The sequence below is a fragment of the Trifolium pratense genome, linkage group LG6 (assembly GCF_020283565.1).
Source record: "Trifolium pratense cultivar HEN17-A07 linkage group LG6, ARS_RC_1.1, whole genome shotgun sequence".
NCBI classification, from domain to species: Eukaryota; Viridiplantae; Streptophyta; class Magnoliopsida; order Fabales; family Fabaceae; genus Trifolium; species Trifolium pratense.
In genome coordinates this window covers 38,467,807-38,597,422 of record NC_060064.1, presented here as the reverse complement: position 1 = coordinate 38,597,422, position 129,616 = coordinate 38,467,807, and the positions used below count along the sequence as shown (strand labels likewise).

Here is a 129,616-nt window from a genome sequence, read left to right as displayed (position 1 = left end):
ATAACATTTTTAAATTCAAGGAAATCACTTAAAAAGCCTCTTTAAAAACTTAGCAAAATTTTGGAGAAGATAGTATCGACTCCATATTGATATTATATAAAAAAGATAGACCAAGATTTTGCCAAATATTAATTTGATTGGAAAAGTTAATTCTATAACATACTAAACTTTTGGTCGAAGATTAGTATACTACCATGATCAATCCAATAACTTCATTGGCATTAAAATATTTCAAGGTGGCATGTTGCAATATTTCCATCTTCGATCTGTTATGATGGTATCAACAATAACTTGCCACTTTATTCTCTCTTTTTTCAAATATGGCTTAAAAACCATTTCAATGATGGTTCTTGATTCTCTAAAACCATTTTTACAATCTTTCCAAAAAGAAAATAACACACAAAACAGTCCCACTGGGCGTGCCAATTTGTTTACACTGATTTGTGGTAAACAAGCGCTAGTTTGAGTATTTAAACTTGTAGGATTAACTAGTAAATCCTAGGACATATTTGTGCATTATTTTCTAGAAAAGTATGAATGTTCATTGTTTTCACTTGAACATTTATTGTTTTTTCAGTGTTAGAATCGCATCCGACACTTTTAGTGTTAGAATCGCCTCCAACACTTTTTAATAACAAGTTGTCTCATGACAACATAAAAGAAAAATTAAGAAGAAAAAAAAAATGCAGAATTGTAAAGGAAAAAGGAAAATAAAAGCAAGAACAAAGCAATATTAAATTGCATGAAATGTAAAGGGTGGTTGGAATCCATCTTCATCAACCTCCGAACCCATTTGCCCCGCGGCGTGGGTGTTGCAAGGCATTCAGAAAATATGATCCAACCCTTAATACAAAGAAGTTACAAGAATTTATAGAGAATAGAAAATAACTTCCCACTTCTATGATTTTGACAAGTGTCTTATTTAATAACTTCTTATATCAAAGATTGACACATATATCCCTTTGATAACTTCCGATAACTTTTCGTAGGAGTTGCTTGCTTGATCGAAGACCCATGTAACATTCGACTCGTCGAATGTCATAAAATATATATTTTAGTCGAATTCCACTTAATATGGCTAACTTCGACAAATCACGTTTCATGTTCAGTCGAAACGAGTTTTCTTCTTCTATTCAAATTATAACACCAAGCCGAAATGAATACTATCTATATTATAAATCTGGTGTCAACAATTAGGGTTCGAACCTTGTCCATTTATTTTACTTACAACGTCTCTACCAAATATACCAACTGAGTTATTCATGAAAACAATACATTAATTTTTTTAACATGATACAAAAGATCAATTTGAAAAAAATGTCATTTTATAAAATAGAAGAACTAAAACTGTATTTAAGAAACAAAAGAAAGACCTGTCCAATAAAATAGTTATTTTTAAAAGGGTTATGTTAATGTTAAGCTACCTAAAAATAAAAATATAACATTTAATGATACAAAATATTTAATGTTTAAAGAGTTGAATTTACAAACTTAACATTTAATATTTACCACATTTATCTTCTTTCACATGTTTTTTAAAATTGGCCAAATCTTAACACAATGTAACTTTTGCCTATAATTAATTAAGTTGGTCCCCAAGTAAAATAAAATAAAAATTAAGTCGGTCCTCTAGCCTCTAGGAATCTAGGATGACCCACTAAGTAGAGTATACTCTCTCAACTCTTAAGTCTTAAGTCTTAACCCCTCTCGGCATTTTTGCCTCTTCTATTTGGCATTGGGTTGCTAGGTTATATCCTAAAATTCTAGTATGTGATTATTAAACAAGAATTTTCACCAACTACTTATGCTGAATCTTATCCTCATCACATTGATTTTGAATGTCCTTATGGCTAACTTTTTCAAGAATTATTGGTTCAAACTAAAATTAAATTATCATAAAGTACTAATGCATTTAGTGGACCAAACTAGTAGTACAATACTAGTATTTAAATTTAAATTAAAATTAAATTATCATAAAGTAGCCAATGCATTGAGTAGACCAAACTAACTACGTACAATACTACTACTAGCTAGTGTTATGGTTCATTTACTATTTGTGGTGGTCGGTAACTAGATAGATCAAGCACAGTTTGAGCCTTGGGGGTGGAAGTAGTAAAATTTTCTAATGTGAGAAAGAAACTACTATCAGTTATTGTTGCCGGTTGGTCCATGACAGCACAAGCTACGTACATTTTTATTTTTTTTTTAATAATGACAAGCTACGTACTAAATAAATGTACTAATTACTTAGAAATTTAATGGTACAGTACTTTTTTACCTTTCTATAAATGCCCCAAAAGCTTTTGTGTGACAAAACCATTTTACACGTTTACAAAAATATCCATACAAAATTGGGTACATGCATCTTAAAGCAGGACCGTTCCATAAATTGCTATACTTGAGGCCACTCTCACTCAATCTCCAAATGAAATTGTATTGGATACAATCAAAATGAGTGCAGTCGAGGTGCAATAAACATCTCGATTCAGATTTTAAGATAATTTTTAATTTAATTTAATGGAATATTTTGAAATTAAAATCTGAAGGTCTGATATCAATAATTATAAATTATTGACTATATAATTGCATGTAGTCTTGGAATACATGTTGATAAGATTTATTTTGATTATTAAATCTCTATTTTTTTTTTTGTGTGAGGGCTCTCATAAGGTGTGGTGTGCGAAACTAGTTGGATATTTAAGGTGCATAAAAAATTTGGTCTTCGGGTTATACTTTAGCTAGAGAAGGAATTGGAGCTGGAACATTGGGTGGGTTGGAGCTGGAGATGTCAATTGTTTGCTTGGGAGGAAAATTTGTTAGAAGAATGTTGTGCTTTGTTTCATAACATTGTTTTGCATAATAATGCTTCTGGCAGGTGGACGAGGGCGCTACCGAGGAGGGATACACTGATTTTATTTTGATCAAAAGTGTCTCCATGAAGGTTTCAGTTTTTGCTTGGCATTTTTTGGCGGATCGACTACCAATAAATGACAAGTTAATAAGAGAGACTATGAATGTTGGCTCTCAATTTTGTAGTCTTGACTGTGGGTGTGTTTAGTCTTTATCACATCTATTTTTTTTGTTTGCGAGGGCTCTCATAAGGTGTGGTGTGCGGAACTTGTTGGATATTCAAGGTGCCCTTCCCAACAATGCTCTTTTTTATGCTCGTATCTTCAGTGGCCTTCAGCTACGTTTTTTAAAGATCAAAGATAGCTTTAAAGTCATTTGATTGGCGACAATTTCGATGCTTTGGAAATCTAGAAATGATCGAGGAAGGTTTTGGTGTGGATTATGTGATTCATAATATTAAATTACAGGTGTGGTGATTTAAAACAAGCTTCAAGACTTTTAATTGTTCTTTTTAGATGTGGGATGTGAATCCCTTAATTTGTTTAGGGACATCATGACATGATTCTCTTGAGGCACTATCTCATTTCTATTTTTAGTGTTCTCGTTGTAATTTGACTTTTATTTAACCTTTTCATTGTGCATATCTTGTGCTAATGGAGAGTGTCTTTTAATTTAAGGGTAAATAGTTATTTTCCCCCTGCAAAATTAGCAAGATTTGATTTACACCCTATAAAAATATTTTTTGCGATTAATGTTAAGATTTCGTCTTTTACCCCTAAGTTGCCACTTGGATTTGGATTCTTCATTTTTGCTGACTTGGCATGTATACATGGATTTAACTTTTTAATTTTTTATTTTTTATCAACAACTCATTAATAAAACATATTAATAAATGCATAATTGTTATTTTTTACTTAAAAAAAAACTAAAAATCAAAGAAGTTTAAAGAATCCAGAAAACTCATTCATCTTCTTCAACAAGAACAAAAAATCATTCATCTTCTTCAGGAAGAACAAGAAAGAATCCAAAAAACTCGCTGATCGCCATATGCATTCAAACTCAAAAATACACAAATCAACAACAACAACACTAAGAAAAACATCATCAATAAACCCAGAAAGTGAAAGAAGATCAACTCAAAACAAACCCATAAAGTTGAAATCCGAAAAAAAAATTATCACAAAAGATGTAATTTAAGATGAAGATTCATAGAAGATGAAATTGGTTTGGATTTTCAAATTGGGAATTAGGGTTTTAATGAACACAGGAAATCGAAGATGAATGGGTTATTGAAGATGAAATTAGGGATTTTTTAAATGGAATAGAAAAACAATAAAGGTGAAGAATAAGATGAAATTAGGGATTGTTTGATAATGAGAGAGAAAAATGAAGGTGAAGATGAAACTAGGGATTGTTTCAAATGGAACACGTTTTTTTTTATCCTTCAGGAACATGTTTTTAATCCTTGGCTTTTAGTTGTTTTTTTAAAATAAATTTTCTTTGATTTTTTTAAAATTGGAATATTAATATTTCAATTTTAGAAATGTCATGTGGAATATTTTTAATTACAAATAAATGAAATTAATCCAGTCAGCATGCCATGTAGGTTGATTCAGGTGATGTAGGCATGCCACATAATTCATTTGATCCAGTCATACGCTAAGTTGTCTAAAGAGGGGGTTAAACGACGGAATCTTAACATTACAAGGGGGGAATCACATTTTTTTTTACAGGGGATAAATCAAATCTTGCTAATTTTGCACGGAGTAAACAACTATTTACTAAGCATGTGGCTTTTGGTTGATTAAAAAAAAAAGTTATACTTTGGCTTGTGATGGTTTTTATATATTATTTGCTTAGATTCTCTTGCAAGTTACAGCACCAAACAAACCACTTTAAGCCGCCAAGTTCATTGACTTCATAGTGAATTATTTAGGACTCTCTTCATGTGTGTACATGTGTTTTTATTACATGTGTTTTTATTGAAATACTTTTAATTGTTGTGAAAATTTTACTGATATGTAAATATAAGTTTTATATACCAACAATTAGTCTTTTGTTGTATTGTTAAAGGTTATTTAGGTACAACCTAGATCCCCTAAATCGTGATTTATGGTTAGACTATATATTAACATAGTATACTTAAAATGGTTGAATATTGCCATTATTTTCTCCAACATGAGTGTACTATCATAATCTGCATGTGAGGTTAATTAAAGGCATAAAATCAACCCCTGATGGCTTGATCTAATGGGTGGACAAATCTTAGTCGGTTTGTCGTTTATGACTAACCAAAATTTTAGTCATGTGTTGTGCACGTACTTGAAATTAATGGCCGATTCAAATCTCTTTTCATGCTAATTTAATGGATCTTTGATTTTCTATTTTAAATGTTAAAGGAAATAAAAGTAGAAATAATATATTGGACCTTGTGTATTTAATTTTTAAAGTTTGTTTAATCTATTAAAAAAAAAAAAGAAATTGGGCATGATAACTTCAATTGTACTGTGTTTGATCCTAAATATCTTTAATTTTTTATTAGTAAAAATTATAAAAACTCGATATTTTGAAAATACTCATCAAAACAAATCAAACAAGATATTATTTGCTAATATTTATATCTATATATTATTAAAAAATATGGTCAAAGCAAGATAAATAAATAGTGTCATTTAGTCAAACTAACTCTTATAAAATGAGACGGATGGAGTACTACTAGTCTACTACTATTATATTGAATTCAATAATTTCATTTCATTTATACATCAACAAAATTGTATGACAAAAGTCTAAGCATCTTAATTTTATATTTTGTGGTTTAATATGATGATCAATGCCACAAGATGTCTTCAACTTAGCACATAAATAGCTTATTTTAAAAAAGAATGATTCCCTGTTGTAGCCATTCACACATTTCCACACAATAATTGATATCAGTCGTTGATTTAATTTGTAATCCAACGGTTTAAATTTACCCAATTAAATTTAACAATTTAATACTTAAATTAATCTTGACCCATTTTTTTTATCACACGAATAAGAGCTGTAAATCTTGACCCTTGTTTTTTATCGCATGAATAAGAGCAGTTATTACGTATAAAATCCAAATCTCATTTTAAAGATATTAACTCGAACACATGTTTTACAGTAGACTTTTAGGCTCTTTTTGGATTGATAGTACATAACAGAATGAAATAAAATGGAATGATGCGAGACATAATGCAAAATAAATTTCATTCTATATTGTTTGGACATTTTATAAAGTAGTTTTTTTTTTTACGGTATTTTATAAAGTAATTATATTCTATCTCAAATTTAATACACCCAAATTAGAGAGGATTAAAAAATGAAATGGAATGAATACCTTCTACTCATTTTTAAAGAATTCAAACAATGAAACTTTATTTCATACCACTTCGTTTCATGCCACTTCATTTCATTTTATTTTATTCAGGCCTGTTTGTTTCAACTTAAAAAAAATAGTTTTTTTTTTTTTGTATTTTTGAAAATAGATTTTCTAAAACCGTTTTCAAAATATTACAAGTTTTTTTATATTCGTTTTTTTCTAAATTGAAACACTAATTTTAACATCATATAACATAAACAGACATTCTTGAAGACCAAAACATGGTCAAAATCACAATTTTTTCAAAAAGTTGTATTTCAAAAATGATTTTTATCAAAATCTATTTGAAATAGCTTCAAAATTAAATGATTTTTCAAAATTTTGATATCCATTTTTTTTTAATAAAATGATCAAATACCTAAAATAACATTTTAAGAATAACTATTCAAACCAAATTTTCATTTAAAGTTTTTATAAAAAATTTATTTATAAATTTTTTTACACAAAATTATTTAACACTATAAAAATCTATTTTAAAAAAATCTATAACAAACAGGCCTTTAATCGATCCAAACAAGCTTTTAACTAAAGTGGTTCAGTGGTGGTGACCTCTCACCTCTTATCATGTACAATGGTGGAAAATATTCAACACCTCTTTTTCACTTTCTAACACTCCACATCATTTTCTCTTTCTTCCACCTACTCATTCAACTTTTACACTCTCCAATAGTTTTTTCATTCAACACTCTACCCCACAACTTTTTATTTCATATTCTTATTTAAATTTAAATTTTTGTTTTTATGATTACATAAAATTACAATTATCGATTAAAATTAAATTAAAATAATTAACACTTAACGATTTATTTTTTAGTTTTTTGTAATAAAAACAAAATTTATTTAAATAATTTATATGATACAAATCATCTTAACTTAATTTAAAATATAACACACAAGTAACATAATTAGTACGATACAAATAATTTGAAATGCAATACAACACACAAGCAACATAATTAGTAAGATACAAATATGGATGAAAGTTTGGAACAAATGATGATTGGTTGAAATTTGGTGTTAAACCAAAATTAGGTATGTTTTGTGGATGTTGGTTGAAAAATTGATTTGGATTTTGATAATTGTTAGGATTTTGATAATTGTTGGATGATTAGAAGAATTTTGGGTGTTGTTGAAGTAATTATTGGGATCCATTTTTTTTCTGTGTCCAAATCAAATGAACCAAGTCTCTATTTATAGACAAAAAAAATATGAATTTTGGTAAAAAAATAAAAAATTAATTTGCTATGAAATAATTGAGTTTAAAGATTTAATGTGATAAAAATCCAGCAAACCAATCAGATTAAGACATGTGTCCCGCTCAAGATTCTCTCTCCGCGTCCCTCTGATGTTCACGCGCCCTGTCAGCGAGTGGTTACACGCGCCAGTTTGCGCGAACCAGAACACGCCACGTGTCCCCTACGACAGCATTCAACACAGTTGAAAATTTTCAACACTTCTCTCCTCCACATCATTTTCAACACATCATCTCCAATCATTCAACACCTCTCAACACTCATTCAACACCAATAAATTTAACCATGGTCTTAATCTTAACCATTCAATTAGTTTTGACCGAATATGGTACTAGTGAAGTGATTACTCTTAAGACTTATACTTGCATTCAAAAGAATTAAATGAGTTGATTTTGACAATTTTTTTTTTTTTGACTCGACAGTCGAATAGTGTTATTTTTCCTTTCTTGTTAAAGAGGTTGGACACGCTTCACGAGTGTAGTCGTGGTGCTCCAAACTCCACGAATCACGCAGCCATTTAAGGAAACATTAACAATCACATTATATTATACTGTACAGCAGAACACTAATTAATCAGTAATCACCCCTATTTATCTACTCCCTCCGTCCCAAAAAGAATGACCCAGTTGACCGAAACACGCATGCCAATGCATAACTTTGGCGACTAATATCTTTAATTGTATAATAGTAAAAATTATAAAAAATTGATATTTTGAAAATACTCATCGAGACGAATCTAACAACATCTTATATGTTAATATTTATTTTTATTTATTAGTAGAAAAATATGGTCAAAACAATATATATGAATAGTGCATATATTCAAAATGGGTCATTCTTTTTGGGACGGAGGGAGTATCTAAACACGTTCCATAAAATAAACAACCGTTGTTATACTTATTATGAAACTTCTACTTACCTTTACCCATAATCAAATTAATCAAGAAAGCTACAAAACAAAGTTGCTCAGAAACCACTACACATATTAGCTAAATTTATTATTAATCCGGAACATATAAAATAAAACATCCAGACTTAAAACAAAATTAAATAAAAAAACATAAATAACATTGATCTTAATTCATACAAAGTTAACCTCAATTAATAAAAGTTACAGCGTCAAAAAAGGACCCTTCCGTTAGCAAGAAACTAACGGCGTAACCTTACAAGGACTAGGTGGTAAACTAGACTTTCCAGTAGCAACAAGACGTTGCACAAACCTCTCAATTCTGTTACCGTTACTTTCTTGTAGTAACCGTTTCCCACCAAACGGTAACGACTCCAACACTCTCTCATTCAACACTTCCGTTTCTTCCCAACTTCCCTTTTCTCCTAAACCAAACGCCTGCAAAAAAAAAAAATCACCGTTAAAATTAATCACTTTCCACAGTTAATTTTCCTTTTCTAGTTCATCTGATTTTATCCTTCTAAGGAACCAAACAGTGAATTAGTACCTGAATTCTGGCGTAGTCAGTACGGTTCCAACTGAAAGCGTTTCCTAACATCTGATCAACGGTTTCCGATACGCCGTCGAGAGCAATGTCAACAACCGTCGACGTCGAACATTCACGAACATCACGAACTCTATTCGCCGGAGCTCCGTTTCCGATGGACAGAACCATCAGATCCTCGACGCTGTTCACCGCCGGGAAATCGCGTTTGTTATGGAGAACATGCGTGACGGCTGCAGCGGCTGGATTGTTCATCACAAGACCACCGTCTACGGCTGAGCAAGAGGTTTTTCCGTCGACGGAGGAGAATTGAAACGGTTTGAATAAGCTTGGAGTTGATGACGTGGCGCGACAGACTTTCCATAGCTCGAAGTTGAAACTCGGGGACTCGGACGCGTCGGCTCGTGAGAAAACGAACGGCGCAGAGCTTTTTAGATCGAAGCAAGGAATAAGCAGAGGCTTACACGTGTCCTTTAACGTCAACGATTTTCCTTTGTTTTCTTTTCTTTGAAAAACTCGCTTCAACAAATTCTCAATGCTCGTGGATGAGAATCTCCGACGCCGGCGAAAAACTCCGACGGTTTTCGCCTTATAAAATTCGTGATTCCTTTCGGTGATGAAGTTGACAGCATCTCTGGCTGTGTACAGAGGTCTGCCGAAACCGTCATCGGCGGTGATCATCGCGGCGAGTATTGCGCCAATGCCAGTTCCGGTTATGATGTCGAAGTAATCGGTGATTTGAGCGTGAGGATTGTTGGTTTGTGAGCGGATCTGGTCCTCAAGGTGGATTAAGGCAGCACCGGAGACAATGGCGGTGGTTCCTCCGCCGTCAATGCTGAGTATGCGAGTTTTGGAAGTGGTTTTGCAGGGTGAGAGTGAGAGCCATTGTTGTTCGAGTTTTGTGAATATTTCTAATGTTACTTTACTAAGCTCCATTAATGGAAAGTGGGAAAATAGAGAGTAGTGTTTAGTTGAGGCTTTGTTAAGAAAGAATACGGTTTCTACTTTCTCTTTGATTGTGAGTGAGTGAGTGTGTGAGTGATAAAGCAGAGAAGTGAGAGTTGCAGTTACTTTTGGTTTGGGAATGGGGTAGTTATATGGACGATTCTTTTGTCCGTCCTTCTATTGTTTTAATATATTTTTATTTTTTATTTTTTATTTTTTTATATATTTATTACATTATTAATAATCGTTGTGTTTTGGTATATAAAAAGTTGATGCGAAATGTTAACGATCAATTGATCTAAGTTGTGTAAGGATTTTGGTTCTTTCGAATATGGTAGTGATTAACAGTAGTAAAAATTTCGTACCAATATTATGGTAACTAAAAAAAAGTGGATGTGAGATCAACAACATGTGATACAATACAAGTGATAGATATTTGATCTCTTAATCATTTGATCTTGTCTAATGCATTTTAAAAAATTATTTGTTATAAATTTCAGTCACATTAGTTGTGTACAGAAAATACCTTAATTTATAAAATAAAAAAAATAGCGCTATGAAGACAAAAAACGTATGTGAAATTTGATATCAAAAGTTCAACTTAGTGATTGAACTTCTTACGAAGATATTTACAAATTACCCACCAATAATACCGTGAATAATTTGTTAAACTCTTATGTATATAATGTGATGTTTCTATTAATTGAATTAAGTTTACCAGAACATTATTTTATTTTATTTTTGACTAAAATTACGATATTCATTCCAACAATCAATAGAGTACATCAGATGCAAGTACAAATTCAACATAAAACAAAGAGGATGAATATGTCTTTCAAAAATAATATGATGAATATGTGTACAAACTCACAACATCCAAATTAATAGCGTACAACGGCAAAATACGCACAAATAATATGATAAAATGAAGTCACCAGAATGTCCATGCTTCTGGATCTGCAACGTTGATGCCCAAACCCAAATCATTGATTGAATCCAAGATAATTTTTTATTAATAATAGTTAATGAAATAGTTAGATGAATTAAAATACAATAAATATGTTATGAACTATTCCTAGAGAATAACAAGAATAAAGAAGAATAGAGATGAAGGAGAGAAGAGAGAAAGATTAGAGTTTGTATATTCTCTTCAAGGTGTGTATTACATTGTAACAAATGAGTCATATTTATAGGACATATTTAGGGGACAAGAAAACCTACACAATAATGGACATTCATTACATATTATTATTCATAACACTCCCCCTTGAATGTCCATCAAGGATAAGCCTCGTTAAAACCTTACTAGAGAAAAAACCATTAGGAAAAAAAAATCCTAGTGAAGGAAAAAGAGTACATATCATCCTTTATATGTGAACAGCCTCGTTAAAAACCTTACCAGGAAAACCCAGTGGGATAAAACCACGGTGAAGGGAAAAAGAGTGCAGAACATATATATTTATGTCTCCCCCTCATAAAAATAGTTATATATGAGATGAAAAAACCAAATAATCTTCGGTGCTAGTTCCTCAAAAGATTTGCTTGAAGTTGATTTTGTAGAAAGATTTGACATATTTTCTTGATTATACTCTTCTCCAAGTTAGCAGTGCTTCTTATGTTATCTTCATATTGAATTGTTGTAGGAACCATCCTTTTGTAATAAAAACAACAAGTTTCTTGTATGCGTTGAATTACATGCCTCGAGCCTCGACAAAAGTGCATTCTCCACTTGCTTGATGTAGTGCTAAAATCTGCATATGATTGGATGATATTGTTGTTTCTTTAAGGTAAATAATATGCTTGACTTTGTTCCACTATTTGTGTTGGCTGAAAAGACTAAAATAAAATAGTACATGTATAACGAGTAAAATATATTAGTGTCCTCAATTGAATTAATATATCATACTTCAAGACCAATTCAAATTGTTCATCATTGTCTTGAGGGTTGACACATCAAATGACATCGCATTCATTTTAGTACACAACAAATTAGATTTGTCAATGTCAAATATCATTTTATTGAGGCACAAAATTTTATTCAAATTATAAATTTGCAATTTCAAATAAATTTTGCGCATCCAGATATTTCTTTAATCTACAAATTTCAGATGCTCTTCAGGAGTTCTGATAATATTTACAACAAATGATATTTCTCAACAAATATATTAGCATTTGATATATGGTACTTCAGGACCAATTAATAATTCACTATTGAGGAACTTACAACAATTTCATATAAAATCATGTTTTCTATAAGATTCATGATTCACGAAGCATTCTTCAATTACTTATTTTGTAAGAAAAATGACAATATCTCATAAGCTCTTCAGGAGTCTTAATGATATTTTTTATCATCGATATAAGCCTCAAATATAACAAATTCATTTTCAAATATTTTCTTAAAAATGGATAAATGATGTCCTTCTCATATTCCTCATTTGGAAATATTCACATGCATCAAAATTGTTTGAGAGACAAAAGGACTTATTCATTTTTATTAAATCATCTATTCAATAGTCTATTTTACATGTCTCACGAAAATTAAATCCTTCAGGGATTTTCACATAATCATTATCTAATGAGCCGTTCAAACACGTTGTAACACATCTTTCAAATAAATCGAGCATTTCATGTGCTACAGAACTTAATCAATTATAAAGAAGTATTGAATTCACTTCAGGTGAATACGCCTCTTGAAAATTAATGGTAGACGTTTATCATCATTATCTTTCGTGCGAAAACTAATTTGTACTAGTTATTTTCATCTTCAGGTGTACGGACTGCTCGTCCAACAACCTTTTGCTTTGCAAAGCTAGTTTAATATTGTATCAATCGCATCTACCTATTTAGTCAATAATTTCATTGTCTATAATCTTTAATAGACTTTGATCCATGATCCTCGTTCTCATTTATCACATATAGCGCTTTATTATGTGCAAAAATATTGTCAACGGTTACTTCATCTCGGTTCCATCGTATTTTATTCATGACATAATTTATTGAGATCTTTTTGTTTTAATAAATTACAGGTACCTGATGAGTTCTTCTGGAACTGAAAAAACAATTATGTCAAATGCTCTTTTGAGATTTTCATATCCTCACTTGGGTCATCTTTCTTTTTTTTAGCTCCTTATCTTATTTGAGGAATTTATCCTTGAAACTGATTTGCTTACCATGCTTCAAGCGTGGTTAAGAATCATTTGCAATATTAGATTGTCCAACAGAGACATTCATATTTATTGGAGCACTAGCAGCTGTTGATTGATTTCATAAACTTTGCAAATGAGTTATCTTTTGAACTTCTGGTTCATATTGATTTCTAAGATGATCAAAATAACAATTATTAATTTATTTCAAAACATTTCAATTGAACTTCTAGTTCATATTTTTAGCTACTTATTATCTCCCCCTAATATTAGGAAAACTAATTCATCACTTGAAAATTAGTCTTCTGGGCTATAAACAAGTCCCTTATTGGCTCAATATAATTTATAAGGGATGAAGAGTTATATCAAATATATTTTCCCAATATTCTTTTACGACCTATTTAAATGCATTATATTGGAGCAATTGAGACGTACCCAACACATCCAAAAATGTTTATATATGGGAAATTAGGTTTATAAACCAAAATTCAAATAAATTAGGGGAGAACTTATGTATATAATAATTTGTTGGCATGATGCTATTTAATATCTCAACATACATGTTTGAGTGTTCCCAACTATAATTTAGAAGTTACGATCTCATAAGTATCGGTCATGTGATTAACTTTAGACCTCTAAAGAATGAATCTTCAAGTCCATTATTTTTGTTTATATGAACATATTCTACAAAATGTTCAGTATAAATTTCAATTAACATATGATACTTATCAAATACTTTCTATAATAATATAGATAAAATGAGCTCTTAAAAATAATCTCAAAAACTTCTAGCTGTGAGTTTATAACAATCATACATGTGACCATTTAGTTGATGCATCAATTAAAATTTTAGGAATCGAATCGGTCCACATGATCGGTGTATTGATTTACAAATATCACTTTATATATATTCTAAAAAATAAAAGATGTTCATTTACTTAATTTATCAACTTCCTTCGGGAACTAGTAACACATAAAATTATTAGATTGAAGAAACTTCAGGCCCTTCAATTCATATAAAATTATTTTATATTTCACATCATAATAGATTCGGGATGACCCATCCGATCTTGCCAATTACAAACTTAATATGATTTAAATTGTAAACTTCTGGTTTACTTAAACATATGTTTAAGTTGCACTAATATTATAAGTATGCCCTCAAACTAGAGAATTGATAATGTGTCTCGTAATATAGAGATACAAGATCTCCTCCATTACTTGTTTCAATATGATATTTATTTATGTGAATATCCTCCAAGTATATATACTAAAATTCTTTAAAACTTTAAAATATACAATACATTAGCGAAGTGTAACTTTGTTTCTCGATATAACAATGTATTTGCTCTTCTGGAGCTTCAATAATTTTTGTACTATAAAACATAGGATTTAATTCCTTCCAAATTATTTTTTTTTATGAATAGTAATATAGATACATACTTTCATGCTAACAAAAATATGTTTTAGAAAAAAAAAATCTTTTCGGTAGAACATAATAAAAAATAGTAATAATTTATTGGGTAAATAGTATTATACCCCCCTGCAAAATAGGCGAGTTTTGCGTTACCCCCCTGCAAAATATTTTTTTGAGATTACCCCCCTGCAATGTCAAGATTTTTTGCGTTACCCCCCTGGCTCAACAAGTGGGCATATGACATGGAAGAATCTTGACGTGGCATGACACATGGAAATTAATTTATTTTTTATTTATTTTTAATTGCCAACTCATTAATTAATGTGGGTTTTTAATTAAAAAAATGAAAAAAAAAACTTAAAAGTTGTTATATTTTTATGAACTTACTTAAAAGAAAGTTTTTTTTTTTTTTACTAAAAGTTGTTATTATATATATATAAAAAAAAATTCTTATATATATATATATATATATATATATATATATATATATATATATATATATATATATATATATATATATATATATATATATATATATATATATATATATATATAATAACTAATAATAGAGTAACCAAAAAAAAAATGAAGATGAAAAAAAAACTAATAATAATAATAGTAACCAAAAAACTAATAATAATAATAATAATAATAATAATAATAATAATAACTAATAATAATAGAGTAACCAAAAAAAAAGTTTCTTTAAATAAAAAAATTTCTTTAAAAAAAAAAGTTTCTTTAAAAAAAAGTTTTTTTTTTAAAAAAAAGTTTCTTTAAAAAAAAAAAGATTTCTTTAAAAAAAAAGTTTCTTTAAAAAAAAAAGTTTTTTTCATTTTTTTTAATTAAAAAATAAATAATTACTGAGTTGGCAATTAAAAAAAAATAAAAAATAAATTAATTTCCACGTGTCATGCCACGTCAAGATTCGTCCATGTCATATGCCCACTTGTTGAGCCAGGGGGTAACGCAAGGAATCTTGACATTACAGGGGGGTAATCTCAAAAAAATATTTTGCAGGGGGGGTAACACAAAACTCGCCTATTTTGCAGGGGGGGTATGACACTATTTACCCTAATTTATTTGTATGAGAATTAAAAGAGTAAAAATAAAGTATAACAGAATAATGTTTATGTGGATTTCAGCAGAATTAGAAATTAGAAGATTGTAACCAAAATAAAATAAATAAATTAGAAGATAGTAACAATTAAAATATTTTTAAAATTAAAATCAATAAATTGATTTAAATAAGTAACCGAATAACTAAAACCAATTTATATTTGAAGAGAATAATCTTTATTATGAGAGGGGAAAAAAACGTATGAACCATGCATTCAATCATGAGCTAAATATATCAATAATATTCATCCAATGTATGTGCAACAATTGATATACAAAATATTCTTGAAATTATCTTTTCAAAGTTGCTACTTCAGGAGCATATTCGAGAAACATAAACAATTCTTCTATTAATTTCCTTTAATTTTGGTCCATCTTATACCAAGATCAAATAGATCATATAGATTGTAATTCTGCCATAAGAATTTAGTTCTTCAGGAACTCAATAACAAATCTCTTTTTAGAATGGCCGGAGAAATTCACAATTTTTACAATCTTTCATTGAGCGATACTACAAGAATGCTTTAATATTGGATTTTAAGTTCTTCAAGAACTATACAAATAATTTTTTTCATTAACAATAGTTAAGGAAATCCATAATCTTTGAGCAATCCATCCATAATGCGTTAATATTAATTCCATATTCTTTGTGATGTAGTTCTTCAAGAACTATATCACAAATGATCTTCATAAGGATGCTCGGTATTAAATTTATAGTTCTCCAAGAGCTATGTCTGAAACCTTCAAACATTGATATCAAACTACTTTCTTTGAGCAATTCTTCAAAGATACTTCAATATTAAGGTTTTTTCTTTTTTCTTCTTTAGTTCTTCGGGAACTACTATATCACAAATAATTTTCATAAACAATGATTAAGAAAAAATCATTATTTGAGCAATCGTTCAGGGATACTTGAATGTTGAATTCTTCTAAAATTCATAAGACTATATATAATTGTACATGTAAAAATAAAATAAAGAATAAAGAATTAAATATATATTATCAAACAAAAAATTGGAATTAATGTAAAAAAAATGGAATTAATTCTCTTAAAAGTGTTGAAAACGTTTTCATACATGATCCAAGAGGTTACAAAATAGTAAATGTATTTTAATAAGAACATAAAAGGGTAAAATCAAGAGGTTATAAAATCTTCATATTTTCATAATGATATGTAATCTTCATATGAAATCATATGATCCAAGAGGTTACAAAATAGTAAATGTATTTACATTCACTCTTTATTTGAATTAAAATAAGAACGTAAAAAGGGTTTAGTTCTTTAGGGACTAACAAATTATACCACATGTTCTTCTTATGTCATTTTCATAAAATTCTATATATAATTCTATGTATAAACAAAGGAGATAAAATACACTTGTAGTAATTTAAAACTATCACAATACATATGAGTTAATATTCCATGATTTTTTTTAAGTTCTTCAGGAACTATATAATATCGTTATATTGTAAGAATCATTCTTTAAGCAATCTTTCAGAGATTCATATATAACGTTGAGTTCTTCAGGAACTGTATAATATATACTATAAAGTTTGAGAAATATATTGGTGCAATCCTTCAGGGATACATATAGATATTGAATTCTTTTGGAATTCTAAATGAATAATAGATCAAATCAGTTATCTATCCAATTCATTTTACTTATATCTATAAATCTTCGGGATTCATTCTTATATCTATGAATCTTCGGGATTCATATTTTAAAAATATTTTGCGGTACTTCTAGAAATTGAGGCTTATGAATCTTCAGGATTCATATTTTAAAAGTTCATCACACTATGAATCTTCAGGATTCATAATTCAAAAATTTCACTACGATACTTCTGGATCGTAGAATTCATATTTTAAATTTTTGTCAAACTATGAATCTTCAGGATTCATATTTAAAAAAATTTTACCACGATACTTCTGGATCGTAGGCTGTGAATTAATATAAAAAAAATGAGAAGAAAAAAAATCTGAAAAAATAGAATAAAAAAAATCATAGATAAAATAAAATTGTCACTTCCCATTGTTGCTATACCTTTCTTGAAAGGGGAGAGACTATCATGCTGATAACGTGTTATGAACTATTCCTAGAAAATAACAAGAATAAAGAAGAATAGAGATGAAGGAGAGAAGAGAGAAAGATTAGAGTTTGTATATTCTCTTCAAGGTGTGTATTACATTGTAACAAAGGGGTCCTATTTATAGGACATATTTAGGGGACAAGAAAACCTACACAATAATGGACATTCATTACATATTATTATTCATAACAAAATAAGAGTATATTGATAAATAAAAAATTACATTTACTTTTCGCGAGCATAACTTAATGGACAAAACTTACATGCATTTCCATACATGCATTTCTTACTTTTCCTCTCACAAAGAGATAGTTTTTTTTTTATTAAAAATAATTTTCTTTTATTTTTTCAAAATGAAAAAACACAAATAACCACCTCTTTGTGAGTGGAAAAGTAAGAAATGCATATATGAAAATGCATGTAAGTTTTGTCCTAACTTAATTGATAAATATATTTACATTTTATATATAGAGTCGGAGTTTGAACCCACCACGTATTTATTTTTAGAGGTGAATTTCATTTTTTTTTTTGACTAAAAAAGATAACGATATTCATTCATTTCAATAATCGACAGAGTACATCAGATCCAAATACAAATTCAACATCGCTAAAAACAAAAAGGATGAATCTGCGAACAAACTCACAACATCTGTGTTAATAGCATACAACGGCAAAATGCCTACAAATAATAATATGATAAAATTAAAGTCACCGAAATGTCCATGCTTCCGGATCTGCAACGTTGATGCCCAAATCATTGATTGAATCTGCAATTGATTGAAGATGATCTTTCAATATGAACTAAACGAACACCGTAACAAGACGGAGAAAATCAACAACGCCGTACCAAGACGACCACCAACACAAACGCCGCACTCAGACGACGATATCACAAATAGAAAAGAAAAACAACTAAAACACTCAATCTATGTGAAAAATCACTTATTTAGATTAAAACAACAATAAAAAAGACGCAGAGGGGTGATTTTAGGTCAAATATGACCTAAAATCACCCCCTAACTGATAGAGGAAAAAGAAACTCAAAGAAAAAGAAAATAGAATATTAGAGTTGAATTTCATTAAAATTTAAAAAACTTGTAAAGAGGACATGAGACGGAAAGAGTACTTGTGTTGCATGGTTTTTGTTTTCTTTTGATTAATTAAATTAAATTAATAATTAATATATGAGTCCCACTCACTGTTTCCAGTGTGAGTGTGTATGTATGTATGTATATACGTGGGAATGCACGTGCAAGTGCGCGTGTTGTTTTGGGAGAAACGTGAAATTCGGCTTGTCAGCCGGCTCGGCTACCGCTTGCTCACTGTAACTTACTATACTGTTTACTACTGCCACTGCCACTCTGTTTGTTTTTAGTGTTAGCTCTGTTGTGTTTTTTTTTATATGTTTGGGATGTTTCGGAGTTACTTTCCTGGAATTTAATTTTTGGTCAGCTTATTTTGTGCTGATTACTATTGCTCAGTTATCTAGGTAAGGAAGATTACTGGGAATTTCCACTCATGTTTCCACGAAGGGAAGCCAAGGATTCAATGGAGAAAACCAGTGAATAGCTTGTGGATTATATTATTACTATGTGCTATTCCATTTACTCATTTTTATAATAGACAATTTTAGATCATTTTTTTTTCATGAGTTTAATCTTCTGATTTTCTTTATGAGAGATAATTTGATCAACAAAAATTAATGTGTTTGTCGAAATTACAGTAAACCATCGTAGTTTTACAAAAACTGTACTATAGTATTTTTTAGATAATCATAGTAATTTATGAACACTAGTTCGTTTAGAAAATAGGCATTGCTATTTACTTTTTGAAGACTAGTTCGATATTAACACCACAATTTTTACTATCACACTTAAGTTTTTAAGAGCATTATTTTTTTAATAGAAAAAATCATATGATAGTTTATTTTGAAATGGAAAAATGTGTATGGAAAACCTTCTAAACAAGGGCGAAGATGAAGGCAACTTTAATTGTGAGCGGCGGAAATTGTGGAAATCTCTAACAAGGGCGAAGAAGAAACCGTGGTATATATTCATGAGTTTAGTGACTCACCGCGCCTCCTTCATGTGCACTGCAGAAATAATGAGAATCATAAATTTAGGGTTTGTCAATTTTGAACAAAAGATAGGAGATATTAAGGAGCGGGATTCTGAAATTTCTCTTGAGAGATTTAGGGTTCTAGACTAAAATTGAGGACCGGAGAAATTTAGAATTCTGATTTAGGGTCACAGTTTCATGTAAATTGTAGGGTATCAAATTTAAAGGAGTTGTGGTGGTGAATTGGGGTTTAGGGTTCGTGAAAATTGCAACATGGTAGGGACTAGAGTTTGTGACTAGAGTTTTTTGTTGGCAGAGAGTAGAGTTTTTTTGGTATATAGAGACTAGAGTTTGTTTAACTTATTTGTTTTATTGTTTTATTTATTTTGAATCAAAATTAAAATAACAAGAATTATAAGAGCACGAATATCCTGTCAAAACATATAGAACAATTTTAATACGTTGTAATAATGAATTTGGACAATAAAAGAACGTCATCGGACTGTTGCGTAAAAGTTCATATATTTTCACACAAGAGAACAATTTTAAAACTTTGTAATAATGAATTTGTACAATAAAAGAACGCCATCGGTCTGTTGCGTAAGAGTTCATATATTTTCACACACTACTACAAAAATTTGGTGCTGCAGACTGCAAACCGGTTCTAAACCGGTTGTGAACCAAACTGTAACTGGTTTTAAAAATAATCTAGTTTGTATAAAAAATAGTTTCAGTTACTGAACCAAACCATTTATATGGTTCAGTTCAGTGCAGTTCCTGAACCATGAATACCCCTAATTGCAGTAGGGCTAAAATGTTGTAGTAGCTAACTTGGACTTAGAAATTTAGTATGGCTAATTTGAGCTACTAATCTACGAATTTGGATAGCCTATAGATAAAGCACGCGGTTTCACGTTGTTGTAAATCACGACCATTAATTTCTAATCGGACATCCCAAATTAAAAATACAAAAAGTAACACTGAAAAAATCACATTTGTCAGATCGTGATCTTCAAGTTCATTACTACATCAAAACTGTGTGAAATTCCACATCACAAAATTTGATTCCCTAATCTACCCACATATTATGAGTAAGGTGATAATGAAGAACAACTGTACGTGGAAACTATCATCACTGTTGAGTAGAGCTGTAAAAAGGGCCTTAAGGGGCCGGCCCTTTAAGGGGCGGACTCACTTATTCCTGATTATTAATTTTATTTAAATTTTAAACACAGTTTTTTTAGGGTGCCGATCGTGGACAGTGCTGATTGAAGAAAAAGAGAATAAGTTCACGACACTAGAAAAATTATTTAAAATTTAAATAAAATTAATAATCAGGAATAAGTGGGTCCGCCCCTTAAAGGGCCGGCCCCTTAAGGCCCTTTTTACAGCTCTACTGTTGAGTCTGTTGTTGTGCTAAAGACATGAAAGAAAAGGAGGGGAAATAATGTCAAGTTATGCATTCATCAAATAAACACTCAAACTTTGATCACCACACATCGTCGATAAAGTCCAGTGATATTCTGCTCTAAAACAGATAATATATTATTAATACTAATAATACCTTTAGAAAATTATCCAAACTTTCTCTACAATAGTCGGAGAATTCTTTTCAGAATGGAAACATGTCTATAAGAAAACTTACAATTAAATACTAATACCCTTAGAAAATTACCAAAACTTTGGCTCTGTTTGGTAAAAAAATAACGGATAGCTGATAAGCTAGCTTATAGCGGGTGAGCTTATAGCGGATAACTTATAAGCTAGCTTTTAGCGAATAAGCTAGCTGATTGAATTTGTATTGTTTGGTAAAATTAGCGGTTGAACTAGCTTATAAGTGTGAAATGACATAAAAAATTAATATTTTTTTTTTCAAGTAAGATGATAGGGGTAAAATTGGAAGAAAAGATGATAAGCTATAAACTATATAAGCTCACAATCTACTTGAAATATCGTTTGAAAAATAAGCTATAAGCTAGTAAAATAAGGTATAAGCTCTTTTTTGAAAACTGTTACAATACAGAGCTTTTAGCTTATAAGCTAAAAGCTATAAGCTACCTTATTGACCTTCATAGTCCATTCATTGTCATTATAGCCCAAGGTTCCGGTTGAATTGAATAGGATAATTTCTCTTCCGACCCCCAGACTTTCTTTTATATCCCCAAACTGACATTTTTGCCCTTGGGGGTAATTCGGTTTTTACAAACCGATTTTTTTTCCATGTTCCAAAATTTCGGTTAATAAAAACCGAAATTTTGTGTTCCAAATTTGTGCATCGTTGTTTCTTCTGCACTGTCGAACGAACTTTTCCTCTGCACCATCGAACGATTTCGATTTGCATCACAACACCAGGAATCGATTTGCATCTTCCTCTGCACCGTCGAACAAACTCTTCTCCTCTTCCTCTTCGCCGTTGTTTCGTCTCGATGTGTCATTCTCCTCTTCGCTACCGCTCCGTGTCGTCTTCTTCTCACACTGCAACTCATTCTTCTTTTTTATTCATGCTAAAATTTGAGTCGTTGTTAAACTTCATACTTTTTTTGGGAAATGGAATTTTGTTAAGTAGATTGAAGGTCCCTAGCAGTCATATCCAATGCTAGAGCATAACCTGATATACCAAAAGCAAGATAATATATTCAATTAACAGAAAGAAAAAAATAAAAAGGAACGAGTGATAAAGTGAGATATACCAGCAACGTAATCCATGGCAGGAGGAACACTTCCTTAGACACAATACTAAATAATAGGTGTTGGGCACACATACATACTTTTAAAAAAATTAAAAGATAAAGTAATTAATTAATATTAGATGATGTGACTAATTTATTAAATATTTATTTTTTTTCTATTTTATGTGTGTGTGCCTAAGAAATACTTATCTGGGGTTGTGCCCATATAAGTATTTCTCCCATGGCAGATGATTCAGGAACATCACGAGCTTTCTTGGTGATAACGACGACGAGTTTGACTTCGTGACGGAGAGAATTCTCCGTGTGTGCAAATCTATTTCAATTTTATTTCAGTTTATATAAATCGATTTTCTTTTTCATGTTTAACAATTTTGGTTTGTAGAAACGGAAATTTTATGTTCCATTTTTTTTTAATTTACAAGGGTAAAATGAGATTTTAAGGAGTATAAAAGAAAGTCTAGGGTTGGAAGAGAAATTATGACAATTTCTCATCCCATCTACTCACTTTCTCACCCACCCCCTGTTTTTCCATTTTTGCCCTTGGTCAAAAAATTCGTAACGCGTTTTTCGAATTTTTTTAGTTCAAATTTGGAAAAAATTCGGAAAACACATTCCGAAGTTGTTTTTAAAGGCAAAAAAAAATTCGGAAAACGCGTTCCGAATTTTTTGACCGAGGGCAAAAATGGAAAAACAGGGAGTGGGTGAGAAAGTGAGTAGGTGGGATGAGAAATTTTCGAAATTATCATTGAATAGACACACCATTCATTGGACCGAAAAAATGCAGGCCAGTAAGGGTATCCCTTCCAGCCCAAGAAAAGTTAGAAGTCCATATACAGGGGACAGAAGAGCTGCATTGATTTTTTTTCCTACTCCACACCTAGTTAGTAGTTAATCCCCTATCTCCACATTTTATATATTATTATATTATTCCTTTCTTAAATTTTATCATTTTTAAATTTCTTTTTTGGACTAGAAATCGTTTATTGTTAAACAAATAGAAAGCACAAGTCAATCAATCCTTTAGGAGTAACTGATTTTAGTTAATGTCTATTCAAAAAGAATAAAAATATTTCCAAATTAAGTGAGATAGTTTCATGGATGCATCTAATATGACCCCATCTTAAAGATCCAAAGATGGTACAATTTTTAATCTTTGGACTTTTAATTAGTATTTAAATCTCATACAAAGACCGTTCAAATAATCATTTAACAATTTTTCCTTCTCCAAATTTTCTGTAAAAATAAATAAATCATTTTTAATAATTTTTTAAAGTATATTCCTCTTTTGTCAATAAAATCAAATATATTATTAATTACATATATTTTCATCTTTTTATTCTTATGATGAACCTTCTTTTCATAGTTACGGACCTAAATTATATACAAATTAATATGTATATAATATGTTGGACATATAAACTTTGAAATTATAGTAAATAACAAGAACAAGTAGTGCATCATGAATTTGCATATGTCCTTTTGCCTTAGTCCCATGCCTCCATCTTTTTGTGTGAGAGATAGTTCCAAGTTCCACTATCCTTTTAAATTATTCCTTCAATCATCTTTTTATTCTTCTAGAGGTTTGTTAATTAGTATATATGTTTTATTTATTTTTTCAATCATATATTATATTCATATTTTAAATTGACTGTCTTTGTTAGAGGTTTTAACTAGGTATAGGAGTTTAAATATTTTTATAATCATATTAATTTTATATTCATATTTTAAATTGACTGCCTTTTGTTAGAGGTTTTTTTTTCTTTTGTTTTGTTAATTTGGTTTTCAATCATATATTATATTTATATTTACCAAATTTTTAAACTCCAAAAGTCAACTCTTAGTAAATGTTATGTCATATATTTTTTGGTAAGGAAGCTAAAAAGAAAAGGAAAAAAAAAACAAAAATGGAAAACTATTCACGAAAAAAGAAGGTTTTCATTGCATCGTTTCTCATATTTGTGTGAGTGTTGATTTTGTCTTATTTTGTTTAAATAAATAAAAAATATACACATTTTTTCTCAAAAAAAATAAATAATATTCATCTTAATCAAACTAGAGGATTTAAATTAAAATATCTTTTAAATTTAAGTGTGTAGTGATTAATTTATTCAATATTCATATAGGTATACATCATGTCCGAATTATCAAAGGAAAACTTGATAAGAATTCTGGTGGATTTCAGCCAATACATGCACAAGGTGATATATATTTTTTTTTGGTTTTTGAGAAGAGATTCATATTTATGTGCATTGAAGTAAAAAAATTTAACACACTATCAAAATTCATATAATGACTCTATTTTGCATAATATGTTAATAAAGTTTCTCAGGATATTGCGCCTTCCATCAAATGGCTTGAGATTTTGAAGAAGGATAACAAAGATGAGGAAACTTTTTATCAGGTGTGTCATCACTATTAACTCATTCCTTTGATTAACAATATGAACATTGGTTCAAGTTTAGAAATGTTTGGTTTTACTGGGCCCGTTTGCATTAGCTTATTTTTGAGCTTATGCAATATAAATTAAGTTTTATGCTATTTTATAAGTTCACACTCGTGAAAATTGTAATTTTATAAGCTATTTTATCTTAAACTACCTTGACAAACTTATGATAATACATGAAAATTGCATAGGTTGTTTGCATAAGTTCAAAAATAAGTTAATCCAAACGGGTATCTCATGCTAGAAACTTGAAGTATATTCTTTTGATAAAACGGAAGAATGGTCAAACTTGGTTGACTATATACATAACCGGAGTTAACTTGATTAGAGAATTTTTTTTATATATTTTTAAACCTATTAAATGAGAGATTAAACCTTTTTTAGTATTTTGTAAATAAAATGTATACCGAACAGGCCAAGTTCAATATATGATATTTCGGAACCATGGAACTCACACTAGAGTATAAAGTAAATATTATCAATAATTGATAAATAAATATATGAATGATTAAGTCGCTTTTGTGTCAAGTCAAAAGTCGTTGCACTTATATATGTTATTGTGTGAGTTTCACCTCCAGACATTTTAAAACAAAACAATAAAAATTGTTGCCCCTATTCCTTTTGTTCTCTACTTACATGCAATCTTAATTTTGACATCTAGTATTTGATTACTTTAAAGGTTTTGGAGAAAAATGAGATCAGGAAGCAAGTTAGTAAGGTGAAATTAATGTTGAGGTTTATGGAAGATGGAGAGATAAGCATATCAGCTTATGACACAGCTTGGGCTGCTCTTGTGAAAAATGTTGATGATGAAAATAAGCCACAATTCCCATCTTCTCTTCAATGGATTGCTAATAATCAGCTTCCTGATGGTTCATGGGGAGATGAATTATTTTTGACCCATGATAGAATTCTCAACACCTTGGCTTGTGTTATTGCCTTAAGATCATGGAACATGCACCCTAAGAAGTGTGAAAAGGGTAATTTTGTACATAACATGGAAAATTTTCATTGTTTTATGCATTATTTTGTTTTGTGCCCCTTATTTTACATTATTTTTGCAAAGTAAATATTTGGTTGGATGACAGAGTTAGTTTTCAGCGAACAATAATGGTGGATATTTCGCACCAATAATATAGTTAAAAAAACGACTATTAAACAGACATTAGTTTAAGGCCTTGTTTAAGAGTTAAATTTATTTTTTATTATCCCTATAAAAATAGGCAAACACAATATTCATTTGATATATAGCACAATATTTTTATAAGAGTTAATTTTAGTTTCATAAACATTTATTAAAAAATTAAATTTGGTAAAGAACTAAAAATGAGTATATTTTTATTGGAGATCAAAATAAAGTTTTACCATTTTTTTTTTACTAAAAAGTTTTACCAATTTTAATCAAGTTCTAATTGTGCATGCATATTGATATTACAGGAATGAAATTTTTTGTGGAAAATCTATACAAGGTTAAGGATGAGAATTTAGAGCACATGCCAATAGGGTTTGAAGTTGTTTTCCCTTCTCTTCTCAATATAGCTAAAAGTTTGAACATTCAAGTACCAGATGATTCTCCTATCATAAAAGATATATTTGCAATGAGAGACCAAAAACTCAAAAAGTATGTATTCTTATTACATTAACGTAACGTATTATACTATGTAACACAGTTGTAAAATGGTTATTAGTAACGTAACGTATTATATGATAATAGAATACCAAGAGAGGTGTTGCACAAGGTGCCCACAACATTGCTTCATAGTTTAGAGGGAATGCAAAATTTGGATTGGAAACAACTTCTAAAGCTGCAATCACAAGATGGATCATTCTTGTTCTCTCCATCCTCTACAGCTTTTGCTCTTATGCAAACCAAAGATGAAAATGCTCTCAACTACTTAGCCAAAATTGTTAACAAGTTCAATGGAGGAGGTAAGCTTTTCTTGCCAAATTAATGCTTATTTCTCCAATAAAATAATATTGGGGCGTTTTTCTTTTTTGGTCAAGTAGCCTAGTAGCTAGAATTTCACTTTTAAAGTGAAATAGTGGGAGTACTAGGGTTCGAACCCTGGTCACCGCTTTTCTTAATCTACGTACAATTAGTTATTTTTGTTTATAATTGAGTTTGAAGAGAGTATTTATTTATTTATTTTGCCAGTTCCGAATGTCTTCCCGGTGGATTTGTTTGAACACATGTGGGCTGTCGATCGGCTAGAACGCCTTGGAGTTTCAAGATATTTTCAGCAAGAGATTGAGAACTGTGTGAATTATGTGTCAAGGTACATAGGATAAGTTGATTTACCATTGCAAATACTTGAAAAAAAATGTGTAAATGTGAGAAAATATACATGCATTGTCTTCTATATAATTATTCACTAATTTTCAGATATTGGACTGAGAAGGGTATTTGCTGGGCAAGAAATTCAGAGGTTCAAGATATAGATGACACAGCAATGGGATTTAGACTGCTAAGGTTGCATGGCCACCAAGTTTCAGCAGGTGAGTGAAGAGTGATATATATATATATATATATATATATATATGATCTTCACAGATGAATAAAAGGTTTAACTTTGATCCCTAATTTGGCAGATGTTTTCAAGCATTTTGAGAAAAGTGGTCAATTCTTCTGCTTTCCTGGACAGTTAAACCAAGCTGTGACAGGCATGTTCAATCTGTATAGAGCTTCTCAAGTGCTATTTAAAGGAGAGAAGATTCTTGAGGATGCCAAGAACTTCTCAGCCAAATTTTTAACTAAGAAACGTGATGATAATGAGCTCTTAGATAAATGGATCATAACCAAAGATTTAGCTGGCGAGGTGAGTTCTAATTTCAGTTCTACTAACCTCAAAGTTTATCATAATCACAGTGACTTACTGCGATTCTGACAAACTCATTGTGATACCAAACATGTAGTTAATTACTTTATATGCATATAAATCAATACAGTAACACACTTTGTAAGATACTCTTTTCAAAACACTATTATTAGTTGAAATTCATGACTGGCATAAAACTCATTCTTCAAGTTATGTGACAATGTACATTCTAACCAAAAAATGTGTCACTGTATTGCTAACATTTCTTATGTATGTATGCAGTAAAAAACAAGAAATAAAATGAGGATCAGTGGTTGTCAAAAAAAAATAAATGAGGATCCGTGAATTTCTGTTGAGAATTTTAGCTCATTAACATTGCGATAAACACTTTACAGGTTGGTTATGCTCTGGATGTTCCCTGGTATGCTAGCTTACCCCGGTTGGAGACAAGATTTTACCTTGAACATTATGGTGGCGAAAATGATGTTTGGATTGGCAAGACCCTTTACAGGTATCTTCAGTCTTATCCCTTATTCTTAACTGTTTGATCTTAGTTTCGACTAATCGAAAACTTAGTATCTCTATTGCTTGATCTTCATCAAAGACTGAGATCATTTACTGATAACTATTTCACTTTCACCTAATAGCTTCTGACAAAGTACCAGAGTCTTTAATGTCAAAAAGAGTTGGAGTTTAATACTCGATGCATAAAGGACATGTTAGAGATATATTAATATATATATAAAATTATTTATGTGACTTAAGTAGTGTCAGTGGCAAATGAAATTACTGGATTTTGATAGGATGCCATATGTGAACAATGATGTTTATCTTGAGCTTGCAAAATTGGATTACAACAACTGTCAAGCAGTGCATTATAAAGAATGGGAAGAAGAAATTCAAAGGTAAGACTAATAACCAGAGAACACTATCTTACATGCTTCACTGAATGAAAGCAACAACTAATGAACTTTCCAATATTTGCAATGGCAAATATATATGTTACAGGTGGTATATGGAATCAGAACTAGAAGGGTTTGGATTGAGCAAAAAGAGCCTTCTGTTTGCTTATTTTGTAGCAGCAGCCAGCATATTTGAGCCTGAGAGGTCGCTAGAGCGACTTGCATGGACTAAAACAGCAGCTTTGCTCCGAACACTGAAGTCACATTCCAAAGATGAAGAAACTAGGAGCACATTTGTAGATAAGTTCAATAAATACATTACTGGAGGAGACTACTCAAACAGGTAAACATATTGCCATTCTCATACCTAGTACTAAACATCTAATATCCTTATAAAATTCGAACTTTGGTTAATAACTCTCCGTAGACATCAAATTTCACCACGGACTTATGCAATAAAATGTTTTGAACGTGCATGTGTAATTTGTGGCAGGTGGTTAAACAAGAACCAGAGAGAGGAGAAACTCCTGGGAGTTTTGCTGACAACTCTTAATCAGCTTGGCCTCCAAATGTTTATGCATCATGACCAAGAAAATTCCCGTTATTTGAATCAAATGGTGAGTGGAAAAAAATTCTTTTGAGGCTTGTAACTTCATATGCTTTTGAAGTTATAACTTTGTTTGAACACAGCTAGAGCCAAGTTTCAGTCAAATGAAACATGTAAAACTTTAGAATAGCAAATAGGAAGAACTTTAGAATTTTTTTTCCTAAAGCTTTTCATTTTGTTAAATAATCAGTGGCAAAGTTGGCTTTCAAGCTGGCATGATGAAGGAAACATATCTGAAAGAGAAGCAGAACTACTTGTGCAAATCATAAATTTAACTACTGGCTATTGGTCAGAAGAACTACAGTTCAATCCTCAGTACCAGAAATTGCTTGAAGTCACTAACAGAGTCTGTACTAGTCTCCGTAATTGCCAAAGCAACAAGGTCAGTAAAGAATACTACCTCCGGACTTAAATATAAGCAAAAAAGGCGTATCTATTTGGTCTAAATTTAGACTAAATACATATGTTATGCCTTTTTGCTAGAAAAAGTACTAGTTTTATGCGTAGATTAAGATCCATGACGAGACTTAAATACAAGTTAAATAATAAGGTGAAAAATTCAAATAAAAATATTTGAAGTGCAAGATCATCATGACTTGGCTCATTCAATACTCCAACATCTAAATCCAGATTTTTTTACATTTCTGTTACTTACAGGCGCATACTAGCATCAATAACCGCCAAATAGAGTCAGAAATGCGAGAACTTGTGCAACTGGTGCTTCAAAATTCTCCAAATAGCTTGCACTCCAATATCAAGAATTCATTCCTAATGGTGGCCAAGAGTTTCTACTATGAAGCATACTGTGACTCAGAGACCATTTACTCTCATATTGATAAAGTTCTCTTTCAAAAAGTTAACTGAAACAACTAGTAGCAAGTAGCAACCAGTAATGTTTAAAAAAAAGTGTCACGATTCATTATTTCATTATGTTGTTTTTCCTTCTAGTCTTATTAGATTTAACATTTAGATAACCAAGATGGTATTTCCAATGCTTGGTGTCAAATGAACAATCATCTTGTTTATTATGTACATAAGTATGCAATAAAACCAAAGGGAAACGACAGGTTTTCAAATAGTAGGGATATGTTTTCAAAAGTAGTGTACTTGGCCGCTTTTATCACGCTTCAATCATCTCTCTTGCAAATTAGCACACTAGAAGTATTTTTGTTATCTCTTCCAATTGAGTGGGAATTTTTTAATGGAATCCTCTTTTATCGTCTCATGTTTTAATGAACTACACATAAAATAGGATTTCACTCAAAAATTATCATTCGATTGGAAGAGATGATGATAGAAGTGTTCAACACTCACCGTATAAATTGTAAGTTTATAACTTCTGTTAGCTTTTCTCCACTAATTTTCTCAACCTGATAGCCAGCCAGCAATCTATTATCAAACCTGGCATGCACTCTTATCAAAGAGTAGAAACCAAGAACATACATGTCTTGGTGAATAAAGAAAGTTATGAACATAAAGTACTGATGCATGAAACCTTAATATGTACTAATAACACCTATTTTAGTGGGATTAGAAGGTCTCCGGAAACTCAAACGTCAAGAACAAAGTGGTCCTCTAACCAAGATGTTATATTTACGAGTGGTGGGGGAGGGAAAATCAATCACAACTTATAGTAAAAGCTCAAAAAAGTTGCAAGCATAAGGGATAGTAATAGTAATAAGATATGAATAAATTTATGGTATAGCAATCTTGAAGCCCAAGGGATACATTAACGAGATTAAATAACTTACACGATATCGAACAAAAATTACTAGAGGCATGGAATTAGCAAGGATTGAACCCATGTCTTACAGAGGATTTTTATTTAGCAGTCTAACTTTGGAGGTAAGAAGCCATGTTGAGCTCTATTTCTTCTTTGGCCTGTTTATCAAATGGTTCCTCGCCAACATATAAATCTAGGATTGATCTACACAGGAGTTTACTTTGGATGCTTCCTACTTCCTCTCCGTCAACTACAACAACCAAGACATTATTAATGTCAAAGACTCTTGTTTGCAATGTAACATCAACAAGAATAATATCAAGCAAAAGAGACTGAGGGTCTGTTTGGCAAGACAAATTTTTGAACTTATAGCTTATAAGTTCATATGATTAAAAATGATTTGTTTTGTACTCGTACTTGACATTTCTTTAGTTAGACTTAGACTCAGTACTAGTTGAAGAAGGAAGAAAATATATGAAACAGATGCATGATTTCTCAACTGAATCTTCTGAAATAACTTTTTAGAAGACCTGAATTATCCTGATTTGAATAATTCATGAAGCACAAACAAGATTATGTATGCCCTGCATTATAAATCTGAAAGTTAAGAAGATAGAAATGCAAACACGGGGAAGGGTATCTTACTTGTTGTACGAAGAACATGGCCCTTCTCTCTTGTGAGATGAATTACAGATCCACCAGGTATTTTGATTTCATCTCTAAACTGTGAAGTAAACCTACACCAAAGCATTGCTAGTCAAGCATAACTACAATATGCAACATGAAATTCTCGCCCAACTGGATTCATATATGATTTAACAAAGTTAAACACTTCGCATAAAATCTTCGTAACAATTATAAAATGCTTTTAATTTATTAAAGCACAAAAGGATATAGATATCCACGACAAACAAAGGAAACTTAAAGAGACCTCTCAAGTGTTATAGTGACATCCACATGTATGCTTATTGTACAGCAAAAACTTCTACAACTTCATAACAAGTTCTACACAAGTAGTAAATATTATGTTTAATTCTCAATCTATGAAATGCAGCACAATTTCACCTCTGAAGCAATTCTTTATTATCTGATCCCCCATATTTTTGCAGTCTTTTTCCAACAGACTCTTCAAACGCACTACGCACAGAACGAATGCTCAATTTTCCATAAACAATTTGAAGCCTTACTGTAATATGTATATCATTTTCCAAAAGATCTTCAGTAAACTCCTTATTCCCTTTCAATTCGGAAGCCGAAAATTTCCCATATTTTTCAGAAAGATACCTCTTTATCTCCTCATCATCAGCATAAACACCTGAAAAAACAAATAACATAATTCTAACACTCAGAATTTCAATCTAACACTAACCAAGACATTAGCCTCAAAGTGGTTAATAAGCTCATCTAGGATGAATTGTTCAGAGAACCCGAATTCGATTCCCGGTAGAAACAATGTTGTATCCGACTTTACTTACTTCGCGGCCGAACTCTAGATTACCAGATTAATACTATAAATAAATAAATTAAACTAATACTAATAATGGTAACTACAACTAGTAAAATGAGTAGACAAAAAAGGATTTATTTTTATGAAGTAACTTACCAAATGCATATACATCAATGTTCTTCAAACCCAAAATGCATTTCTTTCGCAACCCAATTCCACAAAGTTTCTGAGAAGCTTCTAGAACAGAAGGAAATGAGGATCCAGTCCTTGAGTCAACAATTGGAACACCACTGTCAGCTAAACTGAGACAACCCCAAAGAGGCGAGGTGTTATCAGAAGAGATTAAAGAATTCAATGCATTCTGGAGAAAGAGACGGTGGCGGTCATTGGAAGAGACAGCGACGAATGCTGCGGTGGCTCCGGCGAAGGCAGCTGCGGCGGTGAATTTGGAGAAACGGCGAGGATTTTGAGGTGGTTTGGGGTTAGAAAAGATGAATGGGAAGCGTAGTGAAACCATGTTTGTTTGTTTCGGAAGTTACGATGTGATGTTGTTTGAGAGTGGTAACACGATGAGACATGTTCGGTTCCTTACACTGGAAAATTACTGCACGCTTAAAAATATCTCCCGGAACATTTTCCCAAAATTGTATCTCATATTTATCTTGAAATATATTAAAATTGCAATTAGTTCCATAAGTAGGCTCTCCCATAAGTATACTGTATATCTAATTAACGTGTCGGTCTTTTTATAAGAAACAATTTAAAAAAAAATATTCAGATCAATGAAGCTAATTTTTTCACTAATGATTCTAAAATTTTATGTTTTATTCCAAAAGTAACTTTGGGCTAACATGAGGAATATGTCTTTAATTAATGCTAGTGCATTGGAATGAAGTATTTGATTTCATTTAATAAGGATACAAATGGAATTGTGTATTTAATAAAGAATAAATCTAAAGAGTGTTTTTTATAAAAATGACCAAATAAAAATTCAAAAATGTTCCTTATAAAAATGATCTGAGCGAGTAGTTTCATAATCTTTTATTAATTATTTTGATTTCAAATATGTTTTTTGTTAGTCAATTTAGTCGATAAAATTACTAACAAACAGCATATATGTTTTCAATTTTGATCCATTGATATGAGTTGGAATTACACTATGCTTTATTCTTGGCTACTAGTAATGGGTTGATTGCGGGTTGTTGGTAGTAGCCATTACTAGTAGCCAGGAAGAAAACATAGTGTAATTCCATTACTAGTAGCCAAATATAAGGAATTACACTATATTTTCTTCTTGACTACTAGTAATGGAATTCTTATGGCGAAGGAAGTATAGTTGAAATAAGAGTGTCAGTTGGTTGTTAATAAAGAAATTATGTGTACACTCCTTATACTTTCAAGTTTGATGTGTTTTTTAATAGTTCAAAAAAAAAAAAGTAGTTTTCTTAATAATGTACAACAGATATCATGTGGGTTTCTTAACAAGATGTCTTTGTCAAATGTTATTTTATTGCCTTTCTTTTGGGGGAGATGCATTGATCATTTTTCCACTTATAATCTTTTGGAGGAAATATAAAACTACTTTTTTTAAAAAAAAATTAGTTTAGATATGTTGTCTTGTAAATATTTTTACACTTTGTCGTAAATAAAAATTATTGTCGTGAAGATACGATGACCATAAAAATTTGAAAACTTGGAGTACACTTTTTGTTTGTGGACCACACGTCTCATTGCTCTATTTCTGCTTCACTATCAAATGAAGTGTCACTAACAGAACAATTTTTTTTACCCGTATTTCGGTCTTTTAAAATTTCTAATATAGTTCAAAAATCAGTTTTATCATCAAGTGGTTTCAGCTTCCTGTTAAATTTTTTTCCTTAATAAGTGTGAAACTAAGGCATACTTAAAATTCATAGGAAGATCACAATAATAATAATAATAATAATAATAATAATAATAATAAAAAGAAGAAGATAAAAATCAGCCACATTAAAAATATAAGAAAAAAAATTAATTTTTCAATTCACAATAATAATAGGAAAATCAATTTTTTTTATTTATAAATTGGAATCATGTGTGTGCCCATACTTGGTTGTTCCCAAAACATCGTCGTTTCATTCAAGTCTCAAACACACACCGCATCTTCAAAATTCCTTTCCGATCAGAACACCGATCCAACCACCACCGCGCCGTCGCCCGAAACCCTAGATGGACCTTCTCAAGCAAGAGCTTCTCAAGAAACGCCAATCCCTAGCCGAAGAAACCGGCGGCAAAAGAGTCTTCAAACGCTCCGAAATCCAACAGAAACAAATCCAAAAGCTTCGCGAAGAAGAAAAACGCGAATTAGAAGCCAAATCTAAAAAACGCAACTCATCTTCCTCCGACACAATCTCCACCGTCGCAACTTCATCAACCACCGCTTCTTCTTCCACCACATCCGCCGCTGCCTCATCCAGTGCCTCTCTCCCCGATGAGCTGAACATTGACAGCCTCGTCCTCCCTAAACAAGAAGTCATTCGTCGTCTCCGATTTCTCAAGCAACCGGTAACGCTCTTCGGTGAAGACGATGATGCTAGACTCGATCGTCTCAAATATGTTCTCAAAGCTGGATTGTTTGAAGTTGATAGTGACATGACGGAAGGACAGACGAATGATTTCTTGCGTGATATTGCGGAGTTGAGGAAGCGTCAGAAGACGGGGATTGTGAGCGATAGGAAGCGGCAGAAGAATGAAGATGGTGCTGCTGAGGATGGAGAAGGTGGTGCTGGTAATGATGATTTGAGTGATTGTGGTGGATCCAGTGGTGCTGATAATGATAAGGATTTGAAGAGGATGAAGGCGAATTTTGAGGAATTGTGTGATGAAGATAAGATTTTGGTGTTTTTTAAGAAGCTGTTGAATGAGTGGAAACAGGAATTGCGTGAAATGGCTGAAACGGAGAAGCGAACGGCTAAAGGGAAGTCCATGGTTGCCACATTCAAGCAGTGCGCACGTTACTTGAACCCGCTGTTTAAGTTTTGTAGGAAGAAGGTGAGTTTTATTCTGTTTTGGGATGCATAATTTTAATTTCCTTTGAACATGTGTATATTGATTGTTTTTGTTTATGCATTTAGCAACTTACTTTTGTTGTATTTGATATTAGTTTAATCGGAAAACATACCCCTTAGAATGTCGTTGGAAATAAATTAGGTAGTCAATCTTGATGTTTAGTGAAATGGGAACACACTGAAGTTTAAAACAAATTGAACTAGGAGAGGTTGAAATGTAAGTTGTTGTCATCATGTTTTCAAAGAACTTTGTGCATGGAATCTAGGCATTCATAAGAATATGATATTGTATATTTTAAGGTGGATTTTGGAAAGGTGGCGAATTATCCTAGGAACTTAGGACCATTCTGAGGGTTGATGTATATGACTCTGCAGTACGCACTGTCTTTTTCGGTTTATCTGAAGTTTTTCAAATTTCAACCTTTCTTCATTGCATCTGTATGCATCTAGGAAGGGAGACGAGAAACTGCCATTGGCATTTCAGTGTTATAGGACTCTCACGTGGTGAGTGAAGGAAAGGTTTCAGATCTAGTTTTGATCTATTATATGCAACCTTACCTTGCATTTTATGAGAGGTTGATTCCATAACTTCAACATGCGACCTTGTCGCACAATCAACTCCAGTTGTTGTGTCAATTCTGGAGATAATTTCAGTTTGACACCATTTACCTATATCACAGATTCAAATAGAGTATCTTTAAGATAAAAGGGGAAACTCAACAGGAAGATATTAATGAGATAAAAACAAAGGATCAATAGTTCATAAACCCTACAAGAGCGTCACATGTCAGTCTACACCCATTAATTGAGCCATACAAACGATGAACAGTTGTATTCTCCAAAGTATAGGTTAAATTTAGAACTGAATAGTTACTCTCCACAAAACTATTCACAAACAGTACATGCGTAGTCCCATGTAGGTAGAGCTGGGGTGGTGACCTAAGGGTACTGAAGCAGGTTTAAGAAGAAGGTCCATGATTCAAATCCTATAAACTATCATAAACACTAATATCAACCAAAAAAACAACCCACTAACTTGCCAACATTTGCCTATAAAAAAATGTGCATATAGTAGACATTGCCCAATAATTCAATATTTACAAGGTAAGACAATTAAGTAAAAATTACACTAAACTTAAATAAAAGACTGCCCATATTGTTGACTAGATTGAAAGATTGCCAGTACCTCCTGCCCCGGATGTTTATCAGCCCTACATCTCACTATAGATCGGGGATCTTATCAATTGACTTGTTATCTTATGGGATTCCCTCTGCTTTTGGATGCGATTCTCTCAAGATTCATATTAGTTCATCAGAAAACATAGTACATGCTAGTGTTGTTATTCACCTTATAGAATGTGATTGGAAACAAATTTGATAGTCAATCCTACAGTTTGCCGGAATGCTAATTTTTTAACGAAATGGGAACATACTGAAGTTTAAATTTTAAAACAAATTGAACTATGAGAAGTGGATATATAATCTGTTCTCATTATGTTTTCAGAGAACTTTGTGTATAGAACCTAGATATTGATATGGTATTAGTATATTTTAAGGTGAACTTTGGAAAGGTGGGGAAGTATGGTAAGAGCTTAGGACCATTCTGAGGACTGATGTATATGACATTGTAGTCTGCACTATCTTTTCCGGTTTGTTGAAAGTTTTACAAATTTCAATCTTTCTTCATTGTATTTGCATGCATCTAGATATCATGTGTGTCTGTTGGAAATACGAGGCACATAATTTTGAGCTAGACTGTTGGAACATGTCTTGGAAGGGAGAGGACGAATTGCCATTGGCAATTTAGTGTTATAGGACACTCACGTGGTGAGTGAAGGAAAGGTTCAGATCTAGTTTTGAATCCAACCCTTGAACATGCCACCTTGTTGCACTAAAACAACTCCAGTTGTCGAGTCAATTCCGGAGAGAACCGTAGTCTGGCACCATTTACAAATGTCAAATTGTTTTATCAATGTGCTGTTGGGGTGTGCAAAAAATTTGGCTATCCTTAACCAAATTACTAACCAATCCATATCCAATTTTAGTTTGCAAAATCCATTTAAAAAAAAAACCACACCACTCCAATAAAAAAACACCAATTATAAACCATAACCACATTTTGTAATTTGGTTTGGAATTGGTTTGAAAATTTAGGCCCAATAGCTAATTCAGGCCCAATCTTCAATTTTTTAAAATTCTTTATTATATAATAAAATAATTAATTAAAAGAGGGGGTGGAGGACCGGTGGTCAACCGGTGGTCAACGCCGGACCACCGGCGCGGCGCTCCGACTGGCGGCGGGCGGCGGTTTCCGGTTAAATTTAAACCATGCACACCCCTATTGTGCTGCACCAACCTATAGGCTATATCACAAATTCAAATAGAGTAGGGAGCCTCGTTTATGTTTTGCCCGGTGATTTGTGTTTCTGTTTTCCTCTGGTATAGGCAGTCCTGTTTTTTCTGTTTTTGCTCCGGCTCTGTGGGACTGTTTCTGGGTTTCTGTCGTGGCAGTTGTTGTATGTGTTTGGCAGTAGGATGGTGTACTGGGTACACAAGTGCTGATGGGGCTAGTTTTTTTGGGTTTCTGGCGAGGTTTGGTTTTGTTTTCACAGGAGAGTGCTTTTGTCTTCTTTGTGTTGTATAGGTAGTTGATGTTTTCTTTGTTTATTCCTTGTTTTGCTTCTTGTAGTAGCTTTTGTATCTTTTTGCCCTCTTGAGTATTTCTTATACTTGAGTTTGTGGTTATTAATAATATTTGCTGCTTCTAAAAAAAATAAAAATAGAGTATCTTTAAGACAAAATGGAAAACATAATAGGAAAATACTAATGAGATAAAAACAAAGGATTGATAGTCCATAAACCTTCCAAGAGCGTCACATATAAGTCTATACAACCATTAATTGAGCCATACAAACAAGATTAACAGTTGTGTTCTCCAATGTATAGGTAAAATGTAGAAAGTAGAATTGAATAGCCACTGTAAACAAAACTATTCACAAACAATACATGTATATTTCCATGTAGGTAGCTGGGTTGGTGACTTAAGGGTACTGACGCAGGTTTAAGAAGGAGGTCCAGGGTTCAAATCCTATAAACTAACATAACTATTAACTACTAATATTAACCAAAAAAAAAAAAACATAACCACAAACTTACGAACATTTGCCTATTAAAAAAAAAGTGCATATAGACACTGTCCAGCAATTTGATAGCCTGTATTGAATTGGATTTACAAAAATAACCAACTTTTCTGAAACGGGGTTTAAGAACTGAACCAAACCAAAAATTTGGTTCAATTTGGTTTTGTTTATGAACCATGCACACCACTAGGAGTAGTAGGTTCTAATATTTTTTAAAAAAATTACTATATGTTTGCTTGAGCAAATAAAAGCATTCCAACGTCCTGTAGTTGTTTATTTGAGATCCCATATGAAGTGTGTCAGACATCGAATATTTAGCATACTATTCTGCTTCAAGTAACGACTTTCATTTGAGTTTTTTTTTTTTTTTTTGAGTAATGCTTCATAGGTCATTATAAGCATAAAATCATATATGGAATGTGTCAGTGTTACATGTTTTCTGAAGCATTTGTTCCTAATAAGATAGATTTGGTGCGTGCTATTTTCAGGTTCTTCAGGATGACATTCGACAGGCACTGTTGTTGATGGTTGAATGCTGTATGAGGCGAGATTATCTGGCAGCAATGGACCATTATATTAGGCTGGCTATTGGGAATGCTCCCTGGCCTATTGGTGTTACTATGGTTGGTATTCACGAAAGATCTGCCCGTGAAAAGATCTACACAAACAGTGTTGCTCACATCATGAATGACGAGACAACTCGGAAGTACTTACAATCGGTAAAGAGATTAATGACATTTTGCCAACGACGTTACCCGACATTGCCATCTAAAGCAGTTGAGTTTAACAGTTTGGCAAATGGGAGTGATTTGCAGTCACTTTTAGCAGAAGAAAGATTTAGTGGGGGAAATCAGGCATCATCTGATGAGAGGCTTAGGATAATGCCTGCTCCAAGAGAAAGTTAGTCATTCATGTCCTTTTCCCTGAAATGACAGCATCATATGATATGTTATTTGTTTTCAAAATTTCAACTACTAAATACAGTCTGCTTCTGGTTTTTCTCCTAAGTGATTGTATAAAAGGAATGCATCTATGAAAAAGGAGAAAACGTGTAAAATTCTGATATTTTTATGCTGCTATTGCTCCCCTTGGTTTTAAGTTCCTCCTTGTGTTAGTTTTTAGTTTAGTCTGCTGTCCAGGTGCTGTTAAGCACCATAGCTAGGCTTCGTTCTTAGGTTCTGTGGCCTGAATTATCTTCACATGTCTATTTGCTTTTGTCTGAAAAGTTAATGAGATGTTTTTTCTACACCCAATTTGTTGGTCTTGATACCCCACATCTCAAGTGAAATTTCCAACGTGCTTTTTCTGAGGTATGAGTTTTCTCAAAAAAATACTATATTTGTTCTTGTCCGTAATGATCGATTTATCTTCATATTAATTTCAAAGTATTTTTTTGCTATACATGAATATAAAAGGTTATACTATTTGTCAATTGGATGGTTATTAGTCCATAGAATATAAAATAAGCAAAACAATAAACAATACATAAAAACAAAGCAAAAGAATCGACAACTTGCAAAATTAAAATTCATCAATTCCCAATAGAAAAATTGCTATATTTGATTCTAAATTGATTCCATCATTATTTAAGTGATTAGGAGTTAGCTTATCATAGATGTGTTTATAGAGAATAATTTATAAGCTAATTTATAGTGTATATATTAGATAATTTAATTTAAAGTATTTAAAAAATAAACGGTTAAATTATCTTATAAATATGAAATGCAAAAAAATATTTTGATTTTTATTAAGAAAGGTGACATGAGTAAAATTAAGAGAAAAGTAATGTTATACAATGATTCAATTAATTTATCAAAATAAACTATTAAAAATAAGCTATAAATCGTCATACGAGCAGTATTATTGATATATATGTCGTCAGATGTTGCAAACAAAACAAAAGAAAGGACTTGCAAACAAAACAAAAGGTGGAGGAACACCAACACGATGCTGTTGATCATAGTAGCGTGTTCGTACCTCATAGTACTCTTGAGGAGGATACCCTTGTTGAGTGTAACCTTGAGAGGTGGAGGATACCCTTTAATTAAAAAACACAATTTCATCAAATTCAAACAATTTTAACAAACCAAGAAGAAAAAATGAATGAAAGAAAGGTAGGTACCTTGTGGGGGAGGAACACGAACATGAACATGAAGCTGATTATTGTAGTTGCTCATCTTGCTTTGATGGAATTGAAGAAAAGTGAGAGAGACGTAGGGTTTTTATGTTTATAGTAGTGTCGTTGAACGCGTTGGAAGCTGATGATTTTAGTTGCTCATCTTGCTTTGATGGAATTGAAGAAAAGTGAGAGAGAAGAAGGGTTTTTATGTTTACTAGAACATCGACTCATGCAGTGCACGGACCTGATTAGTTGTAAGATATATAATGATTAAATAAGATATGATAATTCTGATAATGTAAGGTATATGAAAAAAGTTGAGTAACATTAAACGATAGTTCAACAATAATTTTGGATAAATATTCATACAAAGAAAATTATGTTATATTACGGAAAACTTCCTTATAGACCACATTGAATTCTTAGTCGTATCTTCACCGTTATCATCGATGATCAATATTTTTAATTACTTTCAAGAAGTAACTCTTGAAATTGCAACATACAACTGACCATGTGAAAACACTGGCGATGGAAGATATATCCCAACATGCTTTAAAGATTGTCCCTGACTCTTATTAATAATCATCGCAAAAGAAATTATTATAGGAAATTGTCTCCGTTGAAATTTAAAAGGAATTCTCAGGTCAGATGATGTTAAAGAAAATCTAGGTATGAAAACCTGATCACCAATATTACTTCATGAAATAATTTTTCCTTCAAGAGCACGTTTTTCCAATCTCATAATAATAAGTCTTGTTTCATTGCATAATCCTAATTTTTTATGCAAATTCCTTAATAGCATAACTGGAACTCCAACTTTAAGTCTCAACTTGAGATTTGGAAGTCCCGACGTAGAAATCGTGTTCAAAAATTCGGGAGTATTAACATCATCCACTGTTTGACCATCTACATTTTGTGTGAGTGGAGTATCATAACTCAAATATGTTTTTTCTTCACCAGAAATTAAATTCAACATATAATCATTTATTGTGTCGACTATTAAATTTTTAGGAGCTAGTATAACTCTATTTTGGAAATACGTTATATCGTTCATGTTTTGTAAAAGTTGGGGATATGTGCTTTCAACGATAGAAGCAAGAGGATCACATGAATTTGAAATCAATAAATCTGATGGAATGTCAAGTTCTAAATCATTATCGTTGTCATCTCCAATTTCTCCATCGCCAACACCCAAAACCCATTCAGAAAACAATCTTCTTTGTTCAACGTCTGCACTCGAAGCACCACCGAGAAGCCTCATGTTTTTACTAAATGTTAAAACTTCACAAAAATTCCAAAGAACCGAAGAATTAATAGTAGCATGAACAACTTTTGACCGTGTACCTTTGGGTATTACTGGTAGAATTTGTCTAAAATCTCCACAAAAAACAACAACTTTTCCACCGAAGGGAATGTGTTTATTTTTTTCATCAACAGACTTGAGAATATCTTTTAAAGTTCGATCAATAGCTTCATCCCATATAATGAGCTTTCGTTTTTGTATTAATAGCGTCAAAGGGCTTTTAAGAACTATAGTACATGTTAAAAACTCGTCAACATTTAGAGGAATACAAAACCTCTTGAATGTGCTGTTCTACCGCCAGGTATAAGCAATGCAGCGATCTCACTTGAGGCAACTGTTAAAACTATCTCACCTTTTGAGCGTAATGCGGCTGACATGACCCTCCAGATAAATGTCTTCCCTGTACCGCCATAACCATAAAAAAAAACACCATGTTTATTTTCGTTAACTCTTGTCATGATTGTGTCATATACTTTACGTTGCTCTGAAGTCATAGTTGACATCAATCTAACATGTTCCTCAGCTAATGATTGTCTGTTATAATTTAATTCCTCGTGTATTAAACTATTTTGTATATCATGAACTAATGATGTGTCTGCTCTAGGCATTGGAGGATAATCTTTTAAACTCTTCCCACAACTACATAACATTATCTCAATATCTGCTAGTGCATATTGTATCAATTGATCATCAGTTAATATTAAATTTGCAATGTTAAAATCAAAATAATGAATGTGATTAGTGACATGACTATAGTTGTGTTTGGTTGTATTGCAAAAAAATTGATTTAGCAGAATTGAATTTGATAATAACTTTCCAAATCACACGTGATAATAACTTTACAAATCTCACATGATAATTATTCTCTAAATTTATGATCCGGTAGAAAAAAAAATCATTGATCAGGAAAGACATAAAAATATTTCGTGATGAATAATATAGTTAACAATAATTTTGATATGATATACTTTTAAAATTGATGGTGCTTATCAATTATTGCACATAATTTTAATCACAATTGGTATACTTGTCAGAGTGGTTGGAAATATTGTTTTGCATTGAATGGTTGTGGGTTCGAATTCTAGTCAAAACAAAATTGTATTATTTTTTAATAAAAATTGCAACATAAAATGGAGGGAAAACAAAAAAAACAAATTAGAGTTTAGGGTTTGCTTGTGTATATATGTGTCTTAAGTATATGTAGAGTGTATTTTAAAAAAAAGTATATGTAGTAAGTAATTTTTCTTTTATAATTGAAATATTTCTTACAAAATTTGTGCATTTACTTTTCAGACTGCTCTTTTGACCGCTTGAACCCGGATCGTCAGCTAGTCAGCTGCAGCAAATGCCTACTGCAATACATATTTAAAATGTTAGTTGATAAACTAAGTGTATTTTATAAAAATGTTTGTTAGTAAAATAATATAATTAGTAAAATAGTTATTTTTAAACTACACATTTTTACTAATAAACATTATTTTTACTAACTGATATTTTTTATCAAATATTATAATATAATACTAATTATAAAAGAAAATAGTTAGCTTGTTAGAAAAATACAGGTGATAGTTTTAAGGAGAATGTTAACATGTGCATATATGACACATGTTAAGGTAGTAAAAATAGAAATTATGCTTTAGAATTTGTGTATTTTAACTTTTCAAGCATTAAATGTCTTGTATCATTAAATGTTAAATTTCTATATTAAGATACCTTATCATGTGCCCTATGTGCACATGTTAACAAGACCCTAGTTTTAATTTGATAAATAGTAATTAATTTGACTCATCACTACTTTAAGAGCATTTACAATGGAGCATTCCAACTTTGAATACTTAAATGAGTCTTACATTAACACATCACTAATTTATTATTTTTTAATAATAGTACTTAATAGGTACTCAACCCCTCCAATGAAACATTTCTTAAAAAGTTCTAAAATGGGTCTCATCAATAACTCCACATCATTACAATAACTTATTATTTAATTATCTATTTTATAATATAAATTGACTGAATGATAAAATTACAAAATTAGTATGTATCATTTTTTTTATAATTCGAAAAAATAATTAAAAATTGAAATTTAATTTAAAATAATATTGCCAAATTTTAAGAATTACATAATTAAAAAATAATTTAAAATAACATTCCATAATTTTAAAAACAATTAATTTTGTTGATCTTCATGCCCAAAACGTTGCCAAATATACTCGACAAGATCATGTTGAAGATGAGTTCGTCTATCTTGAATTTGTGCTCTTCTTTGAAGGTATGGTGCGAGATTTGAATGAAGACTGTTATGTGTGTCACTTGTTGAAACATCATTGTTGGGGGCTGATCATAAGAATAATTAAAATGACCAATTCAAAAATTGTGCTTTTGTGATGCACAAAAAAAAAAATTTGTGAAACATCATTTTTTTACATGCCAATTCAAAAATTGTTTTTTTGTATAAATATCGATTAATTCAAATTGAATATATAAAATAAAGTGGGTCCCATGAAAAGAATATTTTAATGAAAAATACGGTAGATCAAAGAGGAGAGAGTTCTTATTTTAGAAGTGATACCTATTAGGTACTCAAATGGGTGGTACTCCAATGGTAGTACCTAATAAATACCATAAGTACCTAATAGGTACTACATCATTAGAGATGGTCTAAGATGAACATATCTAGTAGGCTATAAGGGCTTAATTAGTAAAATGGTCCTTAAAGATATTTTTGGTTTCAGATTGATCCCTTAAAGAAAAAAGGTCCGAATATGTCCCTTAAAGAAAAAAAAGGTCCGAATAGGTCCCTTAAAGACATCTCTGTTAATCAGTTTGGTCCCTAAAACATCTCCGTTAATCAGTTTGGTCCTATTCGGACATTTTTTTAGGGACCAAACTGATTAACGGAGATGTCTTTAATGGACCTATTCGGACATTTTTTTCTTTAAGGGACTTATTCGGACCTTTTTTTTCTTTAAGGGACCAATCTGAAATAAAAAATGTCTTTAAGGGACCATTTTAGTAATTAAGCCTATCTAGTATTATCCAAAGAAAACTACTCTCATCTTGATAGTAATTTTGATATATGTCGTCGGATGTTTATTACTAATAATAATTGGAATGTCATTTATGTCAAATGACAAGTAAATCGAGTAACTCGTAAGTTAGCTCAAACAACTCGTTTTAATTTTTAATTTTATAATTATTGTCCCCCTTATATTAAACTTATTTATTATTTGAAATGAAATGAATTAATTTTATTTTTATCAGAAAAAAATATAGAATATTTTTTCAAAAAATTTTTCCTGTAAAAGGAAAAGAATAACTTTTTGTAGCTTTTATAAACTACTACTAAAGAGAGTAGTAAATGTGGAGGCATATCAGGCATCAGCCATGGGATGATACATGTGGTACTAGAAGACAAAGCACAGGCACTGAAAAAGGTAAACATGTACGGAAAGAAATGATGTGGCTCCTATTTAATTTCATATTTATTTTTCACATTTTCAATTCATTCTCTACCTCTCATTTTCTCCTTACTTCAATCTATAAACCAATTTTTACTCTATTTTCAGATTTGTTCATGCGACTAATTTTTAATTTTTTTAATATAATTATAGGATAAATTATCCTTAATTCTTTAAAGTAATTTTGAAAAAACTTTATTTCAATTGTTTAATTTATAATTTTACTATTTTCATCTATTTAATTTAATAACTTTTTTTTAACTTAATTTGTATATAAAGTCATAAAGATAATCTAATTTTTTTTTCTTCATACATTCATTTAATCAAACCACTTCATAATATTAATTTTTAAGGTTGTTTCTAAAATATATTTCTCTGTGAAAAAAAGAACTTATAACGAAAACCAAAAAATGAGTAGAGGGAAATAAATTCCTCTAAAATCATCACGAAACATTAAAAATAAAGAAGACTTGATGGGGGAGATAGGACAAGAGTTTTAGCTTTTGTCTCCCCTAAATGTTTATCAATTTGATTCATTTATTGATATTTATTTACTTCATCCGTCTCATTTTATAAAAGCTATTTTGATTAAATTGCACTATTCAATTATCTTGTTTTGATCATTTTTTTAATAATATATAGATATAAATATTAGGATATAAAATATTGTTTGATTTGTTTTGATGAGTATTTTCAAAATATCAAATTTTTATAATTTTACTAATAGAAAATTAAAGATATTAGTGATCAAAATTGTGCTTTGATATACATGCACTAGTCAAACTAACTCTTATATTTTGAAACGGAATGAGTACTTTTTAACACTTTAAATGCACTAATGGGAAGTGTTAAATGTTATGTGAATAATGTTATCACGCAATTTAAGTGCACGTGATTAATAATCAATTTAAAAACAATGACTATTTAATAAAAAATTGGTAAAGACATAAATTAATTTGACAATTAGTTAAAAAAAATTATAGACTATTTTGATAAAAAGTGAATAAAAACATATACTTATTTGACACCGAGTGAAACATATATTTATTGATGAACTAAATTGAGAGACATTTAATAGCGATAAATATTAATTTGAAATATTAAATGGGACACAAAACTTATTTAAAATTGAGTTACAAAGATACTGATTTAATGATTTATAGTTTTTTTTTATCATTAAATATTTTAATAGCTAAAATTTCACTTATAATATTTTCTCCCTACCTCTCTATCACGTTTCCTCTTCATGGTTGTCCTGCTACCATAGATAGTGTCACGATTCATTATAGGATATAGACATTGAAAATATATACAACAACAACATGTTTCAACAACAGCAACAAACCTTGTTCGTCATTATTTTTTTAAATTGTTTTTTGTTTATTCATTGATTTTTTTTGTTAGAATTTTATTCATTGATTTTTTTATTATATTAATGATTGTTCATTTTTTTAAGGAATGATTAATTTTCATTGATTGATTCATTATTATTTTAGAAGGAATTTATATCGAATTTATTGACTCATTTAAATCTTAAAAGTCTATAAGTACTTCAAAATCTCAAAAGTCTGTGTCATAAAGTCTCACAAATTCTTGTGTTAAGAATCTTGATTGAAAAAGTCATTCAAAAAAGTCTTCTAAAATCTCATAAAATCAATACAATCTCACAAAGTCTTTTAAAATCTTCAAGATTTTTTTTTGCTAAAATTGTCTTGTGAAATCTTAATCCAATACACCTCATAAGATTTTATCATCATAAAAAAGTCTTTTAAAATCCATTGAAATCCTAATTAAATACACCATTGAAATCCTAATTGAATACACCCCCCTTAATTTATTTTTTTATAAGTAAAGTGTTCAAAGTTCAAGTAAGTGAAAACCACTAAATTTGATCTTCAATTTCATCGTAAACAAAAAAGAACAATCCAAGTAAGCGAGTGTGAGACCGAGTTAGGAACTAAGTTAACTCTGTGTTCGACCTTTAACTTCATTGTAAATTTAAAAAGAACGATTCAAATAACTAAATGTAAAATCGAATTACAAACTGAGTTAAACTCACAAGTATCACGGTATAAAAATGGTTTACTAGTAGTAGTTTATTAGTGTGTGATTGAAGTCAAGTAAGTGAGTGTGGAATGTAAAATCAATCATATCAATTCACGAGACAGTAACATGAATATTATTATGATGATGATGATATTATATTCTTCTCATACATAGTTACTTACTCTACTAATAATAATGTATTGATGCGGTTGGTTATGGATACGGTTGAAGAAGAATTTGTTGAGATTCCAATTCCAATTCCATCATCTACTTCTTCATCATCAATGGCGAAAAGACCTTGTCCATCTCAAAACCCTAGAATGGAACTCGAAAATCTCCTCTACCAATTCCTCTCCCTTTCCGATCGTCCTTCTCTCTCTCTCGATCTCTCCTTCGAGAATCTTCTTCAATCAATGCCTCCTGATACCGATCTCATCGATCGCGCTCTCAAAATGGGATCTCTACTTCTTGATGCTGCCAAACACTCCTCACGCAAACGCGCTTCTAATCATAATTCAATTGTTTGGCCTCTCCCTCCTGATCTCACTTTCAAGGTTTATTCCGATTCTCCATTTTTTTTTCCAATTCTACGCTACCTTTACTTTTCATTATCCGTTTTTTTTTTTTTTTTAACTTTCTAATTCGTCGATTTAATCATCATGATTAAGCTTACAATTACATAGATGATTATGCTTTCGATTTACTTTTTCACTGTTAAGCTTTTTCTTTAATATTCTCATCATCCATGTAGTTCATCAACGGTTTTGTTTTTTCTATTTTGATTAATATAATCTGATACTAGTTTTTATGAGTGTTTGATCCAAAAAGATGCTGAGGTATAAATTAAACGAGTTTATCGAGGAATATGCTGTTTTCGTACTTACAGTTTACTTGAATGATGATTGTACTTGTTTGATGGTGCTGAGTGAAATCAAAATTTTCGGTTACATGCTACTAGTACCAGTGATGTCAAATAGAGGCGATATATAGTAACGGACTTTGAACAAATCAACAAATCTTTATTGTTTTAGGATGCGCGGTTTAGGACAAAATGTAGTTGAATAGTGGCTTTAACAATGCAACAGTACTCTAGCGTAACTGAATTTGAGCAAACTGAAATTTTCTGCGATCTGTGGTTGACAATACTTACTAGTACTAGGGGAAACTATTAGTATTACTTAGGTTTTGAATATAGTTTACTCAGAGTGAAATCTCCGGGTACTGATTATGTGTTATGATGTGCAGATCTTCTCGATGCTTGATACTCAGAGTCTGTGCTATGTATCTGCTGCTTGTTCGTTTTTTAGCAAATGTGCTAAAGATCCTTTGTGTTATGAGAATCTTGATTTGACAACACTTGTTCCTAAGGTTAACAATGCAGTAGTTGCTACTATGATTCAGCGAGCTGGAAAGGCACTAAGGTATGCAATTTTGGGTTGTACTGATCCATGTACTTCAATTTTATGTTTAACGTTGCCAAGGACACTTCAAGTAATTGCACAACTGATGATTTTGAAGACATTAATTGGTGATAATGTTAAAATGAATCATCACCTACCAGCCATATCATTTCCTTATCATACTTAACCTTTCCCTGTAAAACTGAATAAGAAAAAAGGAAATTTAGTTGTATCATGATTATTTGTTTTGATTTCCTCATTTCAATACTCACTCATGTTATATGACTTATTACATACGTACTTCTTCCATTAAATTTTGGTTCCTGTCAGAATTTTACGTATAATTAGTGCTATGGTTTCTAGTGTCTTTTACCGTGTAAACATTTTTTATGCTTTCAATATGAAAATCAATTAACTCTTTCTATCAGGAAGGGAAAACTAACTTCCATTTGACTTTGTATTAACTTTTGGTGTGTTTCTTGCCTTATTTTACCCTAACATTAATATGTTTTAATTTTTTTTAATAAGGTCTCTTAAACTTGGTGTTGTCCCTGCTACTGCTTGTTCTCCTGGATTTTGTCAACCAATGGTTTCTACCATCAGAAAGGCTATTGTAGAGGCCCCTAACTTTTCATGGAATGATAAGAGATCTCGCCAAGGGAGAGAGTCATCCGTTCTTACAAGATGCTGTTTAAGCCCTTTAAGTGGGGATGGTGGTGCACCAGGGTACGGTTCTCATGGACTTTGATGTTCAGTACTTTTCCGTGATTATTTTTGAATGGCCTCTAAAAATTGTATTTTTGTAGGGCTCTTTTGAGAAAGTTACACCTGTACAATATTGAGAGAATGGACAGCACATCCCTTTGTGGTGCATTGTCGGCGTGCCCATCTCTCCTTGATCTGGAAATTGTCGGAATGTAAGTTAGTTCACTTCAACTCTCATTCTTTCTTTTCTTTTTCTTATTACTACTTATAAGCATTACCCACCGCTGGTGGCTTATGGATACGAGGATGTCACTTTAAACTTGTTAAACTTAAACATGAAGAAAATGGAACTCTTTCTTGATCTGGAATATGCACTATATTAATTTCCATTGGTTGGTTGGTTTTATTACCATATTTGTTTCCTTTTCCTTTTAAGTTCTTATGTGGATATGCTGTATATGCATACATTTTTTACTTTATTTTAAATTGCATTTTTTAGTTTTTAGTTTAATTTGCAAATGTGATTATTATCGCTTGTAAGCATTTGACGTGTATCTGTATCCTTGTATCCTCATGTTTTTCGCTAGTTTATTTGTTTAGAAAGAGAAGGTTGTTTCTAATGTATTTATTGATGGTAATTTTTTTTAACTTATAGCCATGTTGAACTGAGGCAAACATTAATGTCAGTAAGTGCAAACTGCCACCTGATTGAGCGTTTGTTTTTTGAGTCTTCAAGAACAGGTATGTCATTTTCTCTACTGTACTTTTCTTTGGAGGACACTTAGTATCGTTGCTTATCTATTTTTAATTATCAGGTAGAGATGACAGCTTGAAAGCGCAAACCTGTTCTGAGCTAGTAAACAATTGTCCTAATCTAACTTCTTTATCTCTTCGAGGGTTTAAGCTACATGATTGTAAAGTTCGTATACTGGTTAAGGTTTGTTTTCAGTTTTCATTGTTTGTTTTAAGTTCTCATTTCCTACAGTTTTTCCATTTTGTCATTGTTAGGATTTGATGAACTATGGTAGTGTCTTGTTATGTTGAAAAAACAAGTCCGACATCGGGTAAATAGACTAGGGCTAAAATGTTTACAAGCAAAAGGAGATCTAGTGTCCATTGGTTCAAACTTTTGGACAATGTTAATGTTGGGAGTTTTTACCTATTGAGTATATTTCCTCGGGTTTCAAATATAAACAACAGGAATCACAAGTTTGGCGGTCCAAAATGTAAAATTCAACTAATTGTACTCTACATAATGATATCATTTTAAAAATACCCTCCAATTAATTCGTATTCTATTAATAACCTCTTTTATTTCTATGAATGAAGTCTCTATGAAGGACATTGGAGTATACATTTATTTATTTGATTACACCAATAAAATTAAAAGAGAATACCTGCTATTCTTAACAAGCTAAACAATAAATTTTTGTTACTTGTATTCGAAACCAGAGAGTCTATGTTTCCCTCAATATAAATGTTGATTGTCTACATTTTACTTAAGTTTGTGGAAGCATTTGCAAGGGAAAGGGAGGTGAGTTGCACATGGAGTAAATAATCAAGTGAAGCAAGCTATGCATGAACTTAAATTGGCTTTTGTGCCATTTTTGCACTTTCTGTTGTGAGTTTTAATTTACTGATTTCGTTTCACCTTTGATTAGGTAGTATGCAAATTCAATTGTCTGAATAGTAATTTTGCAATGGTACACACCTGTGTCCGTTTTGTTTTTTCAATGTGACAGTTTTTTCCTAGTTCTACCCCTAAACGAATATTATCTGCACTTCTTTCAAGTCATTATATATTATGACAATGATTAATAGTCAATAGTTAATAACGATAATTTTGTAAAAGTAAAGCATTAATTTCTTTAATGTGTCAAAAAACCTAGGACAATAATTATTTTGAAATGGAGGGAAGTAAAGGCCCATATTTGCACGTTTACTAATTTCAAATTGCATTTGTAGGGATTTCGGAAACTGAAATATGTTGATTTTTCATCATCATATTCAATCACAGGAAATTTCTTAAGGTTAGTGATCTTACACTACTTTGCAAGAGCCTTTCAATTCTATGTCACCTGTGATAGTTGCTTAGAAAAACATAAAACCTTGATTTGTCAGGAACCTTGGAAACTGCAATGGTGGGAATTTGCTCGAGGTCCTAATTCTAAGGGATTGCATGCATCTCAAAGAGGTCGGTTATGATACATTTCTTGTTTCCTTATTTTATTTCCAAACATCTGTCTGAAATGCTACTGATTTCATGTGCAGATGGAAGTTATTAGGTTTTTGACAGCAATTCTTGCAGGAGATTTCAAATTGCTTATGCATCTTGTGGGTACATTGAAACATTTACATTACATTGCTAAAAATGAGAGTAGAATTTCTTCTTGATTCTCAATTTTGATTTCATTTCTCAAACTTGCCATTAAACAGGACATATCCAATAGGGAAGGCCTAGCATGTGAGGCTGACTGGTACCACAGGTGCTACAGCTCTAAGTAATGATTATCATTTATAGATGTGATTCTTTAATTTTCCTAATGACAAGTTGTTTCTTATATATCTAATTACATAATTGGGGTTATATGATGCAGCAGTAATATGCCTATCAAGCAGGTTTTGGAAGCAAGGCCTGATATGCGATTGGTGGCTGAATATCCATCCGAAGGAAGGTTAGATATTTTTACAAATAGGGTGGAAGGTTTTGTTTAAAAAAATTTCATTTTGAAAGTGGCTAATTTTGTTGTTGTCGGATTGTGTTGCAGCTACGCCGAGACATTTGATGCTGAAATGAATAGTGATATAAGTCTGCAATTCAGCAGCCCTACATCAGATGGATCAATTTTTATGAGTACATCTGAAAGCAGCTACAACAGTGACCATGGTAGTGGCAATGAGGAAGGACAAGATGCGGTGATTTATGGGGAAAGTTCAGATGAGGACAACAATATGAACCTGTAACCAATCCTCAATTTATGGCATTAATGGAAAAGGACAACAATCTAGTGAAGTTGGTACCCACTCTTTTTCTATTTACATATGCTTTTTGTGGAAAATGATAAATTTGGTTTATATTTGTTAAAGCATTTAGAAAAATTAGATATATGGTGCCTTTGGGTTGGCCTAGGTTGCAAACTTTTATAGAAGATTGTGAGGGAATAGATATATGGCGTTTTGACCTTTTGGTGAATGCCGTGGCTGACATGTGATAAGTGTGGGCATATAGTAAATCTGTTTGAAATTAGAGATAGGAATGACTTAATTTGATATTTTGATAAAGTTAGGTCCTGAAGCTCGTTTCCTTTCTGATTCAATGTTTGTAAATAGCCATTTCATTAGCTTTGTTCAACTCTTGCGTTTCCTAATAGTTGTTATTTGTGTTTTAAATTTATCCACCAGGGGAGCAGTAGGGTGAAGAAGGATATACCATTCGCCAGGATCGATGTCAACTGTGGACTCTGGATTTTTCAGCTTTTGTTTTGCCCTTCACCAACGCTATTGAGGATTGGAGATTGGTACCAATTTTGTTATTGGCCTTTGTTTCCATATTTGCAGAATGTAAATATATGGCCGCACCATCCCGGTCTACCCCTAAAAAGAGAGGTGGTTTTTCCTGAGCATCATCAATCCATATATAACATGGGAGTTTTTGTTCTCTCTCTATCTCCCACTCCCTTTGATACTAGGCACTAGCTATCTAAGAAGCAAAATAAAATTAATAAACAATTATCTGTTTACATTATTATTATTATTATGACCGAGCATGGCATGACATTTATTTCGAACAAAAGAAATGTGGACAATTTTTTTAAGGTATAATTGGTGGGTAATGAAATTTTGATCATGATCTCATGAATTACTCATTTCTTTTTTTTTTGGTTACAAGAATTACTCATTTCTTCCTATGTTTAATTTCAACTGCCTGAAAGCCAACTGATGAGAGAGAAGCTCTTCCCTCTCTCTAGAAATTAGGGTTTCTTGGTTCTCACTTCCTCAATGGTTGTGAGCCGCCACTTCCACTCTTGTAGGGATCTCTCCTTTGCCATCAGAGCTCCTCCTCTCCGAAATGGAGTTTGTCCCCTCCCCTGTGGAGGTTCTTCTCCCATGAATGTGGGTTTTTCTTCTTTCTTCTTTATCCCTGTTAACTCTACATCTCCATCGTTTCTTTTTCATGTTCCACCACCAATTTCCATCGTGGTTTCTCTTCTCTCTGTCAACGAGCACGCTGTTGTGCTCTCAAATCTGAATCTAACTTTCCTAACCAACCATTTTGAGCTCTATGGCCATGGAAGAAGACCCCCACCGGAGCCACCACCACCAGAAGATGCAGAAGGTCTGAGATTATGGGTTTGTGGGTCATTTATTTTTGTTGTGTTGTACTGTTTTTATGTGTTTTGTATTGTGTGTTTAAGTTTAGTTTATTTTAAGTATGCTCTCAAGGTGTTTGAGGTAAGGCCCCAAAGATGTGTGGATGTTAAGACAATTGTTTTGAGTATGGATCTAATAGTGGTTGTTGCAAACAAGTCTCTCTTCCTCTTCACTCAACAGATGGATCATTCACGTGTGGTGAGTTTACCCGATTTCGAGAACCCGTATCGTCGATCTGCGCGTCCACAAGCCAAAGAAATGATCCGTAATTGGATAGATTTAAAGACTGTGGTTCCTCAACCCACTTATCACTTGTGGAAGAAATTTGCTTGGGTGATTGGATTAAGTTATTTGTTTGGTCATGCATTGTTGGTTTCTATTTTCTCAAAGCTTTTTGATGCTCAAGTCTTGGTTGGCTTAATTGTTTGTGTTGTTTTTCAATTGTGGTTGGGGAATGTCCTAACACAATGTGTCTCTCTTTGTTTGTATTTTATTTATATTATCTAATGCAAATGTTTTTTCCTGTAAAAAAAAAAAAAAATTTCAACTGCCTGAAGAAATGTTACTTATTATCTATCTAGCATGGTCCGTCGTTAATTGCGAATAGGCTATTTTTTTCTTCTAGCAATCAACAAATGAACTAATTACTTCTAGTTGCTACACGATAGAAAAATAAGCAACACCATAACCAAACGTGCAAAACCTGGTTTAATATAATCAAGTAATAGCAGGTGTGTCAAAAAAAAAAAAAGTAATAGCAGGTGAAATCTTTCCCAAAGTTGACCATCATATGGGTATGACCAATATTCGACCTTGAATGTGATGTGAAGTTTTTGTTCAACATATAGGCGATTGAATTAAAAAGAATATTATTTTTTTTGGTGAATAAAAAGAATAATTTTTGTGCTTAAACAAATACTCATCATCCAGCACCAGTATCAGACTATCAGTCATAGTTTTGATAGATTCACTTGTAAACAAAATACTCACTATCCAGCACCAATAAAAGGTATGAATATGATTGGCAACCTAAAAGGATGTATAATGATTATTCGTTGTTTTATTGAGTTCAAGTAGTAACAATTGACATTCACTCAAACAACCAAAGTAACAATTGAAATTAAAGGGTATATTGAATTGAATTTTTAAAAAAGACTACTTTTTGTATAAAAATATCTTTTCGATTTTAATAGCTTTATAAATTACATCATAATTTTAAATTAATAGATTTATGAGTTCCAATAATTTTATATGTATGGTTTTAACAAATATTCATAATTACAAGAGTTGATGAACAAATAATAACGAAAAACAATATGATTTGGATAACAAAATTTAATATATTTGTATCCAACATTGAAAAGTTAAAACTATATGGCAATCCTTGATAATTTTTCTAAAAAATGCATGACAACAACTAATAACTTATTTTTAATTTGAGTATCATGACTATGATACGCACCGTCTTGTTATAAGTTTATAACACATTTTTAACATAGATTATAGAACAAATTATGAAATAGAGTTTAAAAATTAAACTTATTTAAAATCACAAGCTATTAAAAAATATTGACCTAACTATATATTATATACAATCCTTACAAAATGAATAAAATAATATAGAGTGCTAAAAAGTAATTATATCATAACAAAAAAATAAATGTTATTTTATATTTAAATAGATAAGATGAATATTGAGTTTTATAAATCATTCTTACTTTTTTTTTTGTCAAGTAACAGTGACAGAGTCTCATTTTTTAAGGTGAATAAGTGGGTGTACTAGAATTCGAACTTCAGTCCTTGCATATTACAAACAATATCCGTACAAATTGAGTCATGATAATAGGAACGCCTACTCATTTTTAAAAAGTGAACAAATAGATTATTTTGGTTTTTAGATGTCTTCCTAGTGACAAAGAAAGACTCTATTTGGCGGTCGTTAGAGGCAAAATATGGCTAGATATTCTTACAGAGAAATGCACTCACTTTTATTTGGAGCTTTTTTTGACGTCCGATGTACTTCTCGCACGTCTTTTTAGTTTCTTATTTTATCCTTACGCTACTTAAATAACGTACGTTACAAAAATGAGAAATTTGAGAAAAAAAACACCTCTAGCATGAAATTTTCAAGATTTTACATGTCCGCCACTTAAGTAGCAGACATTGTAAAAATGAGAAATTTGAAAAGAAAAAAAAATCTCTAACATGAAATTTTAAAAATTATACATGTTTGCTACTTAAATATCAGAAGGGACGTTTTTCAAGATTGCACAAGAAAACTCGGGGGCCAAGAGAAATTCTCCTTTTATTTAAGGGAGGAGAGAGTGGGTTAAATGAGAGAGCTGGACAGACAAGAGAGGTAAATTATAAAAAATAAAATAAAAATGAGAGTAGATATAAAATGAGTAGAAATGAGGGAGCTGAAGAATGAGAGGAGAGAAAGGAGAGTGTTATTTAAGCCTCAGCATTTAAAAAACATTGAAAATTCTTTTTTTTTTTTTTTTTAAACAAACAAGCTTAATGCCTATACAAGGCTATACAAGGAGGAATTACATGGAAATAATGGTGAGTAGTATATGAAACAGCACCCTCACAAGAGAGTGGGCAATCATATTCGCTTGTCTCGTACAAACTTTACCTCAAAGTTGGACAATAAGAGTAAATTATTCTTAATACTAGTAATAAGAGAACCAAACTCTGTTTCTTCCGTGTAATTAAAAGCAATGGCATTAAATAAAACTTGACAATCACCTTCAAAGATAACAAAGTTCCACCCATGATGAATATGTATCGCCTCCAGCATTGCCATACCTTCTCCTTTCACTGTCGAAAACCGTGAGTTAAATTGGCTGGTCTGTGCACGTTGAAATTCTTCGTTGCTGTTCCAAATGCAGCAAATGACTGTAGTAATTCCTCGGCTTTCAAAATATCCCGCATCAACTTACATTTGATCCATCCGTCTTGAGGTTTCACCCATGTTTGCATCAATAGTTTGTTGCGTGTTCTGCTGGTTGTGGAATTGCAGTCTATTAGCATCAAACCATGTTTGCCACGTCTGAAACGCATTGAAGCTAACTTGCTCCCGCATCAACTTCACATTATTCCATCAACTTCAAATTATTCCAAACCGCGTCATTTCTGTTCTGCCAAATGCTCCATATGAGAGCTGCAACTCGGCCAGCTGTGTTTGAATCTTCAAGGCTGCATATATTAGATAATAGTCTGCTGCATTATGGTAATTTAATAGTCTGTTGGTAATTATATGAGCAAGACCAGCTGCTGCCCAACTAAGAAAAACATGTGAACATGTAAAAAAGGCATGGTAAATCATCTTCCATATGCTCATTGCTTAACAGACAATATGGTGTACAATCAACATGGCATTGTAACAATCTAACAAGTGTAGGAATACAATCACGGCACACCCTCCACAGCACATGGCGTGCCTTTGGAGGAGCCTTCACGGTCCACGGTTGACGCCAATTCTTGTGCCGTCCCTTCCTCCTACTTCCATAAAAGTTCATGAGCATACGGTACCCCTCCCTAACCGAGTACCTACCATCTTGATTCCCATCCCATGTCAATTTATCATCCGTGACTGATTGGAAGACTGGTATCAAAAATATATTATTTGCTGCATCACTAAATACTAAAGAAAGTATTTTATGTGTGTCCCATCTCATGTAATGTCATGAAACTTTTTATTAATAAAAAGCCACCAAAAGGTCCAACAGAATTGATTTTAGAAAACAATCCATTTAAATTATTATATATATTTTTAAAAAATACTATTTGTTCGACTGGTTTAAAAAATCTCTATTAACATAATTAAATACCATAAGACTTTTTTTGATTATCACATAATTTTTTTTATTGAATATCACAGTAATTTTTATTATATAAATTCTTTTACAATAGACCTTTTATATTTTTGCACCATCGCACCATAAACCTCCTGATTTACCTTGTTTTCATTTAGTAATTTATTTTCCTTCTTTTGAGCCTTGGCTCGGGTGTGCAACTAACTCACGTCGCACACCATGCAATATCAACCATAACCTTTGATGGAACAACTCTATAGGACATTATCTGTTAGCAATAGAAATGCAAAGTCATCAGTTAGTAACTGTAAAAAGAGTGTATGATGTGTGTTCAAAATAAAAACAGCTTGCATTCAAACTTGAAACAGGGAATTCTCTTAATGCATTTTCATCCCATATTATGAATTACCAATCTAACCAAATGTAACATGTATTATTTCCTACATTATCTTTCTAGTGTATAACAATACAAACTTACACAGGCAAATATTGCATTACTTTCTACATTATCTTTCTAGTGTAAATAGTCATCACATGCATTGTAAAATCCTCATTAACTAAGCTTGCCAAAACCTTCCCTTTAGATCTTATAAACAGGTCAATATTCCAAACTTTAGCTATACTTGAATTATGTAATTTTCTTAACCAATAGAAGCTGAAAATAAGTTCAGAAAATAATACACTTTTTCAGCCATACAGTGTGTAGACCAGATAATACAACAAATCAATTTCCAGCATATACAATAACTTGATAGTCAAAATCACATATAGTCCAATACACTATCTCCGTCCTTGTTGAAACTAAACCATTATTCAAACCCAATATACACTATCTCCGTCCTTGTTGAAACTAACCATTATTATTGAGAAAGTTGATGTATTCCAGAAGAAAGGACTGCTATAACCTAAAAGAGACTATTCTCTCCCTACCCAACATCGAAGATTGTAATTGAAAATGATCCATAATGCTTTCACCCTAGTATGCCTCTCCCTATATCTTTGTCACCTTCCCTAACTAATTAGCCATGGCAGCAATTGCAATTATTTTTCTACTCTGCCCAATAGTTGGGCTAAGGCAGATAGGAACAAATTGGAGTATGCATCTATTGAAACCGTTTTACAAAAAGAAATATTAACACAAACAGTAGAATACAAAGATAATCATGGAAGAAAACTAATACAGAAACCAAAACACTATAGGAAGAGAATGAACAAAATAGTAAATAAATGAAAAGGACAATAAACTGGAGAAAGAACATACTGTTTTTTATGTTGATTCGGGAAAATAGTTCTGCTACTGACCTACTATGCCCAATAAGATTCAAATTATTGCCGCCAACCGTCTTCATCTTCAGCAACTGATTAAATCCCCATTGAATACGTTCATTCCATATCTGATGAAAGGCTCTGATTTGGCAAATGTGGTACTGCAGAACTTTGGTAAAAACAAGATGGACCAGAGTTATAATTATTGATCAGCGCCGTAAACTTTCTATTTCAAACTTGTAAACCTTGAACAAAATAGTATTCCAAATTTCCAGTGTAATACGACTGTTCAAAAACTTGACGGCTTTTCCTTTTGACAGGAACACTGTCGTGTATAATATAGTAACCACAAATTACATTGTTACAGATAAGACTTCCTTCCATGGGCATCCAAACAAAAGTAATCATCCTTTCGATATCCATTCATACAGGAAATTTATCGGTTCCAATTATATTGGTTGAATAATCACTATAGAAAGGAAGATTATAAAACCGAACCAATGTTCGTAATTCTATTTAATTGATCGTGATATAAAAGTTATTGTTATTTTTCGGTTTTGAAAATCGTTTTTGAAAATAATAGCAACTGTGAATTTATCGGCCGAGTCGCGGTTCGATACGCTCTCTTTAAGACGTTTCACGGCACTACCCAAATTGTGCAAGGTAGACTATCAACCGTGAAGTCCCCAGGATAAAACAGCCAATTCAAGCGAAATACCGTTAACTACTGCACAGTAGAAAACAGCCAGAAAACACCTCCGATGGTTACTACGAACCAGTCTAGATTGATATGCAAATATCAATTCGAAGTGGTAAACCACTTTCTCTGAAACAACAAGAAAAAATAATTTGAAGTAAGAATATTGAGAGAGAGAAGAGAGAGTTGCAGTTTTTTTAACGTGAAAATAAATTGTGAGAACTGATGTGTATTTATAGGGAAAGAATGCAACTGATGTGGAGCAAGAAGTGGGAGAGAATCAGGGCCAGCACATCAAAAACGTGGCCATGATTTTAGGAATCTCAGTTATGACTGAGTTCAAATTAATAACGGTCATAATTCCGTTTGACTTGACATTAAGCACAAAAAACATGTGCGTTTTTGTTGAACCGGTCACACTTAGTGAAAATTAATTATTAATTAATTTTTTCACTTCTGAGTATTAAAAAAATTAAGATATCACCAAGCCCAGGCCCGGCCCGAACCGAGCCGGCCGGACGGCGGCGGCGGCGCGCGTGTGATATTCGACATTGTGTGCGGTCTCCCTTTCTTACAAAAGTGGGTACCCCAAGGGCACACCCTTGGTTGCCACTTTGTGGTATATAAACACTACTAAAGGTAGTGACCCATCCAATGTGGGACTTAAAAGTGAACTTTTTCAAATTCACACCTTTAGTTCTTTCACTTGTGTTTACATCTATGCCAAGTTCATCATACAAGTAGCTAAGTTGCTATCTTGTTCAACAATGTTCCAACAATCCCCCACTTGAATTTAAAAAAGTTGTTTCAGAAGTAACGATAAACGTTTCTTTAAGATTATGCATAAGCAAAGGTGACGCTTGTCTTGAACCTTTACATAGCGAGTAAGAGCCCGATTTAACAAGAGTGACGCTTGTCTTGAACTCTATCTCAGATTTTTCTCAAACCCGCACATAACCTTTTCCTAAGGTGTTTTCTCAGCCCGTGCATTTCTGGCCCTGCACGTATATCCCAGTTTCATGAACGTTCTAGGAGTTCGCCCCATAAACTCCATAGGAACCGGCCTCAGTTCCACATTCATATAGGTGAGTCTATCTAAAGTACCCCTGAAGTGTGGTACTCCTCTGACACAGAGTATAGATTTCATTAAGAGTTTTATTAACTCATCCTTTTTCACTTCAGGATACATGCTTCTTATACTTGCATGTTCATTCCCTATTACTCATGACTTGTTGTTTACCCATTGAAACCTAATTCTTGGGATCTCCAGTCTTTTAGGTTGGGTTACCATCATAAGTAATTCACAGTAGGCATTAGTCCCATCTTAACAGATGTATTGTAGACTTTCTCTCTAGCTAGTCCTTTCGTCAAAGGATCGGCTAAGTTATCATCAGTGCGTACATGATCCACTCTAACAGCACCTTTAGTGAGCAAGTCTCTCACGGTGCTGTGCTTTCGTCTTATTTGACGTCTTTTACCGTTGTAATAACGGTTCTCAATTTTTGCGATAGCCGCGGTACTATCACAATGGATCAACACAGCTGGCATTGGCTTTTCCCATAGGGGAATCTCGGATAGCAAGCATCTCAACCAGCTTGCTTCTTCACTAGCAGTTGCTAGTGCTATCATCTCAGACTCCATAGTGGACTGTGCCAAGATGGTCTGTTTCTTAGACTTCCATGATACAGCTCCTCCGGCTATACTAAAAATGAAGCCACTCGTTGCTTTGGAATCATCTGACAAGGTGTTCCAATCAGCATCACTATACCCTTCAAGTACAGCAGGAAATCTCAGATAATGTAATCCGAGGTTCATGGTCTTTTTAAGATATCCCATGACTCTATTTATAGCTTCCCAGTGCTCATTACCAGGTCTACTGGTAAACCGGCAAAGCTGTCCCACGGCATATGCAATGTCGGGTCTAGTGCAATCAGTGACATATCTAAGACTGCCAATGACGCTCGCATACTCAGACTGTCTAATACTATCACCAGTGTTCTTAAATAATTTCACACTGGCGTCACAAGGAGTATTCGCAGTTTTACAGTCGAAGTATCCATATTTCTTTAAAACCTTTTCCACATAGTGAGATTGGTCTAAGGAAATCCCTTTTTCAGAACGAGTGATTTTTATTCCTAGAATCACACTCGCTTCACCAAGGTCTTTCATATCAAAGTTGTTGCACAACAGTGATTTCCCAGCATTTACAGCAGAAAGGTTTGATCCAAAGATGAGCATGTCGTCCACATAGAGACATATCATAGTGCAAATGTTGTTATCTGACTTGTAATAAATACATTTGTCACTTTCGTTGAGTTTAAACCCATTTGATACCATTAAATTATCAAACTTTTCATGCCATTGCTTCGGTGCTTGCTTGAGACCATAAAGAGATTTTTCTAATTTACAGACCTTAGTTTCTTGGCCATGTACTACAAACCCTTCAGGTTGTTCCATATAGATTTCTTCTTCCAAGTCACCATTTAAAAAAGCAGTTTTAACATCCATTTGATGTACTTCTAAGTTATAAATCGCAGCAATTGAAATAAGTACTCGAATGGATGTAATTCTCGTGACAGGAGAAAAAGTGTCGAAGAAATCTATATTTTCTCTTTGTCTAAAACCCTTGGCTACAAGGCGAGCCTTGTATTTATCAACAGTACCATCAGGTTTTAGTTTCTTTTTCAAAATCCATTTACAACCAATCGGTTTGCAGCCTGGTGGCAAGTCTACTAAGTGCCATGTCTTGTTGGATTCAAGAGAATCCATCTCATCATTTATAGCTTCTTGCCAAAGATCAGCATCCATCGATGACAAGGCTTCTTGAAGATTTGTAGGATCTTCATCTAATGTATAGGCCGCATAGTCTGGCCCATAATCTTTAGCAACTCTTACTCGTTTACTCCTTCGGAGTTCTGTTTCTACTTCATCATTGCTATCCATATTTGGTATCACAGGAATGTGATTCTGTTTAGGAATATTACTCTGTTCGGTGCCCCCACTATTTCTCGATTTGAAGGGAAATTTATTTTCATAGAAATCTGCGTCAACAGATTCTATGACCACTTTTGCATTCAGGTCGTAAAACCTATATGCTTTACTGTTTGCAGCATAACCAATGAATACACATTCATAGGCTCTACTAGCAAGTTTAACTCGCTTCGGATCCGGAATACGGACATATGCTAGACATCCCCAAGTTCTCAAATAAGACAAGTTTGGTTGCCTTTTCTTTAATGTCTCATATGGAGAGATCATTTCTTTAGACTTGGGAACTCTATTCAATACAAAGCAAACAGTCAAAATAATTTCCCCCCACCAATGGGCAGCGGCACCAGAGTTCAACATAATAGCAACGACAAGTTCAGTAAGAGTCCTATTCTTTCTTTCTGCTTTACCATTCATTTCAGGGGAATATGGTGCAGTCGTTTCATGTATAATTCCATGTTGTTTATAAAATTCATTAAATAAACTAGAATTATATTCAGTTCCCCTATCACTTCGAAATCTTTTGATTTTCGTATTAAATTGATTTTCAACTTCGTTAACAAACACTTTAAACATATCAAATGCATCACTTTTATTCTTCATTAAATAAACAAATGTATAATCAGAACAGTCATCTATAAAAGTGATAAAATAGCGTTTGTTATTTCTAGTTAAAGTTCCATCTAATTCACATATATCAGAATGTATAAGTTCCATAGGTTCAGATTGTCTAATTACTGATTTATGTGAGCTTTTAGTAATTTTAGCTTGACTGCAAAATTGACATTTTTCTACATTATCAAAATTTAATTTTGGAATTAATCCTAAGTGACTTAAATTTGAAATAGAGCGAATATTAACATGACATAGTCTAGAATGCCAAACATTTAAATCACACAAGGAATAAACGGAAGTAGAAATTTTATTCAAATTCAAATCAACATTCAATTTAAACATGCCATCAGTGGCGTACCCTTTCCCAATAAAAGTACCATTCTTAGTGATGGTATACAAGTCTGCCCCAATAGTCTGACTAAACCCAGCCTTATTCAAAAGAAAACCAGAAACAAGATTCTTTTTCATCTCAGGTACATGTAAAACTTCTTTCAGAATCAGAGTCTTTCCTGAGGTGAAATTCAGCTGAACTTCTCCAACACCAGCAACATCAGAAGTGTGGGCATTGCCCATCTGCACTTTCTTGTTCTCAGCACTCGTGTATGTTTTAAACATAGCACGTTCATAACAGACATGGCGAGTGGCGCCAGTATCTATCCACCATCCATCAGTTACACCGACCATATTGATTTCGGTGATCATAGCAGTATATGCTTCATCAGTAGCATTTACCTGAGCATTCAAAGCAGCAGGTCTAGGCCTTTTCTTGCCTCTACATTTTCTTGCTACATGACCTGGTTTCCAGCAATTGAAACAGAGGAATTCACCAGATTCATTCACAGGAGGTGGTGGAGGCTGTTGCTGCCTTACAGATGGGGCCCTAGGTGGGTTCCCATTCTTAATCCGGTTTTGATTGCGGTTCTGATTCTTAAGAGGTTTGCCCGTAGGCTTCAGAGCCGCACCGAATTTCTTTTTGTTGTTGGAGACAACGAGAATTTTTTCTTCTTCTTTCTGATCTTGTTTTCGAGCCTCTTCTTCAATGCGAAGACGAGTAATCAGACTCTCGATGGAAAATTCTTTTGTTTTATGACGAAGCTGATTTTTAAAATCTTTCCAACCAGGGGGCAGCTTGTCTATTATCACAGCAATCTGAAATTGTTCATCTAAAGGCATACCTTCTGTTATTATCTCATGAGCTATTTTCTGGAGTTCATGAGACTGCACCTCTACAGACCTTTCATCCACCATCTGGTACTTCAGGTACCGACTCACAGCATATTTTTTCACACCAGCCTCTTCAGTATCATATTTCTTTGACAATGCTTCCCAAACATCACGAGCAGTACTGTATGTTCTATAGTAATCATACAGGTCATCTTCCAGTCCATTAATTATGTAGTTTTTGCAAACATAATCATGACTGATCCAAATTTGTTTTTCCTTTTCAGCTTGCAAAGCCTGGGCTCTTATCTGGTCTGTGTCACTATCTTTTTCACCAGACACAGATTTTTCACCGTTGGTAACCGTTTGGTCCTTTGTTCCTGAACCAGAAGCAGCAGGGATTTCAGGAACAACAGGAATAGGCTCTTTCAGAACGTAGGCACATTTTTTCAAAGTTAGAAAGAAAAACATTTTTTGTTGCCAACGTTTGAAATGAAGACCTTCAAAAATAAACGGTTTTTCAGTGTTACCAACAGCAGAATTACCGATAACTTCTTCAGTTGCCATGATAGTTTGAAACGTCTTAAAATTGTTATTTTTCGGTTTTGAAAATCGTTTTTGAAAATAATAGCAACTGTGAATTTATCGGCCGAGTCGCGGTTCGATACGCTCTCTTTAAGACGTTTCACGGCACTACCCAAATTGTGCAAGGTAGACTATCAACCGTGAAGTCCCCAGGATAAAACAGCCAATTCAAGCGAAATACCGTTAACTACTGCACAGTAGAAAACAGCCAGAAAACACCTCCGATGGTTACTACGAACCAGTCTAGATTGATATGCAAATATCAATTCGAAGTGGTAAACCACTTTCTCTGAAACAACAAGAAAAAATAATTTGAAGTAAGAATATTGAGAGAGAGAAGAGAGAGTTGCAGTTTTTTTAACGTGAAAATAAATTGTGAGAACTGATGTGTATTTATAGGGAAAGAATGCAACTGATGTGGAGCAAGAAGTGGGAGAGAATCAGGGCCAGCACATCAAAAACGTGGCCATGATTTTAGGAATCTCAGTTATGACTGAGTTCAAATTAATAACGGTCATAATTCCGTTTGACTTGACATTAAGCACAAAAAACATTAATTAATTTTTTCACTTCTGAGTATTAAAAAAATTAAGATATCACCAAGCCCAAGCCCAAGCCCGGCCCGAACCGAGCCGGCCGGACGGACGGCGGCGCGCGCGCGTGATATTCGACATTGTGTGCGGTCTCCCTTTCTTACAAAAGTGGGTACCCCAAGGGCACACCCTTGGTTGCCACTTTGTGGTATATAAACACTACTAAAGGTAGTGACCCATCCAATGTGGGACTTAAAAGTGAACTTTTTCAAATTCACACCTTTAGTTCTTTCACTTGTGTTTACATCTATGCCAAGTTCATCATACAAGTAGCTAAGTTGCTATCTTGTTCAACAATGTTCCAACAGTTATTGATAAAATTCAACCTATACATAACTCAGACTAAATATCAGGAGACAGCTGTTGCATTTAAAAAAAATTATTGCACTACTCTAGCACCAGCTATTACCCAGAAAAACAAATACAACTCATCGGCTCCAAATGCATTCAGTCAAGGAACAGCAGGAACCGGAACAATTCCCAGTTTTCTGCGAACATCTTCCAAATCTTCATGAAAATGCTGCTCATAATATACACACATGAGATCAGTGCACTGTGCACCAGCACGAACAGCCCATGGAAAGTAGTGCTGATAAAACAATTTTCTCTGTTTTTCACTGAATCTTGCTGTGCCCCCTACAACAGACAACATGCACATAGGAAGATACATCTGTTGAAACTCGATTACCTTGAGTGCTGACTCCCCAATCAAGTTAGTAGGAAGGTCAAAAAGGGTATGCCAGAAGTCATGGACTTCACGAGCTCGCATGGCAACATACGCTAGCTCATCTGTATCCATAAACCGCACAGGAGGTCGATCATCTGGGGAAAAGTTCCTGGATCCCATAAATCTAGCATAGGTAGCACCAAATGTATTTTCTGGTAGGTCCCAAGCATGTCCTACATTTGCAGATATAACACGAGGGCGCTCCAACAGTACAGCCTATTTTAAACAAGATTATGAAAGAAAATGCATTGGTATTAGTTAGTACAGCCTATTAAACAAATTTTGTCGAGTCGAGACTATACCATCTTAAAATGTAAAATCTAACTCAACCCTACAAAACTAAACATATCTCCCACTATACTAATGAACTCTTTATCTTATCTAACTAACGTTGCAATCTTAACATATATGAATAAAGCAAATAAAAAAACATGCAAATTGATTGAAAGAATAAAAGAAAATGAAATAATGATTACTGACCCTCCCTTGAGGGGAAGATTTCATCCTTTGAAGAACCCTTTGAAAGGCAGGTTTTCCAGTTGTTTCACCGAGAGCAGCTATCAAATCAGCTCTCCGTGGATCCAAAAGTGCTCCCACCGCCGAACCTAATGCCACCGCCGCCTGCTGCCATGGCTTCAGCTTCATTATACCGCCGCCGCCGCCAACCACCATTCTAGGCTGTTTCGTTGCACGTTCGTTCGTTCAACTGCTCAAACTTAATTTGAGAAATCAATTCAAAATCAATTCCAATTGGTAGCTTCTACATAAAAGAGAATCAATCGATTTTGCTTACGGTGTTCATAAGAAAATATTATTAGATCTTGCTTAAAAAATTGTAATATCTTGGTTTAATTTTTTTGATAGAATAATATAATACAAGGGGTAACCAACTTATATTTTCTTATATTTTCTTTAGTAAAAATAAATAATAGAGTTTAATTGTGGTGGACAGATGCAAACCACTTTGCACACTCATCCAATAGTATTATGCCACATCATTTACTCTTAAAATATATTTTTGATTTAAAAAAATCTAAAATCACCATAATAGTTCCCACGTTCACTTTTTCCAGGCTTGACGATGTGCATCTCTCTCTTCTGCATCCTTCATCATCTATTCATTCAAGAGTTTCTATAATTTTGATTTAAAAATTAATAACAAGTGTCGGAATTTGAGATTGAGAGTAGTATTGAAGGGAAAGTACTTTACTGTTACTGTCGACGAAGTTCGAACGCGATTTCGTCGGAATTTGAGATTGAGAGTAGTATTAATAACAAGTACTTTTTCCAGTCTTGACGATGTGCATCTTTCTCTTCTGTTGATAACTGTCGTGGAAGAAGAATCTGGAAGTTTGGCCAAGACCACAAATGCTTACCAGGTCAATCAATCACGCCTTCAATTACTTGGTTTCTTTAATTTTATATTTTTTAATTTGGATTTATTCAATTCAAATACAATTCCTCTGACCCATTGTTATCCTGCGATTAGGTTCTTTTGTAAGACATGACCAAATCCTTGATTTTTTATTTAAAATCCATGGGAAACGGATCCTTGAATCAAATATAGTGTTAAAAATTGGTTCGAGTTTGATTCTTTTTCTTTTCTTTTCTACCATTCGATAGTATTTCAACTTCAACACTATATTTGATACACAAAAATGATTGATTACAACAATGGCTCAAGCATGCCTTTTATAGGCTTGGAAAATAATTAGACTTCTAATTCTTATACTTGTTAACCAAAATTAATAGCTAAGCTTGTATCGGAGGTTAAAATAATATCATGGAGAATTCTTAGAGCCCGGTCCAAAGGGTTTGTTTGCAACTTAAATTTGTGGCGTATAAAACCACGAGAATGTATTGGAGTAGCCTGATAGTGGCCTAAATATAATGTTAGTGCATGTTGTTGTGCTTTATTCCATATTTTGAGATTTTGTTATCTGTCTGCTGGTATTGCTTCTATTCATAATGCAGGTGTTGAGACTGTTCTAGATAGGTCTGTTGTGTGTTCTTTCTTGTATATATTCCCTGTTCTTAGTCGTATCCCATAATGTCTCTGTCCAGCAGTCTCGGAACGGAAGCAATTTTGTTTCTGAAGTCCGAGAGTTATTTTGTGAAAAGACACCGAGATTCTAAGGCGCTATATATTAGGAATGCTGCTGCAAGTGCAATATTGCAGGGTTGAGTTTTGGGCCATTCCTTCAGCATAGTTCTCCATGTGTTTTTTGGATTGCATTCCATGGATTGGTGTGACTTAGTTCCAAAGCCTCTTTGAATATCTATGTGTTGCTGAGCTGTTTCTTTACATTAATAAACTTTTGCCTTTTAAAAAAAATAGCTAAGATAAAAGCAAAGATTAAAAACGGTGCTGGACATGATAAAATGGTGCCTCTTAATCTCTTTGAGGTCCGATCAAATTATTTCTTTTAATGTGTAGTATAATTGCAAGTCAAGTTTCTCAACTCTTCTAGTGATATTTGATTTAATTTCTAACAATTCAGAGTCCCTATTTTCACAGTATATAGTGGCCTGTAATTTTATTAGATTTTGTGTCACATGGGTGTGGAGTGCACTTTGATAAAACTCACCCTCTTTGCATCGTATCTGCGTTCTGATTCACCTCATACTGCAGTTCAGCCACCTAGCACACCATCTATTTTTTCAATGTTTGTTGATACAGGATGCTTTTCGAATGGTACATTGGCTGGGGACTGTCTATACACAATCAGGTTGGTGAAACCATTTTTAGCGCTTGCAAAAGAGAGAGCATTTCTGTCGAACCTATCATGGCTGCAAATTGCTATTGATCAAGGTTTTTCCCCAGTCTCTATTAGCTCTTATGCAATAAATGTTGTACAATGTATTACCAAGAGGGCCACCTTTGCATCAATTATATATCAATTATATATCAATGTTTCAAAATGACATTTCTAACTTAATACTATAATTAGCAATATATTCAATTATATATCAATGTTGTGGACTAGGACAAGTAACAATGTTCTGTCTTTTCTTCTTTTGCAAAAGACTTATCTAGCTTTTTGAACTAACAAGTAACAATGTAATGACTTTTCTTCTTGCACCATTATGCAGGCACTTGTGCACAAGTTTTGTGTGCAAGAAATGATATACAATCAGTCAGTTGAGATTATTATATATACTTTCATGGAAGTTTGATAATGAGATGTTTGCTAAAGAAGAGAATAGAACACGTGTGGATACAAGGCAAATGAATATGATCGGTAGCTATGGACATATTCCCTCAATCTTTTCTAAGAGCACTTTGACAGTTTGATCCCAAATTTGAATATGAGATGGAAGAGAATGAATATCTAGAGAAGCCCGAGACTTCAACTTATGCACCTCTCATCTAGACAACTATTGTCCACCATTTTTTTATTTACTTTTTATCAACTTGTCAATGTACCATGTAAAAGGTTGTGTTTGACAATGGGAACATGCACTATATTGTCTGCCAACTATTTATAATCACTTTCACATTGCAAATATAAAAGTGATATACTTTTGAATTGTTTATGGTTTGTGAAAATAAAAGTGATATACTTTTGAATTGTGTTGATTGTATTTTACTCTTTTACCATTTTATTTTTTGAAAAGGCAAAGTAAAAATATATTAGATAAATGAGGCATAAGATAAGCCAAAGTCAATACAAGTCATAAATATTAGAACACCCAAATACAAGCCCAAACAGAATTTTGACTAACATTAATACACCTAACATCCACTACAAGTTGGCTATCACCTAGCACCATATACACAGCACAACTACTCCACACTTTGATTGATAGCTGAATGCAAACAGAATCAAATTGAAGCACCAAAATTCCATACAGCCCCTATAACTTGCAGAACGGAATTGCTCAAATAAAACCTGGCTTGGGCAAAGCAAAAAGGAAAGCAAAATTCAAAGCTCTCTTAGAAATAATTAGACTTTTATTAATAATGTCTAGTTTCGGCATGACCACACTCATGTCATACACTTCATGAATACACCATCAACACATGAAGACAAAACAGAACCAACTGTCATAACTATTTAAAATTAAAAGAAAATTAAGATTTATATGAAACCAAATCCATTGAAAGAAATAGACATGAATACCAGAACAAGTTGTTGAGACTGTTATATATAAATCCTAACTAAGTAGTACAAAGTATCATGACATTGACTACAAATATTAAATTAAACTAAAAAACAATAATATAAATCCTATAATCTAGAGTAAAGCCAAGTTGCAAACTATGAGCTAACAGCTCCTGCATCATGAATCCTGTGATCTTGTTGAAACTTGTTAATGTACTTTCCATATTCCTACAACATACAATTGTAACAATAATATTGTTAGGATCAAAATAATAATTATATAGCATTGCCAACAAAATAATACTTATACTTAATATCAATACCTCTTAATCAGCCAAACCAGAAGCTTTAACCTTGGAATTTGAAAGTTGACCATTAATGATATCAAACCTTAAAAGGCATTGGTTTGTCACTAAATCAACTTAACATGGTAAAATAAAAATAAAAAATCAAATTTATTGCACAATTACTTGTAACATGTATTTTTAAGATACCTTCCATGTTTTAAACTTGGACATTTAACTTTTGTATGGCCTTTTTCCTTGCAATAACCACAATTGTATGAACCTTTTTTGGACAATTCCAAGCTGCTTTTCGTTCGCAAAGTGCGTGGACGACCTTTAGATGCTGCAAATGGAGGATCACACAAATTTATGGTCTGATTGTTAGAGGCATTAGGCATAACTTCAAATGTCGAATCAACACTCTCTTTAGTTGTTTCTTCAACATCCAATAGATCAAGTTCCGTGATTGCCTTTCGCAAAGCTTGAATTGCAATATCATGATGTTTTTTTGATCGCGAACCTCTTTCAGATACTTGAAGAGACTCAACCATGATACTATTAAACAATGAAGTACTTGAAGTTTTGTTGCTGCCTTCCTGAAGGTCTTCAATTGCAGTCCCTTTAATGTTTTCTTTCTTAGCATTTGTGGTCCATCGATGCAGAACATATTGAGATGGGAGAGAATAAATGTTTTCCTTTATGAATACATTAAACACATGTCTACAAAGAATACCCACAAATTCAAACATGTGACAACTACATTTTGCTTCTTTTGAAATGACATCAAAAGTCACATAATAGTTAGGTTTTTCTTTGAAAATTTCATGAATCTTGTATTTGGAAACTTCAACAGAAGATTCAACTTTATCCGCAATAAATATTTGGGATCCAACCAACTCATCCTGAAATTTCCTAAACACTTTTCTTGTATAAATTTTTGAAGCCTCTTCTTCCATGGGATATAAAGTGCGCAGCTGTGGTTTTGAATTCCTTGTCTTGACGTTCTTCTCTCTTTCCTTGTTATAACGTGCATCAAGAGCCTTATCATACTGTTTCACAAACTTGTTCAATTGAGTGCTTGAATTCAAAAAGTCCTTAAAAAATTTATTCATACTTTCACTCCTTTGGGTGGTGGACATTCCAGCACAAAAGTTGTGACGTACATAGGAAGGAATCCATTTTGCACGAATGGAGTATATCTTCTTTAGCCATTGATTATCTTGCAACTCATATTTATCTATCATTGCTTCCCAATCAGATTCAAAGTCTTCAATGGTGGTAGATTGATGAATGCACTTCTAAAATTGATTTTTAAACTCACTATGTTCATGATAGATATGGTTCAAGTATTGTGGAACTTTCTTCTCAATATGCCACATACAATAATGATGATTAACATCTGAAAAAATCTTTGCAACTGCATTAGAAATAGCAGTGTCTTGATCTGTGATAATAGTTTTAGGACTAACTCCATCCATTGCTTCTAACCAAGTACTTAACAACCAAACAAAACTCTCTTCAGTTTCGTCCCATAACAGAGCACAACCAAATAAAATAGATTGTTGGTGATGATTCACTCCAGTGAATGGAACAAATGGCATTTTGTATTTATTTGTTAAGTATGTTGGATCAAAAGTCACCACATCACCAAAATATTTGTAAGCCATTCTAGACCTAGAATCAACCCAGAAGCAATTTGCTAATTTGCCATCTGCGTCCATTTGAAATGCGTAGAAAAACCCAGGATTCTTCAATTGACAATTCTTAAAGTATGATAACATCAACTGAGCATCTCCAGCTTCCATTTGTTTTTGTCTCTTTCCACTTAAATAATTAATAACATCTTGTTGGCTAATTCCAACATTATCAACACCACCACTCTCAGTACACAACACTGATGCTATTTGACTAGGGCCTAAACCAGAATCATCTAGCACATCAATAAGTTTTTTTTGCACCATGGTCTTCTTTCTATGTACTCGAAGAAATTACGAACTTCTTGGAGAAAATAGTTCATGATTATGGTCTCTTATAAATCTAGAAATAACCCACCTATCTTCCTTTTTCTTGATATACAACATAGCCTTGCATCCTACCCTTGTTTCATCATGAACTATCAGACTACCATTTTCTTTTTTCAAATTTTTTTTGGACCTGAACCCTTCCTTTGAACAAAGAATCTGTTGACCAATTACCACACCGTCTGTTCTTGATTTGGTAAAGCGGCCCATGCGAAAGCTAAAACCTTTCTTCTTGGCGTAGCTTACGTAGTAATTCTTTACATCTTCAATTGCTGCAAACTCCATTCCTTCAAAGGGCTCTAACGCGAGCTCTGATGTTATTCTATCATTTAGGGGATCTGCATCAGTAGCACTTACATGTATTTCATCGGAGCTAATCATGGTGGTATGTTCATGCATATCTACCATCTCATGATCTGTAATTGTAGCACACGCAATCCTGTTATATATGTAAATGTGTGATCAAATCAGCATCCATGCTTACCTATCAATATTTATAATTATAAAAAGTGGTTTCACTTGAAAAACAACAAAATAAAATTCTGCCATATTATACTTCCACACAAGAAATATCCACGCCTCAAGTAATGATACTCACAAGTCACAACAGCAACCCAAAGATTACAAGTCATAAATATTGTCATGAAAATATTCTACCTATGTAACCATATAACTAAAACAACTAGTAGAATAGAGGTATAGAGAAGAGAGGTGAGAATTGTCAAGTTTGCACAAAAACAAAAATATAAATATTATCCTTTCACATATCAAAAGCTTACCAATTTGGAATGCAGAGGTGGTGGACGTTACAACAGATTGTAGTAGAGATGAAGATTAGTGTGTTACAAAACCACAAACAATGGAATAGAGTTTTTTTTTTTAAGGAGGAACAATGGAAGAGAGTTGATTGCAGAGTTGGTTGTCGTGAAACTCCTAGAATGAAGGGGATGTGATTATGTTGGCCAGTTCCATGACTTGTAACAAAATCATAATTAATTTTAGATTTTTTTAAATCAAAAATATATTTTAAGAGTAAATGATGTGGCATAATACTATTGGATGAGTGTGCAAAGTGGTTTGCACTGTCTGTCCACTACAATTAAACTCTAAATAATAATATGTACCAAAAAATAAATAAATAATGTTAGGGAATTTAAATATTAGTGCCAAAAAAATATTTTTAATTTTTCTATGTAATTTCAAATTATTTTGGTTTTAATCTTTAATGTGGTCATGTCACACAAAAATATTAACATGGTCAGAATTTGTTGACTGAACAACTATCACATGTTTAGAGAGCGCTGACTTGGCAAATTACAGCATCAAAACACAAATTCGCTCAAATCACTATCTTGATCGGAGAGTTTTATGCTAAAACTAGGGGTGTTAAAATCTAAACTAAAACGACACTTAGGTATCGTTTGACATGACTTTTTTTCCCTCTTATTTAGAGCTTATGCAATTTTTATATATTGTTATAAGTTTGTCAAGGTAGTTTATGATAAAATAGCTTATAAAATTACAATTTTCACTATTGTGAACTTATAAAATAACATAAAACTTAATTTATATTGTATAAGCTATTTGCATAAGCTCAAAAAAAGCTAGGCCAAACGGACCCTTAAAAAGTAATATAACTAATTCATAATGTGACAATTATATTTTTCTTTGGTTTTTTTGATTTGTGGGTGCTAAAATCTTGCGTTAAAACAAGTGTATCTCCAAGAGAGTAAGGGCGCGTTTGGAGTAGCTTATTTTTGAGCTTATGCAAACAGCTTATGCAATATAAATTAGGTTTTATATTATTTTATAATTTCATACTAGTGAAAATTGTATTTTTATAAGCTATTTTATCATAAACAAATTTGACAAACTTATAATAATATATAAAAATTGCATAAACTGTTTGCATAAGCTCAAAATTAAGCTAATCCAAAAAAGGCCGTAATTCTTTTATGGGTGCAACTAATAAGATACTCGCGGTTCGCATAGTCTTGTTTCAATAGTTCAAGCACGTTTAAAAACTCAAATCTTAAAGAACATAAGTCAACTGACTTAACTAACAATATGTACCGTAAAATTTAAATAAGACAACGTACTATGACGACTTTACCTAACATATGTAAACTAAGTTCACATAACTTATCTAAATTCAGATATTGTGCAACTGTTTTCAAAACAACTAAATTTCCATTTTAAGGATATTTTGGTTACTTCATGTGTAACTAGTTTTTTTGGGGTTCACTAGAAATTGTGAATGGTGTTTGGTAACGACACAAAATATTTACCAAATAATTGCCATGCAGGGCATACAAATATGCAGATTTCAAATAATTACCTTTCATATTAATACACAACTCATATTATCATCTATTTATATTCCCCCAAAATTTGTAAAGTTACAGTTGCATAGTCTGTGTGCAAAATTCCATTGTTCAAACCACCATTTCAATGAGGTTTCACAACTGTAATATGCATCCTTCTGCCATTCAGTCGAGCGTTCCTGAATCTCAGTAGTCAAAATTGCTCAAGAAAAAATAAGGTAGGCAACAATCCAGCAAAGGTGTATGACAGTGGCATCTACACCTTTTGGACATCAATGGTTTACAAAATACCAAGGACATGCCCCTTACGAAAACTGTCATCACCGAAAGCTACAAAGCTACCTTTACCTTCATAAACTAGTGGCCGGACATAATCTAATGCTTGCATTGATCTGTTCCAAATTAAGATAATATATTTCAGACTTAAAGTTGATGTGAATATAGGTCATCAAATGTGCACATAATGAATTTATAAATCATAAATCATCCAACACGATCAAGCACAAAATGGAAATATATCAAAATAAAAATAATTCTAATTACCTGTTTACAAGTGGCCCTATCAAGAACTTAATTCTGCATAGCATAAAACTGAGGAGCCAGTTCAGTTAACCATAGGGAGTCAACTCTGGTTAAATTACGGACATACTTGTTATTAGTTTGAATCAGTTCGTTAAATATTATGCAGTCTGGTTTTTTCCGGAACAATACAGAAGAAGGGTGGATCTGCACCACCTGACCGCTTGCATAAGCCCTGTTGTGTGAAGAAGCAGTAAGAGTCTTTATTATAGAAGTAAAAGAACAAAAAAGCAATATATCATAAGATTGTATATGCATGTAAGGGTTCCAATTAGCAAGTCATAATACCAATAAAGAACTTCAAAACTAAATATTTTCATGAGTGGAGTATGTATGACTTTGCTACATAGGGAATAGATAGCAAGCAGAATCTTTTGGATACCTGTAGGTTCCATCTGCCTGCTTCATAGCTGCATTGAGGAAAAAGGAAGCAACAAGGCATCTGCGAAATTGAAGCATATCATCTCCACAAGAAGCAAGTTTCAGGCCCATTTGTTGAACATGTCCTTGAATCTGCCTGCAAAAGGTGTTTCAAAAATGAGAATGCATAAAATGTCTTGAGTATATCATAGATACCTCAAAATAAAGCTTAAGCACAATAAAACAACCTGTGAATGTCACGAGCATGTCTAAGAGAACGGCTATTGATAAAATTTTCGTTGCACCATTTTCTCAAAACCTTTTCACTTTTTGCTTTATTCATTTCCACAGTTCTCTTCTCTAAAAAATCAGTAGCTGCTCTATACACATTAATCAAAGTGATGTGGTCTCCCTCTGGACTTGCGAAGCACTTAGTTGCAGTTCTTGCCTGGCCATAAATTGGAGAAGCACAATAAGTTAGTATGGACAAGAAAGACAAGTTGACTCAAATAAAGACTAGAATCATCCTACGGTCATTACCAATCGCATATATTTAAACCATCCATATGATATTTTTTAAATATTTTGTTAAATGGTCAATATACCAATAGAGTGGCATAGTACACAATCATTGATTCATGTTTGTATCTAAGTTTCACCAAAATAGAATAATAGAATATGACAGGGATGGATTACAATCAGAATTCACTCTTCAAACCTCTTCATACTTGTCGCGCGGAGTATAAAATATGGATTCCACAGAAAGCATTGCAACAGTTATCAACATCTCCTCCAAGCAGTTAAACTGACTTGCTAAAATAAGAGCTTTGGCATAATCAGGGTCCAAGGGCAGTCGAGCCATTTGACGTCCAACCGGATCAGATAGTTGACATTCATCTGTTAAAGCACCTAATAAAAATAGCTGCTCCAATGATTTTATAATAGCGGTCCTGTTTAGACATGTGACAGGTACAGGTTTGAGTAATATGTTGCCTGGTAATATACTTTCCAAAAAATAAAGAAAGAAACAGGGAACCCTATAAAAATGTTAATTTGGTTCAAATACAAATATTTGAACTAACTACTAACCGATGCAGAGAAATAGATCTCTACATCCATTATGCACCAGTAAGTCGAACATAAGTGTTTATAAACTCAGGTACTAATATATTTTCTCCATTCATTCAGTGCAAAAAAATTCACTGAAGCACACTTTTAAAAAAAATTAGTTTTCAGGTATATAGAAGTTTATCTTTATCTATATACAGATACATTTTAAGGTGCAAGTTCATGATCCAAGCCAGGTTATATTAGGTGTTATATAAGTATTCTTCTTAGTTTCTCCATCAGTGTACACTGTACACATATTCCTAAAAGTATTCTGCATTAATAATATATATATATATATATATATATATATATATATATATGGTATTTTTATTGATTTTTTGGTTATTTGCCAATACAAATGTCATTTCATTCTTATTGTTTCTGCATACGAATACAATATAGTCAATCCTAAAAAAAATTAGTTTCATGAATTTTCAAATAGTTTCTTATAGTTTTATACAAATTTAAAAGATCCCCACTCCCTAACGGCTGTTAACTTTTGCAAAATTATAAGGACCTATTTGAACATTAAGATGTACAGGGACCTTTTTATCTAAGTTTTCAAATTCGTCCTCATAATTAAGAAAAAGCTTGCAGAGTCTTAATAGTACTTTGTAGTTGGCACTCATTCAAAAATCTTTTGAATCATAGACACCAATTGAAAAAATTTGTAGCGTAGGACTAGGAACCTATTTAAAAACAAAGTGAAACTTTAAGAATCTAAAATATAATTTAGCCTTAAAACTGTAAGAAGTAAGGACTTATCCACAAATAGGCATAGGTAGGGAAGTTATCAAGCCAAAATTTTGAAAAGGTCCTCACCTTGAAGGTTTCTCAATGAAATCAAACCCTAATATGTCGTCAACTCCTAAAGCCTTAAGCTGCAAAATGACATTCGAAAGGTTGCAACGCTTAATTTCCGGCATTGTAGAATCCTCAAGTTTCTCAAATTCATTTTCTGGATATAGCCGAAAGCATTTTCCAGGTCCTTCACGCCCTGCACGCCCACTGTTACCAAAATGTAGATAATCAATTTGCATACACTTCTAGCAAAATCAAATATATTGCTTTCATAGATAAACTTACCTATATATGTAACATAACAATGCTTATAACCAAAATATGATTTAAAAACACAAGATAAACATAAATTACAGTTCAAGAAAAGCTATATTTGAACCCTTAGTTTTTATAGTTCTACATGTGTTTCCTGAACATATAGCCGACCCCAACCAGTTGAATAAGGTTTTGATTATTGTTGCTGTTATGTCTCAGCATGTGTAACAAAAAAGCAAGTACTAGAAATAATGATGCTAGATTACATTTCTAAAGTTTTTGCTATAAAAATACGCGTTTTTATGAAAATCAAAGGTATCCCATTAACAAACTGAACTTGAAATGAGAAAGGAAGTCATCCTCGGTTAAACTGAAGTAAACTTGTCATCCTCGGTTAAACTGAAGTAAACTTACTTCATTTTCATTACATTAACTAATTAATTCATCCAACAATTGCAGCAACAATTAAACATCAAACAGAATCAAATATTAAACAGATTGAAACATAATCCAGCACCATACCTTCTTTGCAGTGCCTGGGACTTGGACGTAGGTACTACGATCAAAGATTCCATGCCTTTTCCAGGGTCATACGAACGCGCTTTTACAAGTCCAGGATCAATTACATACTTGATTCCAGGAATTGTTATTGATGTCTCAGCAATATTAGTTGCCAATATCACCTAAAAACAACAAAGTGCCAAGTTGAATACAATTTAAGACAAGTGATTACCTACTATGATAAATATCAGATGTTACTTTGAATATACATAAGCTCATATTAAAGGCTTTACTGATATTAGTGTTATACACAAGCTCTAATTAAATAGGTGATGTTCAAGTGTGGAAAAAAATATATGGTCCTAGCAGCCACTGTTTTGTATATCTGTGTACTATTTTATAGGGATTATTGCTAGTTCAGATGGGATAGTTCATAAAGCAACAGTGTTGGTCGAGTACAATAGAACATCAGAGGTAGTATAGGTGATGGCAAAAATGTCAAGAGTTATTACAGACCCTTCATGACAATGGATTATGCGATGTGGGTTTTAAGTAAACGCAGATGCTAGGTTGGTATACGTGAATAGTGGTTGAGACATTTGGGTAAGTTTACCGATAGAAAAAAAATTGTACAAATAGTACATCACGACCAAACGATTCACTGATAGCAGCAGCAAAGCAAAGGACGAAGTTGGAAGAATTTTTTTGTTGATTCTGAAATTGATATCAAAGAAATTGAACCACAATGGCAATGCTATCACGTGATATAGATTAGAAGTAAGACGGTGTCCAATGTCCATTACAATCAATCACAATTCATGATTTCATTCATGGAAATGGAACTAAGGAAGACGTTAGCAAAACTCTTATTAGCAAAGTTATGAGCAGGGGACTAAGGAAAAGTGGGAAGGAGGGTTATAAAAAAGTGTGGAACTAGAAAGCGGTGAGGTTTTGATAGTCGTAGAATTTGGAAGTTGCAGGTACTTGAAACCCGAGGAATGCTGTATCCACCACTGCAATATACTGGCTAGGGGTTGCATATTGCTATCAATTCAAGATCCACGGGTTTGAAAGTTTCATTTTTTCCGATCTTTCTTTTTCTACTTTTGATCCTATTTCTAACAATCATTAGACAAGTTGTGTTTCCTTCCGAGAGAACTTCCGGTGATGAAACTTGCATGTGAAAAAATAACCAATATCAAATCACGAGCATAGTTCTAAACACGCTGAGATACCAACTGAGACAACCAGGAACCCGCATTTACTTTAAATCAACATGATCAGATGAAACTGGGTGCTTCAAGAGAGTGAATAAAAACCTAGAGGGATATGTCAACTGCTTAAAGTTTAAATAAATAAAAATTACAAACACTTAAACTTTTTTTTCCTGTTTTTATATAGAATTCTATGCAGAAGTGATACAATAATTGAACAAAATATAAAATGCATAGCTACAGGATACCTTGCGAAACCCAGATGGAGCTGGTGCAAAGGCTCGCATTTGCTGTTCAGGTGGAAGAGCTGCATATATAGGCACAACTTGAAGGTTCTGACTTCCTTGTGGTAACTTTGTAAGTCTCTCTTTGATAAGCCTTTCGACAGATTCAATCTCTTCTTGCCCGGTCAGAAATACTAGAATATCACCATGGGTCTCCTCTAGATGAACCTATAATATCAAAGACAAATCACTTTAAGTGACAAATATATGAACTTTACTGTCTCGGCCATCACCACAATGTTATATTGTTATGTGTGTGTGCAAGCAGCAATATGCTGAATGACTGATCCAATCCGCAAACATGAATGGAAAAATGAGATATGCATGAGACATGAAACTATATACCGTAAATGCATATATAGAACCACTGTGTCAATACCCAGATGCATTAGGATCTATAAATCCCTTAAAATAAAACAAGTTAAACCACACTATTAAATTACACTGATTAAACAAATGACCTGGAAAATTGTTATCAAGGCAGCATCTACATAATCTGTTTCTGGATAACGAGTATAAAATATATCCACAGGAAACTGTCTCCCTTGAATGTGAACAGCTTTGGCACCACCAAAGTACTCAGAGAAAGTGCGAGCATCAAGACTTGCAGACATGATGATTAACTTCAATGGAGAACTCTTTTCACGGCGGTCTTTTCTATCAAAACTGCTATTCTGGCCATTATCTTTATCCAACAACATGAAACCATTCGCATTCTTGTTCCCGTTATTAAGGTTTTGACCATCATTGATAGATTCTGACCGAGCAAGTTGCACATTTTTTAGCAAGCCCATCAATACATCAGTGTGGACGGTTCTCTCGTGTGCTTCATCGACAATTATAACGGAATACTTAGAGAGATAAGGATCCAGCAATGCTTCCCTGTAAAGTAAAAAAAAATACTTATCAACACTCCCATAAGAAAAATTGTACTAAAAAACCATGAAAAACAGATATTTTAATTTGAAATTTCCTCAGTTTAATTCAAAACACGTAACCATCTTAAACCGCATCAACGGCAGGGAAGACAATGTTAGTCACCCGCCACTGAATACAGTTGACTTAAAATAATTGATATAATATTTTTTGATTGACATCAAGAATGGAAAACACAAACATAGTATCATGTTGTCTTGATAGGAAACACGCCAAGTAATTGAAGCTGCACAAAGTTTGTACCTCAGAAGCAATCCATCTGTCATATATTTGATCCTTGTTGAGTTGGAAGTAGAATCATCAAATCTAACAGAGTACCCAACCTTTTGGCCCAACTCAACACCACATTCGTCAGCCACTCGTTTGGCCACAGTGACAGCAGCAACACGTCTGGGCTGAGTTATTCCGACAACTTTTCCGTTGTTGCAAAATCCAGCATTAAATAAAAACTGTGGAATCTCTACACAGTATAAAGCAATAGAGTCATATACATAAATACCGTTAAACCCGCCATCTCTAAAACCCCTTTTTCAGTTTCAATTCCTAAAAATCTAAGACCCTATTTGAATAAATCAATAAACAGCTTAATTAAAACTTATAACATAAACACTTATCATATATTATACATAATTTTTTAAACAAAAGATAAAATAAAGTTGGACTGTTTTCATATACCTATAAGCAGTTTTCATAAGCTATCCCAATAGTCTCAGGCTCCGTTTGGATTTGGCTTATTTTTGTCTTTTAAGCTTATAAAAATAGCTTGTGCAAACAAATAAACTTTTATGTTTATTCATGAGTTTTTAGTAACAAAAATTGTATCTTTATAAGGTGTTTTCTCATAAACTACCTTGAAAAACTTATAATAGTACATAAAAGCTTATTTATTTGCATAAGTTGTTTCGCATAAGCTCAAAAATAAGTCAATCCAAACGGGCCCTCAGTGTCACACAAGTGCTTATGCAACTAAATAAATTAAAATAAGTTAATCCAAACATACCCTAGTCCCTAGATAAAAATGGATATGATCATGCCGTTCAAAAAAATAATAATGGATATTCATATGATGATAACAACATTCCTAACTAACAAGGATAAGATGTAACCTACGTGTAGTTTTTCCACTTCCAGTTTCACCAACAATAATCAAAATATCATTCTTCCGAACCTCTTCAATTAGTCTCTTCTCAACTACAATATAATCAACCCCAACATTAACATATTGTGAATGTGTTAAAGTATAAGAACATAAAAAAAAAAAGGTAATAAATACATACCAGAAGCAATAGGAAGAGATTTTCTCTGTTGTGCAATCTTTTGTCTCCTGTAAAAGTAAAAAAAATAAAAAATTACAATCAAATCAATAGACTAAAACCCTATTAAAAAAAATTAATTTTCCTCCAAAAAGATTGAAATTTTATGCGAATTATGAGAAGTAATACCAGGGAGAGGAATTGGTTTTCCCATTCCGATTTGCATTAGAGAATTTACCATTGCCATTGCAATTGGCGTTTCCATTGGCATTAGCATTGGATTGGTGACTTCCACGAGCCACCCAGGACATGCTATGAGCTCTTTCAGTTAACACAGTGAGTTGTCCTGCCTGTACTGCGCCGGTAACAGCGGAGGAGGAGGAGGAGCGAAGTTGTGACGAAGTTGTTTGGTGGTGAAGATACCGGAAACGGCGGTGGTGTGAAGTATGGAAGACAGAGATGTGTGTTCGCGGCTCGGAACTGTGGACTCTTGCAAAGTTATGACCAGAAGAATGATAGGTTAAGAATTACAAATAAATTAAAATAAGGCGGATGCTATCATGGACTTGTAGCACAAATGGTCCATATGGACCATGTTTAATTAACATTGGATGATGAAGGTTTACCACATCATATGATACACCACTCACACAATAATTGCTTTCAACTCTTCTTTTTTCCTCTCTCTCCTTCGGCGCTCACTAATCTGACATACACCCAATCCAATGAGACACATCACGCTGCATCAGACCAGAATCACCGGTCCTTTCGTACCACAATATAAGTTATTTTTAACACTTTTAGACATATTAAGAAATGTAATTAATGTTGTATGGAAAAAAAAATTATGAGTTGATTTACAAAATTGTTCTTCATTTATTATAAAGAAAAAATAAAGTTACGAATTAAAAGAAAAAAGTATAATAAATAGTTAAGGTTTTAATATAAAAAAGTTGATTAAATGTTTTATTGATAATGTAAAGCGACTTATAATTTGGTACAATTTTTTTTTCAAAAGCGACTTATAATTTGGTACGGAAGGAGTATTTTTTTTCTTCCTAACGAGTGTTTCCGGGACACTTTTTAAGCATTCTATTTTAAGAAATTATTAATTTAAAAAGTGAAACATTTCAATTTTTACTGTGTTGACTTCATACATTTGCTATATAAATTTTTTACAAAAACTAGTACTCCCTTCGTCCCATAATGAATGACTCAGTTGACTATTTTACGCATGTCAATGCATAACTTTGACGATTAATATTTTTAATCGTATAATAGTAAAATATTATAAAAATTTGATATTTTAAAAATATTCATCGAGACGAATCCAATAAACTCTTATATGCTATTTATTAGTAAAAAAAATGGTCAAAGCAAAATATATAGTGCACATAGTCAAAATGGGTCACTCATTGTGGGACAAAGCGAGTACTATTTAAGATGTTTAAAGAGTGACTCGGGGACACTCATTAGCATTTTCCGTTTTTTATTTTTTATTTTATAACATGTGATCTAATGACATATATTAAGGATGCAAATATATAAATATTTTGTATTATTATTTTCTATACATAAAAACTGAAACAAAACAAAAAAACAAAAACAAAAAAGTTTAGTCAATAAAAAAATTATAGAAATAATAAGATGTATACAATAAAAAAATTATATATGAATCTATGTATAAATATATGAACAAAACAAGAACAATAAAAAGCTTATAGAAAGTTTAGTTAATGGTACAAAAAGTTATAGAAAAAATAAGATAAATACGCATAAAAATAGAAATATGAAAATAGAATCATAAACAATATTTTTAATATAAAAAAAGAAACATTGCTACCAATGAAGGATATAAAAAACAATATTTGTAATGCATAAACCCTTTTTTTTCTATAATGTTTTAGGCTTGTATTCATGTATTTTGTTTTCTTACTATTTTTTACGCTTATTCATCTTATTTTTCTATATTCTTTCTATAATTTTTTTATCTTATTTTTTCTATATTCATTCTACAATTTTTTATTGACTATAATCTTTTTATTGTTTTTATTTTGTTCTTATATTTATGCTTAGATTCATGTATAATCTTTTTTATAAAAGTAATAAGGATAAATTAGTAACTTTGGTGGTAACCGATTTTAATATATTAGTAATAGATTATGAATTTTTCTGGGTTTGTATGAGTTCGAAGAAGCAAGAAGCCTAATTTTTTCTATACTTCTTTCTATTATTTTTTACTTTTTATCTATTACTAATATATTAAAATCGATTACCACCAAAGTTCCTAAATTATCCTTATTGTTTTTAACCACGTTGCAAGTTTTATATACTTCGTTGTAATTTCACTAAAAAAATATATAGAAAGAATATAAGATAAATAAAAAAAACAAATATATAGAAAAAATTAAGATAAATACAAAATAAATATGATATGCTTAAAAATAGAAACAAAACAAATTATAGATAGAAACAAAACAGAACAATCTATACGCAAAAAAATATGAAAAAAAAAACAATAAAAATATTATAGAAAGTTTAGTCAATAAAAAATTATAGAAAAATAAGAAGAAACCGCATAAAAATAAGAATATATAAATAATTAATAAAAAGAACTTTATAAAAAAAATTAACATAAACAATAGTTTTCATCAGAAAAAGAAAAGAAACATAAACAATCTTATTATCAAGTTTATTACTAACCACTGATAATAATAAAGTTAAGTAGTATCAAACAACTTATGCAAACAACTAATGCAATTTTTATATATTATTATAAGTTTGTCAATGTAGTTTATGATAAAATAGTTTATAAAATTACAATTTTCACTAGTGTGAACTTATAAAATATCATAAAACTTAATTTATATTGCACAAGCTTAAAAAAAGCTGGGCCAAACAAAATATGCCTAATAAAATATACTCCTATAATTTTTTATTAAAAATATACATGAGACCATTATTTATCACTGAAACATAAAAAATTGAATAAATAAATTTACAATAAAAAATAAAATAATTCCACTTATATTTTAACAATGTTATATAATAATTTTTTTAAATATTTAATTCTAAATGAATTTTTTACCTTAATATAATAACAAACTTAGATATCAAATAAAAGTCAATAGACCCGTGTTTTAAACTGGTTTAACTAAAAAATACACGTTACATAAGTTATCAGTTTTTTTAAATAAAATATGTTAAAAAAAATTAGTTTAACAGAGAGATAATGTGAGAGTGATGGAGAGAGATAGTTGAAATGAAAGAAAGATAATGTGCTGATGGTGCATGACATTATTATGTGTTGTAGATTAATCTAAAGGTAAATTAGGCTTTTTTCATCATGGACCATCATGGACCATTTTCTAGGCTGGTCCATTTTAGAATTAGTCTTAAAGGCATTGAATTATTTGAGTTAGTTTTTTTTTTTCTTAAGTTAGTTTAATCAATTAATTGCTTATTACCAAAAAAAAAAACAAAAATAACGTCATTTTGGCACGGCCGCGCGCGAGAGGTATTAATTTGCATTAGGTTTCGAGGAGTGGTGGCTTTTAAAATCGATTTGAAAAAAACTTATGATTGTGATTTGAGGTTTTCTTTTTTTGGTCTAATAGATATAAATTTCATTTTAAATGTGAATAAGTGAAATATCAGGGGTTCGAACTTCAAACTCCAGCTCGTACATATATAATATAATTTCACTGATCGAGTTAAGCTCACGGGACCGAGACATTATAGTCATCGTTCTCGTGGAATATATGTGGATTTTCTAAAATAATCATTTGGTACATTTCTTCGTCAATGTTGTCGTTGTTGTGGAATAGGGCAAATTGTGCTCAATCAAGTCTATTGTTTCGTCTTTATTGGTTTATACTAACTATGCATATGCTTGTCTTGCCCAAGAGCATTGTAATCAAATTGATATTCACTCACTAAGAGAATCTTTTTGGGTAAAGATGAGAGTCAATGAAGTTTGCACCTTGTTAATTGGAATGTTATTGGTTATCCATTTTCGTCTAGGATGTCTTGGCATTTGTGCATCTCACTTTCTCAATACGGCCCTTCTTGGTAATTTTGTGAGGAGTCATCTTCATTATAAAGGTAAGTTTTGGGTGCAAGTTCTCATTTATATAAATACATTCAACAACATTATATTTGGTTTGTAGGTGTTTTAACTACGATTTTTGTTGCTTAGAAAGGAACACTTAAAACCTTGTCATTCTTAGAGAGAAAACTCATATGAAATTGTTTGCTGAAAATTCATCCATCTAGTTTTCTAGTTGAACTAGTGAATGTCTCATGTGTAACTTGTAGATTTTATTCATATTTTAGATTCTCAATCGAAGGTGAGAAAAATACAAGAAATAGAAAATTTGAATTATATTTTTTTTTCTTAAATATTTTAATCAAACTAGATAAAACAGATTGAATGAAATACGAGTATAAAGAAAGAATGATGCATAAATTTATACTTGTTCACCTATTAACCAGTTGCATAGACGTCAAGTTTAAGACTTCCTTGCGCACGATACTACTGATAAAGAGACTTCCAGTGCCTTACTATTAAGAACTTTCAATTAAGCTGCAACAAACGAAGAGTTTGTTTCTAAACTACTTAGATATTCTAAGATACAAGTTTTTTAAGAATCCATGTAAGTGTTTTGCTTCACAAATGTTATTGATTGTTGTGAGTTTGTCATAGTTTAGAAGTTCTAAAGTAGGATCGCAAGTCTTCAACTTTCAAGTTGTTCATAGTCCCATATATATATATATAGAGATGAATAGAGTCGTTGTTGAAGACTTTGCGAGCTGAGATAAATCCGTTGAAATCTAACTTGAACTTTGAAATTCTTTCTCCTTTTGATAAAACCATTTATTTAATAAACAAATCCTTTGCAGTAGTCTTTAAGGTGAGATCTACTCCACTCCTTCATAATTTGAGGGTATTTACTCGTCAACTAGTGAGAATAAGTCACATAAGAATATTTGCATGTGGTACCCACAATTAACTTATAACTAACTTTTATTTTACATGCACGTGACTTGTTCTCGTTGGTTGATGGACAAATACCCTAAATTATGAAGGGGTAGTTGTTCAGCACAGAACTCAAGTTTTATCTAAAGAGATAAAAGAGAGGTAGATGCCTTATGGTGGTGGATCGGCGGAAGATGCTCTGAGCTGAAGGTCAGAATTCGAGCATTGGAGACGACCGACCATGGCGAAAGGGAGCGTACCTGCAAAAAGATATTTATTTATGATATTTATTTATCATTTTTTTTTAAGCAGATATTTATTTATCATTTAAAAAAATAAAAAGAAGTGAAGATAAAATAACATGACGACGGTCCCTCTGTTGGTGCTGCCGATTTCTCTCCTCCACCACCGTCAACCTTCTTCTTCTTCTTCTCCTCTAACTCTTCCACCACACTCTCACACCCATAATTTCCCTTATCCCATTTTCTCAAATTCTTCAAACAACAAAAAAACCATAGTGTTTGGTATCAATCCCAGTGACTCAAGACCAGACAATCCTCTCTTCTTGGATGAAAACAATGCTGTTGTCGATGACATGGATGGTTACCTCAATAACCTATCACTCGAATATGAATCTGTTTGGGACACCAAACCATCTTGGTATGTATGGTTCTTCATCATTTTCAATTTTCCATTTTTTTTGTTTTTCAATTAATTAATTACTAAAATATAGTTTATGTTTTGTTTAGGTGTCAGCCATGGACAATTACTTTAACAGGGGTTTCAATTGTTGCTATTAGTTGGTTAATTTTCCACTCTATTTTTGTTACTTCAGCTATATCATTACTCATATTTGCATGGTGGTACATCTTTCTATATTCTTATCCTAAGGTTGGTTTTGTTTGCTACTATCATTTAAAGCATTTTATTATTTTTGACCAATAATTAAGGCATCATAAGTGCTTTATGTGCTTAATTTGCCAGCAAAAAGCTGATGAGTATTTTTTGTTTTTGTTTTGACACTAAGTTGATGAGTATTATTAATAAGAAAAATGATAACGAGCGCCTAAGTAATCAATTACACTAGTACTGTACTAGTATCGATGTGGGACTCTTAGCTCTGATATTATCTTAGAATTGAGTGTTAGGTCTAACCCTACAAAATGGGCTTGTAAGGTGATGATTATAAACATATGTTCAGGCCATCTCGCAGCCGATGTGTGACTATTAAAAAATACAAAATTTATTTTTTTGGTTCCTTAATAAATGTCCTTAAGACAATCGTTGGCATAACCATGTATTTACAGATAGTTGTGAGTAGACAATTGAGTGTAGTGTTGTAATATAGACAGTAGTACTAGAGCATTGCATGTGACTCGTAGAGTGCCGGTCTCTATTAGTTGGAATCCGCCACCTTTGGATTTGGTGAAGCTGAACACGGATGGTGTGTGTGAATAAAAGTAGGTTGGTGTCTGGATGTGGGGGGATGATTTATGTAATTCATATTTATTAAGTTAAATTATACAACGTTTCTTGTTCACTGTCAGGCATATTCAGCGATGATTGCTGAGCGCAGAGAAAGGGTTACAGATGGTGTTGAGGACACATTTGGTCGTAGGAAGTAGCAGTGATTTGAATTATCCCACTCTTCAGTTCTGCTCATCTTTCTTTCTGTATGTCTCATAAGTTATCTCTACCTGTATTTTCATATTGTTAACACAACCGTAGCTGTTAAGGCCTTTGTTCACACTATTTCTGTAAATTAGCTTGGAGATCATATAATGAAGTGCAAGTCTTGACAACTAACAATTCTCTTCTACTCTGTGTACAAATATTGGACTTGGATTTGATGCCGTGGAAAAACACTGCTGCAACAAATCCAACTGCTAGATGAAGATTCAACTTTGTATTTAAAATCTAATTTGATTGCTGTCTTCACATTCTTGGGCGAGCACGAACCTGTTCTTTGGTTAGAACTTTTTTAGTTGCTCCTTTGATTTGGATGTGTGGAAATGAATATTTTTCTGTAAGAAACAAGTAGCACATATCTGTCATATATAAGACTCCCTGTTACACTCTCAACTCATACCAGGGTGGTCAGGGAAAGACTTAGACTACCGATACCGAGCCGGGGTTGGATCACATGATAGATATCCTATGGTTGGTTGGTCTCTATGCCCGCTTCACATCGTAGCATTAAGGGGGCAGTGCAATGAGGGAAATCAACTAGGAATACGATGTCTCACCATAAAATTAAGAGTGGAGGGGACTTCGACTGCCTTGTATTGGGTGAAGAGAAGGGGGTGCTAGGCTTAGTAGTGCTCGAACCTACAATATTACCGTTATGAGCGGACGTTTCAATTTTGTCACCGTGAAATTATGTTTTTGAAATTTGACTATACTAAATTGAAAAACATAATCTCCTCAATGCTCTCAACATAACAGTTGAAATTCACAGTTTTAAATCGGAGCCATTAATTATAGATTAGACGGTTCACTACTGACCACCGTGTTAGAAAAATCTCCACCGTTAGTGCACCATATACATCTCTTACGTATTATCTTCATCTCATGTCACCCACAATGTACAACCATATCAAGTATATATGTTTGCTCATAGACCACCAAAATAGCCGAGGGTGAATGTCTCTCATGTAACCCAAAATGTACAACTTAAATACCAAACCTCTGAGCCATTAATTATAGATTGGACGGTTCACTACTGACCACCGTTTTAGAAAAATCTCCACCGTTACTGCACCATATACATGTCTTACATATTATCTTCATCTCATGTCACCCACAATGTACAACCATATCAAGTATATATGTTCGCCACCAAAATAGCCGAGGGTGAGTGTCTCTCATGTAACCCACAATGTACAACTTAAATACCAAACCTCTGCCGCTCATTAATACTATTCTCTCCAGTCCTTAATATAAGAGACTTTATTTTTTTAGATTCATTAAGAATCTAATGTATCTAGTCTATAATATGGACAAAATACATTAGATTCTCAATGAATTTAAAAAGTAAAATATCTCTTATATTAAGGACAGGAGGAAGTATATAATAGTGCTCCATATACATGAGTTACATATTTATCCTTATGTTTTCTTCTCCAATCACCATCACTATTTCTCTATCTTCGTCTTTCTACATGCATCACTCCATGCAACGACACCATCTATGAAACAAAACCCAAAAACTAAGGACTGAAAAAAATCTCAAAGCTTCCAAAACCATCTTAACAATTTTGCAATCAATTTCAAATTAAAATAATATTATATCAATTATCTTGGTCCAAGTTGCAATCGTGCAAAATACTTTACCCCATATTGCATACTACGTACATACTAGTCTTCTTAATTATATCTCTCATGTATGAGTAAATGACACATGAGTTTACGTAATTTATCACCAAAAGTTCAAGACAGAGTCGCAATCGTCGGTTACCCCCATATTGTATACTACATACTAGTCTTCTTGCATCTTCTATTTAACTAATTAATTAGTATGATCATCAGATCCATCTAACATAATATTTATTCACCACCATGGCTACTTCACTACCGCTTCAAGACAGAGTCGCAATCGTCACCGGCTCCTCCCGCGGAATAGGCAAAGGCATCGCAATTCACCTAGCTTCACTCGGGGCAAAACTTGTCATCAACTACACCTCCAATTCAAACCTCGCTGACTTAGTCGCTGAGGAGATAAACGCCAACCAACCCACTCTACGAGCCATAACCATCCAAGCTGACATCTCTGATCCAGCCGGTGTGAAATATCTCTTCGACTCCGCCGAAGAAGCATTCTATTCTCCGGTTCACATCCTTGTCAATTCAGCCGGAGTTATCGCCTACGATTCACCTACCATAGCCAACATAACCGTTGAAAACTTCGATCGCATCATGAATGTGAATGCAAGAGGAGCATTTCTATGTGGAAAGGAATCGGCGAACAGGTTAAAGCGTTGCGGCGGAGGGAGAATTATATTTCTGTCAACTTCGTTGGTGGCGGCGTTAGAGCCAGGTCAGGGCGCGTACACTGCGGCGAAGGCGGGAGTGGAAGCGATGACGAAGATTCTAGCGAAGGAGCTGAAGGGGACAGGGATTACCGCAAATTGTGTGGCTCCTGGAGCTACTGCGGCGGGGATGTTTTTGGTAGGGAAGACAGAGGAGATGGTGAAGAAAATTGGAGAAGAAAATCCAATTGGTAGAATTGGTGAGAGCAAGGATATTTCCCATATTGTTGGATTTTTGGCTACTGATTCTGCTGAATGGGTTAATAGTCAAACTATTCGTGCAAACGGAGGTGTTGTTTAGTTTAAGAGTAGAGCATTCAACAATGTTAAAATTCATAGTAGAGGATTGTCATCTATTTAGATTTCATAAGATTCAAGATATTGGTCTCTATAGTTGTGCACAAAAGATATTTGATTTTAAAAAAATAAGCTCTTCTTTGTCTTTAAGTTATTCTTTATATTTTTCATTAAAAAAGTGTTGGTTTTGAGTTTTTTTTTTACCTAAAATTAGAAATCAGCCTCGTGCTGTTTTTTTTCTACGTTTTAATCTAATAAGTCGTTTATATATTTATTAGATTTTTCTTTTGTTTCATTTTGTGATTTTGTCTGTCGTCTCAATGCAGTGTTGCCTGATGTCCCGTCTTCATCAAGTGTTTGTCTGATTTTCCGTCTTCCTGTGATGCTTATTTATTTTTCCGTCTTATTATGATATTCATTTGATTCGGATTGACAAGTCAATTATGGTCAACTACTGATTCACATAGTAGCTAAGTTCGCCAATAATGCAAATCTAGAGGCATATATAAGTATTCCGGTCAATTTGATTTTATCGTAATATTTATATGCATGACTCCATGGGTACGTACCTTTTTGGATGTTGCGACCTTTTTTTATATTAATTCACATGTTTTTGTTTTTAGCGGTGTTGAATTTATACTTAGTAAATTTTATATTCTTATGTACTCTATCAATGAATATCTTTTTATTTTAATTATAAAAAATTGTTTTACATATGGTTAATTTTCATGTTTGTTTACCTCATTATAATAGTTTGTTTAGTAATCTGATCACTATTTTTAATAAAAATTCACTTTATTTTAGGTTGATTGAATATGTTTTTATTAAAATGGCGTGAGTTGTATGTAGCATATGTAAAAATTCACTTTATTTTAGTTTCATAATGTTTTTCATATAAGTCATACATGATGGTGTCAAGTTTGCAATTTTTAAAAAATATATTGAAGTTGCAAGGTTTTTTTTTATGGATTTAATTGATATGCACCGACGGTCTAAAATAATTTTATACTGTCGACTAATATCAACCATGTTTTTCGCCACATCACCACACTTCACCTGACTTTCTTGACATGACATGGCAAAATGATGGTTATTTATTGAACGATCGTGTAAAACTATTTTACACCGTCAATAAATATCAATTAAACTCTTTTTTTAATCCTGGTATCGATTTATAATGTTGGGGACCGATATAATATAATCAATATTTTTATGTTAATTTTTTTTTTATTGAAATATTATGTTTTTTTTTGTTTTACAATATTGACAATGAAGATCGAACCTAGGACCTCATGCATACTACCCAAATCCCTCCTGACTAAACTAAAAATTTATATTTTGTCCATAAGTCTTCAACCGGCAAAAAATGCTAAAATTGTTGTCATTTTGTCTATCTAACAAAAAAATAAAAAATATTCACATTTTAAATAAATTTTGTCTAGAAGTATGTTGTAATACCAAAAGAAGTATTTTTATATCGTCTTCAAGGGACTGATGCGATATTACTTAACTAAAGATATTTGTTTGCTAAAATTAAGAGAATAAAACAACGGTAAAAGTTGAGTAAATCGACATAGAGATTAAATTGGTGGGATTAGACTTAATTGACTCATTCATAAATATTTCTCTGACCAGTTATATAGGTTCTAACCTGTTATTAATATATTATCACGTGTCACTCTTCGTACGTTTCCGTCCCCATATAGCGACAATAAATCTATTATACCTATCAACCCCCGATCCCTCGGGTGATTAATCAATATGATAGCGTTAAAATCCAACACTTTGAGTGAATATTAAACCTAAATCTATTCCTAGAGTTTAGAATTTAATAGATATTATCCTAGTTCAAGATTCAAAGAGTATATTCCTGTAACAATTCAAATCCAAATATCAAAACAATAGAAACAAAGATAATATCAATATTGGTTAATAACTAAAACCATATATAACACCATGATCTAAAGAAATACATACTAATAGAGTAATTTACATCTAATACCAACAAAAGTGTCTTTAGCTACTCATTATCATGATAGCTTTGCACAAGTGAGAAGAAAAGAGATGAAATAACAACACCGGTTGATTCCTCAAACAGTTGGTGTGCATCGCACCTTTGTCTTCTTCCGTTTCTGATCTTCCTCTCGTCACTCACTCTCTCATGCTTTCATCTCTTCCGTCTCTGTTTCTATTGAGCGTGTCTAAATATGTTGAAAAGCTTCACAAGTTAGCCTTTTACATGCTCTCTAAACTTCACACTTAAGTTATCTAAGTGCTTGCAAGAAGGCGTATCTGGATAGATTTGGGGAGCATGCAATTCATTGTCGAGAGCTCTCAGGCTTCAAGCACATACATGACTTTGTTCAGAATGCCTTTTTTGATGTTTTTAAGCGCGCATGAGTATTTGTGAAAAAAGAGGCGCATGTGAACTTCTTGACTGAGTAGATTTATATTGATGGCAACTGATGTTCTAGTGTACGAGTGAGTAAGAGGAAAACATGTATGTGTGAACTTGACCCGAGTTTCCTCACTTGTGGGATTGACGACTGAGAATTTTATTGTAGGACATACGACCCTCAAAGTTGCTTCAAACAAAGTGGTCAATAATGAGAGAATGTGTTATAACTATTAACATGAGTTTATACTATTTTGCATTTGACACCGTTTAGTTTCCTAGCACAACAATTGTGGTGTCTCTTAGTATTTAAGAGTATTGGTTTTACTATCTAAAAAAATTAGCAGTGCCCATAAAATATGTACTTATAGTTATAATTAAAAGAAGAAAACAATTGATTAATTATTTAACTATTTTATTTTGTCAAAATCTGTTTTAATTTTTTAATAAAAAATAAAAATACCTCTCCCCTTGACCCAAAAAAGAACGGTTTCAACCCGCCGTCACTGCTCCGACGCACCCAATCGGACCTTAACAGTTATCACAAACTCTCTCTCAAAGGTTTCCACTCAAAGGTTCTTTTCCGCATCTCATAACCTTTCTTTTTCCCTTTCTTTATTTCTTCACCAACTTAATTTGGGACTGTTATCGTTTCCATGTTTTTTTGCTTTGATTAGATTTGTGAGTAGTTTCTCTTTCTTTGGTTATCTTATAGCAATTGTTTTTATATATTTTGATTTTATTGGAATGTGGACTGTGGAGTTCATACATGTTCATACTGCATACCACTTGTTTGTTAAAATGCCTTTGTTTGCTAGTTGGTTTTTGGAGGGTTTCGGAGGGTTGAGAGTTTTAAGGGGCTATGTCCATATTGAAGAATACGTAAGCTTACATATTCTTCAATGACCGTATCTCATATAGCTCTGTTTTTTTGTCGTCAGTCACTGAGGTTTTAAATCGCTGTTGCAATGTCCAAATGGCTGTCATGTCACCGTACTTGGTACTGTAAAGGATAGCAGTCAATTGTGGCTGGTGTAGCCACAACCGCAGCTGAGAAACATGAAAAACCCTGATGTAGTTTCCAAAATTGTTGCCATAGACATTTGTTTAAGACCTTGATTGTTATTAGAGCGCTTTTAGGGATACACGATCTTATATGCTTTGTTTGTGTGTTTTGATGTATAGTATCTTCATTCTTCACTATCTTGTCAACATGGATGTTGCCATCACGTGGCTCCTTGGGTCAGGGTCTGTTCAATTTGATTCTCCAATTATATAATTAAATTAGTGTTCTGGTGCTACTAATTTTCTCTAGCAACGGTGGTAAGTTGCAATTGATATGGAGTTGATTTGTGATTTACTATATAGTAGGAAAAATGAAATTTTATCAGCTCAAAATTTCTCTACCAACATAAACTTATCATAGAGGGGTAAGAATTGATCTTATATACATATTAATAAATAGTTAATTTTGTTAGTAAGATTGGTAAAGTTTGTAGTTGAGGTTTAGAGAAAAGCAAGGATAGTCTTTAATTAACATTAATTAATAAGTAAACGAAATAGCTTGCGTTGTTGAAAGTCATGTTACTAAAATAAGAATTCAATTATCAGTTAACAATTTCTGTTTCTTTTCCCTAAGTCTCTAATTCCCTGTTAAATCACGTCTCTATTGTCATGGGTTAGATATTTTCTTACAATTATGCATTGATCTGGTACTTTTGGAAAGAGTTGTTCATTTTCTGTTAATACTTTGAAAATCATCATTTTATATAGTTGCTCAGCTCATGCCATGTCTTCATGTGTGACATATACAGGTTGAATTATAAAACAATTCAATGGCTGAAGAAACGCAAGTGGTTGAACCTGGAAGAGGTCTGGGGAAGAGGAAGTTTGGTAAGATCCAAGGCCGTAAAAAGTCAAGTAAGAAACAAAAAGTTATGCAGCCACCTCATGGACAGAAGAAAGTTAAAATCAACCAAAAAATGAAGAAACTTTACAACAAGAGGGCACGAGAATATAATTCTGACGATGATGAAGATGAGACAACTGCGCCTGCTACTATGAGGAAGACTAGAGGTGTGGCATCTATGAAGACTAGAGGTGTAGCATCTATCACCAAAATAAAGCATGAGGAGGAGGAGGAAGAAATAGAAAGTGAAGAGCTATCTGAAGATGAAGGAGCAGCAGGAGGACAAAGAACACAGAAGAAAGTTAATTTCTCTGAGGATGAAGGAGAAGATGATGATGATGAAATTCAGCCAGGAATTACTAAATTCTCCGAAGGTTGTAAAGCATTCAAGATGGCCTTCAAGAATATTATAAAGAAGAGTGTTTCTGATGACTTGTTGGTAAGTCATGCGATCTTACAACATGCTAATGTTTATTTGAGAATTAGAAAATTGGTATTCTAAAACTTGGATAACTCTATAGGGTCCAGTATTATCAGCACACAAGAATCTTGTTATAGAAAAGCTTGCGGAAGAGGAGGCAGAGCGCAAGGTTAAGGGAGAGGCAAAAAAGGAAAAGCTGCTGGTAATTTGAAATTTTAAGTTGACTGTGATTTTAATGATATGTGCATCTCCAATTTTTGTAACCCAAGATATTTTCTATATTGTAATCAGTCTGACAAGTTCTATCTTATTGCTTGTTACAGATAGCTGAAAAGGGACATGTCACGCCTGCTAATTATTTGGACTCACATGAAAAGTTTCTAATTAGTGTAGCGACAAAAGGAGGTAAATGAGATGCTTTTTCCCTTAAATCAATAATGGTATATGGCTTCTTTATTTTTATTTGTGACTTACATTTCCTCTTACTGATGTGACCGTTGCTGTGAACATGGACTACTTCCGATTTCTTTCAGTTGTCAAGTTGTTCAATGCTGTAAGTTTTGTCTTAACATTTAACCAAAATTTGTTTCCTCCTAATTTTCATCCTCTCTTCTTTGTTGCGTTGTATCTTTATCATATTATTAAATCGAAGGTTTTGTGCATACCTGTTGCAGGTCAACAAGGCACAAGTTGCTCAGAAAGGGCTGGACCCCTCAAAGAATAGGGATGCAAAAGGTAAGTTGTTTTATGCAAGACATTAGGAAGATTCTAGTTAGTAGTTCACTTGCAGGATAACTGAATCAAGTAAAGAAAGAGAAATCTCATTTGGGGGATTAATTGTTTCAGTTTATATGTTATACTGGGAAATTTAACACAATTATTTTGGTCAAACAAGCTCAATTTTTATTCATTTTGTCAATGTTATCAAATAGAAGTTCAATAGCGCTATAGCGTAGCGAATTTTGAAGAATCCACTAAGAAAACCGCAATGCTGTGTCCCTGTTTCTCTATTAGGGCCTTCGGCCATAGCAGTTGTAACATCAATAGTGAAAAAGAGAATTTCATGTTTGATTAATAATAGAGCTTGTGTCAGCGTGTGAGCTGTACATGACCTATTTTTAAGATAGAAAACTGAAGAGTCAGAATATTAGCACTCCTATGATCACCCTAATACGTAAAGCCGTAAAGCTCTCAATATGTAAGTCATGCTCTGCCTCATTTTCTTTCAACACATCTTCCTCCTCCACCTCCAGCGAAGAGGATAAACCTTTCAATTCAATTTTTTTAGAGGCAGCTTGTGAGCTACACATGAGCACCTGACCTATTTTTAACCCTCAATGCACTTCTTTTTTTGCAGCATATCATTGTTTTTCATATAATTAATTTCTTTAAACCGCTATGCTACTTCTGCTATTTTCCTGCAATGCTATGTCCACTATTCCACATAGCAGATTTTTTTTTGGTTTACAATAGAGCCAATGAGGATCGAACCTAGGACTTCATGCATACTACCCAAACCCCTCACCACTAGACTTCCACTATTTTCCACAATCCTTATTGATAACTCTTAGAAATGAGTATTGGACCTAACTCATCCTTACAAAACCGGCTTGTAAGGTGAGGATTGCCTCTAGTATATAAACACTTAGTCAAGCCATCTCTCAACCGATGTGGGACTTCTTAACACACCCCCTCGCGTCCAGCGCTATTGGGCTTGGTACGCGGATATAAATGGTAGGTGGCCCGATATCGGGTGGCCCAACGGATCTTGGAGAGGCTCTGATACCATCTTAGAAATGAGTATTGGACCTAACTCATCCTTACAAAACCGGCTTGTAAGGTGAGGATTGCCTCTAGTATATAAACACTTAGTCAAGCCATCTCTCAACCGATGTGGGACTTCTTAACAATAACACTATTGAAGCACGGACAACGGACACAACATGGACACTGACATGTCAACACCGATAATAATCTAAGAAAATGTCATGATTCAATGTAGTCTTATGTGTTGGTGTCGAGCACCGATGTGTGTCCAACATTGGGACACGCCTAAACCAAGTAGTGTTCGTACTTCATAGGATAACACTGATTTTTGTTCACGACGGGGACGGAGCCACGTTGGTCACAATGGGGGCTCATGCCTGCACTATTTTTTAGAAGCAAATTTTTCTAGTAGTATACTACTACTATTTGATATTGCACACCCAAGAGAAATTGTATAAGCTGCTCCATTAATCCACTTACATAGTATAATTAGTTGTTACATTATCTTTGAATGTATCAAAATGGTAAACATATTCATAAATATTTTTATTATTAGTTATTTTGATCATCAAGACTGTTTTTATGTAATTCATTTAGTCATCAAATGTAGTTTTTATTGATCAGTTTAATCCATAAAATTACTAATAATAGGGACACTAAAGATATATTTGCAATTTCGATACATTTAGAATTTATAGTGGCAACGTCTCACACATTTTGAGACTAAAATGGTTGTTTGACCAAAGAAAAAAGAAACAAATCACACAAGTATAGTAACGATAATTGATATTACTTCCTCCAATTTTAAATATAAGCAAAATTTAAATTTTATTTGATCTAGTGCCTCCTCTATTAAAAATTTCTGGCTCCGTCACTGGTTCACGATATCACGCTCTAAGTATGAGAGGAAAAAGTTAACCATTAATCTATTTTTGTTTATAATTGTTGAAAAATAAGAGGGGTTGGGACATGAGACCATGCTCCCCCTAATTTAACCATCCCTGCTAGAGTTCTCTGTTTCACTTTTTCTTTTGTTCATACCTATCTGTGCTATCTTTGTGGTTCCTAATATATTCAAAATGTGTGCCTAATTCTAACTATTTGATTTGTGGGTGCTATCAGAGTTAAAAAAGCGCACCAAAGAAGCCTTTTATTCAGAATTAGGGAGGCCAGCAGTTGGCACATCTGCAAAGGTGATTGTTACAATTCGTTCTCTTTCAGTCAGTTTTTCATTGCTAGTCATTTTTTTTGACAATTTGATAATTTGAAACACTGATTTAAATTATGGTTTGAGTTAGAACTGATCTGCCCTATGTGTCTGCTCAATTCTGTTGAAGAATATGTACCACGTTGCATGGAACAAGGAGAACCAAAATGTACATAAGTGAATGCTCAAGTCCAAATTATTTACTATACTTAGATTTGAGCATTTCTAACTTATATACACTTTGGTAGTTTATGCTCTCTGAATTAGTTTGATATGAAACACTTGATATATTATTATTTTTATTAGGTCTTCTACTTCAAAATTATTCTATTTTATCTGATCTGACAAATTGTCAAACTGATTAAACTTTCAACTGGTGGCTTCAATGTTTGGTGATTTTAGTACCCATTGCATTCATTGAAGGAGCAAAAGTATATGTAAAGATGTTATAGATCTAAACTACTACGTTTAGTACAATTCTAATTTTCTTTCTATAAACTGCTATAATTGTTTCTTGAATGAGATAGCCTCGAATTGTTGCTTAATTATCAATTTGCTTGGATTTTGGATATGCAGGCCAATACAAGCACAAGCAAGGGAGAAGATGAACAACCTTCTTGGGCTCCATTACGAGATAATTATATGCTGACAAATTCAAGAATAAAGGATTGGGACAAAAACATGCCAGTAAGTATCTTTTGAAGTTACTTTTATGCTATAATCCAGCTACCTTGCACTCATCTTGTTCGCTTAACTGCAGGGTAAAAATGAATCAGATGATATGGAAAACATTTCTGAAGAAAGCAGTTCCGATGAAGATTAAGGTTTTGAAGCTTGAGAAAGCAGCATTGAGGTGTTTCTAGTGGTACAATCAGTTAGATTTTGAATATTGTATTCATTGATTTGTGTTCATTTTGTTAGTAATACATCACCGATTTTGAATGCGTTCACTGAACTGAATTTACTGAACAATGTGAACATGATGAACAAAGTTTCATTATCTTTATTTTCCAATTGTATTAGGAATAGGATTATCTATCAAGGCCTTTGTTCACAATATTTCTGTAAATTAGCTTGGATATCATACAATGAACCGCAAGTCTTGGAAACTAACAATTCTCTTCCCCTCTATGTACAAATATTGTACTTGGATTTGATGACGTGGTAAAACACTGCTGCAACAAATCCAACTGCTAGATGAAGATTCGACGACTCATATTTCAAGTTTGTATTTAAAATCTATTGATTGAGTCAAAATATAAGTCGTTCAATCTTCTCTAACAGCTGCTGAGATGTGTTGACTATGCAGCGATTGTGGGGTTTGGCAACCACACAACATTTTGATCCATAAATATTTGACATTGTCTTTGCATTCTTGGGCGAGCACGAACCTGTGCTTCGGTTTGAACTTTGTTAATTGTTCCTTGGATTTGGATTTGTGGAAATGAATATTTTTCTGTAATAAATTAGTAGTAGCACATATCTGTCATAAAAGCTTTTGCGCGGGAAAGGCAGCCTGCCTTTGGCTCATCTGCAGCCGTCTAATCAATCGTGTGTTCCAAATCATGACACGTGTCAACGTTTTTAAAAAATTGAAAAACTGATCCAAAACGCCAGATTGCAACCCGTCCTCCTCCAACAACACATGACTGCGGTACTACTTCTCCTCCATTGTCTGGCGAACCTCGTCTTACTGTTTCTCTGTCGTTGTCCCAATCCCCGCTGTATTGTTTCTCTGTCTTCATCGGATTCTTTCTCAACTTGTTTCACGTCGCCGCAAACGTATGAAATTTGGTGGGTTGAAGATCTGGATTTTATTTGTTGGTGGTCGGAATCGACGGAGCGGCGGTGGTGTTACATGGAGGTAGTGGGTGGCGCCATATATGGAAGTTAGAGGAGCTTTGTAATGGAAGCATCAGAATCAACGAAGAAGAAGAAGAAGTGTGGTGGTGTCTTAGTTTCTGAATTTTTTCATTTATTTATTCTTTTCTGATTTTTTAATTAAAATGACATGCAGCATAATCTGGAGTGTCAGATTAATCTGATGGCTGTGGTTAGGCCAAAGGCAGGCTGCCTTTCCCTTCACAAAGTCATGCAATCCTTCTCCAGCATACTCATACAGATATGTGGTGCATGTCCAGAGTTTAGAAGAGAGAATTTAAAAAAGGGATCACACAGAATAAAAGTTAATACTAAAAGTGAAAGAAGTAGGAAACTTTCAAAGCATAGATAGCATTAACGTGCTAAAAGGGTTAGAAACAGTTAAACAATTTATTGCAGAGTCCACCATTATGATTGTTCAGTGTCACGCCATCAATAGAGTGCAAAACAAAATCATTTCCAAGCATTTTCATTTTTCCATGCATTGCTGTATTGAGGGAAAATTGTTGAAATTTATTGACAACTGAGTCCCCTCCAAACAAACTCTGTAGATTTTTATTTTTCAATCATGATATTAAGTCTTTTTATAATTAGAGTTTTTTGTACAAAATAGTTAGAATTTCTGTCAAAGACAACTAAGCCTCTGTTTATTTCCGCGGTGGAGTTGTGCGATTGAACCTAAACTAGGATTTCTGGCTTCTTAAAATCAGTGGTACCAAATTGGGAGTGCGAGAAATACAAAACGCCAAACCAAACATGCTCTAAATACTTAACTATGAACTACTAGAACATAAGTGAACAAAATCTGTTTTGTGCCTTAACTTCCCTGGCATGAATAGAAGAAAGAAAGGCTCTCCAAACTTTTGAGAAAAAGTTGATTAAAACTTCAAAATGTTCTTTCAGATTGTGAAAGTGAAACAATCAGCAAGAATTTCAGTCTTGTTCAAAGTCAAATATCATACTATTAATTTTGGAGTGATTGATTAGTGAAAATGAAAATAGAAAACAAACATCAGAAACTTGTTCTTAAAGAAGTTTGCACTTAAAGTTAACTCCAATCCGAATTGAAATCAAATCCAAGGACTCTGCGGCGGTTGCAATTGCAGAGGATCCAAACACATATCTAATAACCAATTTCTGCATAAGCAGGTTCTAAAAATTCCTGCAGAAGCAGATTCTATAATTCATAAAATGCAAACAGAAGATGTGCTAATAGAAAAGGCTAATTTAGAGCTTGAATATATATATATGCAATATAATCAAAGAGAAGAAAAATGGGAAGTATTTAGCAGTTTCATATAATCTGATCACATAATTGTTGAAAACTGTATCTTGCAATCAAATATCACTTCATTACTCAATAATAAGATTCAGCTCTTGTATCTAACTACTCATTTTTCCAAGCATACAAAATGAGAGAAAATCCAAGACCTTGCAACTGAGAATCTCTAAACTGCTGAGAATAAGCCCAAGTCAGAAGAGAAGGATCAGAAACAGATTGACCAGACCACAACTTATCAGCTGAAACACAGGTTTGAAACATGAAAACTGCATTTCCAGTAGCATTTCCAAACAGCCAATTATGAACATCCCAAAACACTTCAACTGGTAAACCATCCACCAAAATAGTTTGATTACCGCGAAACTTCCACTTCAATTGCTTCACCTGCATCATTATCTTGCTATCAATTCTAATCACAAGACAAGGTTCATTAGTCCCAACAAGTGTATCACACTCAATTCTCACATCATGTACTTTACCCTTGTCACAAAATTGAGCTTTTGCACAGTAAAATTTCTTCCCAAAAATATGTTCTCTTTTTGCAATAAAAATTGCATCAGAATTATAAACACCAACATTGTTGTCACTATCAATCTTCTTACATGCTTCCTTTTTCAGATCTCCTAAAAGTAACACAATCTTTTTGTTGAACACAACAACTAAATAATACCCTTCCAAAGGTTCTGGTCCAGAACCAAATTTAGCATAACTCAAATCCCAAAGTATAACAATTTTACTAGATTCAACTTCTAAATTCTTACACCCTTTTCTTTTTGAAAACAACCATGGCTTTATATCAAACTTACATAAACAATGATTACCCAATTCATCAATTCCAACACTTAAGCCTTGGCCCATCAAATTTTTTGTCCATGAAACTGTAATCAAACATGAACGACCTCTTAATTTACATTGATAGATACAAGTAACAACATTTTGTGGTCCTCTTATGGTACTTGATGATGATGATGAAGAAGATGAATCTGCAACCTGAACACCATTTTCTCCAAAACAAGAAGGAAACTCCTTCATGACAGAATCAGCAAAAAAATTCAAACTTTTTCTTAAAAATCTGATCTTTATCAGTTTTTCTGATGAAAAAAAGTGATTTTGATCATACACAAAGAAGGGTCTTGGTTTTGGTGAGTCCCAAAAGAAACCATGGATGAAATTCTTCAATAACAGCTAAAAAAGACTTCATTTTTTTTTCATTTGATTCTGTATTATTCTGTTTGGAATGAGATGTTTGAAGAAAATATTGATAGAGAAAGAAAAAAAGTGAGATTTGCTTTTGCTGTCAATTATATGATGAGATTGATAAAGTAATAAAGAAATGAAAAAATGTGTAATTTGAAAATTTGTTAAAAAGAGAAGTTGCTTTTAGCACATGGGGTAGCAAAGAAAAGTTAAGGAATGGATAAAGTTAAGAGAATGGATGAAATTGGTGTAAGCATGAGAATGGCAATTGGGTATGGATTTGATTTTGTTGCATAAAAGATATAAAATGATGTTTGTTTTATACATAGTTCACCTTAGCTGTCTATGTTTTTTTTCCGCTTAAATCAGATATCTTCTGTGCTCAACTGATAGAGACTAATCATTCGAGTTTTATATGATTCAAATGAGCGGTAAACTCTTTCTACGAGTTTTAATACTGTAGCATATCTAAGTTAGAGATCAAACTTAAAATCTTTTGATTAACCTATCAGAAATTCACATCTTTTCATTTAAATGTTCTTTGATTATGTTTTTTTTTTTTATTACAAGAGAAATGAAATGATGCAAACAAAATTATGAAGATTTATAATTATGTATCCGATGAGAGGAGACATAGTGGTAAAAATTGTTGAAAATAACTACAATAAGATGATTAAAATTCATCAAAGTAACGTAATATTTAAGAGTAATGTTGGATGAACATAACAGCATGTCATGTTAGTATGAAACTGGTATAATGGAGTATGAAAAAAACAAGTCGAATGATAGAAATTCAACAGATTATAAATTATATTTATATGTTTTAAACAGTGTTGTCAATATTAAGTTAATCACTAGGACGGTGTAATGTATAGGGCTAGAACAAATTTGTAAGTGATAGTGAAATTGACTTTTAACAAAACATGTGTATACAAAATATTCCTCAGTGCTGTTATAATTATTGTTTTTAAGAAACTAAATGAATCCACATAAATTGACATCAGAGAGAATCAAATCTAAAAAATTATTCTTCCTTAATTAATTACCTTATGAAATTTAAGAGGTTAAAACCGCATTTAACCATATATATATTCTAATTGACATCACTTGTAGCATTGTACATCAAACCTCAACCATCTCTTTTGAGTTTTGATATTTATTAGTCTTCTTGCAAGAAAGACAGAGAAAAAGATTGAAGTTTATTTGTCTTCTTTTTAGAATCAACGATGGTTCCTTTTTCTTTGAGTAGTTCCTCTTTTAGATATGCTACAAGAATTTAAAAAGGAAGATCAAAACAAAAATCTTCAATCTATTTTTTTAACAAATTTGTCAAAAAACATTAACAACTTTTTTAAAGTCTTCATCTATTTTTTTTCAAGGTTTATTTAGCCTTCAACAATTTAGCTAATTCAAAATCAGAGATGAAAATGTTATTTGAGAATTAGACATGAATCTTCAGATTCACGGTTTTTCAATCACAACAGCACAACATGACATCTAACCCCTAAATGTGGCTTTTTTCAATAATTGTGTTTAAGACAATCAAAGTTAAATTTGACCATAGTTATAACGTATAACTAACTATCTAGTTACTTATCTAGTGATCAAAAAAGTAACTATCTAGCTGTGTATGCAAATTGATTCAGCTAGTAATGTTTGTTCATGTTATGTAAAGACGTGAGTTCAATTTTCGCTTAAGATACTATTATTACTGGATACTAATAATTAAGTATTTTTTTAGATAATAATTAAGTATTTATTTTTACATCTTTTAAATTTTTATACTTACTCTGAATCTTAAGTACTAATTAGCATCAAAATTCAACTCACCTAATTTTTTTAAAGATTACTATCTTTTTAATCAATTTTAAGTAGCTTTTGCCCCTAGAATTTCAATAAACCACATTTTTTTTTTATATTTGGAAAAAGTAAACCATGGTTGTTTGATGAAGAAATTGATCGCATATTAATTTGAAACTGACTTTAAGGGATTATGATTACATGCAGTTAAGTTTCCATGCAGTTTCATATGATATCAACTGTTGATTTAAGATTGGATAGTCAATCTGAAGATGTTTTTGGCGACATTCCAAGCTTGCACGCTCTTTTGAGTCAATTGTTGGGTCGCTCATTACGTATTTCCGGTATTTACGGCACACATCAATTCTAGATTCTCATTGACAACGGTAGTACTCATAATTTTATTAACCCGATGTTGGTGGAACGTTTAGGGTTGGAGATGACACCATGCCCACGCTTTAGGGTCGCTACCGATTGTGGTTTGTCACTCCTATGCCAGTATTGTTGTGCGTCTGTCGCTTTAAAATTGCAAGGTATCACTGTATAGTCAAATATATAATAAAATGATCTCAATCATCGATTTAAATCGAACGATTGAGAGCTGTAACTCTGACTTTTAAGGGCAATTTTGATCTACATTAGAGAAAAATAATGGGTAGAGTGAGTTCCATCACATGTAATGACACTTGGCAAATTGAGAAATTGCAGGCCGCTTGACCATCATGTTCAAAAATTAATTTCATGACATAATTGATCATCTTTGCTTTCAACTAAACCAGGAATTAGGTGCCCCACCAAGGGACATATATATTTTAGACGGGCCAACTGCTTAGGACTTTAGGACACTGTTTGACCAATTATGCATTTTTTTCTTCCTTGTAAATAATTGAAGGTTGTTAGTAGATAATAATTTTGAATTAATGTTCTCACTTGTATTTGATTTTCTTGATTCTAACTAAAAACTTAGCTTTTATATTTTGATTTACTCATTTGCTTTGTTTTTATTGATTCAATTTTGTATAAATAAAAGATTAAGTACTCACAATAATGTTAGAGCAAACCTCAAGGTTTATGTTTGGTTTTATGGTGAAAAAAAATTGATTTTGAATGAATTAATTTTATAAAATTAGTTCATCTGAAAAGTGAATTGAACATTAAAGTTGAATCTAAAATTCAATCTAAAATTAGAAGTTACAATTTATAACTTCAAATATAATCAATTTTATAGACAAACTCAAATCTACTTTAGAAGGAACCGAACACATTAAAAGTTACATCTCTAAAATTAATTTTGATCTCTTAACATACATTCAAAATATGTTTACGGAGGCATTCTTGTGTATTAAGAGTTAGATCCTCATCAATTGAACCAATTTTTTTTTCCTTAACAGTTGAAAATGTACTATGAGAAATTACTGTAACTAAACTTAATGGATAAGTTATAGTTTTTGTCTCATCATGTTGTTGGTTGAATAAAGTCAAAACTCATGTATGGTAGATAACTATATACAGTTACAGTGCATAGCATATGTATTATGTACGTATGTCTAGTTCATAAATAGATAGCTACAAAGAAAGAGAAATGATATATCAACACAAATTCTAGACACAAATCAAATAAATATACATTTTTTTTTATTTTTTAAATAATATAATATTTTTTTATAGATTTGCGTGCACACTCATTTTCTCTTGTATTTATACGTTGTCAAATACGTGTTGATCAAATTTGTGTTTAAATTGGAATGAGTCCGGTGGCTTAGTTTAGTTATAGTGAATAGAGAATGGAAAATGGACACAAAATATTAATGAGCAAAAGAGTAGGGTCACTCTAGACTTGCCACACAACTGCATGAATCTGATTCCCAGGCCAATATTGCACTCACAATATTATGTGAAAGATAAGTTACAAGACACATTGACAAGGCATGAGAGTGAGACACCAATCAATACCCACTTTTTCTTACTATTTAATTGTCAAAAAGATCAAGATTTTTTTTTTTAAATAATAATAAATGAATAACAAGAATCACTCGATAGGACCCTGAGCTATCCGAGGACGGATCCGGATTGCATGCGATTGTTACCCATAAACATATGTAGTCAGTAAAACCAGAGCTATTCAATACCAAAAAAAAAACAGAACTATTCAATTAAGATCGTACAGTTATTAATTTAAGATAAAAAAAATTATATTTTAGAATATTAAAACTGAGTTAAAATCTAAACCGTCTGATATTAATCGGACGACTCTAATTTGACAGCTGTAATTTGACTACACATAAATTGGCGGGATTGAATCCATTTCCAGCTGCGGACCCATTGAAATTCAAAATTGAGTGAATATCCAATAAAGAAATTTGGTATAGTCATTTAAATTCCGCATTCACATAATTATCATATTAACAATTGTTGGATTGGAATCAAGAACAAATAATACACATTTTAGAAATTGAGGTTTTAATTAAGGTTGAAAGTTTGTACTATCTGATATCAATCCAACGGTCACCAACATGATAACTTAATGTGAGATTTTAACAAGGCCCTAAAATTCAAATTAACTTTAGGAAAAAATTGTAAAAGGAACCAACAAATATAGAAGTGGTGTGGAATCATTAAAAGAGATGGAATAATGGCAAAGACTATAAGACAAAACATTGCTTGAAAATTTAGGTTAATTATATTCCTTCTACAGTGCCAATAGTGAAAAAGGTTTGGAATTTTGCTTAACTTTTGGCTTGCTGTCAGGCCCCTACCTTAAATGGTAATATAAAAGCATCTACATACTTATAATCAATTGCTATTAGCAACAATGATGGATTTTATGCGATTTGTTGGATTGAATGGATTTGAGAATTGAAAATTGATGTTGAGATTTTTGATCAAGCCTAGCCTTCCCATGTGATGAAAAGTTACAAGTCATTGGGTCACTTGTCAAAACAAATTTATACAAGGTCGTATAAATACACAAACATATCATGTTAGAGGAGGATACAAAATTGACTTAGCCTATTGGACTGGGCAATGGGCTTAAAGGCAAAATCAAACTAGCCCAATTAATATGAGAAAGGAAACAGGCCCAAAACAATTAAATTCTAAACGTCCATTTGGCGATATAAGGCCTGGGCGAGGTAGGCAACGAAGGATAACGCCCATAAGACGGATTTACACACGATAACAAAATATCTTCATCCTTCCCTTCCTTAGCGATTAACTTGGGAATGAAGAAACCAACTCCTTGAAACTGCCATGGCTTGGAGACCAAGGTTTTACTCCTTCTTTCACGCTGCATCACCGGAAAAGGTGCGGAAGACCGGATTTATAGGAACCCTAGCTTGGAGAAGAAGACTAGAAGCTCTATAAATAGCTCCATACTTTCATTTGTAAACAGAGCGAATTCTGACTTATAAAACTCCCAGAGTTGTTGGGATTGAACTGAGTGTAATCATACCATTTAATCAATAATACAAACCCCCTTGTTTTTTACCAGAACATTTTGGCGCCCACCGTGGGGCTGCGGTAAAAACATTTGATCCCAGCCTACCACATCAAACTAGACAAAAATTAAACATCTCCACATGGCTGGAGAACATGCATCTGTTCGCACACCATCCAAGAACCGCCACGCCGCCACGAACACACGAAACTTCTAGCCAGTCCGCCCACTATCTTCTCTATCGCGACTCTGCTCGCAGTCCAGATGGTGTTTTGTTCCAAATCTCACGCGTCACGTTGTGTGTCACTAAAAGAGAAAGCTTAATTTATCCATATGTGTTCGTTATGGGCGCTGTTGGCCAAGCTCCAGGCGGCAACAACGAAGCCGCCGCCGCCGTCGGTTGGGGAGAAAATGGCATCGCCACAGTCAGACTTGTGAAGGAACCGTCGCGTCGCCGTCGGATTTGTGAAGGAATCGCCGTGTCATAGTTTGATTCGTATAGGAAACACCACATCGTCGCCAGGTTTGTGAGGAAATCACTCCTGCGAGCACATAGGGTTCTCAACTTAGAAGTCAATTTGAAAGGACCAACAAGCGACATGGAGAATACGAATGAAACGCTTGGAATAAGAAAAGGTCAAATACAACTTAGAAGATCGGATCCGTCACGTTTGAATTGAAATGATGTGGCCATAGTTGTTGTGAATCTAACTCGCCGAACTGTCGCCACCGAATTACCGTCCAACATCATCGCCTCACTGTCGATCATTTTGTTGCTAGGCACTCCCGATCCAGGTGTTAATGTTCTTTTCCTCTAACTTACCACTTAATCATATAGTTCTCGCTCTCTCTATTGTGATAATATATTATTTGTGCGTATATACGTTATCGGTTTTATCAACATGGTTAATTTATAGTTCATGAATCACATTCTATCGCCATAATAATAATAATAATAATAATAACAATAATAATAATAATAATAATAATAATAATCCCATCAATGAGTAAAAGAAAAGAACATCGGTACTTATGTATTTCAAGGTTAATCACTAGAATGAGACTTGTTCTTCTCTTGGTGTGCCACTTTACAAGATCTAAATTCAAGAATCGCTGTTCTGTTTGGTTCAAAACTGTTTGTGCTTATTTGATATGTGATATCTTTAACCCTGCTGTAAATTATTCTAGCACACGATAAAATATTTTGTGTGATTGTATGAACTAACTTTCTTAAGACCTCATGTAAACATTTTAAACATGAAAGAACTTTTGCATGAAAGAACTTCAACTCTGATAAGTAGAGTAAGTCAACACTTTAAATTAAAATGACCAAGACAAATATAACCAACAGAGGAAGTATAAAAATTTTCATATGTTTCTACATTTTTCCGGTTAAGAACTAAATTAGTATTCTTCTTACAAAGTATTTTGCTTTTTACTTATAACTAACATGAATATGCTTTCTCTACGTATCACATTTTTATTTGTTTCGTTTATCGATTAATTAAAATTAATCATACATGCAAAGTTTCAATAACTAATGGAGTATATGAGACTTATTATTAGCCGACCCGTTTTTAGTGCAGATACTTGAAGCACTTGCTATAATGTCACCTTCTTTGAAATTTATTCTTTTGAAATCTTGATTAGGAAATTTAGTTTATTCATCTATGATTTCTATTTTGATTCATTGATGTTAATCATAGTGCAGGACAACGAATAAATGTGGAAAATTAACATGAAAATTCAATAATTATCACTCGGCGAGATAGAATCCGCCAACTAATATTTCAGGTTGAAACATATTCCGCGATAACTACCGCAATGGAACTCAGTCTCGCCACGCCAAAACATAATTGTTTTTCTTGCTAGGCGAGGAGCGCCGCAACAAACCGCCCGTGGCGGTATCATTTTTGTTTGTCTTATTTCTCATATATTATTATTGTTGAACTTCTAATGTATCAAAGCTTATTTGCAGAAAATAAAGCAGCAATGGGATACTCTTTTCTCTCGAGAAAACAGGAGTTTTTATCGAGGCTCATTGAATTTCAAAATTCTAGTAGTTTTTATCTCCTTACACATGTCAAAATATTTGCGTCAATAAAGGTCAACCTGATTAAGTTACGGGCTCTGAACCAACAAAAAATGGTTATCTCAAACTTGAGCTCTGAATCTTTATTAAAGATCAACTCAGATGTGAGCGCTGAACCAAAAACAAGGTTGAAAGGCCTTGGCGTTACCTGTAAGTCTTACGAGTTGGGTACGTCAGAAAAAGAAAAATTAAACAAGGTTGCAAGGCCTTGGCGTTACCTGTAAGTCTTACGAGTTGGGTACGTCAGAAAAAGAAAAATTAAACAAGGTTGAAAGGCCTTGGCGTTACCTGTAAGTCTTACGAGTTGGGTACGTCAGAAAAAGAAAAATTAAACAAGGTTGCAAGGCCTTGGCGTTACCTGTAAGTCTTACGAGTTGGGTACGTCAGAAAAAGAAAAATTAAACAAGGTTGCAAGGCCTTGGCGTTACCTGTAAGTCTTACGAGTTGGGTACGTCAGAAAAAGAAAAATTAAACAAGGTTGCAAGGCCTTGGCGTTACCTGTAAGTCTTACGAGTTGGGTACGTCAGAAAAAGAAAAATTAAACAAGGTTGCAAGGCCTTGGCGTTACCTGTAAGTCTTACGAGTTGGGTACGTCAGAAAAAGAAAAATTAAACAAGGTTGCAAGGCCTTGGCGTTACCTGTAACTCTTACGAGTTGGGTACGTCAGAAAAAGAAAAATTAAACAAGGTTGCAAGGCCTTGGCGTTACCTGTAAGTCTTACGAGTTGGGTACGTCAGAAAAAGAAAAATTAAACAAGGTTGCAAGGCCTTGGCGTTACCTGTAAGTCTTACGAGTTGGGTACGTCAGAAAAAGAAAAATTAAACAAGGTTGCAAGGCCTTGGCGTTACCTGTAAGTCTTACGAGTTGGGTGCGTCAGAAAAAGCAAAATTAAACAAGGTTGCAAGGCCTTGGCGTTACCTGTAAGTCTTACGAGTTGGGTACGTCAGAAAAAGAAACAGCAGAAAAAGGCGAGATTATCAACACCGCCAGAAGAAGCTTGCACACAGCCAAAGTAAGGCGAGTCATTATAATGCCAAATGACAACAGGTATAAAGTTATTTTCTATCGATTCACAATTATTATAGAATGTTGAAGATATAACTGGTGTAGGGACAAAGTTTCTAAGGTAAGAATGACAGAAGGCGTTACCTCACAACGTAATGCAAAATTCATCCGCGAAGTTATGAAGAAAAAACTTAAGAGCGAATTCTGACTTATAAAACTCCAGGGTTGTTGGGATTGAACTGAGTGTAATCATACCATTTAATCAATAAGGGCGAATGAAGAAATTAATAAAGGACCCAACAAAGGGCAAATTGTTTAAAGCCACAAAGGGCATACAAGATAGTTACAAAAAAGCCACAGAAGGGCAAAAACAAGATCATTACAAAAGAGATCATTCACTGAGGAGGAACATAGGGAACGAGCTTGCCGTCAACAATTTGATTCATTGCATCAGCTTCGCCAAGGCGCTTAGCATCGAGATCTGGAAAAAGCAGCTTGACCTGCTCAATGGCAAAAGAAAAGCCTTCGTCATATTGACTGGCGGCATAGAGCTGAAGCTCTGTGACATCACTCTCCAACCTAGCCTTTTCCTCGCCCAAAGTCCCAGCAGAAAACACCGCTGCATCCCTCTCCTTGGAAAGCTTAGAAATTTTCTCGTCCTGAGCAACTGCATTCTCTTTAAGCTTAGTCTCAGAAGCGGCGTAGCTTTCCTTAATCTTGGCCAGCTTCTCCTCATACTCTTTCCTCAACCTCTCCGCCTCGCCCTCCTGGCTCTCCTTCAGTTTCCTGATATCCTCCTCCAGTTTGGTCTTGGTCTCGGAATATTTCTTCTCAATATAAGCAAGATGGTCATCAACGACCTTCACCTTCCGTTTCGCCTCTTGGACCTCCTGCTCCTGCCGATTCGTCAGCAAATAGTTGAGAAGAGTACCTTTTACCTCATACTCCAGGGCTTTTCTCCTCAAGTCTTCAGTGGAAGTGTCAGTAAAGCGAGTCATATCGCCAACCATAGTCACCCCTCTCTCAATAAACTCCAGAGGATCGAAGGAGCTCCAGGAAAGGGGCGCAGCAGCTTCAGCATCTTGAGAAGGAGGCTGAGAAGAACTGGAAGCCGCACCTTTGCCCTTGTCGGCACCCCCAGCCTTCTGAGTAATCTTCTCAACTTTTTGCTTTTTGGGAGGAGGAGCAACACCCTCGTTCTCCTCTGCTCCAGAAGCCGTTTTTCCCGGGATCTCGACACGGATGCGCCCATCATGCTTTTTCTTGCTCCGTCCCTCTTTAACTCCAGCCTCTTCCACTTGTAGCTGCTTCAGAGGATCGGTAACGCCAGCAGCAGGATTGGCTTTTTGTTGACGAGCTTTTGCCAAGAACGCCAGTCTTTCTTCATTCGAAATGGTCCTCATTCTTTCTGAAAAATAAAGGAATCAGAAAAATAGAGGTTAGTAATAAGGCAAGATCAACATTAAAATAAAAAGAAATATGCATATATGCCAAGTTCATCACTTACGTAAATACTCTGTCAAAGCTTCGCTATTACCCTCACATCTAAGGATATCAGCAGTGTCCATAAGAGCAAAAGAATCAAGAAAGTGGACAATGTCCTGCTCAAAGTCACTCAAAGTCTCAAAGATGGTTCCCTTTATAAGCCTAGGGTTGTCAGTCCAGTAGAAAGGGAATAAGGGATCTCCTATCTCATCATACATTAGATCGGGAAGTTGGTCGCCACTGCGAACCCTAAAGAAGGAGTCCTTGAAGCCTTTGAAGTTGGAGGCATACAGACTCATGAGGCGATGATTGGGTTGACTACTAAGAGAAACCATAGTCTGGGGTTTTAGGTTCTTGATATGGTAAAAACAGAAGAAAACACCATTCGAGGGTACCAGTTCAAAACCTAGGCACATCACCTCGAAGGCTTTTACGAAGGCCCAGCTGTTAGGATGAAGTTGAGTGGGGGCGACATTGAAAACCCTCAACATCTCCGCCTCGAAAGAAGTAAAAGGAAGCCAGAGGTTTAGAGGTTGGATCACGCCAGTGTAGAGGTAAAAGTAATCCGGCGGGGTGCTGTTCTTGAAAAAGACAAACTCATCTTCTCGGACAGGCTCAGTGATGATAGACTCCTCATGTTTGGACTCTGTAAGTCTGACGGCTTTCCTAAAGCTCATCACCATCTCCGCACTAGTGTATTTTGAAGGAACTTCCATGGTGACGGGAGTATAGCCAGCAACCACCAAATCTCGGCAAGGGTTTTTCCGCTTTCCTGTGAAAGAGGAAGGGGAAATTATGACACAATCACTATCACTACCGCTACTACTATCGCTATCACTGTCACTATCGCTACTGCTTCCAACATCAAAACCCCACAACTCCGAATAAAATCCCCGGCTATTAAGAACGCCGTTTGCCCTAGTATAATGGGCGCGAACTTGTCGCGCCCACTCAAAGTAACCAGGAGAAGAGGCCGAGATTCTCCCCTCATTCTCATCTAACTCCCTCAGGATAACCATTCTCTAAACCTATGAATTAGGGTTTTTCTCCTTTGAGCGAAACTAAATTAAGAAAAAGAGTAAAGGTACGAAATAAAATACCTTACGGGTAACACTTCAAAGCCGAGAGGAACGGACGTCTTTAAAGGAAGACGACTGAGAAGCTCTACCGAAGGTTGGAGAGGAAGAAAAGAAGCTCTACTGAAGTTACGAAAAGAAAGACAAGTGGGTAGAACTAGGTTAGAAGTTGCAAAGGGAATAGAAGAAAAGAAAAGAGCAAAAACTCCCTATTTATAAACCTCAGTCCTAACGTCGATTCGAAGTTATAAGGTTCGAACGAGTAGTGTCACACGAGTCGTCGGATCGCGTACGTGTCAAAGCGCACATCCCAAGAGTAAATCATAGAAGATTTATCGTCAGATGTTTAATTACAACGCCTATAACGCCTTTAAAGGAAGGGCCACGCCAGGACAAATTATCTCGCCGAAAAAGTTTGATTCGCCCGTGGGGCGCGGCGAAGATATCCAAAACAACGCCCAACGAGAAGAAGCCAAAAAATCAAGAAAAAATGAAAGTAATGCATTCCACTCAAAGCAAGAAAGAAAATCTTTATTATTAGCAGCAAATAAAAAGTACAACGAGGAGAAACCAAGGCTACATGGAAAAATCCTAAAATCCTATCAATCAGACTCCGAATCCTTTTGCACAGGCTCAGGGAAAGTCATCTTGGATTCCACGGTGACCCGGGACCCCTCTTCCTCACTGGACGAAGAAGCACGAAGCTCAGGAGGAACATAGGTCTCCAGAAACGAAACGTAATCCTCATCGCCACTACCAGAATCGGAGGTATCCGAGGAAAGAACGATAACCTCCACCTTTTTGACATCCTTAGACCTTCGGGAGCGAGTGGAGTTGGAGGTAGACACCTCTACCCTTTTCTTCCTTCGCTGAGTTTGAGACTTCTCAGCAGCAGGCATTTTGGCATTGTTCTTTTCCATCGTGATGATTCAAAACAAATTGATATAAATTTGAGTTTTATCAGGTGATATTTATAGTCAACTTTTAACCTTAACATCGTTATTAACGATAGCAATAAATGTTTGGACGGTCGTAACCACCAACTTTTGACTGTCTCGAGAAATGTCACTTTTACGTTTCCAAGGAGTTAGAAATTTGACCCATTTTAGTTATGGAAGATTGCAAAGGGAGGCGGCACTAAAAGGAACAAAGGAACAACACATAAGGAAAGGAAATTGCTTAATATTCAAATTTTTCGCAAAAGAAATACAACGGAAGCAAGAAACAGAATGAAAATAACGAAGGTTCAAAGATACGGAAACAAATTACAAACATAGGAAAAAGACATAAAAGAGCAAGTAAGTAAATACTTCATGGCATGGTAGAACTCCCCAATTCACCGGCGTCGGCGACGGCGAGACGGTGCATTTCCTCCAGCGCCCGTTTCACCCTCTTCGCCTTCACCATGTTTTCTTCAATAGGCTTCAGATCCTCTCTCAGCTCGTTCTGCTTGTCCAAAAGGTCCACCAAAGAATGGCGCCTGGAAATCAGCTTAGCAACATCATCCCTAATCTCGCCTTGGAGAGCCCTCTTCCTCTTCACAAGCGGCTTCATCTCCTTGTTCAGCAGCGCCAAACGATCGTCCACTCTCCGCTCCTCGTTAAAGCATATTCCCAAGATTTCCTCCTGCACACCCATGGTCTCTTTCGTGATCTCTATCTGGCTGTCGACAGCTTCGGTAACTTCGGCATGGCACTCCTTCACATTTTCCACAGCAATCACAAAGGACGCATTATCCTTCAGTTCCTTCTCCAAACGTAACACACTATCAAGAAAGCGTTTCTCCTCCTTGGTTAACCTCCAGCAATAATCGTTCAGCTCTTTGACGAACTCTGAGAACTCGCCAAAATCATCCATCAAGTCCTCCGTGCCTAGGGTCAACATACGCCGGAGCCGCTTAATGACGGGGGAAGCCGGGGATTGACCACATTCGAAAGAAGGATTTTTGGGAGACATAACTCTGAAAGGAAAGCTTAGAACTTTGCAGGTAAGAAGGGATGAACTGATTATTTCATCAAAGTCCCACTTTTATAGACGAAGAATCTCATCGTGGCAGCAGCAGGGGGGGAAACGGTTAATGAGAGTTGCTCATGAACGTAAGAACGTGCACCAGAGAGTGGGAGAGAAACGCGGTATGTCACGCGCCAAGAATTTTGGAGGGAAATTCGAATTGTACTTAAGCATCTCATTCCTACGGATTTCATGCTTGGGGGGTTGTGGACTGGGCAATGGGCTTAAAGGCAAAATCAAACCAGCCCAATTAATATGAGAAAGGAAACAGGCCCAAAACAATTAAATTCTAAACGTCCATTTGGCGATATAAGGCCTGGGCGAGGTAGGCAACGAAGGATAACGCCCATAAGACGGATTTACACACGATAACAAAATATCTTCATCCTTCCCTTCCTTAGCGATTAACTTGGGAATGAAGAAACCAACTCCTTGAAACTGCCATGGCTTGGAGACCAAGGTTTTACTCCTTCTTTCACGCTGCATCACCGGAAAAGGTGCGGAAGACCGGATTTATAGGAACCCTAGCTTGGAGAAGAAGACTAGAAGCTCTATAAATAGCTCCATACTTTCATTTGTAAACAGAGCGAATTCTGACTTATAAAACTCCCAGGGTTGTTGGGATTGAACTGAGTGTAATCATACCATTTAATCAATAATACAAACCCCCTTGTTTTTTACCAGAACACCTATGATTAATATTATAATAGATACGTTAGAATTACGATAATCTACCAGAAACTACTCCATATTTTGTAGTTTTAGAAAAATTATATAGTGATTCTAAATATAAGTTTAGTGGTTGGAACGAGTGCGATAAAGAGTTAAGTGACAAAAACTGAATTGACATCACAAGACCTACGTTTCCAGCAACTAAAACATGCTTATTGATACCAACTAGTATACTACTATATGTTCATATACTTCAGAAAATAAAATACCTTATATAGTAACAATTGTGGAAACATCTTCTCAATGCACAGAGTTGTGTAAAGAAATAGAGAAATGTAAATTTCAATTGAAACTTTTACCTACGTCTTGCAAGTTTTATTGGGCATGAGGGGGGTCATTCGTCTAATAATTGGTTCTTTATCCAATGCCGCAGGTTATAGGATGAAAAAAAAAGAAAAAGGGTCCAACCCGCCTCACATTTGCCCCGCTCTACCACCAACCTATCTAAAATGGTGTGGGCAGTGCAGGCCAACTGGAGGTAGCCGGATGAAATTCTCATCCCGCCCCAATTTTGGTCGGCGGGGCTACCCCATCCCTTTTTTTAAAAAATATTAATTAATTTTTTCACTAAAAAATGTAAAAAAGTTTAAATTGTGGCCCAAATAAAAATTTGTTGAATAATGTGATTTTTTTAATACTAATTGATCCGATAGGTAACTGGTCCGATCCATCTCCGCTGCATCATTTTAACTGGTTAGATGGGAAAATTTCTCATCCCACCTACCCACTTTCTCACCACACCCCTGGAAATTCCATTTTTGCCCTTGGTCAAAAAATTCGGAACGCGTTTTTCAAATTTTTTTTGCCTTCAAAAACAACTTCGGAATGTGTTTTCCGAATTTTTTCCAAATTTGAACTAAAAAAATTCGAAAAACGCGTTCTGAATTTTTTGACCAAGGGTAAAAATGGAATTTCCAGGGGTGTGGTGAGAAAGTGGGTAGTGGGATGAGAAATTTTCGTTAGATGGGGCAAACCAATTAGTGGTGGTGGATTGAAAATTTCAACTTGCTATAAAAAATAATGGGCTAAACGAGCCGACCCAATGAGCCCAACCCATTTTGTCATTCCCAGTAGTAACAGGTTCAAACTTCAAAGAGCTTATAGTGTGGAACTGGAAAATGCTTTATTGAAGAGGAGGGTTCAAAGAGCAAAGTAAGTGATGATGAGGTAGTGATAAATGTGGAGCCGCTAAAATTGAAAGCATTGTTAGTAGGCATGACAATGGGGCGGGGCGGCGACGAGTTTTGCCCTCCCCAAACCCAAAGCCGTAGAGTTCGGGTTTCCCCAAATCCATCCCAAATTCGAGCGGGAATAAAAATGATAACCCCAAACCCATACCCAACGGGGATCGGGTATCCCCATCCGGTTTAGGGTATCCCCATTACGCCTCTTTCCACATGAATTTAGATTATATTTTAGTATTTTTTTATTAAAAAAAGTTAAATGTCCAAAATTATTTTCTCTCAACAATATTTTTTTAAATAAAGGAAAAAAAAATAGAGAAAATGGTTTGCTTAATACTCAAATTAAAATAAAAAATAAATATATGAACGTAATTTAAGAGATTGTTTAAGCGTTTCTAATTTAAAAGAGGTGAAATCTAATTTTTAGTATAAGCGGGATGAGTTCGGGGTGGGTATCATTATCAATGTACCTATTACCCGCCCCAAACCCATCTTTTGAAATCGGGGAAAACCCAAACCCGAATTCAAACCCTGTCAACTCGGGTTTTTCCTGTTAAAACGGTTATGATTTGGGTGGGTACCCGCAGGTATGAGTTTTATTGCCATGCCTAATTGTTAGAATTGCAAAAGAAACCAAAACGGTGTCATTCGATAACTAACCAATTATTGGGCCAATGGCTCAATACCCTTAGGCCCAATGTGGAGGCACGTAATCCTGAACAAACAAGTTGTACTTAGCAAATAATGAAAAATTTACTATGTTAAGACTTGTAGCAGCAGTAGCAACTAAATGAGAAACTAACACCATCTCCAATGGTGTAGTACCTATTAGGTACTCATGGTACTTATTAGGTACTACTATTGGAGCAATATCCATTTGAGTACCTAATATGTACTAGTTCTACAATAAGCATTAGTACCTATTTTGTTTTTGCGTGTCTAATTTATAATGATGTATAGTTATTGGTGAAATGTGTCATTGGTAGGACCTAATTAGAACTTTTTAAGAGATGTTGGGTTGGAGGGATTGAGTACTTATTAGGTACTATTATTAAAATATTATAAATGAGTGATGTGTACACGTGGGGTCCAGTTAAGTACTCAAAAATGAGTATCTCCATTGTGGATGCTCTAAGACACGTTTACTGTGGTGACATGTTAAGTGTGAGTTAATGTTGAGTAATTATTAAGTGTGAAGATTTATAAATCCACTGTCTCTTGAGGTTTGAGTGATGATTTAAAAATTGTTATCAATTTTCATAAAGTAGTAGTCAATTTAGAGATTCAACGAGTCAGTTTCCAGTTAATTTTCAACGCAACCAATAAATAGATAAGTTAAGGCAGGCCTCACCCACATGCAAGAGAAGTTTTGGAGGGATTAGGGTTTGCAACAAATTCAGGAGATTTTGAAATAAGAGATGCAAGCAGTTAAAAGATAAGTTAAGGTGAGCTCCACCTACGTGTGAGAGAAGTTTTGGAGGAAATTAGACAGGTAAAAATAGTGTCTCAAACAATTTTAGGGGATTCGAAAATAAGGAATTAATGTAGATGATCAAAAGTCCCAATGTTTTAATTTAGATTACCAAAGGAAGAAGCTAGAAAGACATGCATTAAAATGAGTGATATTTAAGAAGTTTCCATTTTTCAATACAAATAATTAAAGAGGTTAATTAAGTGTTAAACATGGGACCCACACCGGTGAACAATTGGTTGCATGGACAGTTGAAAAGATACTTAATAAATGCTATGATGTCATGATTTTCCAAGAACCTCAAAAAGTGTGGTAATTAATGTATATTAGAGCATGAATATCGCCTGAAATTTTAGAGTTTCTACGGATTGTTACTACCCATGTGTCAGATTGAAACCGATAATTAGCTTTGTAAAGCGTTGCTACATTATCAAACGTTCTACTGTTCAGCAATGTCTCTTTTGTTACTTTGGTGTCATAGTGCCATTACATGTGGAATATTGTGGGATCTACTCAAATATTTATACTTCTTTTATCATACAAATAAGGATATATTGTGGGTTTAGTGGGACCTATATTAGATTTTTTGATGGATTGTATGGATATTTAAAAAATGTAGGTGAATTGTTTAAATAATTGAGAAGTGTAAAATAGTATAAAAAATTAAGTGGGACCTATTTAAAGAACTCAAGTGAGTGCAATAGATGTGGGTGCTCTTATGTATTTCATTGGGAAGGAAAAATAGTGTTTGAGAAGTCTTGAAATTGAAATGAGTAAATAATGGTAACATTGGAATACATATAAATGAAGCATTGAAATTCATCATACAATTAAAGTTGTTATCAATTCTCATAGTAGTGACCAATTTATAGATTCAAATAGTCACTTTTCAATGCAAGCAATTAAGAGATAAGTTAAGACAAGTCAATGCAAACAATCAATTTTCTAATACAATAATTGTAGTTTTTTATTCTTCTTCTAATAATAATGATGATTCTCCTACGAAAAAACCGGACCACCTTTCTACAAGAGAGACCATTCTCCCCGTATCCTTGAATATTATATTGGTCCAACAAACCTCCTGTGTTCATCATAGCAGTGATATTTGTCATCGAAATGTGGTTCAGTTGCAATGCACTCCTCCATTATATCATCAATAATTAAAATGGTTTTGGACAACATGTTGATGACTCCCCAAGTCTTTAGGTTTTCGAAGATGTGTTTTATAACATAAAAAACAATTGCTTCTATCATAATAAGATAAGATGAGAATCTGGAGGTAAAATATTCTGATTTTGAAGAGTATCAATAGCCATTAACACGACTTTGTTTGTTGTGGGGGGGGGGGAATAGGAAACATTCTATCAAACTCATTAAACCCTTGGCACATTGTGTAATTGCTCTCTTGTCTAAGTTTGAGATGGCTTGGTTTGGAGTGATGGCAATGAGTAGATTAACTTTTGTTATTGTATCTAACTTTTTTAAGATCAATCATGAGATGAATTTTTGAAATACTTGCATGCATAAATCTTTGAAATTTTGTGGTTAAAATATGACATTAATTCCTGTAATTAGAGTATTTTTTAGTTTTAATCCCTGTAATTTTCTTATTTGAATTTAGTCCCTATAAATTAAAAATTGTAGCTTTTAGTCCTCAAAGTAATTTTATTGGACCATGTGGTGCCACGCGTCATGATTATATTGGACCATGTATGACATAAATGACTCAAAACAACAATTTTTTAATTTGCAAGGACTGAATCTAAAAAAAAAATTACTAAGGACTAAAACAAAAGGTAAGTTTAGACTTATATATATATATATATATATATATATATATATATGATTCCATTCAAATAGTCATATTTTCAAGTTTGCCTTATTCACTAAGATTTTGATGCACTATTTGGAATTAAAAGATGATAACTATCGAGATTGATCACTAAACTATCCACTTATGAAACAAACTTTTTCCACTACGTCATTAAGATCGTTTGTGTTATAGATGAAAAAAAAAAGTTTTTTATGATAATTTACTCAAAAATAGTAGAAGCTATTTTGAGGTCATTTATTATAAATTAAAAAGATATTTTTAACATTAGTAATTTAAATATTCATTGTTAAAATTTTTATTATAATAAGTATAAAAAAAAACTCTAAAAAATAGTTTTAATTAGAAATTATTCATTTTATAATGAAGAGTTGGCCTAATTCAATCCTACAAAACCGACTTGTAAGGTGAGAGTTGCTTCTTACTTATAAACTCATGTCCAGACCAACCCATATCCGATGTGAAACTTCTTAACACACCCTCTCACGCCAAACATCATTGGGCTTGATGCGTGAATATAAATAGCGAGTGGTCCGATAGCAGGTGACCTAACGAATCTTGGAGAGACTTTGAATCTAATACCATCTTATAATTGGAAGTTGAGTCTAACCTCAAATCATATAAAACTGAGTTGTAAGATGAAAATTGCCTCATACTTATAAACTCGTGTCCAAACCAACTCACATCTGATGTGAGATTTCTTAACGATTCAAAATAACTTTTTATTTTTAAGTTACACCTTTTTGAGTAAAGTACAAAACCATCGAGAAGACTATATAGTCTATAAATAGTACCACTTGAAGAAAACCCACCAAATGCGTAGAAATTTAGTAGGTATAAAATTGTAAAGAACACTTCCATTTTTTATGAATAAAGTTGTAAACAACCCTTGTGATTCACACACATAAGTGTTTTAAATATAATAATGCAATTAAGTAAGATTGTTTGAAAGCGTGTAAATTCCCAAAAAAATGGTTATACTTTATAGTTTATTTATACACACACGAGTTTAGCTCCTTGCATAAGATAAAAAATGTGACAAAGACATATCACCGAGTGGCCATGTTTTTCTTGCATGATTACAAAATGAATTATTTGGTAAATTACATGAGAAGCATTACTATTCAAGTGTCTATATTATTCTAACTTCCAAGCAATCACCCTTTTAAACATGTCTTATTTTCTTCCAATTTTTCACCTACTAATATGAGCCAAAAGTACTAACACATCTCCAAAATGGGCTGGCTTCAATCCCTACTATGCCCATTGAAGAAGCTCTGGGTTAGGATTCACTCAACCAATAAAAAAAGTAAGTATGAATTATAATTGTAGTTCCAATTCTAGTTACAATATGATTCCATATATCTTTGATTATGCAATTGTATCTATTTTTCTTCTTTCTAATATGTGTATTGTGATTGTTTTATCTTGTTAGATCATTGTTCAATCCATATATTCATATATATGTTCATATAATTAATACTACTTATGCAAAATAATGATGATATTAACCATTGATTAATTTTTGTTTATTGTGTCAAATAGGTAGAGGAATATACATCTTATATAAGGATGTGAAGTCATGTCCATGCGAAGATGTGCAAGTTCTTTGGGCAATATTGGTTGAATCAAACGCGGCCTCTACTTTGCCATCAAAATATACACATTAAAACTATAGTGTAATATTGTACCACAAAAAAAAAAAAAAACTATAGTGTGTGTATATAAATGTGAGAGGAAAAAATTTGACAGAAAATATATGTGAATGTAGAGTATGACTTTGTTCTATAAACTATCCTTTCAGCTATCAGCTAATTTATAGCTGATAGCTGAAAAATTAGTAAATGAAATTAAAGTGTTTGATAAATTTAACTGTTGTAATTACAAAATGATATAAAAGTACATGATTAGTGGGTAGTTATATTTTGAACAAAACTTACATGCATTTCTTACTTTTCCTCTCACAAAGAGGTAGTTTTTTTTATTAAAAAATAATTTTCTTTTATTTTTTCAAAATGAAAAATCACAAATAATCACCTCTTTGTGAGTGGAAAAGTAAGAAATGCATGTATGGAAATGCATGTAAGTTTTGTCCTTATATTTTTTAAAAAATAAAATGAAAATAATAAGGGTAAAGGTAGAATAAAGAGTAAAAAGTTATAAGTTCAAACGCTACTTGAAATAAAATTTCAATAAATGCTATAAGTTAATTGGAGAAGTTTGTTATCAAACAAACACACTTATTTTTATCAAATAAATTTATAAGCTAGTTCAAATAAACTATATATAAACTAGCTTATTGAATTTACCAAACAATCGCATCAAATACTTGTAAATATTTATTTAACATTATATATGCTGATTTCTGGTGGCTTCTTCTACATAATTTATATACTCCCTCTGGTCTTATATATAAGGAACATATAGAGAAAACACATGTACTAAGGAGACTTATTTTTTTTTTTTATTAAAAATTCTAAAATGTTATGTGTTATTCTAAAACTAACATTGAAAATATGTTGCATTTAATACAATTTAATAAGGGTATACAAGATATTATCTATTTAATAAAGAATAAATTTAGAGAGTATTTCTTATAAAAATGACCAATTTTTCTCTTCTAAAGTGTTCCTTATATAAAGTAGGACCAGAGGGAGTAGAATATATTTTTGTGAAAGTGGTTTGGCTAGGACTGTTGTATCGGGCGATTTTGGGCGGTTTCGGGCCCAAAATCACCAACCCGAAAAAAACCACGAGTGAAAAAAACTGGCCCAATTTCGACCGTATGAAGCATCGGTTCCGTCGGGTTTCGGATTGGGCGGGCGGACTTATTCAGGTTATCTTCTTCAACCTCATGAACACACCGGTCCGCTTTTCACGACACCAACCGCTCTCTCGTTTTCTTTTTTAAGAAAATTTTTACTGAAAGAAAAAGAAGCAGGGAAGAAGAGATAAATCTAGACAGATGAACAAACATTTGAAGGTTACAAACTCATTCGAGGTGGAGTTTGATGCTTGTAGAGTGGTGGTGAGTTCTCGCCGCCGGTAGTGTAAAGAAGAAAGTGTATTCCAGAGTATGTGTATCTGACTTTAGAAAGTGAATTAGAAAGTGAAAGAACTAGAAGGTCATGATGAATTGGTTTATTCTTTACTTTACTAGTTTTTTCAGATTCATAAATAAAAGAATTTAAAGTTATACTTGTTTTTTTTTTTCTTTCAAATACGGACCAGAATTCTATGCAGTCAAAAAATACATGCAGTCATGTCTTACATGCCTTTAGATTAAATTTTGATGGGTCTAATTTTAAAAATGAATGACCAAGATTCATCAGTAGTCATAGTGACTGCTTCAAATACTCCTAGATAAAGTTCTAGTTTCAACTACTATAGTGCTAGTGTTGGTACTAGTAATATTATTATGACCTAGTGGTTGGACGTGTCTTGAAAGTTGGAAGTTGAAAATAGTAATTAGTGGTGATACCGTGTTATTGTGTGTCTCAAGAACCATTCAAGTACATGTGCGAGGAAAAAGTGTAGGTAAATAGATTAGTATTAATTTTATTTTCAAAAAGTTGATAGACATGTCTTGTAAAAAACAGCTAGATACTTTAAGTTATCGGTCGAGCTTGGGTATCGACTGATCAAAATTTCCAAAATCAGACCTGCTTGAGTACACCCACAAAGATCCAATTATTTTTACCCGTGACTCGTTTATCCGACCCAACTCGCCTATGTCGGTTTACAGCTTTTCGGTCACTTCGGTTTCGGTCGGTCAGGTAAATTCTGCACAACCCTAGTTGTTTAATGGAAACTACTGTTATATTTTATTAATTAAACTTTAAAAAAGACTGTTCAATCATGATAGAATAATCATCAATAAGTGATAAACTATAATGTGACTATGGGTCTGTTTGGTAAAAATAAGCTATAAGCTAGCTGATAACTGATAAGCTAGCTGATAGCTGAAAAGCTAGCTTATAGCTGATAGCTGAAAAGCTAGCTTATTGAAATTAAAGTGTTTGGTAAAATTAGCTTTTAAAGTGGTTATTAAATATAAAATTACATAATTGATAGTGGGTAGTTTATTTTTTAGAGTGAGTAGTTATTAAATTAAAGGGTAAAAATGGAATAAAGTGTAAAAAGCTATAAGCTATAAGCTCAAATGCTACTTGAAATAGCATCTGAAAAAAAGCTATAAGCTAGTACAAAAATCTTGTTACCAAACACCTCTAATTTTTTGAAACAAGCTTATAAGCTCATATAATAAGCTATAAGCTAACTTATTTGTGTTACCAAACAGAGCCTATGTGGAATGCTGCAAATTTTGTCCGGCTTAATGAGTTGTGGAAACAAACTAAGCCTACATATTCATGTTATATGCTCACTAACAAGATTTTTACATTTTATTCCTTCTTTTCGTTTAATTATTTAAAAAGTGAGGCCTACTGTACCTAGAGATCGGAATATGTGACCTATCATAGACTTATTTTTTTGGTCTGAGTCTGGCTTTTTGAAAGCCTAATGTAGCGTGTTAGCCTGTTTAAAAGCCTATTTCGCATGAACATATTTAAATAAAGGAGAATGTTAATATGTGCACCAAATCCACATGTTAAGAAGATAAATGTGGTAAATATTAAATGTTAAGTTTGTGAATTAAACTCTTTAAACATTAAATATTTTGTATAATTAAATACTATCTTTAAACATGACGCTTAAATAAATAATTATATGTATTTTTAAATAAGGAAAATGTTAAACAGTGCCCCCGGGGCATTAGTTAAGGATATAAATATGGAAATTTCATCTCGTAAATTGTGCATTCAATGCTTTAATATGTAAAAAGTTATTATCTCTCATAATTAACTTTTTCATTTGTTTCTTTTTTTAGTATGCTTAACTAGTGCCCGGGGGCACTGTTTAGCATGACCCTTTAAATAAACTTATAATCTTTTTTGTTTATTAAATATACTTAAGTTTATAAATCTTATAAATGTAGATTTATAAACTTAAACTATCGAAGGACCCAAAGTGTGCTACATCAACAATCATCAATAATAGATGGAAGGACCAAAATTGATGGAAGGGCTAAAATTGATATCAGAAACAAACTATAGGTTTTTTTTTATATATTTTTAAAATATAATTATTATTAAATATCGAATAAAATGTAAGAACTAAAAATGTTTCCAAGTACATGAACTCTAGTTATAATTGTGAATTGAAATGTTTAATGTAAATGATTCATTGGGATTTTTCTGTGTGTGAAACTTAGAGGGTGTATTGGATTATGATTTCATAGGATTTTAAAAGACTTTTTTATGATAAAAAAATCTTGTGGTATTCAATCAAGACTTTTAGAAAAGTTAAATAAATCTTGTGGTATTCAATTAAGACAATTAAGATTTTTTTTTCAGGGCAACAAAATCTGTTGGTATTCAATTGAGATTTCTTACCACTTTTAAAATGTCTATTGGTATTCAAAAGTCTATGAATTTTGATGGATTCTTCTTTGTAATGGATTTTGATGGACTTTTTAGTTGAAAATACACACAAAACACTCCTCCAACAATCTCACCCAAACCCATGAGACTTTTTATAATATTTCAAGACTTTTTTTTTCCTATCTACAGAATAGAACATTATCAATATTCTGATTTTCTTTTCACCATCAACTCCCGTTCAATCTCTTTCAAATTTCTTCATGGTGATTTCTTTTGAATGACAATTGACATGCATACAAGTGTACTCAATATTGTTTATATATATTATTGCCCATCGATTTTAATTTTTTCAATTCATTGTTGTTTTCTTTCTTATACATTATGAATCTATGATCGATTTTAATTTTTTCAATTTATTGTTGTTTTTTTTCTTTCTTTCTTATATATTATGAATCTATGATCCATTCAAAATTTTTTTGCCCTGTATCTCCAAATCAAAGGAAGGGATGTACTTGTTTTTTTCACGTTAATTATCATTCAACTGGTTTTTTTCACGTTAATTTTTTTTTTCATTCATTTCTTTTTCTTTTTCACCAAGAATGGAAAGTTTTTTTCAATATTAAAAATTCATAAAGTCAATTGAAATCTTAAAAATCTGTATTATAAAATCCATTAAAGTCTTTTAAAATTCAAATTGGAAAATCCCGATTGTAAAAAAGTCTTTTAAAAAGTCTTAAAAGTCTATACAATCCTATAAAATCTTCAAGATTTTTTTTGTTAAAATTGTCCGTCAAAATCCTAATCCAATACACCCCCCTTAATAATTAATATTCATAGTTCAGGAAGTGTTGTTGCCAACGTTAATCCTTTTCAAAACAAGAGTAGCAGCCTTAATTAGTTTCGGTGCAATTGGGGAAGAGAAACAATTGGTTAATTTATTTTTTCTTTAATATAATTTTGGTCCCGAAAAATATACCTCGTTTTAATTTTGGTTCATGTAATTTTTTATTTTATTTTAGTTCCTGCAAAATCTCAAAACTTTTAAAATGGTATATGATGAACTAGATTTTTTGTTGACATATCAAATTTATGATGATTTTGCAGATGTTGAATAGATTTCCTTTGATTTACACACCCCCACCCTCAAGACAAGCTTGAATATACTACACTTATCTCCTCTCTTATATTAGAATATATGCTCTAATATATTTTAACAGAAATAAATATTTTTATGATAACAATTAATGTTATGCCACCATTTAATGTCAAAAAGACTTAAGCCATCAATTAAGAAAATATTTTTCCTTTCTTTTAAGCATTTATTAATTATTAATTTTTGAAAATAAAATCAATTTAAAATAGTTATTCTTAACCGGCTTAGTAATTTGTTCAAGATTCATATTTCAGTTCGCATAACTTCATATTTTCATATTTTATGATAGCAGTTAAAATTATATGTTAATGATTTGAATAAAAAAATAATAGAAACATATATGTTACAAGTTTGATTATATATATTTTGGGGGGAAAAGTTCTATTGAGGGTGTATATTTTTATAATTTCAAGATATTGAATGCACAACGTTTAAAAATATATTTTCTTTCTTGTTTTTTTAACGAGTGTCTTGGAACGCTCGTTAATATTTTTCTATTTATACAAAAAAGGGAGTATTTAGTATAGTGTAATTTAATTCAAGAAATAAGAGTGTATTTTTTATTTTTCTATTAATAGTGTATTTAATTTACAGGGTCAAAATTTTCACATAGTCAATCTTTTATAAAATTTTGTGATGGAAACATCATTACTAATACTCTAGAAATGGAAGTTTAAACTTAGGGTTATGCCACATTGTCGTCGGGGGATAATGGTTAAGAAAACAAAAATGAAAATAATAATAAAAGTTTTAAGAAGAAAATATTTGTTTTTAAAATTTCAATGCATTGAATGCACTACTTTCAAAATTATATTACTATTTTTCCTTCCTTAACCATTGCCCAGTGACACTGTTTAAGTTTTTCCTTAAAGTTATGCCTAGCTAGTACGTGTTACCACTAGTGATTTGTTTTTACTTAAGGACCATTAAGTGAGGTAACACATACAAAACTTTTAGGAGAATGTTAGCATATGTCCTTAAGATACATAATAAAGAAGTGAATGTAAAAATCAATTTTTGAAATTTGTACATTTTAACTTTTCAAACGTTAAATATTTTGCATTATTAAATGCATAATTTCTATATTAAAATACCTTAACA

At 33.0% G+C, this 129,616-nt stretch overlaps 11 protein-coding genes, 2 long non-coding RNA genes and 2 pseudogenes across 24 annotated transcripts; 6 read left to right on the top strand and 9 right to left on the bottom strand.

The window, feature by feature from the left end:
* Nucleotides 1-8,555: 8,555 nt before the first annotated feature.
* LOC123893116 (probable inactive patatin-like protein 9) lies at nt 8,556-10,046 on the bottom strand. Its single transcript, XM_045943038.1, has 2 exons — nt 8,964-10,046; nt 8,556-8,854 (listed from the first exon to the last, which is right to left on the bottom strand). Exons 1-2 carry the CDS (start codon nt 9,894-9,896, stop codon nt 8,648-8,650), a joined length of 1,140 nt encoding a protein of 379 aa, XP_045798994.1. The 5' UTR covers nt 9,897-10,046; the 3' UTR covers nt 8,556-8,647.
* A 15,428-nt stretch (nt 10,047-25,474) lies between these two features.
* On the top strand, nt 25,475-30,325 carry LOC123893114 (ent-copalyl diphosphate synthase, chloroplastic). Its single transcript, XM_045943035.1, has 12 exons — nt 25,475-25,849; nt 26,307-26,490; nt 26,584-26,798; nt 27,025-27,145; nt 27,253-27,365; nt 27,459-27,685; nt 28,081-28,196; nt 28,489-28,590; nt 28,694-28,930; nt 29,081-29,204; nt 29,385-29,576; nt 29,852-30,325. The coding sequence occupies exons 1-12, from the start codon at nt 25,597-25,599 to the stop codon at nt 30,056-30,058; spliced, it is 2,091 nt and encodes a 696-aa protein (XP_045798991.1). The 5' UTR covers nt 25,475-25,596; the 3' UTR covers nt 30,059-30,325.
* A 519-nt stretch (nt 30,326-30,844) lies between these two features.
* LOC123893119 (fatty-acid-binding protein 1) lies at nt 30,845-33,042 on the bottom strand. Its single transcript, XM_045943040.1, has 4 exons — nt 32,521-33,042; nt 31,983-32,232; nt 31,563-31,654; nt 30,845-31,167 (listed from the first exon to the last, which is right to left on the bottom strand). The coding sequence occupies exons 1-4, from the start codon at nt 32,879-32,881 to the stop codon at nt 31,028-31,030; spliced, it is 843 nt and encodes a 280-aa protein (XP_045798996.1). The 5' UTR covers nt 32,882-33,042; the 3' UTR covers nt 30,845-31,027.
* A 1,352-nt stretch (nt 33,043-34,394) lies between these two features.
* On the top strand, nt 34,395-39,804 carry LOC123893115 (pre-mRNA-splicing factor 18). The gene is made up of 2 exons (XM_045943036.1): nt 34,395-35,394; nt 39,040-39,804. The coding sequence occupies exons 1-2, from the start codon at nt 34,573-34,575 to the stop codon at nt 39,454-39,456; spliced, it is 1,239 nt and encodes a 412-aa protein (XP_045798992.1). The 5' UTR covers nt 34,395-34,572; the 3' UTR covers nt 39,457-39,804.
* LOC123893121 lies at nt 39,351-40,847 on the bottom strand. The gene is made up of 3 exons (XR_006803355.1): nt 40,674-40,847; nt 40,529-40,589; nt 39,351-39,474 (listed from the first exon to the last, which is right to left on the bottom strand). It is a non-coding gene; the product is annotated as an uncharacterized LOC123893121 (long non-coding RNA).
* Nucleotides 40,848-41,160: 313 nt separating this feature from the next.
* Nucleotides 41,161-42,680, bottom strand: LOC123893118 (annotated as a pseudogene).
* A 4,860-nt stretch (nt 42,681-47,540) lies between these two features.
* On the top strand, nt 47,541-53,451 carry LOC123888555 (F-box protein At4g02760-like). 8 transcript variants are annotated; one of them, XR_006802190.1, is made up of 13 exons: nt 47,541-48,034; nt 48,726-48,901; nt 49,409-49,606; nt 49,687-49,797; nt 50,241-50,326; nt 50,401-50,522; nt 51,551-51,615; nt 51,707-51,779; nt 51,857-51,919; nt 52,022-52,086; nt 52,183-52,260; nt 52,354-52,602; nt 52,988-53,451. XR_006802190.1 is itself a non-coding variant. In XM_045937634.1 (13 exons), exons 1-12 carry the CDS (start codon nt 47,684-47,686, stop codon nt 52,547-52,549), a joined length of 1,584 nt encoding a protein of 527 aa, XP_045793590.1. In that variant the 5' UTR covers nt 47,541-47,683; the 3' UTR covers nt 52,550-52,598; nt 52,988-53,451. The 8 variants fall into 8 exon arrangements, 4 of the variants coding, with proteins under 4 accessions (XP_045793590.1, XP_045793592.1, XP_045793591.1 ...); XM_045937634.1 differs by having other exon boundaries at nt 52,354-52,598; XR_006802192.1 differs by having other exon boundaries at nt 47,543-48,034; nt 52,022-52,071; nt 52,186-52,260.
* A 3,150-nt stretch (nt 53,452-56,601) lies between these two features.
* On the bottom strand, nt 56,602-59,584 carry LOC123889461. Its single transcript, XR_006802562.1, has 2 exons — nt 59,039-59,584; nt 56,602-58,045 (listed from the first exon to the last, which is right to left on the bottom strand). It is a non-coding gene; the product is annotated as an uncharacterized LOC123889461 (long non-coding RNA).
* Nucleotides 59,585-65,981: 6,397 nt separating this feature from the next.
* On the bottom strand, nt 65,982-67,290 carry LOC123889460 (ubiquinone biosynthesis protein COQ4 homolog, mitochondrial-like). Its single transcript, XM_045938799.1, has 2 exons — nt 66,890-67,290; nt 65,982-66,625 (listed from the first exon to the last, which is right to left on the bottom strand). The coding sequence occupies exons 1-2, from the start codon at nt 67,079-67,081 to the stop codon at nt 66,134-66,136; spliced, it is 684 nt and encodes a 227-aa protein (XP_045794755.1). The 5' UTR covers nt 67,082-67,290; the 3' UTR covers nt 65,982-66,133.
* A 3,551-nt stretch (nt 67,291-70,841) lies between these two features.
* Nucleotides 70,842-72,816, bottom strand: LOC123892241 (annotated as a pseudogene).
* Nucleotides 72,817-75,083: 2,267 nt separating this feature from the next.
* Nucleotides 75,084-82,960, bottom strand: LOC123889372 (pre-mRNA-splicing factor ATP-dependent RNA helicase DEAH10). The gene is made up of 13 exons (XM_045938672.1): nt 82,627-82,960; nt 82,462-82,508; nt 82,295-82,375; nt 81,428-81,644; nt 80,710-81,130; nt 80,213-80,416; nt 78,772-78,932; nt 78,016-78,201; nt 76,802-77,033; nt 76,332-76,531; nt 76,106-76,240; nt 75,688-75,898; nt 75,084-75,536 (listed from the first exon to the last, which is right to left on the bottom strand). Exons 1-12 carry the CDS (start codon nt 82,746-82,748, stop codon nt 75,715-75,717), a joined length of 2,190 nt encoding a protein of 729 aa, XP_045794628.1. The 5' UTR covers nt 82,749-82,960; the 3' UTR covers nt 75,084-75,536; nt 75,688-75,714.
* Nucleotides 82,961-87,735: 4,775 nt separating this feature from the next.
* Nucleotides 87,736-89,224, top strand: LOC123889794. Its single transcript, XM_045939291.1, has 3 exons — nt 87,736-88,075; nt 88,165-88,306; nt 88,963-89,224. Exons 1-3 carry the CDS (start codon nt 87,777-87,779, stop codon nt 89,038-89,040), a joined length of 519 nt encoding a protein of 172 aa, XP_045795247.1. The 5' UTR covers nt 87,736-87,776; the 3' UTR covers nt 89,041-89,224.
* A 1,610-nt stretch (nt 89,225-90,834) lies between these two features.
* On the top strand, nt 90,835-91,744 carry LOC123892500 (NADPH-dependent aldehyde reductase-like protein, chloroplastic). Its single transcript, XM_045942296.1, has one exon. It carries the CDS (start codon nt 90,974-90,976, stop codon nt 91,742-91,744), a length of 771 nt encoding a protein of 256 aa, XP_045798252.1. The 5' UTR covers nt 90,835-90,973.
* A 2,733-nt stretch (nt 91,745-94,477) lies between these two features.
* Nucleotides 94,478-100,563, top strand: LOC123889724 (RRP15-like protein). 5 transcript variants are annotated; one of them, XM_045939190.1, is made up of 9 exons: nt 94,478-94,710; nt 95,950-96,483; nt 96,566-96,667; nt 96,789-96,870; nt 96,999-97,018; nt 97,140-97,200; nt 99,355-99,425; nt 100,016-100,126; nt 100,200-100,563. In XM_045939190.1, exons 2-9 carry the CDS (start codon nt 95,971-95,973, stop codon nt 100,260-100,262), a joined length of 1,023 nt encoding a protein of 340 aa, XP_045795146.1. In that variant the 5' UTR covers nt 94,478-94,710; nt 95,950-95,970; the 3' UTR covers nt 100,263-100,563. The 5 variants fall into 5 exon arrangements, with proteins under 5 accessions (XP_045795146.1, XP_045795145.1, XP_045795142.1 ...); XM_045939189.1 differs by having other exon boundaries at nt 94,554-94,696; XM_045939186.1 differs by having other exon boundaries at nt 94,554-94,696; nt 100,016-100,129.
* A 1,970-nt stretch (nt 100,564-102,533) lies between these two features.
* Nucleotides 102,534-104,085, bottom strand: LOC123889723. Its single transcript, XM_045939185.1, has one exon. The coding sequence runs from the start codon at nt 103,632-103,634 to the stop codon at nt 102,708-102,710; it is 927 nt and encodes a 308-aa protein (XP_045795141.1). The 5' UTR covers nt 103,635-104,085; the 3' UTR covers nt 102,534-102,707.
* Between the last annotated feature and the right edge of the window lie 25,531 nt (nt 104,086-129,616).

Excerpts from the sequence above, each read along its gene's own strand:
- LOC123893114 (XM_045943035.1), top strand. The coding sequence starts at position 25,597 with ATGTTGAGGTTTATGGAAGATGGAGAGATAAGCATATCAGCTTATGAC. Across the intron at positions 25,850-26,306 it reads CCCTAAGAAGTGTGAAAAGG|GAATGAAATTTTTTGTGGAA; the intron begins GTAATTTTGTAC and ends TTGATATTACAG. Across the intron at positions 28,197-28,488 it reads ATTGGCAAGACCCTTTACAG|GATGCCATATGTGAACAATG; the intron begins GTATCTTCAGTC and ends GGATTTTGATAG.
- LOC123893119 (XM_045943040.1), bottom strand. The coding sequence starts at position 32,881 with ATGGTTTCACTACGCTTCCCATTCATCTTTTCTAACCCCAAACCACCT. Across the intron at positions 31,655-31,982 it reads AATAAAGAATTGCTTCAGAG|GTTTACTTCACAGTTTAGAG; the intron begins GTGAAATTGTGC and ends GCTTTGGTGTAG. Across the intron at positions 31,168-31,562 it reads CCATGTTCTTCGTACAACAA|TTGACGGAGAGGAAGTAGGA; the intron begins GTAAGATACCCT and ends TGGTTGTTGTAG.
- LOC123889724 (XM_045939186.1), top strand. The coding sequence starts at position 95,971 with ATGGCTGAAGAAACGCAAGTGGTTGAACCTGGAAGAGGTCTGGGGAAG. Across the intron at positions 96,484-96,565 it reads GTGTTTCTGATGACTTGTTG|GGTCCAGTATTATCAGCACA; the intron begins GTAAGTCATGCG and ends ATAACTCTATAG. Across the intron at positions 96,871-96,998 it reads TAGTGTAGCGACAAAAGGAG|TTGTCAAGTTGTTCAATGCT; the intron begins GTAAATGAGATG and ends GATTTCTTTCAG.
- LOC123893116 (XM_045943038.1), bottom strand. The coding sequence starts at position 9,896 with ATGGAGCTTAGTAAAGTAACATTAGAAATATTCACAAAACTCGAACAA. Across the intron at positions 8,855-8,963 it reads CTGACTACGCCAGAATTCAG|GCGTTTGGTTTAGGAGAAAA; the intron begins GTACTAATTCAC and ends TTTTTTTTGCAG.
- LOC123892500 (XM_045942296.1), top strand. The coding sequence starts at position 90,974 with ATGGCTACTTCACTACCGCTTCAAGACAGAGTCGCAATCGTCACCGGC.
- LOC123893115 (XM_045943036.1), top strand. The coding sequence starts at position 34,573 with ATGGACCTTCTCAAGCAAGAGCTTCTCAAGAAACGCCAATCCCTAGCC. Across the intron at positions 35,395-39,039 it reads TTAAGTTTTGTAGGAAGAAG|GTTCTTCAGGATGACATTCG; the intron begins GTGAGTTTTATT and ends TGCTATTTTCAG.
- LOC123889372 (XM_045938672.1), bottom strand. The coding sequence starts at position 82,748 with ATGTCCTGGGTGGCTCGTGGAAGTCACCAATCCAATGCTAATGCCAAT. Across the intron at positions 81,131-81,427 it reads ACAGATGGATTGCTTCTGAG|GGAAGCATTGCTGGATCCTT; the intron begins GTACAAACTTTG and ends TTTACTTTACAG. Across the intron at positions 76,532-76,801 it reads CGCGCGACAAGTATGAAGAG|GCAAGAACTGCAACTAAGTG; the intron begins GTTTGAAGAGTG and ends ATTTATGGCCAG.
- LOC123889794 (XM_045939291.1), top strand. The coding sequence starts at position 87,777 with ATGACGACGGTCCCTCTGTTGGTGCTGCCGATTTCTCTCCTCCACCAC. Across the intron at positions 88,076-88,164 it reads TGGGACACCAAACCATCTTG|GTGTCAGCCATGGACAATTA; the intron begins GTATGTATGGTT and ends TGTTTTGTTTAG. Across the intron at positions 88,307-88,962 it reads TTCTATATTCTTATCCTAAG|GCATATTCAGCGATGATTGC; the intron begins GTTGGTTTTGTT and ends GTTCACTGTCAG.
- LOC123889723 (XM_045939185.1), bottom strand. The coding sequence starts at position 103,634 with ATGAAGGAGTTTCCTTCTTGTTTTGGAGAAAATGGTGTTCAGGTTGCA.
- LOC123888555 (XM_045937634.1), top strand. The coding sequence starts at position 47,684 with ATGCGGTTGGTTATGGATACGGTTGAAGAAGAATTTGTTGAGATTCCA. Across the intron at positions 51,780-51,856 it reads ATTGCATGCATCTCAAAGAG|ATGGAAGTTATTAGGTTTTT; the intron begins GTCGGTTATGAT and ends TTTCATGTGCAG. Across the intron at positions 52,261-52,353 it reads GAATATCCATCCGAAGGAAG|CTACGCCGAGACATTTGATG; the intron begins GTTAGATATTTT and ends ATTGTGTTGCAG.
- LOC123889460 (XM_045938799.1), bottom strand. The coding sequence starts at position 67,081 with ATGGTGGTTGGCGGCGGCGGCGGTATAATGAAGCTGAAGCCATGGCAG. Across the intron at positions 66,626-66,889 it reads AATCTTCCCCTCAAGGGAGG|GCTGTACTGTTGGAGCGCCC; the intron begins GTCAGTAATCAT and ends TGTTTAAAATAG.